The sequence below is a fragment of the Peromyscus californicus genome, unplaced genomic scaffold (genome assembly GCF_007827085.1).
Source record: "Peromyscus californicus insignis strain IS unplaced genomic scaffold, ASM782708v3 Scaffold_12__1_contigs__length_115047231, whole genome shotgun sequence".
In the NCBI taxonomy this organism is placed as follows: domain Eukaryota; kingdom Metazoa; phylum Chordata; class Mammalia; order Rodentia; family Cricetidae; genus Peromyscus; species Peromyscus californicus.
The window spans coordinates 50,562,342-50,684,237 of NW_026294413.1; the positions used below are offsets into that span (position 1 = coordinate 50,562,342).

General features: G+C 43.0%; 2 protein-coding genes and 1 long non-coding RNA gene across 3 annotated transcripts; 2 read left to right on the forward strand and 1 right to left on the reverse strand.

Moving 5' to 3' along the window:
- Positions 1 to 60,618: 60,618 nt before the first annotated feature.
- Itm2b (integral membrane protein 2B) lies at positions 60,619 to 85,146 on the forward strand. The gene is made up of 6 exons (XM_052732762.1): positions 60,619 to 60,928; positions 79,321 to 79,449; positions 81,475 to 81,681; positions 82,137 to 82,247; positions 83,269 to 83,419; positions 84,420 to 85,146. The coding sequence occupies exons 1-6, from the start codon at positions 60,812 to 60,814 to the stop codon at positions 84,503 to 84,505; spliced, it is 801 nt and encodes a 266-aa protein (XP_052588722.1). The 5' UTR covers positions 60,619 to 60,811; the 3' UTR covers positions 84,506 to 85,146.
- Positions 85,147 to 107,498: 22,352 nt separating this feature from the next.
- LOC128107177 (uncharacterized) lies at positions 107,499 to 116,231 on the forward strand. The gene is made up of 3 exons (XR_008216992.1): positions 107,499 to 108,222; positions 110,782 to 110,897; positions 111,155 to 116,231. It is a non-coding gene; the product is annotated as an uncharacterized LOC128107177 (long non-coding RNA).
- A 1,709-nt stretch (positions 116,232 to 117,940) lies between these two features.
- LOC128107888 (60S ribosomal protein L7-like) lies at positions 117,941 to 118,762 on the reverse strand. The gene has a single exon (XM_052734229.1). The coding sequence runs from the start codon at positions 118,743 to 118,745 to the stop codon at positions 117,999 to 118,001; it is 747 nt and encodes a 248-aa protein (XP_052590189.1). The 5' UTR covers positions 118,746 to 118,762; the 3' UTR covers positions 117,941 to 117,998.
- Between the last annotated feature and the right edge of the window lie 3,134 nt (positions 118,763 to 121,896).

The following is a 121,896-nucleotide window of genomic DNA, read 5'->3' on the forward strand; positions in this document are numbered from 1 at the left end:
TTCTCAACCAAGCACAACCCTCTTAACAAAGAACAAAATTAAGCTGGCGCCAAGCTCTACTTGTAATCTGAACCCTTTGTTGTCCTAGCACTTTGGAGATGGAGGTAAGAGGATCACTGTGAGTTCAAGGTCAAACTGGGTTACCTGGTATGCTCAAGGCCAGCCTGAACTAAGTAATGGGACCATGTTTCAAAAGCCAAAAAAAACAAAACAAAACAAAAAAAATGAAGCACCATGAAGGTAAGAAAGGAAGGGCACTTGTTCCAAATAGAATAATGAGTTCAAAGACTTATGGGTAATCTTGACTAAGAATGCCATTCTATAGCTCATAATTCAGTCTTTTTGCCTTTGTCATATCTTTATTTTGATCTCCTAAGTGATTTTAGTTTTTTAAATTTGTAATATATAGTATACTTAAATATGAAAGAGAAAGACTTTGGAAGCCAGCCATAACAGAGTAGCTTATATCGAACTAACCCTCCTACTGAGAGACTCTAACAGGAAGACACAATACACGAAGAAGATCTGACTGCATTAGAAAGTGGCCAGTACAAATGAGCCTGGAGAGAAGGCAGTCACACCACGGTGACCTCCAGATTCATCCCCACCCAATTCAGAGTGCAGGAAGTACAGCAAGCAGCAGCTTTACTGAGCCCCGAAGAGACAGAATGAGGCTCAAAAGCGCCAGAGGGGTAAAGACTTGGTGGTACCAGGCCCAGAGAATAGCAGGAAGTGAACCCACAAGGTGGCATGAACTTCCTCCTTGAAATGTTTGCTCAACTCCTGACCTGAGCCAGCACAGGCACAGACCACAAGGCAGTCAAGGGAGGGCAGCTCCTGGGAGGCTGGGAGGCTGTGCAGAGCTCTTTGTATCAGCGTGGTACTGAGGAGACGTGATCACAAGACCTGTGTGGACTGGCAATGCCCAATCTAAAAGACCACAGACAGCCTACTAACAAAGCCAACACCCACACGACCAACCTTAAATTAGCCTAAAAGACAGCCTGGACAGGATTCGAGTGATTTCTCTGTACTCTGTCTGCCTTTTAAGAGGAACATAAAATGGTGAGAGCCTCTACAAGCTTTATAACAAGTAAACTAAAGTGAGAGAAACATGAGATATTTGATAAAGAAAGAGAATTGGATAAACCTACAGCTATAATTGAAGAATTCAATATACTTTTCAATAACTGATAGAATAAACTGAAAAAAAAAAGTAAAGACTCCATCAGTCTAATTGAAGTCTACAGAACACTACACGTAACAAGTGCAAAGTGTACAGTTTTCAGCAGCATATAGCCACTTATCAAAATGCACTGCATGCTGGGCCATGAAGCAAGTCCCGCCAAACTTGGAATCACACAGAGTATGCTTTATTCTAAAGTTGAAACAAACTAAAAATGAATAATAGGAAAATAACTAGCAGATCCCTCAATCCCTCAGAAGTTTTGGAAATTAACATGCACACACACACACACACACACACACACACACACACACACACACTCTTTCTCTCTCTCTCTCTCTCTCTCTCTCTCTCTCTCACACACACACACACACACACACGGTCTGTTCTCCCTAGAGCTGGAGTTACAGGTAGTTGTGAGATATCCAACATGGGTGCTAGGAACCAAACTCAGGTCTTCTGTAAGAGCAACGTATGCTTTTAGCTCTGAACCATCTCACCAAACCCTATTTATTTTAACTTAATTTTTTTTTTTTTTTTTTTTTTTTTTTTTTTTTTTTTTTTTTTTGGTTTTTCGAGACAGGGTTTCTCTGTGTAGCTTTGCGCCTTTTCCTGGAACTCACTTGGTAGCCCAGGCTGGCCTCGAACTCACAGAGATCCGCCTGGCTCTGCCTCCCGAGTGCTGGGATTAAAGGCGTGTGCTACCACCGCCCGGCCCTTAACTTAATTTTAACATTGCACTTCCTTTTATGTGCATACACATACATACAGGTATGCATGCCTCAGTGCATATGTAGAGGCCAGAGGACAACTTACAGGCATTGGTTCTTTTCTTCCACCGTGTAGGTCCTGGGGCCATCAGGCTAGGCAGCAAGTACTACTTAGGCCCCTGAGCCATCATCACCAGGCCCCCCCCCCCTGTTTTTTTTAAATTTAGAGACAAGGTCTTCTGTGACAGGCTGGTCTCAAACTCAATAGATAACTGAAATGACCTTGAACTCCTTCACCTCCCAAGTGCTGGGATTACAGATGTGTGCCACCATGTCTGGTAGCAACAACTTTTGCTTTTAAATTTTAAAACAACTTACAGGTTGGAAGAAATGCAATGAAATTTTAAATATTTTAAATTAAAATGAAAATATAACCCACTAAGACATCTGGATTGAGGAAGAGCAGGAATTTTAAAAATTATAGCTTTAAATGTGTATAGTTGAAAAGGATTGAAAACCACATGCTCTGAACTTCCATTTTAAAAACCTACAACATAATCGCACATTAAAAGAACTAGAAGGAAACCATAATGGAGTGAGAGTGGGCATCTTTGAAACAGAAAACAAATGTGTAATAAGGAAAGTGCACAGGTCCTACACAGGCCCTCACCAATTCCTTTGTTTCCTAGCAAAAATTTGCTTTGTGTTTCCTTTTCAACCTATACATGCTGCATTTCATTGTCTTACCACACGGGCCTGGATTTCCACTTCGTTGTTGAATAAGAATGCCTTTCCCTGATCTTTGTGGGGAAAGCATGCAGCTTCTCATCACTAAACATAGTCCTTTTACCATATCAGTTGATATGGCCACACGGTTCTTCTTCTTCTTAACCCATGGATGCTGTAGATTACAGCCTCTGATCAGGCATTGGACCAGCCATACACATAAGGAATACATCTCACTTGATTGTGGAGTATAATGCCTTTTTGATGCTGTTGGGCTTGATTTGCTAGGACTTTGAAGAGCTGGTTTTGTATCTGTGTTTATTATTGCTTGTGGTCTGTAGTTTTTATGTCACTCTCTCTGGTTTGTGTACTAATGTGATGCTGATTTCACTGAACAGGTGACCAAGTATAGTTTTGTTTTGTTCCTTTAAATTTCCTCGTTCTTTGTCTGTGCTGGTAGGCTGCACGTGTGCCACTGGAAGGGACCCAGGTAGAGGGCCCAGGAAAATCTGGTAGGAATAAAGCAGAAACTCAGGGAAAGATCCTGGAGCCAAGGACTGTAGGGAGAGGCGAAAGATGTTTGTTTGTTCCCTTGCTGGGAAAAACTAGTTGAGAAAGTGACATACACATCCATGGGCATTAAATTAATAACAGAAGTCTCTGTATATCGGCTGAAAAAAATACTTTCAAGACAGTAGGTAACATAAGATTTGAGGAAAGTGATGTTGACTTGTTTCTTCTTTTAAATGGGGTTTTCCTTTTCTAAAACTCTTCTCTGGGCTTAGTGAAGATGGCCTTGGTGAAGATATAAACCCCTGGCACAAACACACTGAAAGATTCAGCATTTTAGGCTCAGAGAAGTCAATACAGGAAAGTAAAAGCTTATTCATTTAAGTTCCTATCATGTGAGGGCACATTATTCTACCCAAGGTGGAGAAAGAGTGTCTTGTGATATGTAGGCAGAGACTATGACTCGAGTTAATGGTGTAAGAAAGATTGTGTTGGAGTTGGAAATGGAGGAAGGAATGAGTTGGATGTACTCGGAAAAAACAAATGCTTTGAGACTGCTAATGGGTACAGCGAGGCCTCGTTAACTGGCCTCCACCAGTCTGGCATGTGTACTGAAAATTAGAGCTGCAACTGAATTGTCCCTTTCCTAAAAATAGCTTTCTTTGAGATAAAAGGGTGTTTTGAAGGCTCCTTTTCTGATATTTCAAAACATAGTTGAATAAAAATTATGATTTTGCAGAATGTTCTCACTTTACAGAATATCTCTTATGATGGATGGCATTAATTATATTTAATCATTCAGAAAAAAGGATGTGTGTGTGTGTGTGTGTGTGTGTGTGTGTGTGTGTGTGTGTCTGTCTGTCTGTCTGTCTGTCTGTCTGTCTGTCTGTGTGTGCCTTGTACTGACTTGGGAGGCAGAGGCAAGAGAATTGGCTTACATAATAAGTTTCTGGCTAGCCTGGGCTACAAAGTGAGAGCCTGTCTCACAAAGGGAAAAAAAAAGGTTTAAGTGATTTGGTTAGAAGAGGAAAATTCAGTGAATATTGAAACCAGGACTGATTCAAGCCTGTAGCTGCCATTAAAGGCTCTTTCTATCCTCCAAGAACCGATTCCTGTGGCCAGCACAAACTCGTGGGGGGTGCTGAAGATCGCGAACACAGCAGGAAGACCATGACCCTAGTGGGAAGACCAGAGAACAAAGGAACCTTTCAGGCAAACGTTAAATTACAAACCTGTGGAAAGAAGAGATCAGCGTGAACTCAGGATGCTAATAAAGGGTCTGTGAGTCTATGGACTGTGGGAGGAGTGGGAGGAATGAGAACAGATGAAGGGAGAGGGGGAAGTCACCAAGTTAAGGACACAATGAGGAGGCAGGCTTGACCAGAATGGCACATGGCTTTCAACGCTTCAAGAGATTGGAAGTGACTCCTTGCAAGCATGGTCATCAGGATCTGTCAAGGGCAGGGGAGGAGGAAGCGGAGGCACCAAGTCTTTCCTGAGCTGCAAGATCTGGGGTTTGGCTAGGGAGAATTATATGTGAATTGCTAGACTGGGGCCACATTATGTCTTCCTGGCAAGCCAGGCTGAAAACACTCCATTTACTTTAGCACCCACAGAGAGCCTTGTAGGATGGGAAAAGGAAGAAATGCATTGGAAACTTCAGGAAAGTCAATACGTGCGTGGCAGTGTGCTGTGTCATATGAGAAAGTGAAAACTAAATCTCCCAAAACTAAAGGGCTGCAAATTTGATATGAATAAGAGGCCTTTCAAACTGTCCCAGCAGAGACTCTTGTTGGAAAATTAAATTTTATGTGACATCTCAACAATATAAATCAGGGAGAAATGGTCTTTTTCTTAGGAGAGTTTGCTGAACAGTTTTAAATGTATAACATGTGCTTATAATACAGTCAACCAAAACGTTTTAGAGGCTAGCTTAATAAACACAAAAGTTTTAATGCTGAATTGATGGAAATGGCATTTTTTAATTAGCTTTTGCATCTGTGTGTCCAATGTTTCTGAATATTACTTTGGTTTTACAGTTGCAAGCGAATTCTGCTTCCCACAGATAACACTAGCATCACAGAATTTTTGTTTATTAGTTCATCTTACACTTCACAAGCCACATGAATTTGCATGGCAGCTGCTCAATTCAACTAAACCAGAGGGTACCAGTGTATATATTCCCTTTTCTTTAACACAAAAAGAAATGGCAGCCAGATATGCTGGCACCATATAAAAGCCAGGAGTCTGGAGTCTGAGTTCAAGGTCAGCCTGGGATATACAAGGAGAAAGTCTGTCTCAAAAATATATGTGGAGGTATACCCCAGTGATGGGATTAAAGATATATGCTAATACACATACACATACACACACATCACACACACACTATATATGTATATATATATATATGTGTGTATATATGTATATGATATATACACATATATGTAAATGTGACTACTTACAATGAGGGATTTCGATATATGAGAATGAGCTTTTATTCATTTATTTTGTATGTGTGGGTATGAAGGTCAGAGGACAACCCTCTATACAATGTGGATCCTAGGGATTGAACTCAGGTCATCAGGCTTGGCAGCAAGCACCTTTACCCACTGAACCATCTCCTCAGCCCTATAGCAGAGGCTTCTCATGACAGACCATGGAATTTGCCGTTATGTAACCATATGCTAGATGCACCAGAACACGAAGGATGACCCGGGGCCCGGCCAGGCATTTGATCTAGCACAGTGCACTTGCACGGTAGTAGTGGCTTTGTGGGCAGTTTTATGTGGGCAAACGGGCACAGGTCTGGAAGTGGAAAGGCATAGTCTACAGTCTCACTTCCCTTGTATGGAAAAAGTCAGATTATATGGTTTTGCCTGAATCTGCTGGCACAAGAACTTTCTGAAATTTGGATTGCTCTCAGGAAGAAAAGTAAAGGCAGGTGTTGGCTAGGGTTCCAGATCTAAGATTATTTTTCTGTAGAAGAATGTCTGTCCTTTATCTAGTGATGAGCTGAAATGAACAGATCAGGGACAGAAACCCACTCCTTATTACACAGCCGAGGACGGAAGGGACATCGCATTTAACAAGGAACTTCAAAAGGGTTAATAATTCCCAAATTGAAGAAAGGCTTTGGTGGACCTAAAGTCCAGAAATCTCAGGACTATAAAGAGTGTAAAAGAGATGTTATTTGCTTTTCTTTGATTGGTAGTTTGGAGCTGATGCTACTACAAACCACAAGTTAAATGTAAAAGTCAGAACGACAAACTCAAGTGACTAAGCCCTCCTAGACGTCTTAAACAACACTGATCAGTAGAGCTGATTTCTACTTTAAACACTTCAAGGGCTTAGTCACCTAATGAGCGAAACTTGCCCCCAAGTACAGACTGAATGCAAAAACATGGCAACTTCATCCTCCTAAACATTACAACTCCCCAGAGAAAGGGACGCTGTTACCATGAGAGATGAGGAAACCGGAAAGAGCTGGTAGCGTGAGGATGGTGCTGACAGGGGCCTTGAAGCTAGGACTTAAATAGTTGGGACTAAGAGTTCTCTCAGATCAGAATCTCTGAAGTCTTTCAACATGCTCGTGCTCAAACCCCTCAGAGGACCACCCAAACGTCATCCACGAATATTTTGATTCCTGATCTTGTCCATGTCTCCCACAGACATCTTCTCCTCCCCCGAATCCTTACAACCTTGGCTTATTATTGGGTTGCTGGCAGGAGTGCAGAGAAGAGCTGGGGGAGAGATGCAGACTTGGCAGGAATCAGCTAGGGCATCTGGGCTTATAGCTCAGGAGCAGACCGTCCTCCTAGCATGCACAATGCCCAGGGTTCAATTCTAGTGCTCAAGAAATACCACCTTGAGGTGACAGACTCTCTCTTGTAGGCAATTCTATGGAGTAAATATTTATATATATATATATATTTTGAGCAAACATTTAGAGAGTATACGGGGTTGAGAGGATAGCCATATTGAAGGGTCTAGACGAGGAGATGCACCAAAAGAAATGATGGTTAGAAGTTGTGTGTGTGTGTGTTTTTGTGTGTGTGTGTGTGTGTAGAATAGCATAACAAAGCTGTAAGATTCACCATTTTCTCTTAGTACATATGAGGAGCCAAGAGCTAGGTTTTTACCCCTGGTGTGTGTGTGTGTGTGTGTGTGTGTGTGTGTGTGTGTGTGTGTGTGTGTGTGTGTGTGTGTTGAATGCCTAAACCCAGAAATCAGATACTGAAAAATACAGTTTTGAATTTTGATATGAAATGAGGTGAAAACTGTTTACATTTAGGTTCCTTGAAAATTTCTAGTTAACATTTAAAATTTCTTTTTAAAGGTTTTATTTGTAGGGGCTGAGGAGATGACTCAGTGGTTAAGAGTACTGGCCTGATTTTCCAGGGAACCTGGATTGGATTCCCAGTACCCACACAGCAGCTTGTAACTATCAAAACTCTAGTCCTGGAGAGTCAATACCCTCTTCTGGATTCTGTGGGTAGCAGCCACTCATGTGGTACACAGATATACATGAAGACAAAACATTAATATACATAAAATAAAATTTAAAAATTTAAGGTATTATTTGTGTGTGTGTGTGTGTGTGTGTGTGTGTGTGTGTGTGTGTGTGCACATGAGTGCAGTACCCATGGAGGCCAGAAGAGGACACTGGATCCCCTCGAGCTAGAATTACAGGTGGTTGTGAGCTGTTAGACATGGGTCCTCTGGAAGACTAGAGCACATGCTCTTAACAGCTGAACTATCTCTTCAACATTTTTTTAAAGGATGTCATTGTTCTTAGTGATTAAAAACAAAAAAGTCTAATTATCTGAAGGGAAATGGAGAAGCAGTGGATTTGGGGAGAGGGGAGGTGGCAAAGGAGCTAGGAGGAGTGGAGTGAGGGGAAGCTGTGGTCAGGATGTACTATATGAGAGAAGAATAAATAAAAAGAAAAAAATCCAATCAACTGGTATACACACACACACACACACACACACACACACACACACACACACACACACACTTCAGGATCAAGTGAGGCCTAGTAGATATGATAGAAAAAGCCAGGTGATGTTCTTTTTTTTTAAATTTAATTTTATCTTATGTGTATGATTGTTTTGACTGCATGTATTGTATGTGTATTTTGTGTATGCCTGTGCCTACGGAGGCCAGAAGACACTGGATCCTGGAGTTACAGATGGTTATAAGACACCATGTGGGTGTTGGGAACCAAACCTGGGTCCTCTGAAAGAGCAGCAAGTGCTCTTAACCAATGAACCTTCTTTCCAGTTCCCACTCCCTTTTTTAGAGCAATGGACTGAACCCAGGGCCACGCACATGCTCAGCAGGTTCTACCATTAGTCTAGATCCCAGTCCTCTTTTTATTTTTTTTTATTTTCAGATGGAGCCTCAGTCAATTGCCCAGGCAATCTTTGACCTCACCCTATGGCCCAGGCACACATTGAATTTGTGATCCTCTGGCCGCAACCTCATGAGTAGCTAGCATTTCAGGCCTTCTTCTAGGCTGTAAACGTGTGTTGAGGAGAGGAGTCTAGCACACAGATGATAATAGGCACAGGACAGACAGTGTGCCCTCCAGGGTTGGTACAGCAGGAAGAGAAGGATGTGGGAGAAGTGAGTCCTGTGGAGGTGCCTAGAGAAATCATACTGGGGTCTGTGGACACACATAGACAATCATTTAAGTCTCACACATTGGGTAGGATGCTAACCCCCCCCTACACACACACACACACACACACACACACACACACACACACACACACACACACACACACACAGAGTTCTTTGTACCTTGAATGGAAATAACCATTAGGGAAATACTGACCATTTTGGGAAAGCGGACCACATTTTACATTAAAGAAAAAAAAATCAGAACACATGGTCTGACACATGGTCTAACAACAGGAAGGAATATTTTAATTGGGACTGCCCCAGAAAAATCTAGAACATATGGCTACTCTATTTACAGGCCAAGAAAATCCTAATTACAGGAGCTCGGTGAACTCACCAGCCCTTGGTTAGAAGAGACAAGCCACTGGCATGCAGAAACTCTAAACTCCTTCCCTGCAGCCAGGGACTTTATGTTCCTTTTTTTTTTTTTTTTTTTTTTTTTTTTTGCAGGTTTCTGTTAATATTTTCAGAGGAAAAGGTCAGTGCTGGAACAACAGAAGACAAGCTGGGGAAATTCTATTCACATTTCCTAAATTACATGCTTTAGCATTCTCTCAATCACTTCATCTAACTCCTGTACTAGGTCGGGTATAAATCATAAGTGTAAAACTGTTTCTTTTACCTTGAGTAATAAAAATAAAATCCCATTTAAAGTCTCCTTCCCTTGAAGGAGCAGGGGACATCCCCACTCTGTCCGCTTCCCAGGCTTGTGAGCGAGTTCTCCACGTTAACAATGCATTGAAACTGCCAAGACTGCTCGCTCCCATGCTGCCCTTTGCTTCCCGCTGTCTCGCTGGCTTTCTCATTAGCAGCTCGCTGTCTGACATTATAAAAACACACGCCAGAAGCTTCCTTAGCCGACTTTGCAATTTAATAATCTTAGCAATTACTGGGAAAGGAGCACTTTGAAAGCTTTAAGTCACATGTGACAGGTGACACTATCTTCCATTTCACCTTGCTGCTCATGGCAGGCAGAGCCAGGGCCCACTGGCCAGCTCGCTCTCAACATTATCAAGGAAGTCATATCTTTTCTTTTTATGGCCAGTAAATATATTGGAGAAAATGATGTGAAAAACAAGAAAGTTACACATCCCAACAAGTCTCCTTTACTTCTTAATTAGAATTATAAACTCATTTTACACACACACACACACACACACACACACACACACACACACCTCTGGTTATATATATATATATATATATATATATATATATATATATATATATATGTTTGATTTCTTGGACACTAGATTTGTCTTTTTTTTTTTTTTTTTTTTTTTTTGAGACGACGTTTTGCTATGCAGCCCTGGCTGGCCTAGACCTCACAATTTAGCCCAGGTCAACCTCTAACTTGTGGCTATCCTCCTGCCTCTGCATCCCTGCTGTTAAGATTGCAGGAGTATAGCACCAGGCTTGGTTGGGTTTTTTTTGTTTTGTTTTCTTCCATTATTATTTGAACCATCAAACAACTTGTACAACTTTATAAAGACAGAGCCCAATTTTAATCAGCTACAGTTATTAATACGAAAAACAAACAAGCAAACAAGAACTTCTGCCAGGTGGTAGGAACCCATGCCTTTAATCCCAGCACTCAAGACGCAGAGGTAGGTGAATCTATGAATTCGAGGCCAGCCTGGTCTACAGATCACAGCCAGAGCTACATAGTGAGATCCTGTCTCAAACAAAACAAAACAAACAAACAAAAACACCCCAGGAACTTCTAAATGCATATTTATAAAAAAAAAAAAAAGGATTTTTTTTATTTGTTTGGTATGTGTGTGAGTGTGTAACTCAAGCCAGACTCAAACTTCATGATTTTCCTGGCTCAGCTGAGACTAGAGGCACGCACCACCATACCTAGCAAAGAAAGGCTTTACACCCACTAAAACTATGACAACAAACTGCATCCAGTCTCAAAAGGAAGGAAAATCTGTCGCTTGCTACAGCATGGTAAAGCCCAGCAACAGTCAAGTTTGGAGAACCAGACACACAAGGGCAGAAGCTGGATGACCTCATGAAAACCAAGACGCCTGCCTACACAGCCAAACCCACAAAGACACAGAGAAGGATCATTGCTGGGCTTGTAGGGAGAGAACAGAAAGCCATTTAATGGCCCAGGGTTTCAGTTCTGAAGACGAAGGAGGTGATGGTTTCACAGCATTGTAAACACTCTTGGTGCCCAGGGAATACTCAAACACGGTTAAATGGTAATATTATGTTGTGTATATTTTACCTCAACTTTTACCCCCAAAAATATTTTTATTAATTATTTGGGAATTTCATAAAATGTACCCCGATCGCAATTGCTTCCCATTTCTCCCAGGTCTTGCACCCTCCCCCCACCCCCCCACCCCCCAAAAAAACCCACCAAGTCCAATTTGTGTTGCCCATATACTCACTGGAGCATGGTCAAACTCTCACCGGCCAGCTCCTTAAAGAAAACAGTCGGTTCCCATCCACCCTCACCAGAAGCCATCAACTGTGATGCGCTACACTTCAGCATCTTCATCAGTTTTTAAGGAATCTCTTCAATAGCTTCCTATCTAGACTGTTTCTTTTTTTGGGGGGGGGGGGAGCGGGAGAGGGGGTGTCACAGAAACCTTCCATCTCTCTCATTCCCGGTTGAGCTCCTTGCCCATAGCAGTTGATGGCAGCACAGATTGTGGACTTGAACGTGATTTCCTGCAGCAGCTGAGATCAAGGACATCACCCTGGTCTCCAGGGGCGATGAAGATCACGGACATCGACATGGTCGACGGCGGCAGCACTGAGCACAGACACCCACATGGTGTCCTCTGGCGGCGTGGACCATGAAAAACTTTCAAGGAGACGTAATCCAGAAAACGAAGCATTCTTTGCCTCAGATATCTTGTTGCTGTTCATCGTCGGGTGATCGTGTGGCTGGACAGCATGTCGCGGGGACAGGACCTGAGGAGCTGTCTACCACTAGGCTGCTGTGGTAGGCTGCTGTCTACCACCCGGCCCTCGGTGTCAGCCGCCCTGTCGGTACCCAGGCACAGCCATCGTGTTTACAGGATGAGCAGCTCAAGTGGCAGCAGCAGCCCGGCGGGTGGCTACAGGGTGTTGCAGGCCTGGTGGTGACCTGATTCTCCCAGCAGCCTGAGGACTGGCCCTACTCAGCAACAACACGCTCCTTTGTTCGCCGTAGCCATCCATGCGCTCATACCTGTTGCTGCTGCTGCGGCTCTAGTCCACTTCTTTCTTCCACGCACGCCTCTCCGTTCCACCATCTTTCCCCCCAATTCCATGAAACCACTTTTAAAAAAGCATCTTCCCCAAAGATCTGCCTTTTTTCAGTTGTTCCGGAGATATTGCGCTTTCTGCAGCCTCATCCTCCCTCAGAAGCTGCGGGCTCCCTGCGAAGCCTCTGTGGGTCTCTCAGGCTCCTCGGAGCATCCCCACGTTTCTGGGGGTGCTAGTGGCTGCTTCCATCTTCTCCCTTATGTTCACCTCAACTTTTAAATAGAAATTAAATTATGAAAAATCTTCCAGATATTGACATCGCTGGCTGTCCAAGTGAATAAAAATTTGATTCCTACCCACAGACACAGGTCTAACGTTGACCTTTGCTCAGCACTCAAACACAGGTGGCCACAGGTAGGTGAGAGTGACTTTCATGGTATATGGACAATTAAACAGCAATACACTTTAATACACTTTTTAATAGTAACATTAGCCAAAGTCTTAAGGGTTTATTGTATATTATTGGCTAGCTCCTAGACACGGGGAATGGTGGAACTGCTTCCAGAGCCCAGGCCCTTAATCATTAGCACTTTCCACTGCATGCCCAGTGATTACATCAAATTCTGTCTCTACCTAGAATGGATGCACATTAAGCTCTATACAGGAATGCAGTTTAAAATCATTTGCAACTGTGGTCTATCCAGAAGCAAGAATCATAGTGGCCCAGAGAGATAGCTCAGCAGGTAGAAGCCCTTGCTGCCCAGCCTTGGTAACCCGTTTGATTCTTGGATGCCACAGGTGGAAAGAGAGAATCAATCCCTACAGGTTGCCCTCTGACACTGACATATGTGTGCACAAGCACACACACACACACACACACACACACACACACACACACACACACACATTATGTGTATGTGTGTGCCTATGTGAGTTTAGGCACATCAAGTGTGTGCAGATGCTGTGGAGGCCAGAAAAGAACATGGGTTTCCCTGGGACTAGTTACAACTAGTTATAACCCGAGCCATAGGTTGTGGGTTCTAAGAACTAAAACCAGGTTCTCTGCAAGAGCAATATGCAGTCTTAGCCACTGAGCCATCTCTCCAGCACAAATAAATATAATTTTAAAAATTAAAAAAAAATCTTCATAACAGCCTTCTGAGACTCATATATGATATAAATAGTCTGGAGAGGTTAATTATCCTCAGAGCCAGGAAGTGATAGCACTGTGACTGTCGATCAAATCATTCCGCTCCAGTGTCTGTGCTTTACAATGTGAGTTCAAAACTAGGATTTCAGAAGACAGGAAAATGGCGTGTCACTGCTTTCATAGGTAAGTTGCTGCGCTTGAGCCTTTTCTTTTTTAGATTCTGTTTCATTTTTTATGAGTCTGAGCGTTTGGCCTGAATGTTATGTCTGTGCACTTCATGCATGCAGTGCAGAAGAAGGGCATCGGGTCCCCCACAGCGGCCATGTGGGGGTCCAGAAACTGAACCCGGTTCTCTGAGAGAGCAACTAGTTAGTGCTCTTAACCGCTGAGCCATCTCTCCAGCCTGATCCCCCATTTCTCCAGGACACAATTATTAAGCAGGCAGCATGTCCCAGAGGGCTGAGGACTAATGACACAAACTGACACAAAAATAAGTGCAAACCAAATGGGAAAGCATTACAAAGAAGCCTGCCCTGGTCACAAGGAGGCAGGGCTCACTCACCATTTGCATACTGTGCGACCGTCTTCAATGTCGCTGGTGTGACATCTACGTTCATGGGGTAGGAGAAAAAAAAAAACAAAAGCAATATTGGAAGATACCTGGGGTACAAGAAGATTGAAAAGCCTCTATGTGGTCTACTACTGTAGCATAAAAACAACCAGGAAAGCTGTGCATGAGATAGAGGAGAGTAACTGGAGAAGAGGGCATAATAAAAGGCACCATTATAAGCAATGATAGGACAGCCTGCAGTAGTCAGGATCACAGGAGCAGTTATCTGTCCTCCCGTGGATCTTTAAAAGATACTTGGATAAAACTCCACACTTTCCAAGCAGTAATTCCTAAGGGTAGGGAAATGTCCGATACAAGATTAATATCAATCACGGCCAAAGCAGAGGAGCCCAAAGGGTAAGACCCCAGAGGTTTGAAGTTGATGTTTTTTTAGTAAAGGAAGGCTAACCCAGAAGAGGAGTAAGAGGATGGCCAATTGGGAAGGGTCAACGGGCCTTGATGATGGACCAAGTCAAATACAAGGAGCCGAAGCAGCAGCCAGTGATGCTGAGGTGGCTCTGACAAGAGTGCTTCTCCCACGGCGACTGCTCGCCCGGCTTTCAGACCCTAAGGGCTAGAGGAATCCAAGGGATGGAAGTGTTGATGAGCTAACGGGAAAACACAACTATCCTCTCAAACGTACCCAATTTTTAAATTGGCTAGTCACAGAAAAGAGAATCTCCAATAAGTGAGAGGTCAAGTGTTTGCCTTATCAGAATTTTACCCACAAAGAACACAAAGGGGTCAACCCTCAGGGGTGACTCCAAACTAGACCTTGGTAATGGGTGAGAGCTAAGTCTGGAGGCAACACGGAGAAGGGGCAAGAAAGAAAGCCCATCCACGACAGAAGGCACAGAGAAGTCTAAACCAGCAGCGTCCCGCTACCGCGTCCATCACTGCACACCGCGTCCATCACAGACCACCAGCAGCTGCTGTAGGGTCCCTGGGGCTCACTCATTTCATTTTCACCATCTGTGATGGCTAATACTGATTGTCAGTATGACAGGATCTGTAATCACCTAGGAGACAAGCTCTGGGCCACTCTGTGAGGGAGCTTCCAGATTGGGCTAACTGAAGTAGGAAGGCCCATCCAAGATGTGTGTGGTTCCAGTCCACAGACGAGGGTCCTGGACTACATAACCCGAGGACCGGCATTCATCTCTCTTTGCTTCCTGACCGTAGACACAGTGTGGCCAGCTACCTCTAGCTCCTGATAGCGTGATTTCTTCACCATGATAGAGTATGTCTTAAATATGAGCCAAAATCAATCCTTCCTTCCTTCCTTCCTTCCTTCCTTCCTCCCTCCCTCCCTCCCTCCCTCCCTCCCTCCCTCCCTCCCTCCCTCCCTCCCTCCCTCCCTTCCTTCCTTCCTTCCACCCTCCCTCCCTTCCTTCCGTCAGGGATTTCTTTGCAGCCATGGAGAAGTAGCTAACACACCACGGAGCTGGTGAAGCTGCTTCCAGAGCCCAGGCTTTTTATCACCAGACCTTTCTATTGCATCTTAAGTAATCATGCAGAATTCCATCTCTTCTTTGAATGGGAGAGGAACAAGGTGTGCGCATGAATGCAATCTAAAAACATTTTTGCAGCTGTGATCTATTCAGCCCCGGGAATCTGTCTTATTTTTGTAAGTTTGTTTCTAGTCTGTCACAGGCTGTGAAGGATTTGAGTCTAGAATGAAAGGCTTGTAGGGAGCCGAGAGTGAACGCAGTGACACTTTGTATGACAGCGTACACTGTCTCCTGGGGCTGGAGATAACAGCTCAGTGTTTGAGTGCGTGCCTTGTATAAATGTGGTTCTAGATTCAGCCACAGAACCAAAAGGAAATTAAAAAGAAATTCTCTGGGACTAGCAAGATGGCTCAGTGGGTAAAGGCACTTACTGTCAGGTCTGATGGCCTGAGTTCAATCCCTGGGACGGACACAGGGCAAGTTGTCCTCTGACATGCACACTTGCATGTGCACACACGTGTACGCACTAAATAAATAAATACGTGTAATAAGAATAATTTTTAAATTCTCCTCAATTTTGAGTATTACTGAAAACACATCTCAGAAATGTTAATATCCTGGGCAGAATTTATCCCCCAGACCTTATTTGTTTACAGCCCCAGGGACTTCGAAGCAGCCAAGCTCTTCTTGGGAATCATAGCACACTCATATGGGAACTCAGCAGGTATCATACAATTCACACCCAATCTATTCCCTGAAAGATAATGAATGACTTTGTAATATCAGGCATCAGAGAATAAATATTCATTCTCTGACACCCTGAAGATAAAATTTACATGTCAGTTATACTCCCTCATGACAAGATGAAAATTTGTCCAATTCTGTGAATTTGTTAAATAAGGAACTACGAACACCGGAACACAGTCCAGGAAGATGTAACACGAGTTGCTAAACAGTCCTATTAAAAAAAAAAAAAAAAAAAAAAAAAAAAACCCGGAGCTAGACATTGAGGTGAAAGCTGAAAGATCAGAGAAACAGAACAAGCTACAGCCAACCTCACCTCACCAACTCCTCGGTCGATCCTGTTTCCATGAATGCTCAGACTGAAAGCCTCTGAGTCCTCACCCCTGAGGTTCTCAGTTGAACTGCTGCTTAGTTCCTGTCTCCTCACGCCTTATATACCATTCTCCACTCAGCCATGTCACTTCCTGGGGTCAAAGACATGTATGTTTTCCAAGAAAAGACGTGAGATCTTAAGTGCTGGGATTAAAGGCGTGTGCCACCACTGCGTGACTCTGTTCCCAGTGTGACCTTGAACTCACAGAGATCCAGACGGATCTCTGCCTCCCAAGTGATAGGATTAAAGGTGTGTGCCACCACTGTCTGGCCTCCATGTCTAATCTAGTGGCTGGCTCTGTCCTCTGATCCTCAGATAAGCTTTATTTGTTAGAGCACAAATAAAATATCACCACAGGAAGGGAGACAGATCAGCAAGTGTCAGAGTAAAATATACTTCCCTAGAAACCATCAGAGGTGCTGAGAGCATGAACATGCTTAATTTCTATCTTAAGACCTTCCTCCTCATGAGGTTGCTTATTTAATTGCTAAATAGTATGGACGGGGTTATAGTACTCTAAAATTTCCAAAGTTGAAATCCCAATCTCCTGGTGCCTTAGGATTGTATTTGGACATTCTGCAGAGGTAAACTTGGGTCATTAAGGTCGACTAATTCAGTATGACTGGTGTCCTTAAGGACCCAGCATTAGCCAGGCACTAGCCAGGCAGAGACGGGAGGACCATAAATTTGAGGCCAGCCTGGACTACAGAGTGAGAGTCAGTCTCAAATTTAAAAAAAAAAAAAAAAAAAGCAAACAAGGAAATTTGGCCACTGACACAGAAGGGAGATGAAAAGAAAAAAAGCCAGCGTGTGCAGGCCGGGAGAGAAGCCTCGGGAGAAACCAGCCTGGAAACTTTGATCTGGACTTCAGCCTCCAGCACCGTGAGCAAGCCAGTTCTGCGGTTCGAAGCCTCCCTTGTGAGGCGCTTTGTAGGCAGCCCTGACATTACCCCTTCCACTGTGCTCTCAGCACCCCCGCATACTGTGGGTCCTGGTTGGTACACAACAGAAGCTCATCAATACTGCTGGATGTGTGGGCCCGTGTCCCGGACTCTAGGGATTTAAACACTATCAAAAAGTGCTCAAGAGGGGTCATTTCTTCCTTTATCAGAAAATATCTTCAAGTTTGGAATTTTTAAAGTTTGTGTGTGTGATTGTATATGTGTCTGTGTACGTCTGAGTGACTGTATGTGCACATAGGTATGCAGGTACACATCACTATGCACATCAGCAGAGGGCAGAAAAGGGTGCTGGATGTCCTCTTCCATCATTCTCACCTACTCCCTTGAGGAAGGGTCAAAATTTAAAGTAAGTATCTAGAAGGCAGGGTTTTCGTGATTATTTTTTCCCTTTCTTGTATTGTTGGTTTTTTCACAGTGGACGAGCACTATTTTAAAAGCTCGATGGGGCTCACCTTTTCTGAGCTGTGCTGGACACCAGCAAGCCCCAGTAATTCCCCGTCTCTGCACTCTTGGCTCTGGGGATATAGGCATTTTTGGATGTTGCGCTTGTCCCGTGGCTGCTGCAATACAAACTCCGGTCCTCAGGGTTCTGCGGAAGTGCTCTTAACCACTGAGCCAGCTTTCCAGTCCCACAGATTTAAAAAAAAAATGTCATCCATTGTTTTGTTTTTTTTTAAAAAAGCTATAGGAAAAATTAATCACTAAAACCCTACTAGCTAGATATTTACTTTAAATTGTAACAGTTGATAGCCTTTACTGTACATACATAGAATATATTTTATTATAGAAATAATACAGACTCAGTTACCATTGGAGCATTGTCTCCACATCATGGAAAGTTCTTCATAATCATTTTTTAAAAAAAATATTTTATTTTTATTTTTATGTGTGTGTGTGTGTGTGTGTGTGTGTGTGTGTGTGTGTGTGTGTGTGTTGTGAATGTGTGATACAAGTGTGTGGGTGCCTGTGGGGGCTAGAGGAAGACATCAGATCCCCTGACTGGAGTTACAGGCAGTTCTGAACCACCTAATATGGGTGCTGGGAACTGAACTCGGGTCTTCTGGAAGAGCAAAACTCACTCTTAACCACTGAGCCATTGCTCCATGCCCTTCATTAATTTCTTAAACAGGTATAAAAATTATAGTATCATATGTGCGCCTTTCATAATTGAAAATTTTAAGACTAAAATTTCTTATTTCTAGCCTCTGTGTGTGTGTGTGTGTGCATGTGCGTGTGCATGTGTGTGTTTGTGTGTGTGTGTGTGTGTGTGTGTGTGTGAGAGAGAGAGAGAGAGAGAGAGAGAGAGAGAGAGAGATTGAGAACATATAAGTATAGTATGCATGTATGTAAATGTGAGTACACCCTCAACATGTACATGTGGAAGGCAGAGATCAACATCAGATGCCTCTTGCCTCTGTGGCTCACCACACTTTTGTTTTGTGACGGGGTCTGTCAGTCAACCAGGAGGTCACCATTTTGGCTAGACTGGGTAGACAGCAAGCCTTCTATCACTTGCTTGTCTCTGTTCTCTAATTGATAGGGTGTGAGAAGCAAACAGGCCTGCTTAACTCTTTAGAGGGTGCTGGGGCCCAGACTCAGCTCCTGATGTAGGCACAGCAAACACTTTCCTGACAGAGACATCCCTCTAACTTACCCATCTAGCTATTCCTAGCATAATTAACACTATAGTAAGTATCTTTGGTGACAAGGCATTTTAAAAAGGTTTCTTTTTATTTTACTTTACTTTATTTTATTTTATTTTATTTTATTTTATTTTATTTTATGTGTATGAGTGTGCTTGCCTGCAGATATGTATGGGCGCCATGTGCTTGCCTGGTGCCCCGGGAGTTCAGTACAGGCATCAGATCCTCTGGAACTAGTTACAGATAATTATTAGCACCATGTTGGTGCTGACAATCAAAGTCTAGTCCCCTGAAAGAACAGCAAATGCTCTTAACTGATCAGTCATCTCTTCAATCCTGGCACAAAAGCTTGTATCCATTTTCTAATACCTCTCTGGGGAGGGAGAGTCCGTTTTCTTCAAGGGTGTAGCTCTTGGTAGGGCACCAATGTTCCAGTGGATGGTCTTCTACTCAAGAGTAAATGGAAAGTATAAACTGGGCCCAGGGTCAAATAAATTAGTTAATTAATTAATAAAAAAACATGAAGCTGGAAGAGGTTGGGGGTAGACCTGGGAGTATCTGGGGGGAGAGGGGATGAATATGATCAAAATACATTGTATGAAATTCTCAAAGAATAAACGTTTATTGAAAACACCATCCTATCACAGTTATGTAAAAGATACACCATTGATAAGACTTTAATACATCACTTTTTATTGTTTTTTGAAAAACTTAAACTACTTTCTAGGTAATCCATAAAGTTCCTCATTTCAGTTTGTTCTTAAACACTGCTTTTGCAAACCTTGCTAATTTGATAAAAATAAAACGGAATTCGTGACACTTTAATTTATTAATATATTCTTTGAATATTAATGACGCTTTCCATTTCTCCCCTATTTACAATTTTGTCTTTTAAGAGGGGGCTTCTCTAAACCTTGTATAATGGTTCACATGTGTCCTAGCATTCGGGAGGCTGAGGCAGATGGATTTCCAGGCCAGACTCGACTACACAGTGAGTTCTAGGCCCGCCTGGCCATGGAGTGAGACTTTGTCAGCAAACAGAAAGGGAGGAAGGCGGGAGAAGGAGAGAAAGAAGGGAAGAGGGACGGAGAGGAGAGAGAGGGAAGGAGGGAGAAGGAAGGACAGAAGGAAGAAGGAAGGAGGCTCTTTCTGGAAGCACACGACGAAGCTGTGGTCCTGCCTGGCCGTCGGCCACAGCCTTGATTCCCCAGTCAAGGAGACTGTACATCTAGAGTCCTCTCAAATCTTATCATCACGGACTGACAAACAATAATGCAATTTCCACTGTTCAGAACAGACAAGGGAATTTGTTCCAATTATTTTCCTCCTACTCACAAAATGTTGATACATCAGATGCGTGTGAATATGTTTAATTTAGCTATCTAAGTCTGAAATCAGCTTTCTTTGCAGAATGAAAAGAAAGTTTTCATTTAATCTGGAAAAAAAAGGGGGGGTGCTAGAACTTTTGGAAAGAAAGCAGATAGCTCTCATTATTTCCAACGTAATTTTAGCTCAAACACACTCATTTCCCAGCTGCATTTCTTACATTCAGGACACAGAGAAAACTCAAAAATGCAAATGTTTCCCAGGTGACTCGTTCTCAAATTCAGAGGCCCTGCAAGCAAAACATTGCATCTTGAACAAACCTTAGAGGTCTTGAGCAAACTCCTCGCTGTTCAGACCTGGAAATTCTCAACAGAAATGTTTTTAAACGATAGTTCATGGGAGAGGGCTCAGTTTTCCGGGGAGAATCGTACCAGAGAGGTTGGCTCGGACAGCACATGATGCCGAGCTGGGGGTGGGGGGTAGACTGCGGAACGATCCATGGCTGCAAACGCTGTCATGTGCGTCCCCTCCTCACCCAGCCTTGATCCTCCTCCTCCTGTTCCCAGGGCAATAGGTGTCCCTTAGCCAGCCAAGGATGACTCTGCTTTTCCCTGCTGGTGCTGTCCCTCACTCCTCCACATGCCACGGCCCTCCCCTCTTCCAGGGTCATCCTCCCTCTCCATCTGTCTTACAAACTAAAAATAGGTCCAGTTTCCCCTTCCCGAAAAGAAAGCCTTGTTTTTGGCTTTCCTCGCAGGTGTTACCCATTTGTCCCCTTTTTAAACTCCTTGAAATGTACATGTGGGTTCTCCTTTTTTTCAATTTCCTTTTCTCACTCCACCCATCTCCACGTAAGCCTGGCTAGCCTTGAACTTCGCAGAACCGAGCTCCTTGTATATTCTGTGTGTGGCTTCTTTATGCATTATTTACTAGTACTATTATTATTATTATTAATCATTTTATTGTGGTAGCACACATAACAGGAGCTGGGGTAGGGAGGGGTTCAGTTAGTAACGTACTTGCTGTAGAGCCCGAGGACCCGAGTTCGATCCCCAGCACCCATGTCAGAAAGTCAGGCACAGCAGCATGCTCCTCTGATCACAACACTGGGGAACAGAGAAAGGGGGGTCCCTGGAACTCTGGCCGGTAAGCTCAGCACAGTCAGGGAGAGATCCTGCCGCAAAACCAAGGCGGAGAGGCCTTTTAGACAGCTCAGGAGGAGGGCCAAGCCACTTGCCACCAAGCCTGACCACATAAGTACTATCCCCAAGACCCACATGGTAGAAGGAGAAAAGTCACTCATGAAAGTTGTCCTTTGACAAGCTGGCAGAGTGTGTGTGTGTGTGTGTGTGTGTGTGTGTGTGTGAAAATACGTACATACACAGAAAATATGGTAGAGAAGTAATTGAGGAAAAAGACACCCTATGTTGACCTCCGGCTTCTGCATGCACTCACACTCACACACAAAAATATATAAACGACAAAAAAAAACAAAATGTAAAAAAAAAACAAAAACGTATACACAACACAAAAGACTCCACATTAGCTATTTTAAATACACACTTCCGCAGCATTGAAACTGCCCAAGTAGGATTGGATGGTGGTGGCACACAGCTTTAATCCCAGCTCTTGGAAAGCAGGGGCAGGCAGATCTCTGTAAGTTCAAGGCCAGCCTGGTCTATACACTGAGCCCCAGGCCAGCCAGGGTTGCATAGTAAGACCCTGTCTCAAAAAAGAACAACAAAAAATTGTCCAAAGTGTTGAGCAGCCATCATTACCATCTACTTCCAGAACTTACACGTCTTCTCAAATGAGAAACTCTGCCCATCACGCAATGACTCTGCATTCTTCCTATCTCCTGCTCTGCACCTTCCAGTTCACTTTCTGTCTCTGAGCTGCCTTTCCTACAGACCTCTTAAAAGTATAACCAAACAATAACTGACATTTCCTGTCTGACTTCTGCCACTTTGCCTCATGTTTTTAAGACTCACTCATGTTGTAGCATCCAACAGAAAAAAAAAAATTTTTTTTTTCAGGACCGAATGATATTTCTTTGTGCAGACTATATTTTGGGATTTTTCACACATTCATTAGTGGATATGAGGGAGAAAGAGAAGACTTCCACACTTTTTGTTAGTGTGGATTCATTGTACACTGTGATATTTTTCATACGCTGTTTTCAGTCCAGTGTACTATGTACTTCGAGCATATTTACCCCTAACCCTCTCCTTTCGCCTCTCTTCCTTGTCCGGTGGTTCTCCCCTTTGCCCGGAAGGTCGGCTACTTTCATGTCGTGTGTGTACACGTCCAGGATCCACATATGAGGGAGGAGGGAGCACATGCAATATTTGTCTTTCCGAGTCTGGCTTATTTCCCTTAAAACGACCCCCAGCTGCGGCCATGTTCCTGGGACCATCGTTTCGTTCCTCATCATGGCTGAACACAACTCCACTGTGTAGAGACTGCATTTTCTTTATCCTTCCTCAGTTGACAGATACTTGGGCTTTTTCCAAAACTCGGCTCTTATGTGCAGTGTTCGAATAAACGCGGACGTGCAGGTGTCTCTGTAGTATGCTGCCTTAGACACCTCTGGGTATGTTCCCAGGGGTGGTATAACTGGATCTTATGGTAATTCTATTTTATTTAGGTTTTGGGATTTTGATTTTGAGGAACCTCCATACTGATTTCCATCATAGCTGAGCCAATTTACATACTGACCAGCACTGTGTAAGTATGCCCTTACACAGTGGCTGCCTATATCTTCACCAGAATCTTTTTTTTTCTTTCATATTTTTTTTTTAATAATTCTGACTGGGATGAGATGAAATCTTGATGCTTTCTTTTGTGTGTGTGTGTGTGTGTGTGTGTGTGTGTGTGTGTGTGTGTGTGTGTATGTGCACATACACATGCACAGAGGCACGCAAGTGCTCTCTGAAGCCAGAAGAGATTCTCAGGCCCCCTGGAGTTGGAGTTACAGGCAGTTGTGAGTGGCTTGATGTGCATGCTGACCGCCAAGCTGAGATCCTCTGCAAGAGCGGCCAGCACTCTTAACTGCTGAGCCATCTCTGTGGCCCCTCCATGTGGTTTTGATTTGCATTTCCCTGGTTTCCAAGGCTGACAAAACACAGAGTGGCCAACATCACCATTTTTAAATAGGCTTTTAAACAGCCGTTTTAGGTTCACAGTAAAGCCGAGCAGATGAAACTGAGATCTCCCTGATGTTCATACACAACCTCCCCCACTGTCACAGCCCCGTGACCCAGTGGCACATTTGTTGTGCAAACAAAGTAAGTTTGGGAGTCTGCTGCAGTAGCTTAGTCTCAATCAGTGTGTCCCATGAACCCTGTGTAGGAGCGACAATCAACATTAGTAAGTCATCGTCACCCAGGCTCCATGTTTTGCTTTATGTTTTAATATCAGTACGATACATTGCAAGGATTTTGATGAATGAAAAATATGAATCCTCCATTACTTTACACACAGAGTGCTTTCATTATCCCCTCTGCCCAGACCCTGAACATCATTGAATTGTTTATTGCCTCCATCCTCCTCCACTGCCCCAGGATGTCATGTAACTGTAATAGCACAGGAGGTAATACCTTCATGTTAGTTTCATTTACTTAGTAATTTGTGTCTCTTCTTCTATGTGTTTATGGCTTGGTAGCTATTTTTCAGTGCTGAATACCAGTCCATCGTATAGAGAGATGTACTGCAGTTAGCTTACTAGTCTCCCACTAAAAAACACTGGATTGCTTCCAAGTTTTGTCAATTGAGGAGAAAGCGGCCATAAACATATACGCACATATTCTTGTGTAGACATGGTTTTTAACTCTTCTGATTAAATACCAAGAGGTATAATTATTGAATTGTAGAGTAAGAATATTTTTGGCTTTGTAAGAAATAGCCAAACTATGTTCCAAAGTGGCTGGACTATTCCACATTCTGCTAGAAAGAGTGACTGTTCCTTTTTTCAGTGCCGTGTATCAACCCAGCCTTGTGCATGCTAAGCAGACACTCTACCACTGAGACACACTCTCTCTCTCTCTCTCTCTCTCTCTCTCTCTCTCTCTCTCTCTCTCACACACACACACACACACACACATACACACACACACACACACACACACACACACACACACACACACACACACACACATTCCTTTTTCTTTCCTTCTTTTTTTTTTTTGTTATGTTTGTTTGTTTTGAGACAAGGTCTTATTTTGTAATCCATGCTAACCTAGGACTCACTACATAGACCAGGATGTCTTCAAACTCAGAGCAATCCATTTGTCTCAGCCTCCCAAATTCTGGGATAAGAGGGATGAGCCATCATAAGGGGCAAAATAAACATCCTACTGAGTGTCCTCTTCCCAAGTATTCAGTGATGCTAGAGAAGGAAAGAACTGAAAAAATGTATTTTGTTAAAATTTAAAACTTTTTCCTGGCAGTGGTGGCTAACACCTTTAATCCCAGCACTCAGGGAGGCAGAGGCAGGCAAATCTCTGTGAGTTCGAGGCCAGCTTCATCTACAGAGCAAGTTCCAAGACAGGCTTCAAAGCTCACAGAGAAACTCTATTTAGAAAAACAAGCAAACAAAAAAAAATTAAAACTTTAATTTTGCAGAAGATCCTGTTAAAAGAATGAGAAAAAAAGGCTACAGATGGGGAAAAATATTTGCAAAAGACATCTCTGATAAAGGATGAGTCTACAGAACATGTGAAGAACAATACATGCCACAATAAAGTAAACAATAGAAAAGAAAAATGGGCCAAAGACCTGAACAAATATCTCAACAAAGAACATCCTTGGTGAGAACCGGGCCCAAGAAGAGGTACTTCCTATGCCACATCAGGGAGACCTGAATTCCAGAACACAGGCTGCCTCTGCATGTTTACGAGAATGCCACACAGCACTGTCATCGTCCTCTGTTATTTGGGGAAAGGTGTGTGTGCATGTGTGTGTGGAGTGAGAAACGGTCTGTTTCCCAGGACAGCTCAGAACTCACTGTGTAGCCACAGCAGGCTCAGATTCCTGGTGATCTTCCTGCCCAGCACTGCCCCCACCCCTGCTGTGGGATGGTCTGTATGTCAAATCTGTTGCTGATTGGTCAATGAATAAATCACTGATTGGTCAGTGGCCAGTCAGGAAGTACAGGCGGGACTAACAGAGAGGAGAATTGAGAGAACAGGAAGCTGGGGGAGAGAGACACTGACAGCCACCATGATGAGAAACAGCATGTAAAGATGCCGGTAAGCCATGAGCCATGTGGCAAGGTATAGATTAATGGAAATGGATTAATTTAAGCTGTAAGAACAGTTAGCAAGAAGCCTGCCACGGCCATACAGTTTGTAACCAATATAAGTGTCTGTGTTTACTTGATCGGGTTTGAGCGGCTTGGGACTGGCGGGTGAGAGAGATTTGTCCTGACTGTGGGCCAGGCAGGAAAACTCCAGCTACACACCCCCATGCTGAAATTATAAACATGAGCCACCACACCCAGCTCATAACCGTTTTCAAGTGTTGTCATTCAGAAGTTTAAATGCATTCGCCCTGTGTGAGAGTTCCTCACCTTCAGAACTTCATCTTACAAAACTGAAACTCAAAGGTCCTCCATCTTCTCTTCTTGTAAGCTGTGGCAGTCACCATCCCACTTTCCGTTTCTATGACTGTGGCTGTTCCTGCTCCCTTACGTGGAGCTATACATGGTTTGTCTTGTCATGGCTGCCTTACTTCACTATAATGTCCTCAGGCGTCATTCATTTGAAACAGGTGACAAGATTTCTCATGTCTATATCTATCTAACCTATATATGGAGACAGGGTCTCACAATGTAGCTCCGGATATCCTAGAACTCACTATGTAGCTCTGGTTATCCCAGAATTCACTCTGTAGACCAGGCTGGCCTCGAACTCACTGAGATCCATCTGCCTCTGCCTCCTGAGTGCTGACATTAAAGACATGCACCACTATGCCTGGCTAGAAGGGTGTTTTTTGTTTTTTGTTTTGTTTTGTTTTTGAGACAGGGTTTCTCTGTGTAGCTTTGGAGCCTTCCTCTGCCTCCCCGAGTGCTGGGATTAAAGGCATGCGCCACCACCGTCCGATTGGCTAGAGTTTTTAATTTAAAGTACTGTTAGGGCCTGGGATGTGGCTCAGTGGTAGAATACCTGCTTCACAGCGACAGGGCTCGAATTCAATACCCCTGCAGAACCACCGACACCAAAGGTATTTTTGTGGCCTGGATAAGAGTCACCCAGGTCTGTGTGTTAAAGGTTCAGTCACCAGTCTGTGGCACTATTGAAAAACTGTAGAACCTTTAAGAGGAACTTGTGGGAGGAAGTTAGGTCACTAGAGGAGTGACCTTGAAAGGGACATTTGGACACCGGCTCCTTTGTGTCCCTCTCTTGCTCCCCAGTCACAAGGTGAGGACTTCACCCAGAAAGTTCTCCCAACCATAGTGTGCAGCTTCACCACAGGCTAGCCAGAAACTCATTCTACAGTCCAGTCTACCTCTCAAATGCTAGAACCATAGGCGCGTACAACCACGTTCTGATTTTCAGACTTTTTAACTGAGAAATCACACTAAGAATTAGTCCTAAACATATATTAACACAAACACACAAATATTGATGTTACTGTGTGGTGGTATAAATAAAGTTGCCTGGGGTCAGAGCTATTAGAGCCATAGCAAGTGCGTGGCAGTGGTGGCATACGCCTTTAAGGATCTGGAGGGCGGTACATACAGGCAGTGACGAGGCAGTCACATGATTGGGTTTACAACCAATGAGAAGCCAGAACAAGGAGACTAGAGAGACAGACACACAGGAAGTAGGGCTCTCTTTCGGAGAGCTCTCTTGGCTGAGGAGGATCCCTGAATCAGGAAGGGTGAGGCTCTTAGCTCTGACCTCTTGACTTTCTTCTCTGAATCGGCTCTGTGTTTTTTATTTGATAAAACCGTTGGCTACATCTACACTGAGTTACATCTACATTACTGTGCTGCTCTCTGTAACAGGGAAAAGAGCAAAGCCCCTGCAGGGAAGGAACTCCCTCTGAAGTTTCCCTTCTACAATGTACTATCCAAAGCTAACATGCTTGATTAGCTGGGCTTGGACAGCATATGCCTGTAGTTGCAGTGGCTGAATCAGGAAGATCACTGGGGTCCAGGAGTTCAAAGCCAGCCTGGGCAACATAGAGGCCCCCCTCCCCCTTATTAAAAATAAAACAAAACCTAAACCCAAACCGTGCTTACTTAAGAAAGATATTCATGTATTATTTAGTGAGGAAAGCGATCTGATGGGGTATATATGGTGAGATTGCACTTGGGTAAATGTGTGTTAGATGTTCTGGTTAGGATATTTTTGGTTGTAGAGAAGCCATTTGGGTTTAAGATTGGTGTGAGCATCCTAACCCAGAGATCCAACTTGGTTTCTGTGAGGCAGGATCTCTCACCAAACCTGGAGCATGTGGGTTTTGTGTGTGTGTGTGTGTGTGTGTGTGTGTGTGTGTGTGTGTGTGTGTATGTGTGTGTGTATGTGTTTTTTGTTTTGTTTTGTTTTGTTTTTTTGGTTTTTCAGTAGGCTGATAGCCAGCCAGCCCCAGAGAGCCTGTCAGTCCCTACACTGGTAGAGGTTTCAGGAGTGCTGGAAAGCACATCTGATTAGCTCCATGAGTGCTGGGATCTGGACTCAGGGCCTCACGGTTGCGCAACAATTTCTCTTAACCACTGAGTAGTCTCTCCAAACCAATATTTTTATTAAATTAAAAACATCTGAATGTGCTTTTTGGTATTCATGTCCTTTGCCAAGCTTTTATTTAGTCCAATTTTCTTACTAACTTGAATTAGCCCTTCGCAAAGTATCTTAAAGAGGTATTTGTTACAACTATTATTTTTTCCTCTGCTATTAAGTACTGTTAGTTTTTCATGGTCCACTTTTATGATAAACTTTTATATATGGTTTAGTGTCTGAGTTTTCCCTTTATCATTCTAGATAGTATTTTATGCCTTGAGTCCTTTTTTGGCTCCTGAGATTTTTGTTTGAACTTAGCAATTTTCTCCTTCAGTAATTTGTGGATTCCTATTTACTTTTAAATTTCTGACCCAAATAAAATGCTATCAATCTACATAAATTTATTTTAAAGATTATTTTATGTGTTTGTATCTGTGTGCATGTACGCCATGTGTCTGCAAATACCTGCGGAGGCCAGAAGCCTTGGATCCCCTGGAAGTGGAGTTACAGGAGGTTGTGAGCTGCACAACATGGGTGCTGAGATCTGCACTCGGGTCTTCAGCAAGAGCAGCAAGCGTTATCAAGCCCTGAGCCATCCCTCCAGCCCCCCTCCCAGCTTTTGTTACCATAAGCACATAGTACTTTTATAATTATTAAAAGCGTAGTCAGTTTTTATAATTATTAAAAGCATAGTCAGTTTTTATAATATTATTAAAAGCATGGTCAGTAGCTAACATAGTGTCGACACATCTTTCTACTAAAATCTTGACAAAAGCAAAACCAGGAGCAGATGTAATGTGAAAGCTGTCAATATGTCCGAAGAAGGAAATTGGGCTTCCCATCTTTTACTTTAAAATTTGAAAGTTCATCATATGTGTACCTCTCTCTGGTACTTCTGAGTTCCTCTTGCACATGTGTCACTGTTCAGCACAAGAGACCTTCAGCTCCGTGTCAGTGGCCACCACTCTTGAGTTATCCATCCGCAGAGGGTAAAGGAAGCAAAGGGAGAGAGCAACAAACCACTGGAAGAAGGATTTTTTTCCCTAGGCTTCTCCAAATGACAATAGTATGACTTGATTTCCATCCCACTCTTCAGAGTGCTGGTCTGTAACCCCAACCAGTCTCCAGTGGACAGAAAGCTCAGAGCAGGGCCTCTGGAGCCACACTGCTTGGGTCACAATAAACTGTCACATGTAGCTCTGGACCCTTCACGTCTTCCCTGAATCTCTCTAGGCCTTGGTTTTTCCACCTGTAAGATGAGAAGAGTACTTATTTTGAGTGCACATCTCGCAGATTGACGACCTCACTTAATACATGAAAAGCTCTTGGCAGTGTCTAGAACAGAACAGTGACCTACCAGTATTTACACAAGACCAGCTAGGCCCATGGGAGCCAAAGGTCCACTGTAGAAGTCTAGGGGAACACCTGAAAGTTAGGAATCGTGGGATACTCCAGTTTTACTATGGCATGCATGACAGCTGTGGAAAATGGTACAAACTTTGCCTTCCCACTTTCCTGAACTCTGACCCACAGACAATTAGCTTCTCATTATGGCTAACTACTAATTGTCTAGTACCTTAAGTGTGTAGTGTGAGGGCCACTAGCTTTACAGTAGTTGCTTAAGACCTGTTGCTTTTTGTCCAACTGACTCAGCCTGCTCATACTGCGGTTGTGCCAGCGCTAGGAGAAAGTTGTTGAATCACTCCCAACTGCCTTATTAATGCCAAGAGTCCATTGTGCGACCACAGACAAAAGATCTTAGTCACACAGCGAAGGCAGGGGTGGTGTGTTTGAGAAGAATGTCTTACTCTGAAAACCACGGAACTGGGGAGTGTTTTATAATAATAAGTCCTCCGATTATATAAGTCAAGAATTCCACGAAGTTGTCTTTGAAGTTCCCCCTCAAAGAGAAGAGCAAAGCAAAGGAAGACCAAGCTACTCTGAGTGCCACACACCTGTCTGTCGAAAAGTCCTTGGGAGGAAAAGTCCTTGGGAGTATGAGGCTGAGCCAGAGGGGCTGGATGCCAGTTAGAGCTGAGCCTAAAGAAAACAAACAAAATCAGAGCAACACCACTCACTCGACAGGCTTGCATCCCTAGGAGCAGCGTTAGAGATCCAGCACATGCATATGTAAGTATGCATTCTTTCAAAACAAACTACCATCCGGCACAAGGGCACACATCTGTGAGCCCAGCATTCGGGATGTAGAGGCAAGTGGAGCAGGAGTCCGGGCTACTCATGGTTACAGAGTGAGTCTGAGGACAACCTAGGCTACATTAGCGCTTACGCTATGCAGAAAAACAGTGTTCCCTTACCACCTCTGACTGCCAGGCTCGACTCTAGCCGATTCTCACGTTCGTTTTCCTGCACAGTCCAGTCACCCTCTGACTTGGCTATCTGCATTGTCTAAGAGGCCTATTATTTTGGTGATCATGAACTGTTTTTATTTTCAACATAATTCTTTAAAAACTGCCTGTAATTATGACTGCGGTATCCTTTACTATCTCTGAGTTTAATTGCAGTGAGCTGTGACTCTTGTTGGCTCTGTTGACAATCTCCTGGGGCGCTGTCTTACATTTGTTGGATGTTAGGGTCCTTCAAAGCTTTGTGGTTCCTCATCTGCTGTTTGTTTTTGCAGTTGAGCATCTCTGTGATGCCCAGACCTTGTCTAGGGCCTTTGTGACTGGATCAGAGAAGAGATGCCCAGAAGTGCAGCCCATTGTTCTCTCCCTTAGACAGCTCAATACCCCCTGGAACAGTAGTTCCCAATCTTTTTTCCATAGACCCAGCAGCTTTCAACTTCAATCTTCCTGCTTCAGCTTCCAAAACAGCTGCAAATCATGCTACCAGCCCAGTTACTTTTTTCATTACTATCCTCCTAAGAAATCTTTTATTCTTATCAAAATTTGTTCATTATACAGCATATTTTGATCATATCTATTCACCACTAGCTCCCTCAAATTTTTCATAGTACCCCCAATCTGTCTCCCTCTCAACTTCACGCTTTTCCCCCTTTTTAAATATAACTTCCAATTAATAAAAATAAAAGAATAAAAAGCATTCTGATTCTAATGATCTATTTATTTTTACTTTATGCACATTGGAGTTTTTGCCTGCGTGTATGTCTGTGTGAGGGTACCAGATGTCCAGGAGCTGGAGTTACAGACAGTTGTGAGCTGCCATGTAGGTGCTGGGAATTGAACTCAGGACCTCTGGAAGAGCAGCCAGTGCTCTTAACCACTGAGCCATCTCTCCGGCCCCTACCATTCTAATTCTAACTAGCTGTCGTATGCACATGGGGATGGGCTATCTACCGAGGCACGTGCAGCCTACCAGCAACCACTTCCCAAAGGAGACTGGCTTTCACTCCTTCAGCAACCAACAACTGCCGAGAGTTCCTCCTCCTCCTCCTCCTCTTCTCGGGGGGAGGGCTCCCCCATCCATGCTGGAATTTTGACTGGCTTGATCTTGTGCAGGTAACCACAGCTGCTGTAAGTGTACTTGTCCAAAAGCCATGCCATACTCAAAACCCAGCACTTCACAGCGCTCCTGTCCACCCACCAGCTGTTACCTCCTTTCTGCATCCTCTCACGCAATGTTTCCTGACCCCTGAATAGAGGTTGATCCAGATGACCCATCCACAGCAGAGCATCGCAGTTGCGTATACTCCGCACTTGGACCAGTTTCTGAGTCTCTGCGTTAACCGGTGCACACTGTAAAAAGAAGCCTCTCTGATTAAAGTAAAAAGAAACACAAGTCTATGGACATAAACACAAATATTTGGAAGGCAGTTTGGGGCTGGTGAGACGGCTTAGTGGGTTAAGGCACTTGCCACCAAGCCTGGTGACCTGAATTCATCTCCAGGACCCACACCCCAACCTCACTATTTAAATAAATAAAATGAAGAATGGTCTAGAACGCAGTGTGATAGTGTGACAATTTATCAGAACAACAGTATGTGACCCCTCAGGGATTATGAACTCCCTGGCCGCAGTATTTTGACCGTGTTTAGAGCACCAAGCATAAGTCGCTTTTGTGGGATTGTCCTCATATCCAATCAGAAAGCAGTTGGTTACCCCCATACCCGCCATGCCAGTATGGCACCATGGGCACATCTTGCCAGGAATGTTAGTATTGCAGCATGTAGGGTCTAGTGCTGGGTAAGCCTATTGTGGTCCTTTCTCCCTCAGCAGCCTGAAGAGGACTTCCTGGCACTATGAAAACTAGTCAACAGGAAGGGAGTTTCCTGCTCAGTTCAAGATTGGCTTCTCTATGTTCAAAAGCGTGTGGTGTCTTCAGCAACAGGCTCTCACCATCTAGGTATGGTGAATAACCAAGAGCAATGACAACAGCCTGCGCTGTTCTGGATGCCTCCGGGGCCTCCCTCACCAATAATTTATATATTAAAAAAATCCAGTGCCTGGCACTGAGATTTTTCACTTAATAACCCAGGTCTTCTAGACAGCATTATCCATTCACGCAGAACACACACACACACACACACACACACACACACACACACACACACGCACACGCACACGCACACGCACACGCACACACAATGTTTTTAAACTATCCTACAAACTGGTAGATTTCAATTAGGCTTCTCCATACATCCTTAGGCTAGCCTACTCCATACCCTACTCTCTCCCTAATCTTCCATCCTCATTTAAACCTCTAACTCTGAGTTATTCTCCCCTACTCCTTCCATGTTACCTGTGTTCTATCCCCTCTAATCCCATCTCCTCCCCTCCTTGTGTGGGAAGATCACGTGTTTACACATAGCTTTATCACACACCCTTCACTTTGGTTAAGCCCTCTCCGATGCTCATCTCCCCATCTCTCTCTTCCCTCTCATTCCCCGCCATCATCTCCCTCCATCCTTGAATTGGTCCATCCCCGGCATCCCCTTCTCCACTACTGTTTTCCTCCCTTGTCTCCTACAGTGCATCCACTCTCAGTGGCCCATTTCTAAGTTCCTGGCTTCCAAACATACTCCCCAGGTTAAACATACAAAACAAACAAAATCCAAAGCTAGAGTCCACATAGAAGAGAAAACGTGTAGCCTATGTCTTTCTAAGTGACCTAAACTCAGTATACCAAAATGTATTCAGTATGTTTTCCCAGCTCTGACCAACTGCCTGCAAATTTCATGATTTCATTTTTCTTCCCAGCAGAATGTATATGTAACACATTGTCCTTATCCATTCATCTGTTGATGGGCATCTAGATTGTCTAAGCTATTACGAACAGAGTGACTGAACATGGACACGCAAGCGTCTCTGTGGTGGGTATAACGTTCTTTTGGGTAGATTCAGGAGAAAGATGGCTGGGGCATGTGTCAGTTCAAGACCAATTTCCGGAGTGGCTACACTAATTGACACCCAGACGAGCAGTGTCTAAGGCCTCCCTTTCTGCACACACAGTCGGAATCTGCTCTTGTCTGTATGCCTGACTTGGAGTGAGATGGAACTAGGGAATCTTTCTAGAGCCTTCTTCTCTTTTAATCCCCCCACCTCCCACTCCCATGACGCTTTCGTTCCACATGTTTATCTATGGTGGCCCTTGTTGGGGGGGGGGAGGCACAGAGTACAGTGACATTTATAAGCTCCCTTGTTTCTCTTTCTCTCTCAACAATCCAACCATGAGCCAAGTTTTGCCAAGGGAGGAGTGCTAACACCCTAACTGAATGTCCCTGTACCTCTGCCTAAGTGTCCAGGTAAATGTGGGTTTCCCTCTCTTTAGAAATCGACTGACCACAGAATTCTCCTGATGCTTTTCCCAGTACCAGCAACTTGCAACACCGGAATATTACAGAAGTACAAAGAGCTACTATGTACTGCCTCCTGAATGCACAAGGCCACCCCACCAACAGTTTGCATCAGGTGGTACATTTTATATTAGATTTTAAATTAGGGTTTGCAATCTATTTATATATGCTTTGGATCTCGAGTTTTGTTTTTTGTTGATTTTTTTTTAAACATTTGGATCTGCTGACGCCTAGTCAATCATTTTCAAGCAACAGTACAAATGGTCTCTTTTGTAGCCTGATAAATCTGAATTCCGAAGGGCCAGAAGAATATTCTTAACTAAATAGTATTCAAGTTTTGTCTTTGTTTTGGTGAGTTTTGTTTGGTGAGTTTTTGAGACGGGGTCTCATGTAACCCAGACTGGCCTTCAACTCTCCATGCAGCCAGGGATGACCTTGGATTCCTGAACTCCTCCCTACAGCTCTGAAGTGCTGGGATTGCAGGTATGTGCCTACACAACAGATCCTTTATAAATATTGCACACTAGCACAACTGTGATAAAGCAGAGTAACACTATGTCTGATCAGTCCTTTTTAATGGCTGCACTTGTGATTATTGGAACTTGGGTTATCTTTCATTCATGTAACATTAAAATTACTAATTAGTACTATATACTTCAGCAAGTGCATAAGAGAAAAAGAACATAAAAAGCCAGGTATAACGGTAATTCCTGTACTCAGGAGGCTTTGGACTGCCACAAGTTCAGGGCCAACCTAGGCTACATAGAAGCACCAGGGCAGGTAAATAGAAAGACCTTGTCTCAAAAAAGCAATGCTAACTTCCAATGGCTGCATATGGGTGCATGTGTGTGCATAAGGGGCAGTTCTGATGTTTTATGTAGCCTTGGCTGGTCTAGAACTCACAGAGATGCACCTGTCTCTGCCTCCCAATTGCTGAAACTAAAGGTGTGCACATGCCCGGCTGACATTTTTCTTATCGACATAAATACTAAACTACACAAAACCATTGTGTTTACTGACTCAACATTTCTATTTTTTTTGTGTGTGTTGCTTCAAAGGGTCACACTGTCAGTTTTCTAAAATCTTAAACTAATTTAAAATGCACCTTCAGCCAGGCCAAACACTATGTTCCAAATTTTAAATTCTTTTGGAGGTTTAAGATTAGCTTTCTGGGGTTGGGGTGTTGTATGTGCTAAGGCAGGTGTTCCATCCCTGACCTACATCGGCAGTGGTGGCCCCGCCCCCAGTCTTGGGACTGCATTTCCCTACTTCCTATCTCACTTCTTATCAAACCCTTGCATGTATAAAGATGTCTGTGACTCAACCTACGTTCTCCATCTGCAACAGCCACGTCAGCACGTCCACTCCTCATTGGGAGGTCACAGCTATTCTGTCCCTTCAGTTTGGCTGGTTTGGGGATTGCGGCTGAAGTGACACCGTGCAGTCAGTCTCCCAAGGTGGCCTCTTGGAAGAGAGTCATCATGCTGTGAGGGCTGCCCCTCTGGCTGAGCCCACAAGGTGGCCAGCACCAACTCACTCATCACTCCACCCCCTGCACCTGCCATGATAGCTGTGCTTCGGAGGAGGGAAGCGGAGAGGAAGTCTCTCTGCTGAGCCTTGTCCTGGTTAAAGGCTTATGAAGAAAAAAAAAAAAAGCAACTGTTGTTTTAAACTACAAAATCCGGAGCTAGTTTCACCCAGCAAGAGAGAATCAATGATTATTTAATTCTTCATTTTGAATAGCTGCGTATTTTTAATGAAAAAAAAAAAGAAAGAAAGAAACAGGAGGCAACCTAGCATAATGTGTGAGAGCATTCTGAAATCCCTCTGCTGGGCTCTGCCAATCACCAGGAAATTATTAATACGGAGCTGGTTATCTGTTGAATGGAAATGATAACCGTAACCAATTCAGTAGGAGTCCTATGAAAATTAAATGAAGTAATATATTGGGATAGTTGATCTTGAACGGCAGCTTGCCTGGACCTAGAATCACCTAAAAGACACACCTCCGGCCTGTCTGTGAGGGAGACTCTAGGCTCGGTTAAATGAGGTGGCATGCCCCACCCTAAACATGGCTGCACCATTCTATCGGCTGGGGCTTTGGACTGTTTAAAGGAGGAAGCAAGCTGAGCAGCTGCCTTCACTGCTCCTGGCTTCCCGGCTGCATACTCAGGAGCTGCCTCACAGTCCTGAGACTGAGCCAAATAAACTCTTCCTTCCTTAGGTTCTGTGTGTGAGGGAGGTTTGTCACGACCCTGAGAAAAGCAACCAACATGCATATCTAAAGTCTTTCAACCAAGGTGCAGCTCCTTCAGAGAAATCAGACAAACAAACAAAAACCTGCCTAAGAGTTAGCTGTTTCGGGGCTGGAGAGAGGGAGAGGGCTCAGCAGCCGAGAACACTTCTGCTCTTGTAGAGGACCTGAGTTTGGTTCCCAGCATCACAATCACCTGTAACTCTAGTTCCAGGGGACTCAACATTCTCTGCTGGCCTCCTGGGGCACCTACACTGCTGTGCATCTACTACTCGCCACCGACGTAGACATCATTTTAAAAATTTTAAAATCTAGAGTTAGCCATTTGAACAGTTACATATTTTATACACATTCTTTTGTTGCTTTCTCCTTTTTTTTCTTTTTCAACTTATTTTATGTGTATGAAATGTTTTGCCTGCACATATGTCTATCTACCATGTACATGCCTGGTGCCGGCAGAAGTCCGAAGAGGGCATAGGATCCCCTGAAACTGGAGTCATAGATGGTTGTGAGATGCCTTGTGGGTACTGGGAATCAAAGCCAGGTCTTCCTCAAGAGCAACAAAGCGCTCTAAGGTGTCGACCTGCCTCTCCAGCTTGCTTTCTCCTTTTTAACTGCATTAAAATGTACATGTTCTCTTTATTATCTTTTTAGTATGACTGAAAATCCAGTACTATTTTTGTTGCTGCTGCTGCTATCGTTGGCTCTTGTGTGTGTTATATGTACATGTGTACATGTATGCTATGCGTAGGGATGTGTGTCTTTGGAGGCCATTGGAGGGCATCAGGTATCCTGCTCTGTCATATTCCATCTTATCCCCTTGATAGGGTTATTCCCTGAACCTGGAACAGGGATCTGAATTTAAGTTCTCACACTGGCCACTGTTTACCTTTTTCTAGAGGGAAATGTCAGCCGGGAGTGGGGTGCACAGTGGCTATCCCAGCGCTTAAGCAGCGAGGTAGGAGGGTCAGGAGTTTAAGAGCAGCCTGGCTACAAGAGACCTTGCTTCAATCAATCAATGGCCACAAACCGGAGTGTCAGCAGCTATCTGAAAGTGAAAAAGCACCAAGCAACAGCCTCACCTCTCAAGTATTCACAGTGCCACTAACACTTCTGTCAGCGTTGACTTCTGGCCCCCAGAACTCCGTAAAAACAGCTCTCTGTTGTTTTTCCAGCCACATTTATGATGACCTGTTAGAGCAGCCACAGGAAATTGCAAGGGTGCTGAGCACCGCCACCCTGGGAGGCTTCCGATGCAGCCGACTTCCTGAAGCCCTCTCTGTCTTCCAGCTCCGCCAAAGGACACCATTATCTGTCAGGCACACTGTTGCTGGTAAAGGAGGCAGCAACTCTTGATGCCTGTTATGCACCACGGAAAGTAAATGTTTTATTTTGTTCTTGAGTCAGTCTCACTCTGTAGCCCAGGTTGATCTCCTGCCAGGACCTCCCGAGTTCTAAGATTGCAGGCATGCCTCTGTCCTGGGCTATCTTAAGTAATTTCTTTTTCTTTCTTTCTTTCTTTTTTTTAAAATTTATTTATTTATTTTGTTTTTGTTTTTTTCGAGACAGAGTTTCTCTGTGTAGTTTTGGTGCCTGTCCTCTGTAGACCAGGCTGGCCTCGAACTCACAGATCCTCCTGGCTCTGCCTCCCGAGTGCTGGGATTAAAGGCGTGCGCCACCACCGCCCGGCTTTAAGTAATTTCTTAATGAAGTTCAAGAACCTTTAGCCTACCAGGGGCTGGTTCGTTCTGGTTGATATTCCCCGTCCTGGGTTGTCAGGAGGCAGGAGCCTTTAGCAATGTACTGTGTGATTACAGCAGGGTTCAGGATGGGGAAGGGGACTACCTTGGTATCTGCCTTGAAACCAGACTATTCTATGGAGTAACCCAGCAGTGGAGTGGGGCTGTCTTCAAAGCCAAAAGAAAAACGGTCGACTTTCTGCTGGGGTTGGGATGTGTACCCCCAATGATCCTATGTTGGAAACTTAATCTTCAGCTTCATATGTTCACAGTATTGAGAGGCAGGGAGGTAACTGGGGTCAGGTAAGGGCACAGACATGGGATTCTCAGGATAGAAAGAATAGGATTATAAAATGAGAAAGGAACCCTAGCTTCCAGCTATACCAGCTCTGTTCATATGATGCCCCCATCACATTATTACACAGCATAAAACCCACACCGATGCCATCCTTCAACCTCCAGAAGCCATCTCTCCAGCCCTTCTTTTCTTTCTTAAGACAGGGTCTCACATAACCCAGGAAGGCCTTAACTTCCCAAGAACTAGATTTGCAGGCCCAGGCCACTCTGCCTGCCATATTTCTTTTCTTTATAAATTACTTGACCTCAAATATTCTGTTACAGTCGCATAAAAACAGACTAAAAACATTTCCCAAATTAAAACCGCTTTCATTCTTTTTCTAATTAAGAACATGAAAATGGCCTGGTTATCATAAAACTTAAGATGGAGCAAAATCGCCTTTTAGACACCAATGAACTGAAGCCTAAAAATGTAATTTGTGAATATGCAACAGGGCAGCCCTTCCCGCCCCCACCCCCTCCAGCTCCCAAGACTTCCTGTGAGATAAGGTCTTTTGTTTGGCTCACTCAGGAATCCCCCGCTCAGGGACACTAGACAGACAAAGGCCTTACCCTTCTCTGTAACCATTTTTTGTTTGTTTGTTTGTTTTTTAAACCAGGAGAAAAAAAAAAGAGTCTACATTTGCAAGGTCTTTAACTCTGTCTCAGCACTCCTCTTTTCATGAGCATACGGTTTTCTTTTCTTGAACCTGGAAAAGAACTCAACCACAGCATAATGCTTAGTTTTTAAAAATAGCAGCTGAAAAAAAAAACAAAAAACAAAAAAAGGGCACAGGATGTGTGAGGCTAAAAACCACTGTTTAGGCCCTCTCTCTGTCTGTTAGGTTTCCGCAGCTCCCTCCTGACCTAGGCCAGCTTTAAATGTTCCTCAGCCGACAGAGAGAAGTCCCCTAAGGTGAGCAGCAGCACCAGGAACAATCTGCTCCAACTTCGTGGGTACAGGGTTAACTGCAGGTTTGCAGCGCATTTTCAACGGCTTGCTTTGCTCCTTATTTTGAGACTTTCAGTGCTCTCGTCTTGGCTTCTCCCCTTGGTTATGTGAAAATACCACTTGATCATAGAGTGGAGCTCTAAAATATTGAACTTACTCAGGAACTCTGTAAAAAAAAAAAAAAAAAATTCTGAAAATTTTATCTTCAGCCAGCCAAGTGTCTCGTTTTTGTTTTGAGATGCGGTCTGCCACACAACAGGATTTATTAATTTAACTTCCTGCCTGGCAAAGCTACTTGGCCTTAATGCCACATGTACATCCTTTCTCCTACTTCTTACCCTTTGTCCATCTCTCTGCCCAGTATCTTTCTTTTAATCAGGATCTTTGTACAACTATGTGCAACCACCCACCGATCTGGCAATACAAAGTGACCTTTCTGAGCTGGTGGAATGGCTCAGTAGGGAAGAGCTTTTACCAGTGAGCCTGACCTGAGTTCATTCCCCAGGACCACATGGTGGAAAGAGAGAATCAACTCCTATAAACTGTCCTCTGACTATACACACACACACACACACAAATTTTTTTTAAAGTTCCTTATTTTATTGCCATATCTGAATTCATTTTTTATCTATCTATTGTTTTTCTTTTTTAATTTTTTTCTTTTTTAATTTATTTATTTAATGCCGAATGCCATTTATTGAAGGAGGGAGGAGGTCTTAAATACAGGCTTACAGCATAATGGGAGAACCCCAGAGGGCAGAAGTTCGCTACCGATGTTTTACAATCTTGCATCTAAGCTGTTAATGCCCATTATGCAGGATACACAGACAAGGAACTTCCCTTAAGCATTCAGGAGGGTGGAACCCAACAGGGAATTAGCATAGGGAGGATATCAAGGACAAGGTCAGCAAGCAAGTCAACAGTTACCCAAAACGGGGGCCAGGACCCTACAGGTCCCCCTTTTACTAAAAAATGAGCTTCTGACTTAGGTTGTGTGGGACGTCAGCAGGTCACCTTACCCGTCATGGAGATGCCTGCCCAGGCCACACAGGTGCTGCTCTGTCTTAGGTTGGTGAGCGCCCCCCAGGTATTACCCGTCTCTGAATACTCATTATCATACAGGCTCAATCGAGTGTGAGCTGCAGTTAACTGTTGCCAAAGATCTCAAAGTGGCACTGGGCTTGCAATCTGTGTGTTCGACACAGAAAAGACCAACAGAGGTCCTATCCCACTCATAGCCGGTAGGCTAAAGGCAACTGAGCCATTCCCTTCCTTAACAAGCCTTACTGCAAATTGGAGTCCTTGTAAGATGGTATCCCAAAAGCAAATGGAACTTGAGTTTATAAATTTATAATTTTCAAAGCCAATCCAAATGTATATAACTACTGAATTAAATTTGTCATGCCCAATAGAATAAAAGATTAACTAACTGTGGTAGCTACTTTTGCTGCCAGGGTCTCCACTGTGCTAGCTGTAGTAACCAATTATGAAATGGTAATCCCAGAAACAGTAGCAGCGATGGCCGCCACTGCTATAACAGCAACAACAGCAGCAGCAATGTCAAATTCTCTTCTGGAGCGTGTGGACATCCACTGGCATGGATACAACTCCAGGAACACGAACCGCCAAGGCCCCGACACACAATTTTTTAAGGGGACTTCTCTCATCCCTATTATTACGCATCTGACTTTCATAAAACACACAAAATCTCGAAAAACCAAAAAAAAAAAAACCCGCATACACACAAAAGGCAGAGGCAGCCGGGCGGTGGTGGCGCACGCCTTTAATCCCAGCACTCGGGAGGCAGAGGCAGGTGGATCTCTGTGAGTTCGAGGCCAGCCTGGTCTACAGAGTGAGATCCAGGAAAGGCGCAAAGCTACACAGAGAAACCCTGTCTTGAAAAACCAAAAAAAAAAAAAAAAAAAAAAAAGGCAGAGGCAGAAGGATTGACACAAGTTCATGACCAACCTCTTCAACGCAACAAGTTCCAGGCAAGCCAGGACTACACAGGGAGACCCATACAAAAACAAAACAAAATGTTCCTTGTCTGCAGTGCACCTTTGTTTATTTTGTACCCTCCCCTGTTCTTCATGTAGCTAACTCTAGCACCACAGAAAGATGGTCACGGTCTTTTTTGGTAATGGCTACAACACGAGGTTTTATTGTGCTTCCAGGGTATCATCTATCTCCCTGCAAAATGCAATCAGCCCACTTTCAGAAAGAAAGGACTATGTAACTGAGGCCAGCCTTAGACGTTGGATCCTTATGTCTCAACCTCCCATGTGCTAAAATTATACACATATCATCCTATCAGCTCTGGGGATGCAGGACTTCATGCATGCTAGACAAGCACTCTATCGACTGAGTGACATCCCGAGCCAGGGCATCAAAATAGAAAACGTTTTTAAAAAGGTACTAGGAAAACCTAGCAGTCGCAGCAGCATGCTCCATCAACAGTTTGGCCCACAGTGGCCCTGAAAGGGTCAAACAGAACCGTCTCTTCCTGACAGCCATGCAGAGTCACCGTGGGGTGCTGCCTCCCATTTCATATCGGATGTGGCTTTAACTGAGACTAAACCATGTTGGGAAATTTCCTGAATGTAAGTTGCTTCATGAACAACATTTTTTTTGTTTCATTTATGGTGAGTGGAGGGTGGCTTCTATGCAATTTTATTTATTTTTCCAGGGACTGTCTTAGCTGTGTTTGCTCCTTTAATCTTTTTTGTTTTTTTTTTTAAGATTTATTTTTACTTTTTAATCATGTTATGTATGTATGGTTATGTGTCAGAGGCATTGAATCTCCCTAGGATTACAGGTGGTTGTGAGCCACCTGATGTGGGTGCTGGGAATTGAACTCAGGTCCTCTAGAGGAGCAGCACATGCTAAATCACTGAGCCATCTCCCCAGCCCTCTATTTATTTATTTATTTATTTATTTATTTATTTATTTATTTATTAAGATAGGCCTCATAAAATGAAGCCTAGGCTGGCCTAGAACTTGCTAGGTACACCACTCTACCCAGCTGCAATCTTCCTGTGACTTGAAAAAAAACAGTCCTGAACTGAGCCCTCAGAAGGGGGAAGACGGTGGTGCCAGCGCTGACTACCTCTTCTTCCTTCGCTGCGTTCCTTGGTAAACTTGGTGACTGTCACTGTGTGACTCACACTGGACTCAGACTCACAGCAATCCTCTTGGTGTAGCTGCCTAAGGGGCAGGCTTTCAGGCCTGGGCTACCACGCCGGCTTCTGATTACCCTTTTCCTCTGTGTGGCCTCTCAGAGCAAAGGCAGCTGAACACGAGATTTCTGATTTAGGCCACGTGCTTTCTTTAAGATGAAATTAACAGACCTTTTATGCAGTGTGATCGATCATTCAAGCCATGACTACCGAAAGGAGAAACTTGTGTGTTTCGTACATTGAATAGGCATGAATTTCCTCTCACCTTCACAAAGTCCATCCTGACTGCGCACTTATTTTATCTGCCTGAAACATCCTTTAAGGGTGTTTTTTCTTTTTTTAATTTAAAGGGGTTTTTATATCAACATTTTTATACTGGCTCCTTGCAACTTTAATAAATGAAACCTTCTCCCCCACCTCCTTTCTTAAAATAAGCCAGAGGGAAGCTAGATGAACGATTACGTTGAAGCAGGTTCTTCGGATGTTTGCTGAGTCACAGTGCAGGTGGTTTCTTGCTTGGCTGTGAGTCTTCATCAGTATTCAATGATTCAAAGTACAAGAAAGCTCATTATTACAGATTCAAGGTAAAAATCCATGCAGGTTTCTCTGGTGGTGAGGACTCATTTGCACTTTCCATATTCTTTTGCAACTGGGAGAGATTGGGTGAGGCAAATGCATATTTAGAAATGAAACAATGTCCCTGTATCTGCGTTCACTGTAGGAAGCAATCTATAAGATAGAGGGCAGGAAAATAGTCTGTTTATTTGTTTGGTTTTTTTCCTTGAGACTGATTCACACTGTAGTACAGGCTAGCCTGGAACTCATGGCAATCCTCCTGCCTCAGCCTCCTGAGTGCTGGGATTATAGGCTACAGGCACAAAACCACTGCACTCAGGTCAAACATTGTTGTCTAAGGTGTGTCGTTTGTTCCCTGGCACGGATTCCCACAGCATAGATCACTTCTTATACTTCCATTCCACCTGGAGCAACTTCAATGATAAATCTCCAGTTTGCCTTGCAGATGTCACTTCCTTAAAGAGAGAAAGAATATAGTCCACTTTCTCTCTCATATGCAGAACATAGAATTAAATCTGTTTGCATATATATACATAAATATACCTATCTGCATATACATAGATGTGTGTGGTTTTATATATATATACACATACATACATACATACATACATACATACATACATACATACGTACATACATACATGGATATGACAGTCATGAAGCTAGAAAAGGGATGATTACAGGAGGAGATATAAAGGGAGGGAGGAGCAGGGAAAGATGATGATGGAATACTTGACATAAAGACAGAGAATCAGCTCTTAGGTAAAAGGGGACCAGCAAGAGGGCACAGAAGGGCAGCGGGGAAGGGGATGACTACGAACAAAGTAAATATGAAAAAGCCATTATGAAACCCATTACTTTGATAACCTAAAAATTATTTAGGGTCAGCAAAAAGGTTCAGCAGGATCTTACTGCTAAGACTGGAGATCTGAGTTTTGATGGAAAGAGAGAACTAACTCCCCACAAGCTGCCCTCTAATTTCCCCGTATATGCTATGGGGCACACATGCCCATGTGTACACACACACACACACACACACACACACACACACACACACACGTACACACATACACACACACAGGGAAAAAATGTAGTGAAAACGCTTAATTTAGTTTTTAAAATGTTTAAAAATAGAATGTGGGGCTGGGATGTATTTGGCAGAGTGAGTACTTGCCTCACATGCACAAAGCCCTAAACAGCACCTCGTAAAACTGGATATGGTGCTGCATGCCAGTAATCCTAACACTTGGGAGATGGAGGCTGGAGGATTAGAAATTTAAAACCACATTCAGGTATCTGAGATACTATCTAATAGAATAATTTTAATAGGAAAGAAAAAATGCAAGAAACATCAAAAGGCAAGAGACTCTTCAATTACTGAAGGCAAAGATATTAAAAAATGAGCAGAACATTTTAAAGTTTACTAGTTAAAAAAAAAAATGATGGCTAACCTGGAAGAGCAGACGAATGTAATCCAAGACTGTGCTGGCTAGTTTTATGTCACTTTGACACAGGCTGAAGTCATTTTGAAAGAGGAACCTCAGTGGAAAAAATGCTCCCACCAGACCGCCCTGTGGGCAAGCCTGTGGTACGTTTTCCTGATTGACAATTGATATGAGAGGGCTCAGCTCACTGTGAGCACTGCTGCCACTGGGCAGGTGGTCCTGGGTGCCATAAGAAAGCAGGCTAAGCAAGCCATGAGGAGCAAGCTAATAGCATTGCTTTCCATTCTTTCATGGTTTCTGCTTCAGTTCCTGCCTTGAGCTCTTGCCCTGACTTTCCTCAGTGACAGATTGGGAACTGAGAGTTATAAGATGAAATAAATCCTTTCTTTCCCAAGTCGCTTTTGGTCATGATGTTTATCACAGCAAACTAAAAACTAGGATAGAAATTGGTGCCAGAGAGTGTGCTGTGCTGTGATAGACCTGACCAGGATGGTTTTGGGGGAGGATTGTGGAAGCTGAGGAGGAAAAATTTGGAAATGTTGCCAAAGAATAGCTTAAAACTTAATGAATCAAATGACACACGGGAAAGCAAGATCAACAGAATCCACCTAATTGAAAGAAAGAGGAGCAGAGGTGGAGGGCATGGGAGATGAAGCGCCATGTTCAAACATCAGTAAAAGGAAAACCAGACAGACAGACAAAACAAATGGGTATGACCACGACATCTGGATACCACAGGAGAAGAAACTCAAGAATGCATGCAATTAAGGAAGGAACAGATATGAAAACCAAGAGCAGGGGACCTAGTCAATAAAATTATATCAAAAAACAATTTCAAATGCAGAAGAAGAAACAAACAAACACCAGAGGCATTGAGAACCCCAGATCTGCATGGCCAGAGAACCCCAGGACACAACACTGCAGTCAAGTAGTCAGAAGGCAAAGCAAAGAAACAGGCCCGCGAGATGGCTCACAGGGGAAGCAGCACTTGCCCTGCTCATCTGACAACCTGAGTTTAACCCCAGAAACCACATAAAGGTGGAGGAGAGAACCCACTCCACAACGTTGTCTTCCAACCTCTACACACATCCTGTGGCATGGATGCCTTCCCTCCCCACAAGGTAACTAAATAAAGATAAATTTCTAAAAAACAAAACAAAACAGCAAAAAAAAATCTATTGAAAGTTGTAAAGGAAAAACCTACAGGAAGGAAAGTGTAAAGGAAAGTGAACTCACCTACAAAGGACACACATCAATAAATATCAGGTCTCTCATCTGAAATGCTAAGATCCAGGAGAGCATGGCACGATATATTCAAAGCCCTGAAAGGGAACAACTGCTTACCAAAATCCCTATATTCCAGGAACATTATCTTTTTTAAAAAGATGAGGAAATAAGATTATTTATTTTTATTTTTAAGTGGTGTGTGGGTACATGCACGGACAAGACCAAGCACACACATGGAAGTCAGAGGACAACTTGCCAGTATTGTTCTCTCCCTTCACAATGGATTCTGAGCATCAGACTCAGGTCAGCCAGGGGCTAGTGAGATGACTCCCTGGGGAACAGGTACCTGTGACCAAGTCTGACAACCTAAGTTTGATCCCCAGGACATATGTGGTGGATGAGAGGACTGACTCCAGGAACCTGTTCTCTGATCTCCAAATGTGTGCCATGGCACCTTTCCTGGAACTCACTCTGTAGACCAGGCTGGCCTTGAACTCACAGATATCCACCTGCCCCTGCCTCCTGAGTGCTGGAATTAAAGGCATGTGCCACCACCACCCAGCAAGAATGATTTTAAAAGAGAACAATCCAAACAAAAAGCAGTATACAACAATAAATAACAAATATATATAAAGGCCAAATTTTAATGAAATTGAGACTGAAGGGATAATATATAGGACAACATATCAAATGAAGGAGTTAGTTTTAGAAAAATGAAAGAGTTTGATAAGCTCCCAGGCAAGCCAAGAGAGAGAACACTCAATCCAATGAGAGTAAGTTTGAAACGAGGAGCTTGCCAAAGATGCCAGTGAAATCCAGAGAACCATTAAGGAATACTTTGAAAACTGACACTCCTCCAATCTGGGAAATCTAGAAGGGAATAAATGCCAAACACAAATGTGGTATCTTGAATAAGAATGGCCCCCATAGGCTCATATATTTGAATGCTGGGTCATCAGGGAGTGGCACTACTTGAGAGGGATTAAGAGGCGTGGCCTTGTTAAAGTGTGTCACTGGGTGTGGCTTGTTCTCTCTCTTCCTGTTGCCTGCAGATCCAGATGTAGAACTCTCAGTTGTGTCTTCAGCACTGTGTCTGCCTGAGTGCCACCTTACTTCCTCCCATGATGACAACGGACTAAACCTCTGAAAGCGTAAGCCACCCCAGTTAAATACTTTCTTTTTTATAAGAGTCGCAGAGGTCATGGTATCTCTTTGCAGCAACAGAACACCGACTAAGACAACAGATAATCAAAGCAAAATCAAGAAGATATAAACAGTTTAAACATATCCATCACAATCAACAGGATTGAAGCAGTACTTTAAAAAAAATAGTCTCTGAGCAAAGAAAGGTCCTAGAGTCACTGCTGAATTGCACCAAGTCTTTAAAAAATAACTAAGCCAAACAGCCCTTTAACTGTTCCATAAAACAATAAGAGAAGAATACCACCAAACTCTTTCTTTGAAGTTAGCCTTACCTTCATACTAAAACTTAATAATGACAAAACAAGAAAACTATACACCAGGTTCCATGAGAACAGAGAAGCATGGACAAGTTCTCAATAAACTTCTTACAAGCTGAATTTGAGAATGCAGATAGAACCAATGCAAAGCTGGGTACAGTAGTGCGTGCTACGATCTCAGTGTTCCTAAGGGAAGGTAGAAGGCAGAGACAGGAGAACCTTGGGAAGCTCAGGGGCCACCTAGCCTGGTGTAAGCAGGACAGCTGCAAACAACACATAGACCCTGCCTCAAACAAGGTGGAAAGCAAGAACTACCACCTGAGTTTGTCCTGTGACCTCCACATGCAAATGCACACATGCACGCGCGCGCACACATACAAAGAAAGTACCTAAGAATAAACTTAACTAGAAGCTGAAAGACCTCTACAATATAAACTCTATGACACTGAAGAAAGTAATGGAAGAAGATCCCAGAAGTGGAAAGACTTCCCATGCTCATGGATAGGCAGAATTAATACTGTGAGGATGGCTGCATTACTGAAAGCCATCTACAGAGTCAGCAAATGCCCAGCAAAATCCTAAAATTCATATGCAAGCACAAAAGGTCATAAGTAGTTCAAGCAAGCCTGAGCAGAAAGAACAATGCTAGTGGCGTCACAATACTTAATTTCATCATACGTAACAGAGCAGCAGTAATAAAAGCAGCATGCTGCTGTCACAAGAATCAACATGTAGACTAATGGAATACAACAGAGGTCCCAGAAACAGACCTATAGTTTTAGCCATCTCCTTTTTCACAAAAGCTGTGAAGTACACACTGATGAAAAGGCCACCTCTGTAACAAATGGTCCTGGGAGAACTGAATTTCCGTAAGTAGAATAAAGCTTGATCATCATCGTTAGCCCTGCACAAACATAGCCACCACAATACAGATCAAAGACTTTGATATATAAAGCTTTGAATCTGCCACAGGAAAATAACAGATAAAACACATTAAATATAGACAAGGACTTTCAGAAAGAACTCCAACAGCACAGGAAATGATTCTAAGAACTGGCGTCTAGTCATCTAGTGGCTGGGACTATGAGAGACAGTTTAGACTCAGACATCTATGCTGATCTAGGAAATGGTCCCAGAGTTAAATAGAAACAGCCTCCAGAGTGTCCGTGCATAGCTTATATCACCACCCTATAGCTATAAAAACTAAGAATGGAATAAAGCTCTTACTGTTGTTTCTTTTCAATTGAAAATAGATTTCTTTTTTATCCAATCTATTCTGATTACAGTCTCCCCTCCCTCAACTCCTCCCAGATCCTCTCCACTTCTCTTCCTAATTTTAATCCCAAGAATTACACTGCTTTATGTGTGTGTTTCTTACCTGTATCACTAATTTTTCTATTGCTGCAATAAAATACCATGAGCAAGGTGATTTTTTTGGGGGGGTGGTGTTTCAAGACAAGGTTTCTCTATGTAGTTTTGGTGCCTGTCCTGGATCTCGTTCTGTAGACCAGGCTGGCCTTGAACTCACAGAGATCCACCTGGCTCTGCCTCCCGAGTGCTGGGATTAAAGCTGTGTGCCACCACCACCCAGCAAACAAGGTGATTAATAGAAGAAAGCATTTATTTGGGCTTATAGTTCCCAAACGTTAGAGTCCATGATGGCAGGGTGAAGAAGGCACAGCTGCAGGACCAGGAAGCTGAGGTCTCACATCTTCAACCACCCGCATAGGAAAAGAGTGAACCAGAAATGGTTCTTGAAATTCTTTAAATCTGAATTCCCCAGTTGCAGACTTCCTCCAGCAAGGGCCACACCTCCTAAACCTCCCCAAATGGTGGGATCAAGTATACAAATGCCCAGGATTGCTGGGGACATCTCATCCGAACCACCACATTACCCAGTAACTACGACCAGATGCAACGAGTCGTGTGGGGCCTGTGCCGGAAAGGTCTCTTACTTTCAGTCCATGTACACCTGCCACTGTCTACAGCTCTGCAGGAAACCAAAGCAGTTCCGTTATTCCTTTGAGTTTTGAAAATGTTTGTTGACTGATAATGTCAAAGTAATTTTCCTGTGATAAGGAAGGAAGGAAGGAAGGAAGGAAGGAAGAAAGAAAGGAAGGAAGGAAGGAAGAAGGAAAGAAAGAAAAAGAAAAAAGTCCCCTAAAATGCATGACCTTTGTATTTCCTTAACAGCATGACCTGTTTGGACTAGGCAGCAAAAGACATATAAGAGGCCTGAGTTGTTTTCCGGCATTTTGGTTCTATTAGCTGGAACACTGTTTGAACACAAAACAAAGTCCTCTGGCTATTAGGTCTGAGAACACAAGACTTCAAGTTTACAGTTTCCAGAAATTTCTGCTTCCCAAGCCAGCCATTATTTTTTCTGTTGTTGTTATTTTTAAACTTCTGCTTAGAACATTTTTTCTATTTTGATTTAGATTTAAATTACATATGTACCTTGTGTGTCATTCGTTGGAATACCCAAAATATAAGACACACACAAGATACATATAAATAGAGAGCTGTATGCAGCCCATCACACCGTGGTTACACTATGTTAAATCACTCTCAAAATGGCTCTAGACACATTAATTTTAAGTTATTTAGCAGTTAGATTATTGAAAACATTGCCAGGAAGCAACATATACCACTTAATAGTCTTCTTATAAAAGTGCCACCTGGGAAGTGGGAGAGCCTTTAAGAGAAGGGGGCTAGTGGGAAGGTTTAGGTCACAGGGGACAAGCCCTGGCAGGAATTATAGGAGCTCGATTTCATCCTATCACTCTTAGCTTCCCAGGAGTTTTCCCGACCACATGCTTCCGCTGTGATATGATGCCTGGACCCAGGCGCAAAAGCAACAGAGCCAACTGTGGACTGAAATGTCCAATACCTTTTCTTTTCTCTGAGCTGATTATCTCAGGTATTTTGTTGCAGTATATTGGAAACCTAACACACAACATGCAGCACAACGGCTCTTGCTAGCCATGATTCCTGTAAGTAGTCAGCAGACACCTTCTGCCTGCTGAGGCTACCCTCTTCCTGGCTCAGTCCTTTCTCCTGATCTTGGTGTTATCCTTCATTCAACGCAGGCTGTTGTTTTCTTCTTCCTTTGCCCTTATCCAAACCCTTTTCCAGTACTTCAACTAAACTCTATCCTTTTAAAGAAACCTTACCAGGCTACGGTCATGTATTCTAGAGTTTGATGTCATACTACTAACAGTTGGTTTGTATAGTGTCTTGGTCAGGGTGTCTATTGCTGTGAAGAGACACCATGATCACAGCAATCCTTATAATGGAAAATATTTAATTGGGGCAGACTTACAGTTCAGAGGTTTAGTCCTCTGTCGTCATGGTGGGAAGCATGGTGACATACAGGCAGACATCTTGATCCGCAGGCAGCAGAAGACGACTGTGTGCCATACTAGGCCCAGCTTGAACATATGTGTAAGACTTCAAAGCCTGCCTCTACAGTGACAAACTTCCTCCAAAAAGGCCACATCTACTCCAACAAGGCCACCCTTCCTAATAGTGCCACTCTCTATGGGCCAAGCATTCAAACACATGAGTCTATGGGGGCCATTCCTATTCAAACCACCACATATAATATAATCAGTCCTCCACATCCTGCTGCGGTCCAGCTGCAGCCTGGGTTCCGGTCCTGAGGCGGGGAAGGGGCATCGGAATTCCGAGGAAAACATTCACATTCCTAAGTCTTTAAATATTCTGCAGCAGGATACACTTACAAGGGCCCTACTTGCGAAGAATCTCAGATCCATCACTAGCATCATGTTGCCTCTTGGTCCGAGATCAGCCACTCAGTTTGCACGTAATCCATGTGGGTCGCCGGGTTTGGAGTTTTACGGCATCTGGTCACTGCTAGCGCTGTAGTACCCCTAGTACAGTGTCTCAAAGCCTCCACTACCGGGTCATCTCCAAACCTAGCGTCCCTTGGGGGCAGCTGGGACACTTGCTATTAGCAGAGCCTGGGTCCCATGCTAGGTGGGCAAGCCGAACTGACGTTTGAGTCAGCCGAAGGGTAGTTAGACTGACCTATTTGGGGGCGTCCGGGCCTCTGGCCCTGGAGGGCTCCAGTCTGTCTCTCAGACCCAGTAAGGTAGCACAGGCCTCGATCTCCACAGTCGCTCTGAGCCGCACAGCAGGCTAACCAGCCCGGGCTTCCTGGGTTGCTGATCTCTGTTACCAGACCGTCACTATGGGCAGCTGTCTGTGTCAGTTCCCATAACACTCCTGCCTTGGTTTCCCCGAGTGTGCGCTGAGATTTTTATGATTTAGTTCTTATTAAATTTCTATACTATGAAATATGCTAGTTTCTGTGCCCTAAGTTTTATACTTATACATAAATACCTTCTTTTCTGAGACCAACCATACCCAGACTCAGAGCTAGAGAAATGAATAAGTAAAAATGTCCCGAGTGCTGGGATTAGAGAAGGGGAAGAGGACGGCCGTTTTGAATTTCCAATTTAGCGTCCGGGACCTGGCGTAGCACCGCAGACATGGTCAGCAAGGCTTCCTTTGTTAGTTTTTCCACACTAACAAACAAGTTTTTCCCATCCTCCAAAGATAATCTGCGGCAAAAACAAATTTGTCAGATCTGTTTTCTCCCAGCTTTTACATCAAAACATCTTTAAACCAAAACAACACTTACTATTTTGTTTGCTTGGCCAAATATCGAGTCAGGTACATCCTGTCTTTACCAAACTAAAAGGGGATTGATACAGGCACACATTTCAAGAACAACAATCTCATTTAAAACGTATTTATAGAAACAGGGGTGATCAGCCTTCCATCCTGTCAGCACTGAATTAGAACAGCTTCTGGGGTCCAAAGTGACAGCAGGCATCCCTAGACAAGAAACCTGAGAAGCATCAGATCCCAAAGAATTTTAGGGGAAAATATTCGAGAAAAAAATGGGGTTTCCAGGAATGATCACATCTGTCCCATGCATGATTGACAAAATGATACTAAAATCACCAAGAGAATCATCAATATTATGAGAGAGAAGAGAGCATGCAGGCCGAGTGGTCCCAGCAGTATTCTGCACTGTCCCAAAGTCCTCTCGTCCTTGCCCAGTGAGACTGTCCCTATGGGCTTTTGCCTCATCTGGAGACAAGCACTCACATACTGAACTAACCAAAACTAGACCGCACAGCTCCCAACAATATCCCTATCTGTAAAGTCAATCAACGGCATATTGAAAGTATGTATTTCTTTAATGCTGTATCTCTACTGATCCTGTACATGCCTTTTCTTCTTATACTATTCATTAACAAGATGGCACCGTCAGTATTTATAGTCCACAGACATCCATTAGATTAGCTTAAGCTTGCTGCATAGTTGAGTACAGGAAGATATAAAGAGGTTATATGCAAATACCATACCAGTTTATCTACAGGATTTGAACATCTAAGAATTTATACATCCAGCAGGAGGTTGAGTCCAGCAATCACTCTCCTATGCATACAAAGATAACCAACCAGTGAAAATATGAAGTATGCTGATGTTTAAATAAGACACAGGAAGCCCCGGGTCTCTTGAGTAGGCTCCGTCTCTTGGACCACCACCTTTTTTTTGTGATATTCCACTTTTCTGATTTCGTTGCTATTGTTGTTTTTTGTGACAGAGTCTCCTAAGGCTTCAAACTTACTTGGTAGCAGAAGCTGGCTTTCAACTCCTGATCTTCCTGCTTCTACATCCCAAGGACTGGGAATCATGCATGACCATACCTGGTCTTGTCTCCTTATTCTTTTGGTTTTATTTGTTTTGTTTTGTTTTTTGTTTTTAATCATTTTTCTCCACTTTGTTCTTCTCCTTCTCTTCTAATGGCAAAGAAATATATCCTAAACATGGACACAGTAGACATTGGATGAGGGGAAATCATGAGATGACAACTAAAGTACTCAACATGGAAGAGATCTAGTCTTTTCATAATTAAACAAAACAAAATAAAAAAACCCTCCCAAATTCTATAAGCATTTGAATTCAAAGAGATCTTCATTTATTATTAGGACACTTCTAAAAAGGGTTTGGGATTATTTTAGTTTTTTCTTTCTCTGTTGCTGAGGTAAAATACTCTGACCAAGACAACTTATGGGAGAAGAGTTTACTTTGGCTCACAGTTCCGGGTGACAGTCCATCGTGGTGGGGTAATCACAGTGTCTGGAGCTGGAGGGAGCTGTACTGCAGCTGAAGTCAAGAGGAGGCAGGAGACGGGGATCTGTGGTTGGTATGTAAAATGAATAGAAAATTTCTTAATAAGAAGAATTTAAAAAAGAAAAGAAAATGAGTACTTAGGTGGCTTCCTCCATTTTATACAGTCTCCTGCCCAGGAATGGTACGGCCCAGAGTTAAGGTGAGTCTTCCCACATCCATTAATGTAATTGGGATTATCTCCCACATGCATACCAAGAGGCCCGTCTTCCAGGTAAGTCTAGATCCTGGCACGTCAACAACACCAACCATCACATAGCTATTGCAGGCCAAGATTCTGAAGGAAGCCCTTAGAAGCTGCTTAAAAAAAAAAGGTTCTTCATTTGGGCCCATAAGATAACTAAAGACATCCCAGTTGGTAGATTGCCTGCCTTGTGCATTAGTCAGGTTCTCTATAGTAACAGAACTAACATAGAGACTGAATCTCTCTATATATAAAAAGAGGATTTATTAGAATCATTTATAGGCTGTGGTCCAGCTAACTCAACAATGGCTGACTAAGAACAGAAGGTCCAAGAACCCATTCATTGTTCCATCTATGAGACTGGATGTTTCAGATGGTCTTCAGTATAAGCTGGAATTCTGAAGAAGTACACTCTAATGCCAGTGAAGGAATAGATTTTCTAGTGAGGCAAGAGCAAGCAGGCAAAGAGCAAACATTTCATTCTTCTATGTCCTTATATAGGCTTCCAGAAGAAGGTGCGGCCCAGATTAGAAGAGTCTTCCTACCTCAAAAGATCTGGATTAGAAGTGAATCTTCTCACTTCAAATGATTTAATTAAGAAAAAAAATCTCTCACAGGTGTGCCCAGCCATTTTTGGGTTTTAGTTAATTTCACATGTAGTCAAGTTGACAACCAAAAATAGTCATCACACCTAGCACACACTAAATCCTGGATTTGACCCCCATCATTGCATACAGCTGGTACAGTGGTTCACACCTACAATCCCAGAGGTTGAGGTAAGAGGATCAGGAAGTTCAAGCTCATCCTTGGCTAAATAGCAAGTTCAAGGCTAGTCTGGGCTCCATTAGGCCATAAAGAAGAAGGGAAAAGAGGGGGGTGAAAATGAAAGCCCGGCATGCCTGACGTCGGTTTGGTGTCTGTTGTTTCTTTTACTTTGGCTCACATTCCGACTTAACTCTGCCTACTTAACCTAGCTCAGCCTCTTTTAAAATTTAAGATACAGAGATAAGTCACTCTCCTAAGCCTACCTTCATTTCCAGGAAGAGCAATACCCTACAGACCCTGGCCTTACAGACAGACATGGCCCCCAAAGATGAAGGCAATTACCCATGAGGGAGAGGCTGCACACTAAAGTAGAATTAAAGGTCTCCGGAGCATCATCTTCTTTCCTCTCAAGCAGGCCTCTGGACCATCTTGCAGAGGTAATAATGCACATGACCACAGCTTGGTCAGCCCTGCTTAGTTATGTACACCTCACATTCCCTCGCCCTAATTCCTCCTCTATTTAAACCTAAAGTTCATTATCAGTACCCCAAAGATTAAGGTGGAGATCACTTGACATCTTTATCTGTTCTTCGCTGCAAGGTGGCCACACTGATAAGCTTTCTCCTTTCTGCTTGTCATGATTCCTCACTGATCTCTTCAGTTGGTTTATCGGGACAGGCTAGACTTGCCTTTGGGAGCTTCCAAAACCCTATCTTTTTGGGGGGGGTTGTTTTTGTTTTTTGAGACAGGGTTTCTCTGTGTAGTCCTGGCTGTCCTGGAACTCACAGAGATCTGCTTGCTTCTGCCTCCCGAGTGCTGGGATTAAAGGCGAGCAAGGGAGCGCCATCACCCCTGGTTAAAATTCTATCTTTTGCTACCCAAATTCCAGTAATAATCTTAAGGAGGAAAATCATTTAGTGAGTTTATTGTAGAAAATAATGTTATTTTTTTTACTCATTCAATTTTTAATTGTGTGTGTGTGTGTGTGTGTGTGTGTGTGTGTGTGTGTGTGTGTGTGTGTGTGTGTGTTGGGGGGAGTATTTACACATGAGTGCAGGTGCCAGAGGAGAGTGTCAAATTCTGTGGAGCTGGAGTTACAGGTGGTTGGGAGAGTGCTGGGAACTGAACTCAGGTCCTCTGCAAGAGCGATAAGTGCTCTTAACTGTTGAGCCATCTCTTCACCCCCCAACAATGAACTATTTTTAAGTTTAAGTAACAGCTATAAGCTGTGTATGATGCTACCATGGAGGTGAAGGCAGGTGAATCAGGAAGGAGTTCGAGGCCAGGCTGTGCTACATAGTAAGACCATCACAAAAAAGAAAACCAAAGGTATATGCCAGGCATGATGGCGCATGTCTTTAATCCCAGCACTCAAGAGGCAGAAGCTGGTCTAGATAGAGAGTTCCAGGACAGCCAGGGCTACACAGAGAGTCTCTCTCTCTCTCTCTCTCTCTCTCTCTCTCTCTCTCTCTCTCTCTCTCTTTCTCTCTGTCTCTCTCTCTCTCTGTCTCTCTCTCTCTCTTGTTTTGTTTTTCGAGACAGAGTTTCTCTGTATAGTTTTGGTGCCTGTCCTGGATTTCACTGTATAGACCAGGCTGGCCTTGAACTCACAGAGATCTGCCTGACTCTGACTCCTGAGTGCAGGGATTAAAGGCATGCACCACCTCCGCCCAGCTGAGAGACCCTTTCTTAAAACAAAACAAAATAAGACATACTAAGTAAGCATAGTAGCTCATGCCTTAATTCCAATACTTGGAAGCTGAGGCAGGAGAACTGCTGTTGGTTTGAGGTCAGCCTGGGCTGTAGAGAGAGCTTTCAGGATAGCCAAAAGTGCAAAGTGGGACCCAGTTTCAAAAGACTAAACAACAATAAACAAAAACCAACCAAACAACGACAACAAAAACTGCTATCATAGAAATTTTAAAAAGCATTCAAGGAGTAGATAATAGATAGAACTTTAGGAGGTAAGAAATTTATAAGCAGAAAAGGACAGCCAGTGTTACAGAGACAAGAGCAGTGTTGGCGTCTCTGTAGAGGCAAGTTGAAGAGTTCTTGTAACCTAGAAGAGGCACTTCCTTTTGAAAGCTGAGACAAAGCCATAAGCTGCCTAGCTAAAGCCACACTTGGGGCCCGGAGGGCAGGTGCCAAGAACACATTTCAAAGGGCATATTCAGTGATGTTGTTTCACCAAGGGTACTATGTTTGCAAAAGATGTTCTGTAATCGTCCTGCACAACTTCAAAGCTGCTCAGAGGAGGGAGGTGCTGTCTTGAGAAAGAACAGAGGGAAAGGGAATGGGAAGAACTTCTAAAAGCAACAGCGAAAATGAAACAGCCCAAGCACATTGCACATCAGCCTCCCTCCCAGTTAACCAGAAAAAGCAAGCGGGGATCCTGGTGAAATGTGAAGTGAGTATCACTTTAAAAGCAGATTCACATGAAAAAGGAAAACAAAGTCCTTCTGAGACTGGCCTTTTCCATGGGGTAGTTAATGGCAACTTAGGTCTATGTTTTCAGCTTTCTGTTGAGTCATTTACTTTCCTCCCCCTCCACCCCTGAGTTTACAGGGTCAACAAGCCAACTTTCTAAATCACGGGACTGGGTTTGCTATGTTTGGTCTCAAGCCAGCTTCTTTATTATCTGTGTTGTTATGCACTACACAGCTCTGTAGACACACCAGATCAAACCAGAGAAGCAAAACCCAGAGATTATTCCCAGACTGTCGGCCAACTGATTTTTACCCCGTTGCTCACTGCTACCACACAAAATAATGGCCTTTTATTCACAAGCCCTCTAAAATAAAAGTCCTGAGCAGAGGAGGCTTTCTGGTTCTGTCAACCACACTGGCTCTTCCTTTGCCTCAGTTTCCTAAGCAATGTAATAAATGGTCTTGTTCAGAAAGAACTTTCTTTCTTTCTTCTCTTAGTCTATCTACTGTCGAATGCTTTGGAGACTTTTCTATGGCTTCATCCTGACATAGAAAGAACTATGAACGTGTGTTAGTTTCATTTCTGTTGATAAATACTCTGACCAAAAGCAACTTAGGGGAGATGGGGTTTACTTGGTTTACAATTCCAGGTGATCATTCATCAAGTCAAGGCAGAAGCGCAAAGCTTCTAGTCACATGACATTCACAGTCAAGAGCAGAGAGAAACAAATGCATGCATGTGCCGGCTTGTTTCTGCTCAGCTAGCCTTCTTCAATTCCTATACAGTTCAGGAAACCGCCTAGGGAATGGTGCCACCTACAATAGCCTGGGTCCTTTTGAATCAATTAGTAAGTAAGACAATCACCTACAGTCAAACCTGATCTAGATAATTCCCAGGTGATTCTAGGTTGAGTCAAGTTGTTGGTCAAAACTAACCAGAACAGAAGGTTTTAGTAAAAATTTAGAGGGGGAGTGAGATGGCTCAGAGGGTAGAGACACTTGCTGACAAGCCTGATGTTCAATCCTAGATCTGACGAGGTAGAAGGAGAGAACTAATTCCTGCAAGTTATCCTCTGACCCCCACGGGTGTACTGTGGCATATGGATGCCCATCTTCCTATCTACATACAAATAAACATTTCTTTAAAAAAAAAAGTTACATGAAGACCTTGTTTTAGAGTAAGCTCCTACAAAAGGTACTGAAAATCAAAACAGAGTCAATTTACAGGGAAGTTCCACGTCACCATGGAAATTATTTGACCTGGAGAGATTAGGATTGAATATAACAACAGCCCAAATTTCTCCAACGGGCCTATTCCAACAGTCATGTTTAGTGAACTTTTTTTTTCCTTTTTCCTCTTTTCCTTTACACAAAGGGAAAGAAACCCTTTAAAAGACAGAGGTTACTCTTCTGAGGCAAGATCGCACAGCCTAAAGAGATCAGGCCTAGCCACCTTGAGTTAAGACACTCTCATAAGGAGCAGGAGCCCCCTACTGTGGTCCTAACAGGTACCTGAGTCCTCCATGCTCTTTGTCACATGATGCAAAACTTCTCAGCAGTCCCCCCACCCCCCAAAACGTAGAAGAGTCTGTTATTTCTTTTGTTCTTGGGATTTGCTCTGAGGTGTCTGAAAGGCCTCCTTAGGCTAGGCTAGTCTCTGAAGAGGCTCCTCAGCCCCCTCCCTGCCTGCTTCCCTCTCATGGCAGCTCCCCCTTCTCATTCCGTTTTCTTACTTCCTTGAGGAAGTACATCTCCAGGTTTGAAAGGGAAGTCTCCTCTTTGTGAGGCCCTACTTTTTAATGGACTGTACTGTTTGATGTCTAATAAAACTCACTTCTGGAGGGAACTGTGTCCTCTTCCAGGACTGACTAACTCAGGTACAGTCTCTATTGTTAGTAGTAGTGTATTTGACCCCATGTGACCTAATATTAACTAGTTAGCTCTGATTCTGTTGTTCTGCTTCCTTGTCTCTACCTTGAATGTGACTTTGAAATGACATTCTGCTTCTTGTTTCTTGAATGCTTTCTTCAGATTTTTTTTTTCTATTTATAAAACCAACCACCCCCTCACCTCCTCTTTCATGGAATGGAGTTCTGCTCAATTCTAGAACTAAAAGTAAAGATACGGGGCTGGAGAGACGGCTCAGTGGTTAAAAGCACTTGTTACTCTCCCAGAAGACCTGAGTTTGGTTCCCAGCACCCACGTGGTGGCTCACAACCATTTGTAACTCCAGTTCCAGAGGATCTGACTCACTTTTCTGACTTCCTCCGGGCACAAGCACACAAGTGGTACACATAAATACATGCAGGCAAAACATTCATATGCACAAAATAAATAATCTTTAAAAATAAAAAAAAAGTAGAGATTAAGGTATTTCAAGTAACTTGTAATTTTGTCCTATAGGTTTTGCTTCCAGAACTCTTCGGTCTTCAAGTATAATGTCTGTGAAATCTGTGAAATGAGGGAGTTAGGGGCAGTAGTCAACTTTGTGGTATTAGTTTCCATTTTTTCCATTTCTGTTGTTGCTGTTTTGAAACAGGATCTTACTATGCAGCCTGGACTGGCCTTGAACTCGCTGTGTCGACCAGGCTGGCTTCAAACTCTCAGAGACCTACCTGCTTCTGCCTACAAAGGGCTGGGACTAAAGGTGTTTGACACCGTGCCCAGCTGCATTCCAGCTGTCAAAAGCCAGTTGGCATTTTGAACACCACAGGACTGCCCTTCGACCACGTGACTCCAGTTGAAGGAATTTAAACAAGCTGCTGAGAATCTTGCAAATCAGCTCCTGTGGAAATGGTCAGAGCTGGAACACAGCTCTTTCATGCTTATTTCATTTTGACTGGAATCTCAAAATACCAAAGACATGTTAAAGTCTAGACTGGGTTTCTTTCTCAGCCTAGGTTATTCTCAAGAGCAATTTCTCAGGGATTTGTGATCCAGAATTCTATGGAGATTTTTAAAACATAGTTCCCTCCTTGAGCAGAGTCAAGTACTCAAGAACCCCAGGCTCACCTGATTTCTTCAAGGTTTTCCTAGGCCAGAAATGACACAGCAGGAACCTTCTGGCCAACAGGCACAATTCTTGGTGAACAAGGGTGATGGTGTTCAGAAGGGTACAGGACCAACCATTTGACCACAGGAACATCTGCTGACATAGTTGAAGACCCAGCAGTAGTATGGACCAGTATCTTCTGTCAGGCATAAGTCTTCAATGGAGCCTTTCTTATTTTGAAGAAAAATAAGGACTTACCCTAAGTACATTGTCACAAATCACAGATTGGCCTGGTGCGTGTACACACACACACACACACACACACACACATATACATACATACATATAAATAAATACATATATTTATATATATATATATATTTGTATATATACGCATATTTAACTTGTTTTTACAAATGAGCATGGTTGCTATATTTGTTTTTACTGGTGTGGGATTCAGGAATACAAATCGCCAAAGAGGGTTCCTTGTCATTAGATTGGGACTAGGCAGGCAGGACTTGGTCCAGGCTGGCACTGACCTCTGGAGGGAGGAAGAAAAGACCAGCCTCGTGAGTCAGGCAACGCCTTAGGGTGAGGTCTGTGGGAGATAAGTCAGATCACCACCAGGACACAGTGCTTCAAATATTCCTATGCTCTATTGAGACTCTTGCTAAGAAATGAGTAAACGGAGTTTTCATTTTATTTATTTTTTATTTTCTCACACAAAAATTCCACGGCCTTGGGGCCTCACAATCGAAGAGACTGGGGGAGGGGGGCTATCAGAGGTTAACTTAACCTATGCAGCCAAGCAGCAGAGTTCACCCCGTTTTCTTATCAACCAGCCACACTGAGCCCCCGCCGGAGGTCAACTAGTTGGAAGTGAATTCAGAACCGGAAAATCCAGGCAGCCCAGAGGGGCAACAAGTCCCAGCTCAACCAGGCGCGCCCTCCACAAAACCTGGCCGGATTCCCGGCGAGCGTGGGGGCCCAGGGAGGGTCTGGCGTGGATCCAGGCCCCGCCCCGCACAAGGCCCCGCCCCGCCCCCACAGGCCCCGCCCCTCCGGGCCCCTCCCCGCGCCCGTGCCCCAGCTGCGAGGCCGGGAACCGAGCTGCTCGGATCCGCTGCTGCTGTCGCGCAGTCCGCTCCTCCGCTGCAGAGTCGCGCCCCGAGCTCGGCCGACTAGGCTGCACCCGCAGCCGGGATCCCGCCGCTCGCGACCCCAGCCTTCGCCGCCGCCGCCGCCGCCGCCCGCAGGGCGCCCCAGGCCGCACCATGGTGAAGGTGACGTTCAACTCGGCGCTGGCCCAGAAGGAGGCCAAGAAGGACGAGCCCAAGAGCAGCGAGGAGGCGCTCATCATCCCCCCGGATGCCGTGGCGGTGGATTGCAAGGTCCGGGCTGGGGTCGCGGGCGGGGTCCCCGCGGAGGGGACGGGTGCCCCGAGCGGCCCTCCGCTCCCGGGTACCGTGGTGCGTGTGTCTCGGGCGGGACGGGGTCTCGGCCCTGGCGACCCCCGCGGGGACAGTTGCAGAGGTGTGCGAGTTCGGGCTGCTTTTGCACCTGGTTTGGTCGCCGGGGGACCTGCAGCGACTGGCCCCGCCACCGCCGAGTTTGGCACTTTCTTCCAGGATAAATACTGTGCCTAAAATGGCTGACATCATAACAAGCCTAAACCTCTGTTGTTTCCTACTTTCGTTTCTAGGCTGAACAGCACTTGGACTAAGTCCAGCGACTGTAAGCATCTTAATTTTAGAAGCCAGTTTATTTTACAAACTCTCTTGCCTACAAATGGCCTTCGGTGTTGGCAGGTGAACTTCACCTTGGGGTCTGGGGGCGGGGGGGCGTGGGAGTGGGAGAGGACAACAACAGTATTCTGGGAGTAGTTTCTGGGTGGCGATTTTATTATTGGAACAAACATTCCAGGTGAAAGTAATTACTATTGTAGCTGTTCCGTGTAGCCAACAGTTGACTTTTAAATGTTATCAGCGTCTTTCTGGGGACTGCTGATAAAGGGAAACCTGGAATCCAAACGCAGGAATTTGCTCCTGCTCCTACAAAATTCACCCTCATTTCACCAAATCCTCAGTAAACACCGAATAAGCATGATTGAAGCCGTCGCTGGATTCACTCTTTTAAAGTGACTTACGATAATGTTTTTAAATATGAATATAATTGTCTCCTAAGTTTTACTCTTCGGCCACGTCTTTAGGCTGCAGACATTTGATACCTTCAGATACTAACTGTAGATGTTGCTTAATTTTTCACTAATACTTTTCAGTACTTATTATCACTTGGGTAGTTTCAGTTTTGACTCAAAAACAATCATTCGTGTCCCTGGTACGAGTAATAAGGGGTGTTTTTTTTTTATGATGTAATGAAAATTACTATTAGGAAACAGGCCACTAATGCCCTATAAAATTTTTTTGAGAATACAATGGCAATCTGGGCGGCTTGCACTCGTTTTCTGGAAATGTTCCAGTTAAAAGCAAACATCAGGTTGATTTTTAAATGACTGCCTTCCCTTGAGATAGCGCGATTAAGCTGGTTCCCTAAAAGGATCAAAGGTTCTGCCTTTCCTATTGTTTTCCCGAACCCAGTGCAAACAGTCTTGGTCTTGAAAATGTTTCGAATTCACAAGTGGAAATTGCCTTAGCCAATTATCTTATCCCCTTGTCGGATGCACATTTCATGTAAAATAGGCCTGTAGTCAAGGACTCAAGTCACCACAGCCTCCCGTCAGGATCCTTGTTTGTGGAGACTGAGTCTCACCTGGCCCAAACTGGGCTTGAACCAACCCTGAGCCTCCTCCATCTTCCTCCCAAATCCTGGGATTACAGGTGTGCACAACCATGCCCAGCTTCAAAGATACACTCTCAATGTTATTGTATAGGTGTCTGCTGTTTAAATTTTAAAAGTATAACTCCTCCCACTCTAAGAAAGTACCAATGATGTCATTTCTCTATCCTTCATTCCACTGATGTAAAGGTTTGAAACGCTGGACAAACCTCAGAATCCACTTACCTGAGTAGGTTTGAATCAGACTGTTGGCAAGTCTTACCTCATTTTCAGGCTCTTAGGATTTCTCATATGCTCACCATAGTTTAGTTTTTTATTTCAAAGTAACTATAGCTCCATACTTTTATTTCTTAATTTCTCTGATCTCTATGTCCAAAGAAAAATACTGGGGATTAAGCAGCGAGGGGTCGTGTTTCTTTATAGACACGCAAAAGTCACAGCCAAATTGGTTACTACAACAAATAACTTAATTCTTTCTCCTTTTCTGGGGGAGGGGGACACGACAATATTTATCTACAATGAAAGTAGGGAGGCTAAAGGCAAAGCCTCCTTAAGGACAGACATCTGTGAGAACTTCTGATCTCATTTCGGAGCTGCGGAGTGATTACATAATGTTCTGGTGCTCCTTTGGGCCGGCTGGTGTGGCAGCCGCCTTGTCTGACCGCCTGGGCTGGGAACAGAATTAGCCTTAGTGTGTTCTGCCTGGGGCATTTCCTTTGGCCTAGAGGACCACGCTAGGCTCGGCTAGTTGTAGTTCAGAACTCCGTAAGAAAAGCATGTTAACTCTTAGAGACCACAGTAATCATGGATCAGGGTTTGTTGTTGATGTTTTTGTTTTGTTTGTTTAAATGTGCTTGAGGATTACCCCACTGAGTATCCACTGCCCGGTGCTGTAAGAATTCTGGTCCCTCCTGTCACTCAGTGGCTTATGTAACATGTATTCCTGTGCTTTTAACACTGCTCTCCTGCTGTTTCTTTCCCCCGCAGAGAACCTTCTGGAAGCAGTTCCCCTGCTCCATTATGGTTTCAGTCTTGTCTTTTCAGTAGCTGTAATTCCAGCAGCTATTTCTTTCGATTGCACTATCCCAACTAGTTTGCATTCTTTTCCTTCTACATTTTCCTGTTGATGGTCTTGTCCTCTTCCCAGACCTGTCCGTATAGACACAGAGCTCTTAGAGGCATAGACACAGCACCGTTGTACTGTGATTTGTGTGACAAAGGTCAATTTGAAGTGATACGCATGCACTTAGGATACAGGCTACAGGCCTTGATTTTTGTGCTCATGCCCTCTTTTGAACCCTGGAAAACTGTTGTGGATGTGCAAATACCAAAGAAAATACTGTTACTGTATCAGAAGTTGCAAATAAGCCCCGATACAACTGTACGATTATTTTAAAGCTTAAATTTTAGTTTTCCTTTTTTATAAGATGAGAGGATAGAGCCAGATGGCCTGCAAGGACTCTTTCAGTTTTAAAATTCTATGAAGATGCTAGGATTATATAATTGCATTTTTGCAATAATGAAAATTGCTGTTTGGGGTTTTGTTTTGAGTCAGGGTCTCCCATGACCCAGGCTGGTCTTGAACTCGGTCTATAGTTAATGATGACCTTGAACTCCTGGTCCTCTGGTCTCCACTTCCTGGAGTGTTGAGATTGTACTCAAATAGCACCACACCCCGCTTACAATTCAATTGTTTTAATTGTGGGAAAAACAACCACCACCTCCTCCTCTCCCTAACAAGACAATTTCCTGTCTTCCTTTCCACGCTTAATTTGTTCCATCCCTCCCTTGAGTCCTCCTAAAAAAAAAAAAAAAAAGGAAAAAAACTAAATAGAGGGAAGGATTATGTAATAAAGTGGGTTCTCATTTTTGCTTACCTCACTGTGGAGCCGGGGAGGAAGCAACAATTCTTGCTGCAGTACCTGCTCATGAACCCCCTTTTCTCAATTACAGCCCTCAAAACAACTTGTTTGCTTCATGAGACGGCCTCACAGGCTGCTTGTGATGGATTGTAAGAGATAAATTGCTTGCAGAGCCAACAAAATGGACAGCATGGGTCCCAGAGTGAAGATCACATTGAGTTGTCACAAAATGGCTGAATGGATCCTGGTTTATGCTGATTTTTCTCTATTTTTACAGTACAATCGGGACTGAATGATTTAATAATTTAGATTTTTGTTTGTGATGATGGTTTTGGTGTTTCTGTGGCTGGAGAGGGGATAGAAGAAGAACATAAAATTCGTGTTGATCTGTAGAGGGACTGGGAACTTGGCTCTCTTTAACCAGAGTGCATCCCATTACCTATTAACATAATCTTATGTAAGTTTATTATAGAGTAGACTTGGCTGTCCTAGAACTCACTTTAGATCAGGCTGGCCTGGAAGGTGCTACAATCCTCTTGCCTCTGCCTCTTAATACTGGGACAAGCATGCCCCACCATGCCTAGCTAGAGCCAGTCACAGCATTTACATTCATTAGGTCTTGGCCTCCGTAGAGGATATGGATAGCTGAAGTGAGTTTTATTCTGGGAGACCGATAAATTGCTTCTGTACATCTCTGCTGGGACACTCTGGCTTTTGAGGGTGGGTGAGGTTGCATATTGTCATTGGTTGGAGGGCAAGTTAAGTGCCAGGAAGATAAGTGTTCCCCAGGTGGACAAAGTCAGATATTGTCCTTGGCATAATCACAAACCTCTAAGAAGTCATGAAATTCAGCTCTACCACCTAAGAGTTTTATGTTAATAGCAGTATTTTTTTTTAACAAGAAAAATCTCAAACACATTTATGATCTGGGTATATTTAATGTGTTCAGTGTTCAACTTCCAAGTGTTTATTATGTGTTGTAAAAGCTTGACCTGTGTGTTAATGCCCAGAGAAGAATGTACGAGGCAGTAATCTGAGACATTTCAGTTTCTTCAAACCATAGCCCAAATATTTGAAGTGGCTTCAAAAGCTGCATTCTTTCTCAAAAAGGGGATGCTTTCTGAATTCGTGTTTTGACTAGAGTCTCTTGGATCGCTTTGTGTGACACCGTGTTAGAGTAAAGATCATCCTGGACAAAGAAATGGGTCAAAATAAATGTGCTCTCTTTAACTGTTTGGCAAGAGTTCCACTTCCGTGATCCTGGGAATTGAACCTAGAGCCTCCGTACATGCTTGCCGAGGGCTTTCCACCCCCGCCCTGAGCTATTTCTCCAGCCCTTAAATGTGTCACTTTAATTAGAGCCTGGAGACTGGAGGAGAAGTTAAGGACTTTCCCACCGAAGGATTCAGGCCATCCACTACCTGTTAAGATAAGGGACCTGCCGCTTCTCAGTTTAAAGGTGATGGTTATCTGAATGTCGTAGAAACACTCTGGGGCCCTGCTTGCGTGCAGTGAGCTCTACTTCTGGGTGAAGCTGGTCTCCCAGGCACTCACTCTGCAGGAGCTTCACACTGATGTCTTCTACAAGACAGATAGCTAAAAGTTCAAGGTTTGAGATTACGTTGCAGAAGTGACCCTACGCACGCATTTTAAAACTTTCCACTTAACAAAATGAATCTCATTACTTGGTGTGCTGTCTTTATAAATTACTAAAACAAAACTTCACTAAAACAAAAAAACAACAACAAAAAACCTCCTCTTTACCTAATTGTGGTTTTTTTCACTTCTGTATTTGGATCCTTATTCTCACAAGCTTTAAGCTCATGGTGTGTTACCAGTCATTGAATGAACACTTACTTAAGAATTGCTGATTTTTAAAAGTCCCTACGACATTGAATGGAGGAGAAAAAAAAGCTAAGAAGTGTTTTAATAGTTGTCCCATTTTAGGACAAATTAGACTGATAATAAACTTTTTATTCCCCAACAGGAAAATGTGAATTGAGTTATAGGAATGAGAAAATGACCCTTATTGGTACAGGTTGACTCTCCTCACTCTGCGTCCTAACTTGGCACTCACTGCTCTATCTTGCATGCTCACGGGTTTCCTGGAGTGATTCATGACCTGGTGCTAATGTGAATACGACTGAAGCTTAATATTGAAATAAAATTTATAGTCTGGTTTATTAACGCTAGCAATTTTAAGTTACATATCAAATTTATTTGAGAAATTGACACTGTATGTGGCATTAGAACCTCTTTTTTTTTTTTAATTTTTAATTTTTGTTGTAGGACTTTACTATTGTTGCCTAGGCTGGCCCAGAACCTATAGTTTCCTCCTGCCTCAGGCTGGAAGTGCTGACAGATTCAGGTGTGAATTTGAAAGTCATATAAACATTTTTGTTTACACAAGTATTCAACAAGGTAGTTGAATTCCATGTCTTAAAGAATAAGCTTTGGCAGATTTTTAATATTCACATTTTGAACTTTTTTCTACTTTTTGTTTTTAAACAAGGTCACACTATGGCAGCCCTGGTTCCCCTGAAACTCACTATGTAGACCAGGTTGGCCTCAAAACTCATAGTGCTCTGCCTCTCTGTATCCCGAGTGTGGGAATTAAAGGCACGTGCTGTCTGTCACACCTGGCTTTAACTTTTAGTGCCAGATTATGTTTAGAAATTAAATTTGTTTTTAGTGAGTGTAAAGCTTAAACCTAAATTTTTCTTTCTTAAACATGATTGCAGTATTTAATTTAAAAGTTTTTGATGAGACAAGCCTCAGTCTGTAACCTAGGCTGACCTCAGGACTATAATCCAGCCTGGCTCTGAACTCACCACACTCTTCCTGCTTTGGCCTCCTGGGTGCCCTGACGTCAAGCTTGAGCTATTGTATGTGGTTGAAATTAATTACCATAAAAAAGCAAACAGCTAACTTTATTTTCTCTCTCACCTTCTCCCCTTTTCTGAGATTGCTTTGCAACCCAGGCTAGCTTGAAGTTTACCGTGTAGGCCAGACTGGCCTCAAACCCATGGCATTCTTCCTGCCTCTGTCTCTAGGTCCTAGAATCAGAGGCATGCACCACCATGCAATTCTTGTTGTTTATTAAATTGCGTAGATCATTGTGGTATCCAGAAGATCCCCTGTTAAACTAGGGAAGGTGACATTGAGAGATGGTCATTGTTACTCATTTAGTTTTTGCTTTTACTTTTGGATGGTATGAAAAAGTCCCCAGGTCCAGCACTTTTAGCTAGAACAGGGCTAGGCATGTTAAACAGGATGGCAGACTCAGCGCCTTATTGCCCAAGAAAGGCAACTTGAGGAAGCGGAGTTTCTGCGTAGTAAGCAAGTTAGACTTTCTCTGGTTTTCATTTAAAAATCAGGTCGACTTATTTCTTACACTGCTGCAGGCGGTAGTTTTCTCTTGGTTACAGGACCCACAGAATAAGCCCACGCAGTACCACTGAGCTACTCCACATAATACCCTATAATATCATTATTTCTTGGTTATAGGACCCACAGAGTAAGCTCACACTCTACCAGTGAGCTACTCCACATAATACCCTTTAATACCACAGCTTTAAAGGCAAATGAGGATTTTTATTCAAATTCATACAATAATTTAGCTAGAACCACTAATGGCTTTACATGGACCACCATTTTATAATCTCCTTTCATGTGGAAAGCAAAGCTCTGGTGTTCCTGTGTGACATTCTGCTTGGTCTTCTATGGCATAGGAAATAGAATGACAGCTTACATTTTTTGGTGATTAGGGAAAAGAGAATTAAGAAATGATATTTATCCTTTTTATCTAGTACCCTCAGTAAGTGGGTCTAGGGATATAGTTTGGGCTTCAATACAGTTCAGTGATGGAAACTCAAGTGTTGTGGGTCAGGTTTGAACGTTACCTTGATCTCTCAAGTGCTGTGTTGATTAAATCACCTCAGGTCTCTCTGCTTCTGTTTCCATCAGCCGCACAGCGACTACAGGACTGAGAAGCCATGCCCTCAGGCCCCCGGCAGCCAATCCTACTTTGGGATATGACTTCTGGGATGCTGTTCCGGATGCCCCCGATTCGCGTCCGTTGTAGAACAGTGCTGACACTTCCGTTCCGGATTACCTCAACATAAAAACCTTTAGCATTCTAAAATGTGTATTTCTCTAGTACATAATAGGTATCAATAGATTAATTTAGTTTTAAAAAGTAGCCCTGCAATATGTTATGGGAACACACTCTAGAGGCCCTGGTGCGGTTAGTTACACATAGCAAAATTTATGCTCTTGAGTGACAGATCATTTTAAATGTATGTACACGAACTAACACCCCAGGCAGTGTGAAAAGAATTTTGCCACCAACTGGAAAAATTATTTTCTTTCACAATATGCCTTCTCTCCTTAGAGACAATCACTATTCTAATATGAGTGTCCCTTCTCTCCTTAGAGACAATCACTATTCTAATGAGTGTCCCTTCTCTCCTTAGAGACAATCACTATTCTTATGTGAGTGTCCCTAAGTTAATCAGAAGCAATTACATTCACTTCTTAGCCACTTCTGGTCTCATATTACAGTTTGGCCACTAGGCCACTCCACTTTGAGGCTTCCCTGAGCAGAGCATACTTTAGTATCTTCATGCTGGAAATGCTGCCTAGCCATACGTGGTGATATGAACTCCACGTTTCTCTGAGTCAGGGATTCTCAAACATTTTGGTCTCCGAACCTCTTGAGTAAAAGTTAAAAATTGTTCATAAACCTAAGGAACTTTTGCATTCCACAGATTTATATAAAGATATATTTACTATATTAGAAGGCAGAGTACTTAATACACCTACAACATTAACATACGCAGCCATTTTGTGAGTCTCAAACATTTCCAAACATCTCCCAACGGTTTCAGAGGAAGGCCCCCAGAGTTGCGCGGTGTTAGTGAACAATTTGACAGGAGACGGCTGGAGTCTGCATGTCCGTGCTGCTGTTGGTTAAGATGTCACGTATTCAGCTTGTGGAAAACTGTGCTGCCCACTGGAGAGTGAAAGTGAAAACGACACGATAGCTTTATTAGGAAAATAATAGCACTGTGGATCTCAGGCGGGGTTCTGGACTGCATTTGGGTAACAGTGACTGCAAATACTTTCTTATACTGCTCTTTCAGGTTATTTTCAAAAGTTTATTTTTAATATACTTTTTTCTGGTTTTAATACTACTCATTAGTAGTATCCAAATGGAAGATGGATATAGTTAGCATGTGCATATGTATTTTTTCACTACACACATAATCTGTTGTCTTGGTATACATAGTAACTTCTTGTGTATTTTTTCACTGCACACATGATCTGTTGTTGTCTTGGTATACATAGTAACTTCTTGTGTATTTTTTCACTGCACACATGATCTGTTGTTGTCTTGGTATACATAGTAACTTGTGTATTTTTTTCACTGCACACATGATCTGTTGTCTTGGTATACATAGTAACTTCTTGTGTATTTTTTCACTGCATACATGACCTGTTGTCTTGGTATTCATGGTAACTTCTTGTGTATTTTTTCACTGCACACATCTGTTCTCTTGGTATACATGGTAACTTCTTGTGTATTTTTTCACTGCACACATGATCTGTTCTCTTGGTATACATAGTAACTTCTTGCTAAGTTGATAGCCATTGCTTTTGTTGTACGCAACAAGCGCCATTTATATCAGAGTAATGTATATACTTGGATTATACTTCCTTTCTCGTATCAAACCTTTTTCCTTTTTTTAAAACTTTTAATTACTTTATGTGTATTTGTGTTTTACATGCATATATCTATGCATCACATGTGTGAGTTACAGACCATTGTGAGCCACCATGTGGGTGCTAGGAATTGAACCTGGGTCCTTTGGAAGAATAGTCAGTGTTCTCAACCATCAGGCCATCTTTCCAGCCCTAAAACCTTTTCCTTTTGTCAGGATTTGATCAATTGTTCCTTGGAGCTGGAGAGAATGCGGCTTCGTTTTGTATGTAGTTTTTGGTAGTTCATCTTCTGACAGTCTAATTGCCTTTCCGTGTCTTCCGGCTCAGTGGAGAGTCAGTCATTCTGGGTTGCGTTTGTTTCCATGTATTTGATCTGTTTTTTTAAAAAAAAATCTGTGATTAAAAATTTGTAGAGCCTTGCATATCTGAGTGTGCCGATTCTGTCTTTATCCTTCTCCGTGCCTCCCTCCCCAGGCTCTTTCTGTAGCTTAGGCTGGCCTAGAATGATGCAGTCCATGCTTGTGTCTTACACTCACGTACTCTTCCTGTCTCAGTTTCTTGAATGCCGGGATTGCAGGCATGCACATTCCCAGCTGATCGTTCGATCCATTGATAGTTTGGTATCAAGTTCTACTTCAGCTGTGGTCCCTGGGCACTGCCGAACACTGGCCACGTCTTCCAGTCTGCTGCCATCTGGAATCTCGTTCTCTGCACATTCATTTTCTTGCTGCTGCTGGTCTCCGCTCTGCAGATGCCTGAGCTTTTCTGCTCATGCTTTGGTGTTGCCCTCTAGGAGACAGCGTTGATAGAACCCCGCTGTCGGTCATTTCCATTCTGTGTGGCTGAAGGTTTGTTTGCTTTGCGTTGGCCAGCACTTCATTGTGTTTTCAGAAGATAAACATTAGCTGAAAATCAATATTAGGACTTTCAACGCTGCCGTCACCCGTAGCTCTTGAAAGTTTAATTAGAATATTCCCTTTGCACTAACAATAGGCCTAATGATAATTAATAATGGATAATAATGGAAACCGTCTGGATTATTGGCACTAATTTAAGACCTGACAAGATGACCTAGAAAAATGAGCCATCATTTTCTGATGTCCCACTCCAAAGAGCCAAGACTGCTGACCTCAGGAGTAATCTTGAAGACAGCTCACTGCCGACACGGGGATTGTACGTTATGCCTTCACTGCTCCAACTGTGACTTTTACTTTTCAGTGAATATTTTTCACGTTCTCTTTCTTCTCTGCTTTGGCGAGTGTCTGAAGCGCAGCCCTGGCTTGACTAGAACAAGACTGGCCTGTGCCTCCGGGACCCTCCGCCTCCGCTTCCTGAGTGATGGCAGTTCTAGGTTTTTATCACCACGCCCAGCCTTTCATTTATATCGTGGCTTTTTAAGATTTATTTTCAAATGTGGCAACCTGAATATTCTTTATTGTGTCTATGATTTCAGTAGTCTTTTGTTAAACTAGCCTGTATAACTTGATGATCAGTATATTCCTATGAATTTGACAGCATGTTCAAAAGTGTCAATTCTGCTTTTATTAGAAAATTATATCCCTGCGTCCAAGAGCCAGAAGCATGGTAGAATAAGGAACCAAGATCAAGTATTTGCACTGAACTTTAATTTTATTTTAGATTTATTGATTTGTTTTTGGGTTTCTAATCAAGGCTGGCCTCTCAAATCCAGCTATGTAGTGGAGGATGATCTTGAACTTCTGATCTTCCTGCACTTGTGTCCCAAGTGCTAGGATCACAGTCCAAAGCTGACACCCAGGCACCTCCACTGTTATCAGTGGTGTCTCCACTCAGTGCAGACAGCTGAGCCATTGAGTCAAAGTGCTTCATACCTGGCCACCGTGGAAAGGCCAGTGAACCTGCTTGCGGGAGCCTGAGATTAGGTACTTAGTACCTAGTACTTTTTTTTTTTTTTTTTTTAATTTTTCGAGACAGGGTTTCTCTGTGTAGCATTGTGCCTTTCCTGGAACTCACTCTGTAGACCAGGCTGGCCTCGAACTCACAAAGATCTGCTTGCCTCTGCCTCCCGAGTGCTGGGATTAAAGGCCTGCGCCACCACCGCCCGGCTTTTTTTTTTTAATCTTGCCATGTGTTGCACACTCTCTGCAGACTCAAGGTCCCCTTGCACTCAGGCTGGAATTGCAGCTGTCTACACCATTGTGCCCAGCTGCTTAGTCATTGTGTTTAACTTTCAAATCTTCAAACTCAAATGGAAGTTGTCTGTAAATGTTCACATTTAAGTTATTTTGTATGGCTCAAGTGATGTAAGCCAGTGGTAGAATATAAGGCCCTGGGTTTTATTCCCAGTCTTGCAGTAAGATAATAAATAAGTAGAAATCTAATTAATTTCATATTTTTTCAAAAGAATATGCTTAGAATTACCAAAGGGTTTGCATCAAATAGAGTTGCTTGCATTTTAATACAAGTATAAAATTACTTTTACTGTGTTTCGTTAAAATCTAAGCTCCATACAAAATATGAGTCGGGGACAGGCTTGGTTCTTTTTTGTGGTCCTGACTCTCAGTAGTTGGGGACCACCTGTGACATGCTGGAAGGTTTTTAGGAAGATGGTTGTTACTCTTAAACAGTCAGATTCTGGTGGGAGGGAAAAACCTATCTCTGCCAGCTGATTGTCCCTGGTAGAGGCTGTTTTACTAACAACGGGTAAAACTTGCCTGTGATGCTGCTTACAAAACAGTTGCCAGTCATTTCTCCTTACTTTATAACTCGGCATTACCAACACTGGTAAAGCTCCGAAAGCAGAGAGCGAATAAAAAGCAGAGAAACGATGGTCATCTTTAAACTGTGGGAAAAGCATGAGATTTTAAGTGGTACACGAAAAGAAGAGATTGTAAGTTACTCCTAAAATAGTATTTTACTTTGTACCTGCTTTGCCCTAATGATACAAAATTGACTGATAGGCTCCAGCACTGAATGCATTTATTTTACAGCCTTACTGAGTTTTTTCTCTTAATTCAGACCTGCTTGTTTATTTAACCTTAGGCATGTGTTCATTTTATAAGATGCTAATAATTTGGTTCAGATTCTGTATATTTCTCTAGATTGTTATGCAATAGCTTAAATTGTTATTTTTCTTTCTGTATTGTGTATTGTGGAATTTGTTAGCCAAAAAAAAAAGTGTTCGTGAGAAGCAGTTTTGCCGACCTCAGCACTGCCACTGAGTGCTCCTTTCTTCACCCTTCCCGAGTCTAAATATAGACTAACTCGATAACTCCCAACCAACACGGTCTGGGCTGCCTAGTTTCAGCTCAATAGTAATTAACTTGGCTGAGGCCGATGTGAACTGTGGCACTTACATGCAGAGAGCAGCTTTCTGCTCCTCAGCGCATGCCCAGCTCTGGGACCCTGCTTCCTGTTTATGTGTTAGAGGTAATGAATACTCCTATGTGGACTTGGTTAGTAATTGAGACAATGACAGTCCCGTTGGAAAAGCCAATTGGGAAACAGGATTTATACACAGATGGGAATGAAGGAGAAAGAAGGCAGATATTTGCTGTCCTTAACAGACTATTAACCTTCTCAGCTTGAGGTCCTGCTTCACCGACATCAGACGCTCTTGGTAACTGATGCTGTTGGTGGTGGAGAGATCATGAGGTGTGTCTTTTTGATGCTTCTCTACTGAGAAGAGCAGCCTAAAGCAGGTGAGCAGACATCTCCTAGCCTCTAAACCCTGGAATTCATGGGCCTGGTGGCACATGCCGGTAATCCTGAGGACTAGGGAGATTGAGGCAAGACTGCCACAGGCTCAAGGGTTGCCTGGACAACTGAGATCTTCCGTCAAAATTAAAAGTTTTAAAAGAAAAGAAAAATGGGCTGGAGAAACAGAGTTTGTCTAGGGTGTAGATTCTAGGTACAGTCCCTAATACCAAGAGGAAAAAAGAAAAACAGTTAAATTTTTTTTTTCATATTTAAGGGTTCTTTTACTGTTTATTTTAGAAAATATTCAATTCATCTGGGAAAGACATAGTTACAGCACAAAAATCCAGTTTCCATCCAAGTTTTGTGAACGCAGGAGCCAAGTTAAAACCTGTACAGTTCAATGTCTCACAATGTAACACTTTCTGGAAAGAGTTGGAGGGACTGACTGTGAAGATGCCTGTAAAGTGAAAGAATCCTCTAGGCTGTAGAAATCTCCAGATATGAAACGGAGCCCACAGGGCAGCGTGGAATCAGTGAACCATTGAGGGTTGAGCCCATACCTTGAATACAACAGGCAAGTGCTCAGTGCTGAGCCACATGGAAAAGTGAGGAGAGAATTCCCAAGACCAGGAGGGACTCCAAGGGGGGAATACCCCTAAAATCTTCTCCAAGGGACTTCCTTTGGATTGTTTCATTATGTAATACCCTGTCAATATTTACCTATATTTTAAAATGTAGATATCTATTTCTGATGGTTCAGTAGCTCATGCTATTTTGAACTTAAGATTCTTTTCTCTTTTTGCTCTCTTTCCTCTATTCTGTCTTATTTTTATACCTAGTATTTTTATGCCACAGTCTCCCCAACCCCAGGCTGTCTCTGTTTGGAACATATATTTATTTACTGATTTATAGGGATAGGGTCTACTGTATTAACTCACTTCGTAGCTGAGGATGACCCTGATCTTCTGCTTCTCCTGCCTCCACATCCTTGGTGCACAGGTCACCAGGACCCACCACACCTGGCTTCTTCATGCAGGTGATGCTGAAGATCAAACCCAAGGGCTTCCCTGTGCTAGACAAGCATTCTCCCCACTTAACCTCCGTCCTAGCCTGGCCTGGTATGTTTAATACTTGGGATACTTTCCTCCACACTACTGTGGTTTCCAAGACACTGCTGCAGCATCTGCTGTGAAAGGGAAAACATTACATATGAAGAGCTTTGGAAAACGTCTCCTAAAAAGCTCTACACTCCATTCATCATGTAAATAAGGCTCAAATAGAAGTGGCGAAGGATGTGAAGTATTTGTTACTTTGAAACAGAATTTTTTAAAAAAAGTGAACCTTACATTTTATTTGAGCTTCTGACGGAAGCCCACTTACTGAGGCCTCTTAGGGAACTGACCGAGCTGACCTAATTCATAACTAATGGAAGTAAAGCACAATTTAGCCTTCATGTTGCTTAAGATCTTGCCTTACTGTCCAGTAAGATTTATTCCAACCAGAAAACACTGTGGTACCGGAGAGAGAATACTTTACGGAGCCCCGTCTGTGCATTAGAGACTGAACTAGGCGGGGTCTTTGTGTGTCGCAGAGCACTCCACCACCACACTGCATCCCGGTCTCTTTAATTCAGGTTGTCCAGGCTGCCTTCGCGCTGTAGCCCATCTGCTCAGCCTCCTGGGTAGCCGAGATGAAGGCCTTTGACCACCAAGCTGGGCTCTGTCTGCTGCTGAGGATGGGAGTAGGCCCAGGTGTGCCTTGCTGTCTCCTTTATAAACTGGGCTAAAGCCTTGACTTTGAGGAGCATTAATGAGACGATAATTATGTGGGACCTGCGGGAGTTCTCAGCATAGTTGAGGTGCACCAGTTCCAGGGCAGTACAGTGACTTGAGTTAATCAGGCCAGGTACAGTTACAGACCCCAGTGAACGGTTTGCTTGTTAGTGAGTTCTCTTCTTTTTTTGTTTGAAGCAGACCTGAGTTTCTGAAGAGATTTCTAACACATATTTTAAGTACTAGTGTTAAGAGAATGAAAAACACTCCTGAGAACATGGGGGTGAGCTTCTCACAAAATACAGGACCTCTGCTGTTTCAGAATATGAATGTGATAAATGGAAATCTACTTAATGGTTAATGAATATTTGGGTTGGTTTTAGTTTAGGACATTTGACTAATGATCCTATAAATATTTAACAGGTGGTTTATTTATTTTTTTTCTTTTTGGTATTTTGAAGTAGGTTCCCAAAACCTAGGCATTCTTAAATCTAGGGAGGATTACCTTGAATTTATTTAATATTTTTAAAAACAGTTAATTATTTGTATGTATGCATGTGCCTGAGAAGGCATATGTACCACGTGTAGATCCCCAGGTCCTAAGAAGTGTTGGATCCCTGGGAACTGGAGTTCCAGATGGTTGTGAGCCGCCTGATGTGGGTTCTGGGACCTGAGCCTGGACTCCCTGGCAAGAGCAGTAAGGCTCTTAAGCCCCGAGCCATCTCGCCAGCCCAACCTTGAACTCTTGATTCTTCTGTTTCTGCTTTTCAGGTGCCAGGATTATAGACTTAGGCCACCCTGTCCAAGGGCAGGTGATGTTTTATAATTGATCTTTAGTAGAGTAATTGACTTGGTTCGATTTCTACAGTTCTCTTTTTTCTCAGCCTGTGCCTGTCGTAGTCTGGGTCCTGGCTGGGATCAGGTACCGCACTGAGCAGAGACAGGCTCCACTTTAACAATGAGCATCCCGTCCTCCTGACTAGAGGCTGTGGTGTGGGTGTTAGTAAATCAACAGCTATGGGGTTTGCGCTGTGAGGTTTTTGTTGTTGTTGCTTTTCTGTGTTTATTTTATTTTCATTTTTTGACACTTTAGTCCTGGCTGACCTGGAGCACAATGTAGCCCAGGTTGGCCTTGAGTTTGTGGCCATTCTCCTGCTTCAGCCACCAGACTCAGCCTTCCTTATTAATGACTTTTATCTTGAATGTGGTCTGTGCGTGTTCTGTAGCTCAGATTGTAATGTGGCTCATCGTGTCTGTTGTACCTGTTTTAGTTTGTAAACTGCTGACAGTATGAAGCATGGTTTATTCACATTTGGATTTTTTATGGGATCTCGACCAGTGTGTTCCTCGTAGCTGGCCGTAACAGATGTTAGGTGAAGTGCAGTTACTGCCTTTGCCGGAGAGCCAGTTCGTTAGGCATCATAGATGATTGTGTTGTCCTGCCATTATCTTTCTGGCTGCTGATAGAACTTTTGTGAATCATGAAAAGTTAAACAGCCAAGCTCTTCCTTCATTCAGTCATCAATTATCTGCATGTTAACTAAGTGCCAAGCGTGACTTAGAGTTTCCAGGAATGCAGAATGAACATGAATAAACACAGGAACTGTCTAGCCTAGTAACGAGAGATAAGATCTACGTGAATGTCTAATGCAAGGAAGCAAGTGACTGAGCAATATGGAGGAAACAGGTCAGGTTTAAAGGTGGCAGAGCTGTGCACAAGTTCCGATGGCATATGGACTTGGGTCTGTAATTTAGCTACTCAAGTAGACTCTTGTAGATACCTTTATTCTCAAGCCGTGTTTCAGGTGCTGATAACGGTCTTTAAAAGTGTTTTAAAGTGAAGTTCTTTAACAAATTAATCTGTTCTGCTGTCCCAGAACAATTTTTTAAAATAACTTAAGAATTCAATTCCATACCAAGGCCCTCTGTGGCCTGCCCCAGTTACTTCTCTTCATCCTAGGATTCCTCCCACCATCCTGAACATGCAGCTGCACCACGTCTCCCTGGCAGTGTCCTGTATCCTGCCTTTGTGATTTTATTCATTCTTTACCTTTTATATCATTTCCTGGAACATTGTCTTCTGTCTGGCAATGTCTGTTTGTCCTGTAAACTTGGATGCCATGTTCTCTCCCTGGGAAGTCTCTCCCTAACTCATCCTGTCTCATATGCTGTATGCATTTTTCTTTTCCTATCAGAGCCCATATTATGTTCTTTTGTGTCTTATTAGACAGGAGATGGGGTTTTATATGATAGATCAGGCTGGCCTAGAGGTCACTATGTAGTCTAGGCTGATCTCCAACTCATGGCAGTCACTGGCCATAGCCTTCAAGTGCTAGAATTATAGGTATACACAGTCTACTTGGCTCTTTTGTGGATTTATTTTCTAGAATGGTCCAGCCCATCTTTTCCTTGGCAGAGTCTGTATTCCTAATGCCTAATACAACTGTTTAAACATATTAGACAAGTATAATTTATTTTCAGAATTAATTGTTTGTTGCATAGTTAAAAGGATAAATCCCAAAGCCTGAGAACTCACTGTCCGTGTAACAGTGAGGCTGCATATTCTTTTTTGACATCCACCCATGGTCCTTAGCTGTTCATTTATGCACTCGTAGGCGGGAACCTGGCAGATAGGCTTGGGTATGTGCATCCTTGGCTTACTGAGCAGCTGATACCAAATGCTAAGAGTGACCATTTTCATCTACCATTCCAACCCCACACTTGCCCCCACCCTGAGAGTAATTATGCTGGGAATACTTTGTCTCCTGAGACATCGTCATGCAAGCTCAAACAGACCTTGCGTGCTTTCTTGTTCAGGTCTATAAAGCCTTATCACCTGTGGAGTTCTTAGAACTTTCCACTACTAGGATACCTGATAAATTCTTCCAGGTTCCCTCCCATCCCATGCTGCATTTCAGTAGACTTGTTCTACACAGTCATTGATGAGAACTACCTAAAATGAAGTCCTCTCCACAGCATTTGGTCTGAACCCGACATTGAATATTATTTGTTATTCTGTAAGGTTCTATGTTTAAAGATGAAGCTTCCTACCCTGTGAATGTAATGGCACATGCCTGTAATCATAGCAGTTACAGCGCAGAGGCAGCAGGATTGCTACAGATTTGAGGTCAGCCTGGGCTACATGGTAAGAACCTCTCTCAGCAAAACAGTTTTTTTTTTTTTTTTTTTTTTGAGTGCATCACATTGTTCTTGTGGCTACAATACCTGGAATTGGACTTTGCCCAGTAGTGTCCAGATATGATCTCTTATCTTAGAATCAGAAATATAGAACTGTAGTTTTCTTTCCTCAGGGACTTGTCACATTAGCCGTAGCTGCTCTCTTGGGCCAATAAGACTGACTCACTGTGTTTTTGTTGATCATTCAAACAGTTATTCTGTCATGCTTACCATTTTCTGATGAGGTAGTCCATACTGGGTTTTAGGGTTAGTTCCTCAAAAGAAAGTGAAAACCATTATTAAACTGAGATTCGGGAAGGGGTGGAATTATAGAATTAATTCTAGATAAGTATCTTTGTTTTAGGTTCTGTTTATTCAAAGATTTCAGTACCCTATCTTATCACTCTTTTGCTAGTGTTCTTGTAAGCTTTTCCTGTAGATTGCAAGGAATGGTTTAATGAAATCAGTAAATTTCTTGTAAAGGCTAACAATTTTATAAATGATCCAATTAGGAAATACATAAGCTGTGTAATGCAACCTTATAATACTGTAAGACAAGCTTGGGTTAACCTTTTTCTGAATTTCAAATGACATGGTTAGTAGATGGAATATTGGGGGGGGGGACGGACCAGTGTCCATCCTGTCTGAGGAGGCATAGGGGTCTTGATGCCCTTCTTCCTCATTCCATGGTTGGTTTTGATCAGAGCCCTACCTCCTTTGGTCTTTACCTTCTGTGATTCTGCATAGTAACTGGCTATCCCTTCCACGTTCTAGGACCCGGACGAGGTGGTTCCTGTTGGACAGAGAAGAGCGTGGTGCTGGTGCATGTGCTTTGGCCTGGCTTTCATGCTTGCTGGGGTCATCCTCGGAGGCGCATACCTGTACAAGTATTTTGCACTTCAGGTATCATAAAAAGATATTTAAACTTTTTTGTTACATTTATTTATTTAATTTATTTATGGGGGAGGGGGCATGGACTAACTCCCCAGAGACAGCTGGGGGAGTCAGTTCTCTCGTTTTACCTTGGAGGTCCCAGGGATTGAATTCAAACTGTTGGGCTTGGTGGCAAGTACCTTTACCCGGTGAGCAGTCTTGCCAGCTCCAGAAGAGTCCGTTTTTTATCTGGATTTTTTTCTCCTTTCCACTGTGAATTAGAACACGGTCCCTACCTTGCTCTTAAGTGTGCACCATCTGTCTGGAGCCTTTCATTACTTGTGTGTTTACCAGAAAATTAAACACAAAGTCATTGAAAGCAGAATGACGGTGTTTGGATGCTGCGGATGAGTTTAAGTTGTTGGATGATATTTTTCAAAATAGACTTTAACTTTCTACCATATTTGATAGTAAAGAGATATCTTTGGATGAATTACAAGCTGCGATGTTGACAGACCCATCACTGGTTAGCCAGTTTGGGTCAGTACATGATGGTTCTTGCTGTAGCTTTGTCTAAGAGTTGGGTGACTTGCAGAGATGATGAAGTCACTTTTGGTGAAAGCTGCCTGTAACCTAGTGCTCATAGTGTTCTCAGTGTGTTAAGATACTGATTCCACTTAATTACAGTTTATGATATCATCTGCCAGACACCCCCCACCCCCACCCCGTCCTTAAGGAATCTTTGGAGACATTTACTTTAAAGCTTGTGTGACTACTTCAAACTTTTTAATGTTTCAAGTAGGGGAAAGACTTGGCAATGAGATTTTTAAACTAATTTTGAAGACTTCTTCCAAAGGTTATATGAATTCCATGCTCATTTTCAGTCTTATTCAAGATGATGGCATTTTGATAAACATTACTGAACTAATAGGGTAAATGTATTTTTTTTTTTTTTTTTGGTTATTGTGAAATAGTTACGTAGACAAGTCTGGCATTGAACTTTTGATCCCTCTGGCAACATCTTTTTAAAGGTAGTGTTTTGTTTTCTTTTATACGAAGTATAACATACAGGAAAATAATTTGCAATTCCACTGTCAAGAGAACATTTGGTGCCAAAACGCTTTGTTACAGAACCTTTTTTTTTTCTTTCCTTTTTGGTTTTTTTTTTTTTTTGGTTTTTCGAGACAGGGTTTCTCTGTGTAGCTTTGCGCCTCTCTGGAACTCACTTGGTAGCCCAGACTGGCCTCGAACTCACAGAGATCCGCCTGGCTCTGCCTCCCGAGTGCTGGGATTAAAGGCGTGCGCCACCACCACCTGGCTCTTTTTGGTTTTTTGAGACAGGGTTTCTCTAACAGTCCTGGCTGTCCTGGAACTTGGCTTTGTGTAGCCCAGGCTGGCCTCAAACTCAGAGATCTGCCTGCCTCTGCCTCCTGAGTGCTGGGATTAAGGGTGTGCGCCACCCTCCCCCCCCAAGCACTCTTAGTCTTTTATATACATATACTTTTTAAATATTTTTTATTATACACATTTATTTCTTGTCTATGTGAGTGGGCACAGTCCCTCAGCTCTACATAAACTGGCCATAGTAGCACTTGCCTGGTAGAGCTGAAGAATCAAAAGTTTAGGGTTATCCTTGGCTATATAGCAAGATATGGGGTAGTCTGGGCTACCTGAGATCTGTCCCAAAGGAAAACATTTCTTGTTTCTGAATGTGTTCTATGAGAAACTGCCTACAGGTAGAAGCAGGCCTGTGTGTTTCTTCGTATTTACTTGACACCAGATAGCTTTCACACTGTTTTTTATCTACCACAAAGAGGCAAGAGGAAATCAGCTGCTTTTCTCCTTCTGAAAGGCCTTTTTTTTTTCCCCAAAAGACAGCTTTGGAATCTGATAAAGAATGTGTTGGCTCTGTAATTAAACTGCCTGACTTGTCGTCTGAAAAGTAGGAGTTTGTAAGCAAAACACCATTTAGATAGAGGTGGCAGCTTAAGTAAGGCTTACAGTTAAAAACCTGTCTCCTGTGGAATTGCTGAAACGGTATTTTCAACTCCGTAGCCAGATGATGTGTACTACTGCGGACTAAAGTACATCAAGGATGACGTCATCTTGAATGAGCCCTCCGCGGACGCCCCAGCTGCTCGCTACCAGACCATTGAAGAGAATATTAAGATCTTCGAGGAGGATGAGGTTGAATTCATCAGTGTGCCTGTCCCAGAGTTTGCAGACAGCGATCCTGCCAACATTGTGCATGACTTTAACAAGGTGAGTGAACGTACAGGGCTATGAAAAGTATGCAGGTTCTCTAGGGTATCTGCAGTTTTAATTTTAATGTTTGCTGAATTCTTCTATTTAGGGTTTAGTTGTTACTTAGGAGAGAGGATGGGGAGAGTTGGTGACTCAAAGCGTGAGTCTCATCCCAGCACGGGGGAAGCTGAGACAGGAGGATCACAGGTTTGAGGCCATCTGGTCCGCACAGTGAAGCGCTGTCTAAAATGAGATAAACAGAAATAGGTTCCTCTCCCTCTGAGGCCTGGCCTTACACCTCGCTGCCTGTGGCTTGTCTGCTGATGCCACCAAGTTCTTGATTTACTGAAATGCAAGACTTAGAGAAATTCTAAAGCCAGCCTGTCTTGTTGCCGGTACCGTTCTTCGAGCCCAGTTGCTGTGTATCTCAGGTATACTGAGGTACATCTGACTGAGATGTGTCTTTTCTCCAGAAACTGACTGCTTACCTGGACCTTAACCTGGATAAGTGCTACGTGATTCCTCTGAACACATCCATCGTTATGCCACCCAGAAACCTGTTGGAGCTACTTATTAACATCAAGGTATCAAGTGGTATCAAGTGTTTTCCATTTCTGATTAACGATATGGGTACAGTGTCTTGAAATTCTTCTTTGAAAATTTAGCCTTCTTGGAGCTCACCCTTCTGGAGTGTAGCCAAGGGTTTTACAACTAAGGGCTGACATTTGTGTGCTGTTTTTGCTTCTTTTTAATGCTTTAAATTAAATTTGAAGTTAAAAACATTTTTAGCCGGGCGGTGGTGGCGTATGCCTTTAATCCCGGCACTAAGGAGGCAGAGGCAGATGGATCTCTGTGAGTTTGAGGCCAGCCTGGTCCACAGAGTGAGTTCTAGGACAGCCAGGGCTACACAGAAAAAAAAAAAAAAACCTGTCTTGAAAAACGAGAAAAATAAAAAAGAAAAAGAAATAACATTTTAAAAAACATTCAGAACTGGGCTGGCTAGCTCAGTGGGTAAAAACACCTGCCATGCAAGCCTGATAGTGTGAGCACAATCCATAAAACCCACAGCGGAAGGGAAAGATCCAGCTGCAGGAGGGGGTCCCCTGGCATCCATGCTCAGGCCTCTACGTTCTATATACATGCACCTGCACACTGTGCACACACAGACACTACACATGCACATATTATACACACACTACCTACATACGTAGTTAATGATAAATAAAATAGAAATTAAAAAATAGTAAAAGCAATTTTTCATCCCATTTAAATTTTCCTGAAGGACTAGAAAATGAATATTAACCCCCGATTTAATTCTAGTGCCTTAGTGATGGGCATGGCTGTATTACAACAAAACTGTACATATTTCTGGGTACAGTGACACGTGCCTGTAGTTAGTCCTGTCTACTTGGCAGGTTGAGGCAGAAGCAGCAGCTGAATCCAGGAGTTGAAGACTAGCTTGGGCAACAGAGTGAGACCCCAATTCAAAAACCAAAACTGTATCTATGAAAACAGATGGTTAAATATTCGTAAACCACCCCCCATCCCACCCCGAGTTGCTCAGTGCATGTGTTGAAGGTTTGGCGTCACGTTTTTGCATTGTAGGCTGGAACCTACCTGCCCCAGTCTTACCTCCTCCATGAGCACATGGTGATCACCGACCGGATCGAAAACGTGGACCACCTGGGCTTCTTCATCTACCGACTGTGTCATGACAAGGAGACCTACAAGCTACAGCGCAGAGACACTATTCGAGGTAAGGACGATTAGATAATTCCTATAATGCTTAGGCATTGTGAGTGATATTCCTGCCTCAGGTGAGAAAGTACAGGGATACGGTGTCACACTTGGTTAGGATTTCTAGGACTTAGAATCATCTTAATCCCAGACCCACTTCCAGATCAAGTCAGCCAGCCTGAAATGCCATTGCCTTGAGATGCCCGCTCCTCAACCTGGATGTAGAAAAGTCAGGTTAGTTTCTACATCCCCACTATGGCCCAGCCACAGGAAAGAGGAGGTCTCATTATCCAGAGATCTCTCTTCAGCCTTTCACTTGGATTCTTGGGGATCTGAATTGTCACCCAATGCCATTTACCTTTTGGACCCTGCTGAGGACAGCCATAGCCAGGTGACTTAGGAAGAAAAAGTAGGTGAGGAATCCAGAGCATTGACACAGCCATGAGGCTTTGCCCAGACACTTAACCTTGTCCCCCCACCCCAACAGTAAGAGTAGCAGCATGTGCCCATTACAAATGCAAAATAAAAGTGCACGTGACAACACGAAGTCCAGCGTGCCATCAGTGACACTGCAGTCTGGTTTCTCAGGGATTGCGTCAACCTAGTAAGATGCTTTCCTGGCTTTTCTCATCCTTGTAATGACATTATTCTCACCTCAGGTTGATGAGTCATCTTACATACAAGTTACCATCCTCGCTTATAATTTTCTAAAACTAGTTTGACAGAATGATGTTAATCTGTTCTTCAGGCAGACACAGGTGTGTTGAATGCTTCACACATCACTAGAACAGTTCCCAAACCTTCAAGCTCATACATCTGCTGGCAGTTTGTAAAGCACTGCAACCAGTTGCGAGGATGTATGAAAAGACACAGTGGAGAATAACTTTATAAAGGATGGGAACTAGGGACGGCTAGTGGCATACTCCTTCATATCTAAAGAGCTACTGTGAGAATGAATGTGAATAGTTTGATGACAGAACCAAAACCTTTAAAATAAAACCCTTTACCTTCCCAAACAGGTATTCAGAAGCGCGAAGCCAGTAACTGTTTCACCATTCGGCATTTCGAGAACAAATTTGCTGTGGAAACTTCAATTTGTTCTTGAGCAGTCAAGAAAAGCGTGGGGAGAAATGTAATGCCACAGCATAGCCCTCCCCTTGTATTTTGTGCAGTGATTATTTTTTAAAATCTTCTTTTCATGTAAGTAGCAAACAGGGCTTCACTGTCTTTTCATCTCATTTAATTCAATTAAAACCATTATCTTAAAAAAACAAAACAAACAAAACCTTTTCTTCTTTCTAAGTGTGGTGTCTTTGATATTTGAATTAGCAAATGTGTGGGGTCCTAGGTAAGATTTGCTTCTCCATAGAGCTCACATACTCGGAATAATTTCGTTTATCTGGATTTTTCTGTGTTATTTCTGCACTTCCAAGAGGAAGGGTTACCTACAGAATGCAGATGTTAGAAAGGACCACAGTGACTGACTTGTCGTTGCTACCAGCCCTACCCCCTAGCTGTTATGTTTGAGCCCACCCTCAAAGACTCCTTTAACTGAAATGTGCAGTATTTTCTGTGTTGCATTTAACTACTTTAGAGGATGATTTCAGCCTGATGTTTTAATATCCTAGGCCTCTGCTGTAATAAGATTTTAGACAAATGTTTGGATTGAAGAAACGACTCATGTTACTAATTTGTATAGCCTGCATCTGTGCAATGGAATATAAATATCACAAAGCTGTGTCATGAGACTGTGTGTTGTTTTTCCCATAAGATAAAACCAAAGAAGAATTTGGTTCTCCATATTTGAGGTAATCCACATACATAGAGAATGAAACTATTTTATAAAACCTAGTTCTCTACATATAGGTATAAAATCAGTTTTTTAAAATAAAGTAAGCCATTAATAACTACATTTGATTTTTTGTGGATGCTGTTAAAGTGGCACTTAGATCAAACTTGAATGATGCTGCCTGATAGAAAGTAGGTTTTTACTTTTTAATGGAAAGTTATTATCGAGGCCTAACCTTTTCAGCAAGCACATGATGGGGATCCAAGTAGTTGTGACAAGGTTTCTGTGCTGTTCAGACTAGTGATGTGCACTGGCCTCTAGTAGTAGGAAGACAGACACATACCACAAACAGACAAGTTACAGAAGGGATTTGTTGTTATTTCAGTTTTTGAGATGGTCTCTCTCTGGAAACCAGGCTGACCGGGAACTCAGTATCTAGTCAGACTAGTCTTGAACTTAGGGTGATTCTTCTGCCTCTGCTTCTGGGTGCTAGGATTACTGGCATGAGGCACCACTCCTGGTTTATATCTCAGGTTGCTTCTTACCTGAAATAATTGAGAATCCATTTCATGTAAAGCACCTGAGAGAAGGACTGGAGCAATGGCTCAAAGTTAAGCGTGCTTCCTGCTGTTCTAGAGGACCCAAGTTCGGTTCCCAGCACCCGTGTGAGTAGTGGCTCAGACTGGTGTAAATGCAGCTCCGGGGATTAACACCCTCTTCTGTGTCCCACCGGCACCTGTACACAATGTTGTATACACGCAAAAACAAATACCCGAGAGTGGTTTTGCTACAGATTCCTGAGACAAAACGTTTGAATTCTGACTTTAGGTGAGAAATTTTAAAACATCAAGAGCCTGTGGAGAATTTGATCTGGAAGCGAGTCCTGGTTTGAAAGGTGTTTTGACCCTTGCCTTTAGTGTTCATTTGGTAATACTGTCAGAGCTTTAGCACAGCCAAGTGGATATTTAGGGACGGAGAATTTCCTTTTAGAAGAGAGCTTTTACTAAAATGAGAACTGCATTTTCCTACCTTCCAGGCTTTAAAATGCCAGGGCGTTTCAGGGGCTGTGAGCACTCGAGCAAATGCCAACGGTCCCATATTGGGCCAACACATACGGTTATGTGGAGAGATCCATCCTCAAAGGAAAAAAGGAAAGTGTTGCATCTGTGCATCTTTATAGTGCAGTAAGTAACTAATGAGTAGTCAGTCAGTCAGAGTTCGTTATGATAATTACTGAACAGAGCTTCGTTTAAATGCTTTCGTGATCTGTGAATCAAAGCTGGGGCCTTGTAGGTGCTATACAAACACCTTGTCACAGACAATAGCCCCATCGTCTCATAGGCTGTCTTTAGGCTGTCATTGGATAATCCATGAGCAGTCGTTAAGGTTTGTGATTTAAAGAGTTTGTTAGTTTGTTCTTCCATTTATTACAGTGCAGTATGAGGGTAACAAGCTGTGGCAACCACCTCAGTGTCTCACTGACTTCACACAGTATGAGTTTGCTGGGATTCAGCATGGTGGGTGCCGGCATAGTGTTCCATTGGGACAGTGTAAGAACTTCATACAGCCCTTGTGAAACACTCGATAGTGCAGAACGTTTACAACCATTGGTTCGGCTGGATTGGACTAACAGTGTTTCCATTACCAGCACATCAATGGAGTAGAGTGCTGCAGTCGGGATGGGGGTGCATGTCTGTAATCCCTGCACTTGGGAAGCTGGGTGGTGAGTTCAAGGCACCATAAACAACGTGAGGGTTACTGGTGACTTGCAGCTACATGGCAAGATCTTGAAAGAAAGAGAAAAAATGCTGCACACATCCACACTCGGTCTGCTGTCTTCCGGGGATCTGAGAATTACTAGCTGAAGTTCTAGAAGGTGCCATTTGATCTCAAGTGTGTGGTAGAGCCTTCGAAAAGCTAGAGAAGGATCTGAAAGGAAATGAATCAAACACGCAGGACTACTGCTTTACAGCTTCCAAGGGAACTGCTGTCCTTCCTTGACCTTGAGTTCTCTTTGCAGGTGGGATAATGTACTGAAATATAACCTACAGGTATTTCATTCTTAGAACTGTGTAGTCTGGAAGGCCAAGATCAAGGTGCCTCTGGTGAGGGCCTGCTTTGTCATCAGCAACCGGCACCTGTGTTGTCAGAGGTCCCTCTGCTAGATGGACACTGGTTCCATTCGTGTGGGCTCTACCCATATGGCCACCCAAAGCCCCCAGCCCTTAGTGCCATCAACACTTGGGAGGTCAGGAATTCAACATGAATTTTGTGTAGGATGTTCAGTTCCCATCACAAGGTACCCTAAAGCCCGGCGTGGGTCTAGTTCTGCGCCTTTGCGGCACATGTGTGCTGCTGTGTAACAGAGCCCCCACATGAGAAAGCAAATGGTTAGGCCTTCGATTGATCATCTGTGACAGGAACGAGAGGCCCTCTGGCTCCAGAGGTGACTGACTAAACCATGACTAAAAATGTTTTGTATTAACTCTGTACAAGTGTTGGCAGTTTGTGCAGGCTTTGAACCCCAGCACTACTATGATGAACCAGTAAATGCCAAGTTTTCTCTCAAATGTGTAATTTTTTTCATTGCATTTCTTGGTTCCTTCATTTTTTTTTATACCAATTTTTAGTAAAAGGGGGGAAAGTACACAGTGATCTGAGTGGTATTTATCTGAAATGCCAGAAGTAGGAGTCTACAGCTAAAAGAAACTCAATGATAGCTCAATAATGCAACCGAAAAGCAAATGGATTATTGGAAGGAAACAGTGCAGATTGTACTTCGGAATATAGTTATGAGCTAATGCTGGCTGAATTTAGGATTCTGGTGGGTGCACTTTCAATAGTTTAGTATATTCGAGACTCCTTCCACTGAACAGGACTTGTTGCCCAGGTGTAAATTATTCTGTGTTGGACTCTGACTCCTGCATATTTGAGGCTTTGTTTTCAGCATGTCTGTTTAGACAAAGGATAGCCCTTGGCCCTGTATTTTTCAAAGTCACTGCTTTTTCTTTCTTGGTCTTTGTTATTTGAGTAAGGCACGGTTCAGTCCCAGCTCCCTATTAATCATTTTAGGCTTTTGTAATGTTGAAAACACCGGTAAGGGTGACTGAAGATATTGAGCTATTTACTGAGCTTTGAAGCTATAAAGGAAAATGTTTTTTTGATGCTGTTTGTGTGTCTACTGGAGAGAGGTCAGATCCCACAGTCTCATTCTCTTGACTTTGTTGCATACTGATTTTAAGGGATGGGAATGGGTTCTCCAGAACTCCAAATCCAGAATAGCGGCGCAAAGCTAGACAGTCTCTGGCTTTCTCCACATAAGTTCATGGGTTTATTACTTAAACTTTCACTTGTGTATACAGTTTCACTATGAAAAAAACAGCTCAGAAATACTAAGGGTGAATGCTACCCTGCATTTACCAGGTCTTCCTCCCCAGGCCCAGTCCTTCCTAGTCCTCAAAGGAAACCGTTAACAGTTTAATGTATAATGTAACCTTTAGATGACTTGGTAATGCCCTTCTACCATCAGACTGGAAGTTATGTTTAAGAAGACCAAGTCAGGGAATGGAGGGCTGGCTCAGCAGGTGAGAACACTCTTGCAGAGGACCTATGTCAGTTCCCAGCACCCACATAGTTCACAGTGGTCCGTGACTCTACTTCCAAGGGTTCCATTGCCCTCTTCCTGGGCATAGCACATGCATGCTACACAGACACACATGTAAGCAAAATAGTCATATACATAAATCTTTAAAAGGCCAGAGCAGAAATTTTATCCTTGGACAGTCACCAAATCCTCCATCTCCAAACAATTCTCCATGCTCCTACAGCTGTGGCTCAACCCACTTCACCACACGTGCTATTATAATCCCTTTTTTTTTTTTTTTGCAAAGTAATCTGAAAACACGAATTTCATATTCCTAACATCATATCTGCCCTGTTTAAAACATTGTCTCGGCCTCTAGTTCTTAAAGGGAAAACCAAAAGTTACTGCTGTCCCATCCAGTCCCCACCCACACTCTAACCGCATCTCAAACTCCTTTGCCCTGAGCGTCCTGCTACACGGTGCCTTATGGTTTCTTGGTAAATGATGCTCTCCCTGAAACCTTTCCCCATCTGTTCACCTCCTGTTGTGTGGCACTATTCCTGGGGACATAAGAACAAATGTCTACTCACTGCAGATAGGAAACTGACAGCAGGCCAATATAAGGTTACCATCCCAGTCCTCGGTGAACAAAGAAGTTTTGTTAAGGTTGCGTACAAGACTATGGGTGAGGGGTTATTTACAGAAGCAGAAATGACTCTTAGACATTCTGTGTTACCCAAGCCCATACTGGCCTGGGTGACCGCTCACAAAAGCTGGGAACCTGGAGCATATTTCATAGCTTGCAGGTACCTTACAGGTTGGAAAGTGTCCTGTCCAGGTGGGTCAGATAGTCTGCGCCTCTTCCAGGCTGCTCAACTGGCCTCTGCCTCTTTAAGGCCGTATGGTTGGTCTGAGAGTATCTCTTAGCAGTCCTAAATGCTTATAATATGCTTGCGGAGGGAGGGAGGAGCCTAGTGAATAGGATCAGTTTCAGGGACTCCCTGAAACTATTTAGTTGTTTACTTCTGAGTTTGAAGAGCTTCCCTGCAAGTTGGAAAGTTTCATATCCTCTTAGAACAGTTCCCTGATGTTTCACTTTCCTGTTAACATCCGGCCTCTTAAGGAACTTACATCCATGGTTCGGTCTCAGAGGAAATTGCTACATGAAACCATGCTCTTAAGGTAGCATCTCCTTCAACCTTCAAGATTTATTCATGTGTTTTCTTCCTCAGTGGACCAATAGAAAACGTTTTCCTGTCTCAGTGTCATTAGCATCATGTTTTTCCTTAGTGGCATTTTAGTATGATAAAATTTTTAATATATTCCCAACACTAAAACACCAGTGTCGCCAGGTGGTATTGGCACACACCTTTAATCCCAGCACTCAGGAGGCAGAGCCAGGCGGATCTTGGTGAGTTTGAGGCCAGCCTGGTCTACAGAGTGAGATCCAGGACAGGCACCAAAACTACACAGAGAAACTCTGTCTCGAAAAACCGAAAAGAATAAACACCAGTATCTTTTCCTGTTGTGTTCGTGCTGAGTCCTTTGCATGGTGGTGGGCAGGCGCTGTAATGTGCACTCCGCTCCCAGCCTCTAGTTTCTAGTTTCCGGTGTGAGCGGCTATAGCCCAGTCTGAGACAGCCTTCTCTCTCAGCGCCATCCCTTGTGCTGTGGAAACAAAATGTGTAGGCAAGTCCGTATCCTTCAGATACCCAGGAAACATTTTTCAGAGAAGCCTCTCTGGCTTCCAACTTCCAACCTTTGTGTCCTGTGTCTGCAACGCTCCATTAGACCATAAGCAAAACTCTGCCACAGTGGCCCCAATATTTGGTACACAGAAATGTCTTGGGGTTTCTGTTGCTGTGAAGAGATGCCATGAACATGGCAATTTTTTGTTGTTTTTGTTTTTGTTTTTCAAGACAAGGTTTCTTTGTGTAGCTCCAACTGTCCTGGAAGTCACACTGTAGACCAGGCTGACCTCAAACTCAGAGATCTGCTTGTCTCTGCCTCCCAAGTACTGGGATTAACTGATTTTTTTTTTTTTTGAAACATGGCAGCTCTTATAAAGGAAAACATTTAATTGGGGTGGCTTAGACTTTCAGAGGTTTAGTCTATTATCTTCGTGGTGGGACATGGTGGCGTGCAGGCAGACATGGTGCTGGAGAAGGAACCGAGAGTCCTACATCTTGATCTGCAGGCAGCAGAAGTCTGTCCACACTGGGTGTAGCTTGAGCAGAGGAGATCTCTACGCCCACCCCCACAGTTGCCCACTTCCTCCAGCAAGGCCACACCTAACAGTACCACTCCCCTATGAGCTTATGGGGGCCCATTACATTCAAACTGCCACAGTAAGTCTTAACATTGAATAAATATATAAAGTAATATCCTGGTCAGTAGGAAAGTATGCCGTGGATGTCACTAAAACTAAAGTGGTTTTGGCAGTTAAACATTTTTTTTTTTAAGATTGAGTTTTGAAGAAGTCACTTTTCTCCTTCCACCATCTGGGTCCAACTCAGACCACCAGGCCTGGCAGCATGTGCCTTTACCCACCGAGCCTTCCTGCTGACCCTGGACAAGCAGTCTTAAAGGTAGAGAGTCATGGAAAAGCAGACTCGTGCCCTGCCTAAAGTGCCAATTATAACTGCTGTGAGGCAATTCTCTATCAAGTGAGTGAACAAAGGAGCTCCACCTTGTGGGTCAACTCAGCTGGCAAGGATTTCTCTTGTTCATCCCTGAGGTTTGGGGCACAATGACTTCAGTCTTGTTCTAACCAAAATGTCCTGTGGGGACCTGTTGAGGTTTTTCCGCAGCAGCGGTGGAGGGCTGACATTACCTGTCTGCAGATGTCTCAGACAAAGTTGTGTCTCCGTGCTCCACAAAAGTGGCATCTGGAGTCATGTTCTACAGTCAAAAGGACACCAACCTTGCAAAGCCCAGTTATTCCCAGAGCTCAAGCACCGGGGAGTTCTGTAGCACAGTATCAGCCCCACCTTAATATCCAGCATGTGTCTGCTACAGAGCTTGCAGAGGCTCAGAAGAGCATGCAGAATGCCTGGGAGAAAGGTATCCATTATGCCTGGTAAGCAGAGGGAGGAATGTTTTCCCACTTGGGTATAAATATAGCAAACTTTTAGAACACACCTGTAATTAGCAAAGTGCAAGTCCAGTAGCTGAAACCCAGATACCTCGCTTTAATCAACTCCAGAGAACATTACACCTGAACCCCTAATTACCAAATCCCCAACTCCCATCACAAACTCTTGAGTCCTCCAAAGAAGGGAGGGAGCCTGTGAAATCCGAGCCTCCTAGTTCATAGGGATGAGTCTGTGGCTAGCAGTACTCCAGAAAATGGCTATCTTAAGTCCCTTCCTTTATTCCTCAAAGGAAGGCCTTCATTGGACAATGGTGTGATTTTCTCCTGTTGTGTGAAAGATAGACAGACACAACACGGAGCCAAAAAAGGTTCCTTCCACTTTCACTGAAGTCCTAGTGTATAGCACTTTGGGTTTCTTCCCTAATGCTCTTAACTGTAGTCTTAGCGGAACGGACAGTTTGTTCCTCTTCTGCTACATGCTAGATTAACGGTTTACAATAGATTAACAGTATATGCAGCTAGATTATTTCCTTCCTCTTTGCTTTGGTAGATGGGGAGCTCAAAACTGAGTCTGTTCCTAGTTTAGACCAGTTATTTTTATTTTTTTTTTTTTTTTTGGTTTTTCGAGACAGGGTTTCTCTGTGCAGCTTTGCGCCTTTCCTGGGACTCACTTGGTAGCCCAGGCTGGCCTCGAACTCACAGAGATCCGCCTGGCTCTGCCTCCCGAGTGCTGGGATTAAAGGCGTGCGCCACCACTGCCCGGCTAGACCAGTTATTTTTTAACCTAGCATCTCAATCTATACCATTTTCATCAGGGTTTACATATTTGGTGTATTTTTTTAATATAACTTACATGCAATGAAAGCACACAGGTATCTGATAAAATTTTGACAATCTCATACATCCATGTTATTATCAGAACATTTTCACCATTCCAGAAAATTCCCTTGTTCCCCTTTCTGCTCAGTGCTCGCTGCTCTGCTGTAGCTACTTTGTGGTTTCTGTAGCTGTAGACCATGTCAGGCTGTTCCTGAGCTTGTTAGACTGGAGTCATAAAGTATGTACTATGTGATCCTTTGGCTTGACCCTCTTTCCACCCAGTGCTTTTGACGGTCATGTAGAGTAGTGCCTTCTTGGGTGCCGAGCATTCCATCTTTGCATGTACCATTTTATTTTTCATGAATTTTTCATAGTCATTTGGTCCAAATTGGAACAATCTTTTATAAAAAAAGTTACTGTAAACATTAGCATATAAGTCTTTGGGGATAGTTTGTTTTTAAAAATCTGTAAGGACTCGGGCACAATGGCATGTACCTTGAGCCCTAGCACTCAAGAGACAGGTGGATCTCCGTGAGTTCAAGGCCAGCCAGAGCTACATAGTGAGACTCATTCTCAAAAATTAACAATAAAACCCCAAACTGAATAAAATTTAAAAATCTGTAACTTTCACTGTGAAACCATCTTTATCATAAACCTTGGAGGCGTTGATATGGCATGAATAATATAAGAGACTATAGCAGCCCCAGTAGTATTAAATTCACAGTCATAAACACTAAGACCAATGTATAAATATGTTCCCCATTACCTTGGAGTTAATGTCTAATCATATATGCAATGTGTGCCTTCAAGTAGCTGCAACTGGGATATCTTCTCATTTTGTCCCCTGGAGAGTACAGGTTATGATCTCTTCAAATCTCATCTTGCTTGTCTAGTAGGCCATTCTCAGGCTTAGCATTATTTAAAGCCAAATTTATTCCGATCTTATCCCCTCCCCCCAGCTTTCCTGGAAATTCCTCATCTTAACTCCTTTTTCCATTAATCTTGCTAAAATTATGGGTCATTCTTAACTGTTTTTCATAGGCCTTCTATTTGCCCTGTTAGCAAGTCCAGTGTGCTCTACCTTCAGACTACAGATGTCCAAGACTTCCTCTTCTGCTGTAACGCCAATGCCACCATCAGTTGTCGCTAAGATTAGTGCAGGATTTCACTAGTGATCCAGTCTAAACGATGTCATGTCACTCCTTTGACCAAATCCCAGTGTTTTTATTGAGGATAAAGGCCAAAGTCCTTACGGTATTTGAGATAGGACAATATTTAATCTGGCCTCTCCTGTAATCTTTCCTATACTATCTACCAATCTTTTCTCCAACATATGGCTGCCTCACTTTCTCTTAAACATACCAAGTCCCTTACTGCCCCAGAGCCTCTGTCCTTGCAGATGGTGGGCCAGGAACGCCACAGCTGCTTCTCCCTGTAAATTCCACAGCCTCCCATCATGCTTCACTCCAGTCTCTGCTCACGTGCCACTCCATTAAATAGTTCTCGGCTGATAAACATTCTTCTTGATTCTTCCACTATTGTTATTTTGAGACATTTGAGGGATTTATATGTAACTCAGGCTATTCTGGGACTTCTGGGATAGCCCAGAACTCACAGCAGTCTTCTTGCCTCTGCCTCCCTGGCTTTGAGATTATTGGCATGTGCCCCCATGCCCAGCCTCTGACCACCTTTTCTAAATGGAGTCACACCTCTACTGCAACAGTGGCAGATTCTATTTGCATTGTGTTCCTTCTTTGCCTGACCTGGGCCAGACCACGAAGACCGCTTCAAGTTAGAGGATGTGCAAAAATGAGCACCAGGACTTGGCCTTGTCTCAAGATTCCTAGAGCAGTCTCAGGGGTGCAGCTCAGCGGTAGAGTGTGTGCTTAGCAAGGAAGACCCTGGGTTCAGTTCTCAATGCAAGATGTATACACTTATTCATCCCCCGAATTTCTGAAATAGGTACTACAAAATTCAGGGACAAGAAAAACTAAGAGAGTAAGGACAAGCTTTGTCCTGGCTCCCTTGATTTCTCACAGAGGGTTCTAGAACTTTTGCCTCTCCACAGCTTACATGGAGAGTGATCCTTTCACCAGAGCGGAGGACTTAAAACTCTCATTTCTTCCCCTCCCCATGTAGGCCATTCAACAACCCAAACCAAGGTACTTTCCATCTTGCTGCACGAGGCTCATGCCCAGGTGTTCTTGGGACCGTGACTATGGTCTTCTCTAAGTCTCCTCTCTGGCCCCGCTGAGGCCTCCTAGTCATGACCATGTTCCTTCCTCTTTATCTATGATACTGGATACCACCTGTGGTGCTTTGAAAGAAAATGGCCCCCAAAGGGAGTGGCACTACAAGGAGGTGTGGCCTTGTTGGAGGAAGTGTGTCACTGTGGGGACGGGCTTTGAGGTCTCTTTTGCTCAAGTTTCCCTCAGTGTGACAGTCATTCGACTTCCTGTTGCCTGCATGATATAGCGCACTCAGCTCCAGCACCATGTCTGCCTGCACACTGCCATGCTCCCTGTCATGATGATAATGGACTGAACCTCTGAAACTGTAAATGAGCCACCCTCAATTAAATATTTTCTTTATAAGAGTTGCCCTGGTCATGGTGTCTCTTCACAGCAATAGTAATCTCTAACCAAGACACCACCTGAAATATATACACATTGTTTTGTTTATTGCATGTCTGAGTAAAATGCAAATTTCCCTTAGATCTGAAACTTTATTCTTGTTCTCATCTTTGAGACTAACACCTGGCACACAGTAAGTATGTAATAATTTCTTAACATGGTTCTGTGTAGTCTCCTTTTAAGAAATTGGCTTCATGGAGTGGTGGGGACAGCATAGCTCAGTTGGTAGAGTGCTTGCCTAGCATTTAGGAAGCCCTGGGGTTCAATCCCTAGCACCTTGCAAACCAGGTGTAGTATCACACCATAATCTCAGCACTCAGGAGGTGGAGGTAGAAGGATCAGAGGTTTCAGGTCATCCTTAGCTACCTAGTAAGTTTGAAGCCAGTCTGGGCTACGTGAGACCCCTCCCTGTCTTGCGGGGTGGGGAGATTGGCTTCATTGTGTAGACTTCAAAGGCTGTTGCAAATTAAACCTTCTTTTTTTGCCCTTTTTCCTTTCCTTTTAGTCTTAGAATATATTTAGGAGTTGGAGCCGCCACAGACACCTCAGACTTGGCACTAGTTACATTGCTATGTCAAGCAAGACCAACATTCTGCCTTTAGTGGGCACAGAAGAAATCTGCTACTAATTTTAATGTTTGAAGTTCAAATTCCTTCTACTGTGGGATTTCTTGAATGTGGTAGTTAGAATCACCTTGGAGGGAAAAAAATGGCAGAGAGTGCATTGAAGTTCAGGCTGATTCACAAGTAAAAGTCCTCACAGAGGTGGCGTTCTGAGAGACATCATGCTTGCTTGGAAGCCTACAGGGCTAAATGGGTGCCGTAGTGCAGATGCTTATGTAAATATTGAGAGCCTTTTCTTACTTATTCGTCTCAAGAAATACTTTTATTGTGTCCAGTGTACCAGATACTATTTTGTGTATACGTGTCTACCTGCATGTATGTCTAGGCACCACATGAATGTCTGGTGCCTGTGGAATCCAGAAGAGAGGGTTGGAGCCCCAGGAACTGGAGTTATTGCTGGTTGTGAGCCACCACATGGGTGCTGAGAACTGAACCTGGATCCTCTGCAAAAGTGGCAAGAGATAGAAACCACTGAGCATCTCTCCAGCCCAGATACTAACCTTTTAAAAGCCAACATTTACTATAGTAAAATATTTTCTACTAGGTGACCCAGAAAATCCAGGCTTTTGGTGGTCAATAAGTAACATGTAGTGAGCACCCATGCATGTAGATCATAAGCACTAGACTCTGCCCTGCAGGAGTTTACAAATTCTCTCTTTCCATGGTCTTGAAACAAAAATAATAAGCTTGGCTGTCTTTGTGGGTAACTGAAAGATGTGCACTCTTGAGACTGCTGGAGACCATATCTTTCTGTAGGATGGAAACAGCATTTATTATGTTATATGTTGGTGGGATATTTGGTGTTGGCAGACTGACATACTACTGAATTTGATACGATATCTACTCAGTTTGGAATCAGCCTACAGCTGGGCGGGCTGTGAATCTTATATATGTGGCTCATCCTGCCTCTCAATACTTGGAAAGAAAGATGGTTAGGATGGCTCTTGCGAGAACAAGGGTGTTCCACCCACTAAATTCTGATTAAAGGAACAAACAGAAGAAAAGGGTAGTTGTCTTTTTAAGTTCTTTTTAAGTGGTGAAAGATATTCCCAGACAAAACTGAATCTACAGAGTCAATAGTTCACCTGGAAGGTTTGAGGATGGAGCTCCATTGGTAGAGAGCTTGTGTAAACTGGGTGTGGTGGTGCACATCTGTAATCCCACAAGGAGGCAGGAGGATCATAAGTTCAAGATCAAATTTAGCTACATCAGGCCGGGCGGTGGTGGCGCACGCCTTTAATCCCAGCACTCGGGAGGCAGAGCCAGGCGGATCTCTGTGAGTTCGAGGCCAGCCTGGGCTACCAAGTGAGTCCCAGGAAAGGCGCAAAGCTACACAGAGAAACCCTGTCTCGAAAAAAACCAAAAAAACAAAACAAAACGAAAAAAACCAAAAAAACAAAACAAAACAAATTTAGCTACATCCTTAGACACAGGAGACCCTACCTTCACACACACACACACACACACACACACACACACACACACACACACACACACACACACACACACACACCCTTTTAAGACCTTTGCTAAACTAAGTAAGTCTGGTACAGATCAACTCTACACACAAGGAGTTTGGCCAAGGATGGGGAGTGCCAGCTCTGGTTGATCACAAAGCCTCACAGGCAAGTACTGCAAACAAGGAGAACTTAAACCAGAATGGAAAACCATAGATAGCGGTCAGATGAAAAACAGCAACCAAGTTCACAAAGAGATACTCGATAATAAGCATAAACATCCCCAGCCCCATGTTGGTGGTTTTCTCAGCACAGTCCACTTGAAACAGTAGCTGAAGCTGTTATAACCCGATGGCCTGTTATCTCTCAAAGCATCAATATTCAAAAATATAAAGTCATTGCTCCAGGGCGTAGTCTACAGAAACCTTCAATTCGTGGACAGACTGGTACAAGTTGCTAGTCTCTCGGCAATGCTTTTGAAACCCAGTTTACAGCATTACTGATCCACTCAGCCATTGCTAGACAGGCAGGTGATGGGTTCTGATTGTAGAGTATTCTATCATCTGAATCAATGACAAGACAGAGGACACAGCAGGGGACCGCCCAGAGACAGAAGAGACTCTACCCACTGACCACTTCTTTTTTGTTTTTAAAAGATAAAGGTATTTGTTTCTTTTCATTGGAAAAACCTTCAAACGCAGACATGGAAGAAGAAACACTAGGCTAATTCTCATAAACCTACCACTTAGCTTTATGAATGAATATTCTGGTCTTTCTCATTTCTGTATACTTCCTTATGTTTACATATGCTTTAGTATTTTAAAACATCATCTTGCCCATAAACACTGACATACGTTAGCTTTTTTTTTTCTTTTTAAAGAAAATCACAATGATATTCCTATCTTCAAAAAATAAGCAACAACATGAGCTAATGCACACTTAAATCTTTATTCAATATTCTTCATTTGGCTTAAACATTGACTTTTCATAGTTGGTTTGTGTCAACTGGGATTCAAGTCTGGTCGTCCGTCACGTTTACCCAGGTTGGCTGCTGTACATTTCAGTCTTATTTCCTTCACCACTTTCCAGCTGTTTATTTTTCTATTTTATTTATGAGAGAGAGAGTCTCATATAGCACAGGCTGGCCTCAAACTTGTTATGTAGCCGAGGATGACCTTGAAACTCCTGGTCCTCTTGTCTCAGGCTCCCTATTAGCAGCACACACCACCACTCACTTAGAAAGCAGTTTGCTTTCCTGCTATGTAGTAGGATTTTTGTGCGTGTGATTTTTGTTTTGTTTTGTTTTCTCTTTACATCGTTTTTGCTATCTTCACAATGAGCTTGTTGGAGAGGCACATATTCCCACTTCATAAAAGGGAGGTGTTGGAGTTGTCTGAGTGCAAGTTCAAAGTCCTAAGACTGACTTATTCCCTGAATGTTGTGGTGCCAACATCAAATAAGGCCATTCTCTGTATTCAGTTAAGAAAAACTTGATGAGCATAAACAAACTCAGCTGTTCAAAGTTCTTGAGAGATTTTAGTTGACATTTAATGATTCATTTAGGAATGTAAAAAGAAATTATAGAAAGTTTTCCACTTTTGTAGATTAAAAAGAAAAGTTTGCCACGTTTTCCTTGTCCTGTTTCTTACTCTTGATCATGTCCTGTGCTGACTCTTAGTGTTTTTTAATTTATACTGAGTAGAAAGAGGACAAAGTAAATCTTTGCTGAAGGACATTGGCTTCTGGAATATCCTTGAATCTCAAGTCATACCAGTCCTTACATTACACACGTGAGCTAATTTAAAAGATACTAGAATCGGAAGCTGTCCTATGAACAGCTTCTGGAAGAGTCTGCATGCACAATGAAGAGCTCAGAGCCCCAGTGGGTCGAGTGATTGTTAGCGGGCCGGCCACTCAGCTATTGTGATTCCAAGTCATGACTTGAACTCAGCACCATTGTCCTTCACTTATGTACTGCCATTGTGTGGCTTCCCTTGTATTAATTTTTTATTTCAAATTTTTTTATTTCAAATTTTGTCACTATTATGGGGAGAGAGAGAGAGAGAGAGAGAGAGAGAGAGAGAGAGAGAGAGAGAGAGAGAGAGAATGCAAGTAAGGGGGCCTGCAAGAGGCCTATGGCAGCTGGAGGCATTGAGTTCCATAGGTCTGGAGTCACAAGTGTTTGTGAGCTTTGACATGAGTGCTGAGCTCCAATCTTCTGCAAGAGCATACATGCTATTAACCTGAGCCGTCTCTCCAGACAGAAAACACATTTGAAGTAGGGCTATGGTTATACTTTCATGAGTTTATTTTATGTATTTATTTTGAGACTCATTTAGACCCAGTTGGCCCTCAAGCACTGGAACCTCAGTGCTAGAATCACAGGTGAGAACCACCACACCAAGTTTATGTGGTGCTGGGATCAAACCCAGGGCTTCAAGTTTGCTAGGCAAGTACTCTACCAACTAACTGAGCTATGTTCTCAGCCTAATTTTGTTTTTGTCTTTGTTTTTAAACAGTCATCTATATGAATAAGTTTAAACAGATGTACACTTTAAGAATCATTCAGTCTTTTGGTTCCCAAAGGAAAAGAAACGATCTTGTTTGTAATGCTACTGAGTATATACTTTTTGTTTTCATAAAAATACTTGAGTCTGATAACATACAAATAGAAAACAGGAAAAACTGAAGCAAAATCCCTCACCATGTTCTACTTCAAACTGTACACGTGAAGGTTAGGGATCAATGGTAGGAAACAGCTAATTGTTCTTCAGCAACAGCTCTGGGACAATGGTTTGAAGCAGCGTGATGACGGGCACACTCTTCAGCTTCCTACTAGCTCATAAACATTGCCTGTCTGTTTCCTTCATGGATAAATTTAACCTTACACCCAGCCTCCGTGTCTCCAGTGCTGTCCTGTTTGCAGAGCAATAATCAGACCACAGGTTTTTGACACCTTGTGACTTGCAGGATATCTTTCTGCAGACAGACATGTGCATTAGTGACCCATTTCCCAGTGTTATTTCTGGACTGTGTACAGGAACTGATGGTGCCGTGGGGTACACGGCTATTTATTCTGGCTTCTGAGCAATTGAAGTGCAAGGAGGTACTTATTTCATGGTGTTTGACAGAAGGAAACAGATTTACAAGACAAGGTTGAAAACAAGCAGCCATTGTGAGTTGAGAATAAATTGACATACATGTAGTGTCTTTGCTATTTGCATATCTAATATTAAAGATAAATATCAACTGCCACCCAGCAAGCATGTCACTGTGAGCTGAGAGTAAACAGACATCAAAGTAGTGTCTTAGCTATTTGTGTATCTAACAGTAAAGTTAAAGGTCAGGAGCTGGAGAGATGGCTCAGCGGTTAAGAGCACTGGCTGCTCTTCCAGAGAACCCAGGTTCGAATCCCAGTACCCATCTGGCAGCTCACAACACAACTGTCCTTAACTCCAGTCCCAAGGGACCCAACACCCTGTTCTGACCTCTGCTGGCATCAAGGATGCATGTGGTACACAGACATACATGCAGGTAAAACATCTATACACATAAAAGTAAAAGTTTTAGAAGTCAGATACCACCCATATCTGAAATATAGAGAAATAGCATTATGTATCTGAATTACACACACACACACACACACACACACACACACACACACACACACACACACACACACACGGTTCTCTGTCATTCCCAGTTGTAAGCCTAGCATAATGAAGTCAAGTTTTATCCATTTATTCATTTTATCATGTGGACTATGTAATTTAGTAATATGTATATAATACATACATGTATTGGGTGGGTTGAGGGAAAAGACACTCAAACATAACCATCAACCAACTTCAACTACTATCAACTCATAACCAGCTTTGTCTATGTCCCCATCCACTGTACATTAAACCAAACTATTCATTGAGCTTCTTTTATCCTTGTTTGTATCTATAGAAGCTAAGATCTTAAATAAGACAACACTACATTACACCAAAAACCTAGGCAAGGGCTGGAGAGATGGTGTGGGGGTTAAGAGCACTGGCTATTATTCTTCCAGAGGATCAAAGTTCAGATGTCAGCCCCCCAACTCCATAGGATCCAACACCTTCATCTGGCCTGTGTGAGCAACCACACACAGAGAAACATACATATATACACAAATTAATAATAAATCTTTAAAATAAAAATTATAAACCAGACAATAATAATTTCATATCACTAAATATACAATTACTCTCATTTTTTCCCTAAAATCTACATCTGGCTTTGGTTCTTTTTTAAAGTTTATAAGTTTGTATATCTGGATCAGTATACAAATAAGATCCATACACTAAAATTTACTGATAATGTTTAAGTTAAAATTAAAAAAATTGTAAAATACACAAAACTTAAAACTGACCATTTCAGCATTAGAGTGTACATTTTGGTGTTGTTAAGTACACTCACATTGTGCAACCAATCTCTAGAAACCTTTTCTCTTGCAAAACTGAGTGTCTGCCTCCATTTAATTATGTCTCACTATTCTCCGCTTTCCCCAGACACTGGTAACCACTTCCTTTTATTTTTTAAATTATGTTTATGTTTTGTGTGTAGGCATGTAGGTGCATATGCTGCAGCATGCATACAGAGGTCAGAGGACCACTTGTGGGAGTCAGTTCTCTCCTTCTACCCTGGAGGTCCAAGGGATGGAACACAGGTCATTAGGCTCGGCAGCAAGTGTCTTAACCTGCTAAGACATTTCATATACCTATCACTATATAAATTTGACTATTCTCAGCACCTCATATGAGGGCAACCATATATTATTTGTCTTTTTATGCCTGGCTTATTGCACTTGACAATGTTATCAAGGTATATCCATGTGAATAATATTCCATTGTGTGAATATACCACATTTTATTTATTCATTCATCCTATCAATAGACATTTGAGATTATGAATGTCTTTATGATATTTAGTCTTGTAATCCAGGAAAGTTGTATGATTTCGGATTTATTTAGGCCAGCAAGTTAGAACTACTTGGAAGGTTTTTAAAATACAGACTATCTTGGTGTCTTAGTTAGATTTCTATTGCTGTGAGAAAGACAATGACCAAAAGCAACTTGGGGCTGAGAGGGCTTATTTTGGCTTACTTATCTCAAGACACAGTTCATTGAGGGAAGCCAGGACAGGAACTCAAGGCAGGAACCTGGTGACAGGAACTGCAGTGAGGCCATGGAAGGACACTGCTTAGTGGCTTGCTCCTCATGACTTACTCAGCCTGTTTTCTTACACCACCCAGGATGCTCCAGATGGCACCATCCCCAGTGTATCACTCCCACATTAACTATTAATCGAGAAAATGTCCTACAGATTTGCCTACAGACCAGTGTGACGGAGGCATTTTTCTCAGTTGACCTCTCTTTTCAATAACCTTGGCTGTGTTGACAAAATATCTAGCATGCCTGAAGTTTCTGATTCATCCTCTCTCTCTCTCTCTCTCTCTCTCTCTCTCTCTCTCTCTCTCTCTCTCTCTCTCTCTCTTTCTCTCTCTCTCTCTTTCTCTCTCTCTCTCTTTCTCTCTCTGTCTCTCTCTCTGTCTCTCTCTCACACACACACATTCTCTCTCTCTCCTCTCTCTCTGTGTCCATATGTATACATACATATATATGTATGCATAAAACAAAATATTTTTAATTTATTCTTTGAGAATTTCTTTTTAAATTTTTTATTTATGTGTGTGGGTATTTTGCCTGCACGTTTGTCCATGAACCACTTGTGTACCTAATTATCTGGAACTAGAGTTATAGACTGTTGTGAGCTACCATGTGGGTGCTGAGAATCAAACCCAGATCCCCTGGAAAAGCAGCCAATGCTTTTAACCACTGAGCCAACTTTCCAGCCCACTTTGAGTATTCCATGCATGCGCACAATGTGTTTTGATTATATCTATCCCAACTTTCCATGTGTATCCCTCCACAGCATGTACCTTCCCCAACTTAATGTCCTCTTCTTTTTAAATAAAAAAACTACAATAGCCCACTGATCCAAATTGGTACCACCTATATGCTCACGAGTGTGGAGCTATTCACTAGGGCATAGGCAACTTACCAGTGGCTACCCATCCCCCGCAAAAATGGCTCTTCCCTGGCAGCTGTCAACTGCTTAATAGCGCAGTAACAAGGAGTGGGGCATACAAGACCCTCTTCAATCACTGATCCCCACAAATGATCCACAATGTGTTTTTGTTTTGGGGTGTTTTTGTTTGTTTTGTTTTTCTGAGACAGTATCTCATTATGTAGCCCTGGAAAGCCTGGAACTCCCTGTGTAGACCAGGTTAGCCTCAAACTCACAGATGTCCACCTGCTGCTACCTCTGGAGTGTGCATCATCACCTATTTTTTGTGGGGGCCTTAGAATTTGCATTTCTAACAGTTCCTAGAGTATCTTGCCCTTTCTGGTCTGAGACCATATTTTAAGAATGATTTTGAGGGAGTTGAGGGGGCATATCTTTAATTGCAGCACTTAGGATTCAGAGGCAGGGTATATCTAGAGCAGTGGTTCCCAATGTGTGGGTTACAACCCCTTTAGGGGTCGAATAACCCTTTCAGAGGAGTCGCCTAAGACCATTGGAAAACACAGACATTTACATTTTGAATCATAACAGTAACAAAATTAGTTATGAAGTAGCAGTGAAATAATTTTATGGTTGGGGGTCACCATAACATGAGAAACTGTATTAAAGGGTCACAGCGTTAGGAAGGTTGAGAATCACTGTTCTCGAGGCTAGCCAAAGCTATACAGTGAGACTGTATCTCAAAAAGAAAAAAAAAAAAAAAAAGACTGTCACATGAGTTGGAGAGGTGCCTCAGCCATCCAGAACACTGGCTATGCTTTGAGATGACTCAGGTTTGATTCCCAGCTCCTACATGGCAGCTCCCAAGCATCTGTAACTCTGGTTCCAGGGGACCTGACACCCTCTTCTGATTTCCAAGGGCACCAGGCACTCACAGGGTACACAGACATACGTTCAGACAAAATACCTATAATACATATAATTTTTTTTTTTTTTTTTTTTTTTTTTTTTTTGGTTTTTCGAGACAGGGTTTCTCTGTGCAGCTTTGCGCCTTTCCTGGGATTCACTTGGTAGCCCAGGCTGGCCTCGAACTCACAGAGATCCGCCTGGCTCTGCCTCCCGAGTGCTGGGATTAAAGGCGTGCGCCACCACCGCCCGGCAATACATATAATTTTTATGACTATCATTTAGACTTGAAGATTGAGGAAAACATGGTAAGTTTTCTTCAGATTAAAAGCCAATGAAACATATGATATCATCTCTATTCTAATAAGATTTGTTCTAAATATCAGATCTGTGATACAGAAAGCAGTCTATAGCATGCCACTTTGAATGCATTGACCTTATTTGTAAAATAAAAAGCAAACACAGAATTATAAAATTGATTTTTTTTTTCTGTTGGAGATGTCTTTGTTAGGCAACCATTAAAATCAAGAAGGCATGTTGTTGCAAATCAGTTTATAGTCTTCTTGGAAGGAGAAAAAATAAAGTTCTTTACCTCTCTTTGGCCTCTAATTCAAATTTTGCATACTAAATACTTGCCCCCTTCCTGCCAAAACCAACTAGATTGACTTACCAGGTAGAAAACTGGATTAAGTGTCATTTAAGTAATATATACATATAAAAGTTGATTCCAGTGGTTGGTCACAAAAGAAGACACCAAGCATTGAAGAAGAGCCACAAGGAGACTACGAGGGCCCTGTGTCTCAACTTTGCCCCTCTCTTCTTAGTTTCAATCCAACCAACCTAACAACATTAGGTTTCCCTCTTTCTTTAGACGTGTAGTCCGTTGACAGTCCTGGATTGTTGACTTGGATGGGGAGCACATGAAGGCAGAAGACACAGTGCTTCCTGTCCTGGTAATAAAGTGCATCACCACCGTCATTCCATGGTGGCAGAGTAGACATGGCAACCACAAAAGGAGCTTGAGTCCAGTCACTTGAGTCGTCTCAGTAGCTTGAATTCCAGTTTGTGTTGAAGGGAGCAGGGGAGATAGGCCCTTCTTTCTCTACTATCCCATTGTCTGGTTTAGGCAGCATTTTCAGGCTAGGCAACTCCCCACATCCCCCATACTCTCAACATCTAGTGAAGATCATTGTTTTCTACTAAGTCCATTGCAAGCCGGGGCAGTGGTTCTCAGTGTGTGAGCTGAAGGTCTCTGAGGGTTCTTGAGCTCTTCTGGGATTTTTCAGGAAATCCGTGAAGTAAAAACTATTTCATTTTTGGATTTTTTTTTTTGTATAGGGTCTCATGTAGCCCAGGATGACTTCAAACTTGCTATGTAGCTAAGGATAGTATTAAACTTCTCATCCTCCTGCCTCAAGCGCTGATCATAGGCAGGTTTTATACACAACCAAAACTATTTTTTGTTATTTCCCTACCTCATTTTTAATTTTCCAGAGACATGACTAATAGAATTCTAACTCACTGAGGAAGCAAATATGGGAATACAGCTATATTCTGTTCAGCAATTTCCTAAAATATAATGCCAGTCTCCTCACTGAATTATTTTGTTTTAGAAATTAATCATAAAACTAGACTATTTTGTTAATGTGTAATAAGCATATATTTTTAAATAAAATTAATAAATACACATTTTAAATTTTCTTAATTTTAATTTCTAAGATACTAAATTTCAATAGTTGTAACTTACAAAACATATAGAGAGCCTTCAATAATGTTTAAGAACATAAAAGGATTCTGAAACCAAAGTATTTGAAGAATGCCAGCCCAGGATTGTTTAAGACTTTCTGGGATATAGGCAAATTACCTCCAAGCCATCCATCCCATGTTCTCATTTCATTTCTGTTGCTGTGATAAAATACTCTGGCAAAAAAAACAATCTAGGGGACAAAGTTTAATTTTAACTCACAGTTCTGGGTGATAGGCCATTATCACAGGGAAATCATGAGCTGGAGAAAGCTGGCCACATTGCATCCATAGTCAAGAGCATGCATTCTCATTTGCTTACTCAGCTTAATTTCTCCAGTTCTATGCAGTTCAGGATACCAGGCCTAGGGAATGGTGTTGCCTATACTAGGCCAGGTCTTAACTTTTGTTAGGACAGTCTCTCAAAGGCATGCCCACAGGCCAACCCAATGTAGATCTAGTGATTCTAGGTTGTATCAGGTTGACAGTCAAAGCTAACCATCATACTCAGCTCTCCACCAATGCCCTGTGTTTACTTCTTCTTGTTGACCACTCCTCACCATCAGGAAACAGCAGTGTGAGGAGGGCTGAGAATTATTTAACAAAGAGCTCAAATTTCTTCTTGACTAGTTATTATGTTTGTGACCCTAAGCAACATCGTTTGCTGCTTAAATATCTCAGATATCACATTTATAAAAGTGATATACGGTAATGATTACTTTTCAGGTTCATGACAGTGACATATGCTTGTAATCCCAGTACTTGGGAGGCTGAAACAGGAAGATCATGGAGCTCAAGACCATCCTGGACTACACAGTGAGACTCTGGCTCAAAAATATCCCCCAAATAAATAAATACATGAGGATTAAAAGAGAATATACACATTAAATATTATCCATCATAGATGAACTTTCTTTTTATGATGACCTAATTATAAAGATTGAAAATGTTAAGTGAATACTAGCTTATTTAACTTCCTTGAAAAAGAAACACCCTAAAAATTAGTTAAGGTTTGGTTTAAAGGTACAGTAGGTAAGAGATAATTTGTCTTTGGTCACTTGAGTATTAGCAGTAAAGTATGTTGGCTTCTCATAGTTTATTGTCAAACCTTGCTTCCCTAAATTGAATAACCCTCCCCTACATCGAATGAGGTGGGCTTAGGGTAGTAGAGTCAAAGAAAGCAGTTTTGTCATGGTGACCACACCTAGAAGTACCACAAGAGTGGGGTTGTGGAGGTTCCTATCTAGTCTGTATATATGACATACTGTAAAACCCACTCTTAGCCCCTGCAACTCCTGCCTAATAACAGATGCAGATGGAAGACCATGTTGTAGATCTGCTGCCAGAAAAAAAAAATGAGACGTTTGAAAGACAGCCGTCTCTTCTCGATACTGGGTTTGATCCAAATGCCCACTAAACAGATTTCTTTTCAAAATGTCTGGTGTTAATGAGCTTGATTCGATAGAACCTAATGAATGGGTTGTGGAAAATTACAATCTTTTTCTTTTGGGAATAGTCTCACTTTGTAGCCCCACCCTGGCCTTGAAGTCACTTCAAAGCCTGTGCTGGTGTCAAACTAGTTATCCTCCTGCCTCAGTCTCCCGAGAGAATTGCAATCCTATTATGTCAATTTCTGTGTTAGTACAGAGACATTCTGAGGACCTGTTTCTTCTGCTTCTTGGCCAGCAGATTGCCCTTGCCACTTGCTTCTGTTTACGTCTGCTTCTGTGATGCCAGCTCCCACTTCTGTCAAAGACCTATGTCACCTTCCAACTCCCGAGGTTGACCTGGGTAAAACCACGGAGGATCTACTATAACATCTAAACTACACACAGAAGTTCTGTGTTGGCACAGAGAAAAGACTTATATGTGGGGTCTGTTCTTCTGACAAAAGGCTTACTGCTTAAACTGCCAACAGACGAGCCCTGTACGGGGCCAGGAGTTATTTGCTATCCCCAGATTCCATCATTTAGCTGTGTGTGACCCAAGTCACACATCCCATCAATCAATTATCTCATGGACCAAGAGAAGATCATCTTCTTATGAACATGGGAGAATCCCCCAGTGAAGCCTTGCCTACCTTTGCATAGGCTTTTGTAGGAGTTTGGTGATCTTCCAGAACTGGTAAGCAGTCTATAATTTCATTCACCAGAATTCTGTAACCCTCATTTCTTAGATTCATCGAGAGGTTGGTACAAGTTTTGCTGTGTGACTAATTTCCAGAGTCACTCACTGACCCTCTCCCAGCAACAGCAGTGACTCCTTACTTAGCCAGGCAATAGATGCTTCCAGAGTAGACATTTGACATCAATCCAAGTTGTTTTTTTTTTTTTTATCCAGGGGTCTCCAATATTTGAGGCTGGCACCTCAAATCCAAGGATTCTATCCCCAATCCAAGAATCAGTGTAGCCTAGCACCATGGTCCAGAGGAGTCCTCATCTCTACTGGATGGCCTTGATTCCACACCTGAGAAGATCCCCATCTCTTATTGTATATTTTCAAAACATCCATGTATTTAGTTGTGTGTATGGATGTGCACACACACACACACACACACACACACACACACACACACAGAGGCTCATGTGTTCCAGGGCACCATGTGGAGGTCTGGGGGCAATTTGTGGAAGTTGTTTCTTTCCTTCCACTATGTGGGGTCCAGGGATTAAATCCAGGACATCAGGCTTGGTGGCTAAGTGATTTTATCTGCTGAACTCCCAGAGTAGAGCACTCCCAGATTATGCCTTTCCTGACTCTATAGCCATTCCTGCACCGTTTATAAGGATGAATTTGAGTGATTATAGTGTCTGCCTGCCCTATTTGCTTATAGATGTCATGGAGCAGGCTCCCTTGCGGGCTGGGAATGTAGTTCAGTGATCATTGCCTAGCAGCTCATACCTAGGTTTGATTCTCGGCAACACACACACACACACACACACACACACACACACACACACACACACATTCCTTCTGGATCCTGAGTACCCACAGGATAGGGATTTGATAAATATTTATTAGACGAATAAATCAACAAGAATAAATCCGGAAGAGTTATGAGCACAGGCTGTGCCAGCTGGTGAGTACAGATGTAGTTTTATAACATCATGCACTTTCAATAGCTGTATCCCATTTGTGACAGCTAGACAGTTTTCCCCTTCTGGGTGACATGCAGACATTAGACAGCTGCAGGAGTGGCTGGCTGCTTCTCTAGTTCCTTACCTCAGTCTCTCCTTCCCTGTGACCCACCCGAAATAGATACACAGGCAACACACACACACACTCACTCACTCACTCACACTCTCGGCAGGGGGGCGGGGAGAGGGAGGAAGGGAGGGACAGAGACAGAGACCCAGCCACTATCACAACTTGGACATAAAATGCAAAGGGCAGAGGCGGGTTTGGTACTCTGTCTTCTTGAATTCCACCCCCACCCCCACCCCCAAATTTCAGGGTTTTATTTAGTTAGATCTGTTGATTGGCCTCATTCTTTTTTTTTTTTTTTTTAAAGAAAATAACAATCAGGAACTATGATAACCCTTCTTTAAGGTTTACAAACCCCTTGCAATTTGATTGTGTTGATGTTGTTTTTAGAGACAGCCTCACTAGGTAGTCCAGGCTGGCCTCCAACTTGCCATTCTCTTGCCTCTGCCTCCTGAGTACCAGGATTGCAGGTAGTGCCGCCATGCTTAGGACCCTAAACATCCTTCAAGCTCAGTATCAGACTGGAGAGTAGGCTCAGAGACGAAGCATTTACCCAGCAAGTATAAAAACTTGGATTTGTTCGCCAGGACTTCGGGGAGTTGGGGGGAGGGTGAAAGAGGGGGTGCACTGATTATGAAATTTGCCTATCCCTTGTAGCAGTTCTCCAGCTACACCCATATATTACTTTTTAACTTTTCGCTTACATCTAGAGTTTCTTTTCTTTTCTTTTTTTTAAGATTTGTTTATTTTTTTGTGTATATGGATATTTCCCTGTATGTAAGTCTGTGCACCATTGATGTGTATTGCCTGCAAAGGCCAGAGAGGGCACTGGATCTTCTGTGAGTGCTGGGAATCAAATTCATGTCCTCGGTGCTAATAAGCACTGAGCCATCTCAGTCCCTAGAATTTGTTTTCTAAAAAGATTCTGTGCTGCTTGGAGAGAAAGTCTGTGTATCTGGTTTTATCCCTGCCCCCATACTTATACCTGAGCATAAAAAAAGAAATACTCATTAATTTTTTATTGTTTTCATGAAAAGAAGTAAAAAAAGAAATGAGCTAACTCTTAGAGTGAGTTATTCCACATTGCACGTCATTTCCGGTGCATTTTTATCTTTCTTAGCACTGTGGAATGAACCTAGGGCTTTCTCTACATTAGGCAAGTGCTGTCGCTGAGCTGTGTCTCCAGCCTCACTCTAGCACATTCTGTAATTATATCTCTGATCCCATGATAAAGTCATCATTTGATGACTGTAAACAAGGCAAACCTGTATTTTACCGACTTGAGGGGAAAAAAAAGCCTTCTTGACTACGAAAGAAAAATTATCTCTCATACCAGAGAAATGACTCAGAAATGATCTTTGGAATGGAAAATTACTTTCACAAACTTCTGTGGATTTAAAAGCCTTTGTGGGATGTTTAACTTCAACTCACCTTCCAGCAGCATCTTTGTAATTATCTCTCTTTCTCATAAACCCTGAGCAGGACTCAGCACAACCTTGTAGAATGTATTGTAATACAAGCCAGTGAGGAGCTTCCTGCCTTCGGATTAATGATGCTCAAAGCAGGGAAGAAAAGAAAGTCTGGCCAACAGAAGTAAGGTGAAAACTTACAAGCTGCTGAGAGGGGCATTCAGTGTGTCCCCTGGGGAAGAGGACATGACAGAAATACCAGCTGTTTGTGGAACTGGGTGGAGAGGCCATCTAGATTCTACAGTGTTCTCGAGTTGGGATTCAAGGGGCGGGGTGGGGGGTGGGGGGGGTGGGGGGGGGTGTCTCAGATGGTTGGATTCTGAGAGAGGTTTTAATCAGGCCACATTTCCCTGAAGCCGACTCTCCCTTCCTCTCTGTCCCCCCAGTTATTGGCAAACCATACCAAGAGCTTGTCTGTGAGTCTGCAACAGACTCCCTGGGCACCAGGCCTGCTGGAAGGAAGGGGTAAGTTCAGGCCAGGTGCTTTTTTAAGCTATGCCCACCCACAGTCCTCTCTATCCTCACCCGCAGAGTTGATTCTGGGATCCTTGCTGCTACAGGGAGAGACACCCTACTGGGAATCTGTAAATAGGTGCCCCAGAGTCCAGGAAAACGGCAGGTGTCAATCTCATCCCCCCATGGAAGTTGCAGACCAGGCTGTCAGGCCCCTGCCACATCAGAGGGGTGCTGGTGGCATCACATCTCCCACCCGCATGATAGGCACGCTTTAACTATGCTCCTCCCCATCCTCAGAGTTAGAGGTCCCTGCTCCAGAATTCCCTCCCTTGTCTCTGCTGCCCAGGAGTCAGACACGGCCTGACTTCGTGCAAGTACCCCCTTTCCTCTGAGACTTATAAGGGGCCCTCAATCGGCTGCATGGATTTTTTTCAACTCTCATCAGAGTCCCCATTATGCTGCTGTTGTCTGTCTGTCTGTCCACGGAATTAACAAATCATCGAATAGCTCTCTGAGGACAGTCTGCCTCAGTGTTCCCATTGAGCCCTAAGCCTGAGACCCTTCAGAGACCTCAAAGAAGAAGGTCTGGCAGCTTGAGACACAGGCCCATCCGGCTTTTTGGCTTTTTCTCTTGATAGTAGGGCCCCCTGCCCATGGACTACTTGGCAAGTTCAAGGCTGGACTAGAACACGTTTACCTAAAGTTTCAACTTCCCTGTCTTTGTTTAAATTGACCAATCCTAAATAAAGGGGAGAAGACCCCCTTCCCAACCCATCAAAGACCCTTAAAACATCTAGTCCTCAAGGAGAGACCAGACATTGGCTTCCTTGGGATCTTTTTCTTTGTGTGCCTTGCTCTGTGTGTTTCCTAATCATGAGATAGGGTCTTCCTCTGTAACCCTGGTTGGACTAGAACTTACCTTGTAGACCAGGCAACAGGCAGCTCACAGAGATCTGCCTCTGCTGGCATTAAAGCCCTATATCATCATACCTGGCACCCTCACATTTAATAAAAGTCTCTCTCTTCACCAGTTGATACTGTCTGCTGCATCTGAGATTTTCTACTACCTGTTGGGGAAGTATTTTCTGCCCCTTTACTTCTTTAACTGGCAGAGAAAATGAATGAGATAAAAATCCCTAGGTTCCCTAGGGCCTAGAAGGTAACATTATGACCTGAACTAATTCTTGAGAACACACACGGTGGAAGGAGAGAACCAGCTCCTGCAATTTGTCCTCTGACCCCCTGCCTCCACACAAATGTAATTTAAAATAAAAAACCGATACCACACAAGTCAAATCTCACCAAATACAAACATTGATTTAATTGTTCATCTTTTTTTAAAAAAAGTATAATAAAACTAGAAATCAGTAGTAAGCGAAGCTACAGAAATTGTACAGATACTTGGAGACCCATCAATAGACTCTTGAATGACCAGTGGTTATTGAAGACCTTAAGGAGGAAATTTGAAAGTTTCTACATTTAGAAGAAAATGAACAACTTAGGAAAGCATTTGGGACATAACTAAGTGTCCTAAGAGGAAATTTCATAGACATGAGAGTTAACATTAAAAAAAAAAAATCAGGAAGATCTCAGATAACCTACTACTGCACTTCAAAGTCCCAAAACACCAGAACAAATCTAATTCTAAAGGCAGAAACAGCAAGAGACAATAAAGATCAGAGCAGAAGTTAAAGAAATACAGACTGAGAGAACAATACACAGAATCAATTTGAACAGATACTTCTTTGAAAATATACAATCAACAAATCTCTAGCCAAACTAACTAAAAGGATAGAGAAGACCCAAATTAATACATTCAGAGATTAAGTGGGTGGTGGGGGTGTTCACTCTAGATTCCAGTGAGAAACACAAAATCTTTCGGAAGTACCTTGAAAACTTATATTCATCTGAACTGGAAAACCCAGAAGAAATGGCTGCATTTCTAGCCATATAGGAGCTACCAAAAGAAAATCAAGATATAAACAACTTTAGCAAATCCATGACAATCAAGAAGACTGAAGAAGTAATAAAAAAAACCCTCCATGTAAACAGAATTCCAGGACCAGATCTTTAAAGAAGAGCTAATACTAATGCTCCTTAAACTGTTCCATAAAATAGAGAAGGGGCTGGAAAGATGGCTCAGCAGTTAAGAGCACTTGCTGCTTGCTCTTCCAGAGGACCCGAGTTCAGGTTCCAGCACCATGTCAGGTGGTTCACAACTGCATGTAAGTCCAGCTTCAAGGGATCTGATACCCTCTTCTGGCCTCCATGGGTACCCACACTAGCATTTTCTCCCTCCCTCTCCACCCCCCAAATAATACAAGTAAATACAAATGTAAAACAGAAAGAGAAGTAACACTGCTGAACTCTTCTGAAACCAATATCACTCCAATACCCAAACTAGACAAAGACACAACAAAAAAGGAACTATTATTGACCAATTTCCCTGATGAACACAGATGGAAAATTCTCAATAAAATTCTTGCAAATCAAGTTCAAGAACACTTTAGGAAGATCATTCTAAGATCACACTGTGACTAAGCTGGTTTTATTCCAGGGATGCAAATTTGGCTCAACATATGTAAATCAGTAAGTGTACATAAATAGACTTAAGGTCCATCAGTCTCCATCAATGCAGAAAACACTATCAAAAAGTTGAATAACTGTTGACGATGAAAGCCTTGAAGATACTAGGATTAGAAGGAATATACTTCAACACAATCAATGCTACATTATGACAAACCCGTAACCACCATTGTACTGAATGGGGCAACACTGAGAAAGTTTCTTCTAAAATCTGAATGAGACAAGTGTAAAGTCTATGCTATCCATTCTCATTAAATATATAATTCTTAAAGCTCTAGCTAGAGCAATAAGCCAAGAGGAGTAAACAGAAGGTACACTAATAGAAAAGGAAGAATTGAAATCACCCATTTGCAGATGAATCCTATACATAAAAGACTAAATATTCCAGCAGAAAACTCTTAGGACTGATGAACAATTTCATCAGGGGATCAGGATAAATTCAACATACCAAAAAAAAAAAAAAATCAGTAGTAAGCCTGGTGAGATAGCCCAGTGGGTAGTGCTTGCCATGCCCTTAGGAGAACACAAATTTGCACCCCTCGAACTCACGTATAGAGCTAATGTGCACAGCACCAGAACCTGTAACCCAAGTGCTCCCACAGGGAAATGGGAAATGGAGACAGGGGAATTCACAGAAACTTGAGAGCCAGCTAGTCTGGTGTGTGCAGTGTAGAAAACAGCAGACTGTCAAAACGAGGAGGAAGTCGAGGCAAGGATGCATACCCGAAAATGTCTCTCCCCTTTGTCAACACAAAAGCACAACTCTCACCAAAAAGGGGGACAAGAGGTAGTTTATCCTGGAGCCAAATACGACTGACTATGGCCAGCGATACGTTCCAACATGTTTCATGAACTTTTTAAACTAACAGAAGGAAGAAAGTCACAGTACATTGGTGGTATGATTCTGAAAGTCACAGTACATTGGTGGTATGATTCTGAAAGTCACAGTGCATTGGTGATATGATTCTGAAAGTCACAGTACATTGGTGGTATGATTCTGAAAGTCACAGTACATTGGTGGTATGATTCTGAAAGTCACAGTACATTGGTGGTATGATTCTGAAAGTCACAGTACATTGGTGGTATGATTCTGAAAGTCACAGTGCATTGGTGATATGATTCTGAAAGTCACAGTACATTGGTGGTATGATTCTGAAAGTCACAGTACATTGGTGGTATGATTCTGAAAGTCACAGTGCATTGGTGGTATGATTCTGAAAGTCACAGTGCATTGGTGGTATGATTCTGAAAGTCACAGTGCATTGGTGGTAAGATTCTGAAAGTCACAGTGCATTGGTGGTATGATTCTGAAAGTCACAGTGCATTGGTGGTATGATTCTGAGAGTCACAGTGCATTGGTGGTATGATTCTGAGAGTCACAGTGCATTGGTGGTATGATTCTGAGAGTCACAGTGCATTGGTGGTATGATTCTGAGAGTCACAGTGCATTGGTGGTATGATTCTGAGAGTCACAGTGCATTGGTGGTATGATTCTGAGAGTCACAGTGCATTGGTGGTATGATTCTGAAAGTCACAGTGCATTGGTGGTATGATTCTGCGGGCGAGGCGGTGTCCCTTTCCTCCCTCATCTTCCATGGTAATTCTCTTTCAGCTGATTCCAGGCATCTCACTTGGCCTTGACTTCGAGGTCCGGTACTCCAGGCCATTCTGCGTTTATGTCTCCACAACTGCTTGTTTGAGTAGCTTATATGAGCACCACCTCATTGATGAGCCGGCTGGAACTTCCTCGGCAGCTTTGTCAAACCTCAGCCTGAGACATGCTAGAGATTCCTAGGAGTCCCAGAGCTGGCTGAGGATGCAAGAAGCAAGATCTGATAGTTCAAAGGTTTGGGCAGGGGGCGGAAGAGATGGTTCAGTAGTAAGAGTACTTGCCCTTCTAGAAGATGAGAATTGAGTTCCAGCACCCACATAGGGTGACTCCTAACCACTTTACAGCTCTGAGTGGATCTGATGCCTCTGACCTCTGATGGTGTCTGCGCGCGAGCGCGCATGCACACACATACATGCACACAAATTAAAAAATAAAAATAAATCTTAAAAAACGTTTGTGCAAAGACATGTACCTGTATAACCAACACCTCAGACATGGAGCATGTTCATCATTGCCCTTTCTGAAGCAATGCCTGCCCTCACTGCTCAGATCATCCACCGGTCCAGTTTTTTTCACCATAGGCTGTGTTGGTCTGTCTTAAAGCTTCATGTAAATGGTTTCACATAGATGATAAATACTCCTTTTGTGTTGTTTTCTTGGTTTGACAAGTTATTTAGATTTATTCATGTTTGGAGAGTTTCAAGAGCTCATTCCATTTAAAGCAGTTTTCTTTGTATTTTATTAAATGTCAGAATTTCTTTATCCATTCTCTTTTGGGGGAGGAGTATTAAACTGAGTTCTATTTGTTACTGTAACATTCTTTTTTAAAACCAATCAAACACAAATATGCAAATGTTCTTCTGTGAATGCAACTGCTCTCACAGCCCCTGTACACCGGGAGGAAAATTATAAAGGTCATGCAATTTGTTGGCATTTTCTCCTTTTTTACTTTTAAATGGCACTGCTAACTAAGAAGAAGTAGGAAAGACCATCTTTAATAAATTGTCTTAACTGTAGAGAATTTCTAAAAAGTAAACTGACAACATGCTAAACCATGCCTTTGATAAGTCCCAAGGGACCACAGATCCATCCTTTTTATTGGACGAAGCCATCCACTGGCATCTTCTAGCCTCTGTCTAGTACTCCACCTCCAGATCCACCAGGGCTGCAAGCCACTGCACTGGGAAGACCTTACTTCCACCTCTCAACTGCTGGTTCTTGGGGAGTGCAGTCCTGCTGGCAGAGGGCAGAGATGGTTGTCTCACTTACAGGGACATGCAGCAGCTGTGGAAGGAATGATTGTATCCTCCCCAGAATACAAAACATCCCTCTGTTTTCAGCTTGACATCAAAAACAGGCACCCATTACCTGGACCCTGCAGATGGTGCATGGATTGCACCCCAAGTCCCAGGTCTACAGGGCCACCAGCTCCATTTCTTGAGAGAACATTTTGTGTACCCTTGTACCACCTTAGGAAGCCTGTGTTCCTGTGCCTGGACTTTGTAGGATTTCTCTGTTCCACCTTGGATGTGGAAGTGGCTTCATTCATTCTTGAAATTTGATTGAAATTTGATTTTTAAAAGGACTTTCAATTATTATAAATGAAGTTGTTCTGAATGCTCGTAGAAATCCTTTTGACTGTTTTCTTTGGGATCATACTATTGAATTGTGCTTAATGTTATTAAAAATTCGCCAGGCAGTAGTGGCACATGCCTTTAATCCCAGCACTTGGGAGGCAGAGGCAGGCAGATCACTGTGAGTTTGAGGCCAGCCTGGTCTACAGAGCTAGTTCCAGAACAGCTGAACTACCCAGAGAAACCCTGTCATGGAAAAAAAAATCAAACCATTTTCTAGAGTGATTATAGCATTTCACTAGGTACAAATCTTACCACCACCACCACTGCCATCAACAACACTGCCAAACAGATTAACCTTCTTTTTTTTTTTTTTACCCTCACAATTTTTATGGGTCTGGGTAGAGTTTAATAGACCCCTTTCAAGGCTCCAATCAGGGTGATAGTTCAGACTTAAGTTCTCACGTGGCAGCTCAGCTGGGGCAAGGACCCACTTACAAACTCAGGTAGCTGGTGGAATTCATATCCTGAGGTCATATGACCCAGGACTTCAATTTCATGCTGGATGTCAGGAAAGTTTGACCCCTGATCCTAGAAGCTGCTTGTAATTCAAAAAATAATTTGTGATGGGCTCGTGAGATGTCTCTGTAGGTAATGATCCTACTGCACATGCTGGAGGACCTGACTTTGACTCCCCCCCCCAGAACCAAGATAGAAAGATAGAACCAATTTCTTTCTTTCTTTTTTTTTTTTTTTTGGTTTTTCAAGACAGGGTTTTTCTGTGTAGTTTTGCACCTTTCCTGGAACTAACTTTGTAGCCCAGGCTGGCCTCAAACTCACAGAGATCCGCCTGCCTCTGCCTCCCGAGTGCTGGGATTAAAGGCGTGTGCCACCGACGCCCGGCGCACCTGTGCCAATTTCTTTTTTTTTTTTTTTTTTTCAGCTTGCCAGATGTGACTGTTTATTAACTGACCAGATTACAAAAATACCACGGGCAACACCTTAGTTCATCCGTCTAATAAGCCTGTTTATCTGGTCCTCCCTGTTGCCAGCATCTCCACCTTCCACAAAATGGGTTGTCTTTTTCTTCATTCCGCCTCGTGGAGAAGATAATTTGAAAGGCCACAGGAAGTTATTTGCTTCCTTGAAGCGTTTTCCAACTGTATAGATCTCGTGAATCAGATCCTCCATGCAGATGATGCCGTACTTACCAAGAGATCGAGCAATCAGCGAATTATCTGTCAAGGCAATTCTCTTCTTATGGATTTTGCCATAGCCGCGCTTGTAGATGAGCTCATTCACCGACTTCAGGTTGGGGTACCCCCAGGCAATGTAGGGTTCCACAATCCTCAGCATGTTGATTGAAGCCTTGTTGAGCTTAACAAAGGTCCCGTTGAAAATCTGACGAAGACGGAGAAGCTGCAACACCTTGCGGACCTTTGGGCTTACACCATTGATACCTCGGATTCTGATGACAAACGCCAACTTGGGCTCTGCAGGCACGTAGAAGTTTCCGGCTTTCCTTGCCATCCTAGCCATCCTAATCTCGGTCCGGTACATCTGCCTGTACTCCTTGTGATAGTGCTTTGCCTTCTCATAAATAAGCTTCCTCCTGGCCTTTCGCAGTGTCTTCAGGGCAAACTTCTTCTGAAGGCGCTTCACCTTCAACTCTGCGAAATTCCTTCGCTTCTTCTTGAGGGTTTCTGGCACAGCAGGAACCTTCTTCTTCTTCTCCGGCACAGCCTCCATGGTTCCAGTCGGAAAAAAAAGAGAGGGTGCCAATTTCTTAAAGTTATCCTCTGACCACCACACATGGCCTTGGTGCACACACACACAAACACATACATGTACACACAAATAATAAAAAAAATTTAAAGAGGAAATCCAGTGTTGTAAAAGTAACTGCTTTGTTCCCAAGCCTCAGGGGTATACCTCCTATAAGAATTTACTGAAGATGCTCCATAGCACTTATCCATAGATACACCTCTGACATCATCAGAGCTTCTGGGTTGTATAGATCAAGTGTCTTGCCAGCTTACACAGCAGCTTGAATCTGATCAAGAGAAGTCTCTGACTTTGGTATCCATTTGCAGCTGGAAGTCACATGATAAGTCGGGGGAGTTTCACTTCCCAAGACAGTGTATGCTGCCCTCCAAAGATGCTCACTAAGTAATCATATCTTTCTTGGTGTCAGGATGTGAGAGGCACAACTTGTCCTCTACACTGAAAATGATGTTCCCAGAACACGAAGGACATTGACTCCTGCTTTCACCGATGAAATAAGCCCTTGAAGACCTGAGACTTCATCTTGTGTTCTCTGGCATAATGCCAAAGTGAACTTTGCAGATAGGTGTTGTTAGGACTTGGATACTAGTCCAAAGAAAGATAAACTAATAAATTAAATAATAAGTTAATAAATTTTGTGTTTAGAAAGTCTATAGCACATTATCAGAGGATTCACTGAATAAGATCCAGTTCAGATGGTGGGGATTCAATATTTTCAGACTTTTCCATCCAAGTGTCTCTTAGATCTTCTCTTAGGTTTGTTCTTTTTCCTCTTTCAATGAACAGACGTGGACCTAGGAAACCCTGCAAACCTGTGTGCATTTAGTTTCCTTTCAATTTCTTTGTTCTTCCCAACAGATCCTGTACCTGGTTTATGGCTTTAGGCTACAGGAAATCAGAGTCTGATTAAAAATTGCCAGTATAAACCGGGCGGTGGTGGCGCACGCCTTTAATCCCAGCACTCGGGAGGCAGAGCCAGGCGGATCTCTGTGAGTTCGAGGCCAGCCTGGTCTACAGAGCAAGATCCAGGAAAAGGCGCAAAGCTGCACAGAGAAACCCTGTCTCAAAAAACCAAAAAAAAAAAAAAAAAAAAAAAAAAAAAAAAAAAAAAAAAAAAAAAAAAAAAAAATTGCCAGTATGGGTAAATGCTTTCACAGTGTGTTCTGTGGTGCCAAGTTGTTGCTCTGAGATACCACTTTCTCTTTAAAAGTATACAACTCCATCAGCAGAATTCAGCCACCCCACAACCCTTCTGCTTGTTCCTGTACTATTCCAACATCATGGCCACTGCATCTCAATTGACTGCAGTGGGAAGCCTTAGTAATTTTACTATTACGGTGAGTTCTGCTTACTGCATAATGTGCCATGGACCTTTATTGTCAGAGGATTACTGAGTAACCCAGCTCCAGTATCCTATCCTTGTTCTCAAAACAAATCATTGGGCAATCTTGTCACCAGGCAAGCATCACTGAGCATCCTAAGGGTCAGTGGGATGCTTCTTGTACCAAGTATCTTAGCTTGCATTCTCTAAAAACTAGAGTTTGAGGGGATGGAGAGATGGCTCGGCAGTTAAGACCTCTGGTTGCTCTTCCAGAAGACCCAGGTTCATTTCCCAGTACCCACAGGACAGCTCCCAAATGTCTTTAACTCCAGTTCATGGGATCTAATGCCCTCTGTGGGCACCAGACATGCAAGTGGTGCATAAACATACATGCAGGAAAAACACCCATATACATAAAATAAATAAAATATATGTTTTTCATTTTGCTGTCACGTTAGACCTTGGGCACTATCTAGAGATGGCAAAGTTATGAGTCCAAGGTGCCTGTGTCCCTAAGGGCTTTGCTAAACAGAACCTTCACTTAGTCCTAGTATTCATTTCTCTAGACATTTCCTTGAAGTAAAAGTGATCTTTTGTTTTATTTTATTTTATTTATTTTTTTGGTTTTTCGAGACAGGGTTTCTCTGTGTAGCTTTGCGCCTTTCCTGGATCTCGCTCTGTAGACCAGGCTGGCCTCGAACTCACAAAGATCCGCCTGGCTCTGCCTCCCGAGTGCTGGGATTAAAGGCATGTGCCACCACTGCCCAGCTCGACCTTTTGTTTTAATACATTGATATTTTATGTTCTATTATCGTCAGCTAATATCATTGTGGTTAATTTCTACACTACTGAAATACATTATCCATGTGTCTTTAGATCATACTCCATAGTATATTATTTCTTTCTTTCCATTCACCTTGCAAGCTCCTGAATAACAACCCAAACCAATGAACAACGTCACTGACCCATAAGAAGAAACCTCTCTATTTCTAATTGCAAGGATTCCTCTTCAAAAGGAAAAAGTAATGCTATAGTTTGAATGTGTCCCTAAATTTCATATGTTAGAGATGTTACCATTGATGTGACAATGTTGAACGATGGGACCTTGAAGAGGCCATGTGATTCTAATAGCTCGTATTCATTGGAAGAGAGGAATACACCAGTTTTAACTGGCAACCATCCTGTGAACTGAAATAATGGAATTAAAAGAAACGTGTAGATTATCAAATTATTAAGACAATAAGATAAAATAACACAAGAGGATGAATCTAAAACAATAGTGATGTTTCTCTAAGCTGGAAAAGCTCTCAGTATGACCCATCTGTAAACCCTACTTCTAGCTGCCCGAGTTTGGGCCCACCTCACATTGTGAATGATGAGGAAAAACCACATGTAAACGAGATGACTAATTGTTTCCCATTCTTCATGGCAGGGGCTGGGGCTAGGGTGGGGGAGAACTAGGGAAGGCTTTGTGTACTCAAGAATGATTGCTGATAAAAATTGCTAAGGCAAGGGAGGTGTCTTCAGTCTTCAGTCAGTCCCCCGCACCACATCTCAGGGGCTGCATTTATATGTAACTCATGATTTGGTTATAGAAAATGTCAGTTAGCCCACACAGCTGTTGTCTTGGTCTTTCATAATGTTAGGACAAATGTCAAAGTGTCACCTCAGCATTATGACATGGGGTGGGGGATAAAGTTTCCAACTTAGGAACTTTGAGAGTTACATTTAAATGACAGCAACTGGTTTTCTTCCTAGGACAAAACCCATGTAACTTGGATGTGGAGCCGTTTC

Excerpts from the sequence above, each read along its gene's own strand:
- LOC128107888 (XM_052734229.1), bottom strand. The coding sequence starts at position 118,745 with ATGGAGGCTGTGCCGGAGAAGAAGAAGAAGGTTCCTGCTGTGCCAGAA.
- Itm2b (XM_052732762.1), top strand. The coding sequence starts at position 60,812 with ATGGTGAAGGTGACGTTCAACTCGGCGCTGGCCCAGAAGGAGGCCAAG. Across the intron at positions 60,929-79,320 it reads CCGTGGCGGTGGATTGCAAG|GACCCGGACGAGGTGGTTCC; the intron begins GTCCGGGCTGGG and ends TCCACGTTCTAG. Across the intron at positions 79,450-81,474 it reads ACAAGTATTTTGCACTTCAG|CCAGATGATGTGTACTACTG; the intron begins GTATCATAAAAA and ends TCAACTCCGTAG.